This window comes from Podarcis erhardii (assembly GCF_964252035.2).
Source record: "Podarcis erhardii genome assembly, chromosome: 1".
Lineage (NCBI taxonomy): Eukaryota > Metazoa > Chordata > Lepidosauria > Squamata > Lacertidae > Podarcis > Podarcis erhardii.
In genome coordinates, this window is record NC_138497.1 from 128,953,956 (window position 1) to 129,074,579 (window position 120,624).

Genomic DNA, 120,624 nt, shown 5'->3' on the forward strand with positions numbered 1-120,624 from the left:
TCACAGGTTTTGTCTTTGAGGTCTAATTTCATTTCCTATGATAAAAAGGCTTCTGTTTCCACCGCCAAACCTTTCAGGGGAGAATTTGCAACAGTTTGGCACCATTTTTGAGTGAATTGGAGAATTACAGTTTTTTGTTGAAATTGTGACCCCGGGGCTTAGAATTTTTTTTTTCACAGGTTTTGTCTTTGAGGGCTGATTTCTTGGCCTATGATAAAAAGGCTTCTGTTTCCACCGCCAAACCTTTCAGGGGAGAATTTGCAACAGTTTGGCACCATTTTTGAGTGAATTGGAGAATTTCAGATTTTTGCTGAAATTGTGACCCCGGGGCTTAGAAATTATTATTTTTTTACAGGATAAGTTGTCGAGGGCTGATTTCTTGGCCTATGATAAAAAGGCTTCTGTTTCCACCGGCAAACCTTTCAGGGGAGATTTCGCAACAGTTTGGCACCATTTTTGAGTGAATTGGAGAATTTCAGTTTTTTGCTGAAATTGTGACCCCGGGACTTAGAAATTTTTTTTTTCACAGGTTTTGTCTTCGAGGTCTGATTTCTTGGCCTATGATAAAAAGGCTTCTGTTTCCACCGCCAAACCTTTCAGGGGAGAATTTGCAACAGTTTGGCACCATTTTTGAGTGAATTGGAGAATTTCAGATTTATGCTTTGAATTCTTTTCCCCCACAGGTTTTGTCTTCGAGGTCTGATTTCTTGGCCTATGATAAAAAGGCTTCTGTTTCCACCGCCAAACCTTTCAGGGGAGAATTTGCAACAGTTTGGCACCATTTTTGAGTGAATTGGAGAATTACAGTTTTTTGCTGAAATTGTGACCCCGGAGCTTAGAAATTTTTTTTCCCACAGGTTTTGTCTTTGAGGTCTGATTTCATTTCCTATGATAAAAAGGCTTCTGTTTCCACCGCCAAACCTTTCAGGGGAGAATTTGCAACAGTTTGGCACCATTTTTGAGTGAATTGGAGAATTTCAGATTTTTGCTGAAATTGTGACCCCGGGGCTTAGAAATTATTATTTTTTTACAGGATAAGTTGTCGAGGGCTGATTTCATTTCCTATGATAAAAAGGCTTCTGTTTCCACCGCCAAACCTTTCAGGGGAGAATTTGCAACAGTTTGGCACCATTTTTGAGTGAATTGGAGAATTTCAGATTTTTGCTCAAATTGTGACCCCGGGGCTTAGAATTTTTTTTTTCCACAGGTTTTGTCTTTGAGGTCTGATTTCATTTCCTATGATAAAAAGGCTTCTGTTTCAACCGCCAAACCTTTCAGGGGAGAATTTGCAACAGTTTGGCACCATTTTTGAGTGAATTGGAGAATTTCAGATTTTTGCTGAAATTGTGACCCCGGGGCTTAGAAATTATTATTTTTTTACAGGATAAGTTGTCGAGGGCTGATTTCTTGGCCTATGATAAAAAGGCTTCTGTTTCCAGCGCCAAACCTTTCAGGGGAGAATTTGCAACAGTTTGGCACCATTTTTGAGTGAATTGGAGAATTTCAGATTTTTGCTGAAATTGTGACCCCGGGGCTTAGAATTTTTTTTTTCCACAGGTTTTGTCTTTGAGGTCTAATTTCATTTCCTATGATAAAAAGGCTTCTGTTTCCACCGCCAAACCTTTCAGGGGAGAATTTGCAACAGTTTGGCACCATTTTTGAGTGAATTGGAGAATTTCAGATTTTTGCTGAAATTGTGACCCCGGGGCTTAGAAATTATTATTTTTTTACAGGATAAGTTGTCGAGGGCTGATTTCTTGGCCTATGATAAAAAGGCTTCTGTTTCCACCGGCAAACCTTTCAGGGGAGATTTCGCAACAGTTTGGCACCATTTTTGAGTGAATTGGAGAATTTCAGTTTTTTGCTGAAATTGTGACCCCGGGACGTATAAATTTTTTTTTTCACAGGTTTTGTCTTCGAGGTCTGATTTCTTGGCCTATGATAAAAAGGCTTCTGTTTCCACCGCCAAACCTTTCAGGGGAGAATTTGCAACAGTTTGGCACCATTTTTGAGTGAATTGGAGAATTTCAGATTTATGCTTTGAATTTTTTTCCCCCACAGGTTTTGTCTTCGAGGTCTGATTTCATTTCCTATGATAAAAAGGCTTCTGTTTCCACCGCCAAACCTATCAGGGGAGAATTTGCAACAGTTTGGCACCATTTTTGAGTGAATTGGAGAATTTCAGAATTTTGCTGAAATTGTGACCCCGGGGCTTAGAATTTTTTTCCCCACAGGTTTTGTCGTCGAGGGCTGATTTCATTTCCTATGATAAAAAGTCTTCTGTTTCCACCGCCAAACCTTTCAGGGGAGAATTTGCAACAGTTTGGCACCATTTTTGAGTGAATTGGAGAATTTCAGATTTTTGCTGAAATTGTGACCCCGGGGCTTAGAATTTTTTATTTTCACAGGTTTTGTCTTCGAGGGCTGATTTCATTTCCTATGATAAAAAGGCTTCTGTTTCCACCGCCAAACCTTTCAGGGGAGAGTTTGCAACAGTTTGGCACCATTTTTGAGTGAATTGGAGAATTTCAGATTTTTGCTGAAATTGTGACCCCGGGGCTTAGAAAATTTTTTTTTCACAGGTTTTGTCTTCGAGGGCTGATTTCATTTCCGATGATAAAAAGGCTTCTGTTTCCACCGCCAAACCTTTCAGGGGAGAGTTTGCAACAGTTTGGCACCATTTTTGAGTGAATTGGAGAATTTCAGATTTTTGCTGAAATTGTGACCCCGGGGCTTAGAAAATTTTTTTTTCACAGGTTTTGTCTTCGAGGGCTGATTTCTTGGCCTATGATAAAAAGGCTTCTGTTTCCACCGCCAAACCTTTCAGGGGAGAATTTGCAACAGTTTGGCACCATTTTTGAGTGAATTGGAGAATTTCAGATTTTTGCTGAAATTGTGACCCCTGGGCTTAGAATTTTTTTTTTTCACAGGTTTTGTCTTTGAGGTCTGATTTCATTTCCTATGATAAAAAGGCTTCTGTTTCCACCGCCAAACCTTTCAGGGGAGAATTTGCAACAGTTTGGCACCATTTTTGAGTGAATTGGTGAATTTCAGATTTTTGCTGAAATTGTGACACCGGGGCTTAGAAATTATTATTTTTTTACAGGATAAGTTGTCGAGGGCTGATTTCATTTCCTAGGATAAAAAGGCTTCTGTTTCCACCGCCAAACCTTTCAGGGGAGAATTTGCAACAGTTTGGCACCATTTTTGAGTGAATTGGAGAATTTCAGATTTTTGCTGAAATTGTGACCCCGGGGCTTAGAATTTTTTTTTCCCACAGGTTTTGTCTTTGAGGTCTGATTTCATTTCCTATGATAAAAAGGCTTCTGTTTCAACCGCCAAACCTTTCAGGGGAGAATTTGCAACAGTTTGGCACCATTTTTGAGTGAATTGGAGAATTTCAGATTTTTGCTGAAATTGTGACCCCGGGGCTTAGAAATTTTTTTTTTCACAGGTTTTGTCTTTGAGGTCTGATTTCTTGGCCTATGATAAAAAGGCTTCTGTTTCCACCGCCAAACCTTTCAGGGGAGAATTTGCAACAGTTTGGCACCATTTTTGAGTGAATTGGAGAATTTCAGATTTTTGCTGAAATTGTGACCCCGGGGCTTAGAAATTATTATTTTTTTACAGGATAAGTTGTCGAGGGCTGATTTCTTGGCCTATGATAAAAAGGCTTCTGTTTCCACCGGCAAACCTTTCAGGGGAGAATTTGCAACAGTTTGGCACCATTTTTGAGTGAATTGGAGAATTTCAGTTTTTTGCTGAAATTGTGACCCCGGGATTTAGAAAATTTTTTTTTCACAGGTTTTGTCTTCGAGGTCTGATTTCTTGGCCTATGATAAAAAGGCTTCTGTTTCCACCGCCAAACCTTTCAGGGGAGAATTTGCAACAATTTGGCACCATTTTTGAGTGAATTGGAGAATTTCAGATTTATGCTTTGAATTTTTTTCCCCCACAGGTTTTGTCTTCGAGGGCTGATTTCTTGGCCTATGATAAAAAGGCTTCTGTTTCCAGCGCCAAACCTTTCAGGGGAGAATTTGCAACAGTTTGGCACCATTTTTGAGTGAATTGGAGAATTTCAGATTTTTGCTGAAATTGTGACCCCGGGGCTTAGAAATTATTATTTTTTTACAGGATAAGTTGTCGAGGGCTGATTTCTTGGCCTATGATAAAAAGGCTTCTGTTTCCACCGCCAAACCTTTCAGGGGAGAATTTGCAACAGTTTGGCACCATTTTTGAGTGAATTGGAGAATTTCAGATTTTTGCTGAAATTGTGACCCCGGGGCTTAGAATTTTTTTTTTTCACAGGTTTTGTCTTCGAGGGCTGATTTCATTTCCTATGATAAAAACCTTCTGTTTCCACCGCCAAACCTTTCAGGGGAGAATTTGCAACAGTTTGGCACCATTTTTGAGTGAATTGGAGAATTTCAGATTTTTGCTGAAATTGTGACCCCGGGGCTTAGAAAATTTTTTTTTCACAGGTTTTGTCTTCGAGGGCTGATTTCTTGGCCTATGATAAAAAGGCTTCTGTTTCCACCGCCAAACCTTTCAGGGGAGAATTTGCAACAGTTTGGCACCATTTTTGAGTGAATTGGAGAATTACAGTTTTTTGCGGAAATTGTGACCCCGGGGCTTAGAATTTTTTTTTTTCACAGGTTTTGTCTTCGAGGGCTGATTTCATTTCCTATGATAAAAAGGCTTCTGTTTCCACCGCCAAACCTTTCAGGGGAGAATTTGCAACAGTTTGGCACCATTTTTGAGTGAATTGGAGAATTTCAGATTTTTGCTGACATTGTGACCCCGGGGCTTAGAAATTTTTTTTTCACAGGTTTTGTCTTTGAGGGCTGATTTCTTTGCCTATGATAAAAAGGCTTCTGTTTCCACCGCCAAACCTTTCAGGGGAGAATTTGCAACAGTTTGGCACCATTTTTGAGTGAATTGGAGAATTTCAGTTTTTTGCTGAAATTGTGACCCCGGGGCTTAGAAACTTTTTTTTCACAGGTTTTGTCTTCGAGGGCTGATTTCATTTCCGATGATAAAAAGGCTTCTGCTTCCACCGCCAAACCTTTCAGGGGAGAGTTTTCAACAGTTTGGCACCATTTTTGAGTGAATTGGAGAATTTCAGATTTTTGCTGAAATTGTGACCCCGGGGCTTAGAAAATTTTTTTTTCACAGGTTTTGTCTTCGAGGGCTGATTTCTTGGCCTATGATAAAAAGGCTTCTGTTTCCACCGCCAAACCTTTCAGGGGAGAATTTGCAACAGTTTGGCAGCATTTTTGAGTGAATTGGAGAATTACAGTTTTTTGCGGAAATTGTGACCCCGGGGCTTAGAATTTTTTTTTTCACAGGTTTTGTCTTTGAGGTCTGATTTCATTTCCTATGATAAAAAGGCTTCTGTTTCCACCGCCAAACCTTTCAGGGGAGAATTTGCAACAGTTTGGCACCATTTTTGAGTGAATTGGAGAATTTCAGTTTTTTGCTGAAATTGTGACCCCGGGACTTAGAAATTCTTTTTTTTCACAGGTTTTGTCTTCGAGGTCTGATTTCTTGGCCTATGATAAAAAGGCTTCTGTTTCCACCGCCAAACCTTTCAGGGGAGAGTTTGCAACAGTTTGGCACCATTTTTGAGTGAATTGGAGAATTTCAGTTTTTTGCTGAAATTGTGACCCCGGGGCTTAGAAACTTTTTTTTCCACAGGTTTTGTCTTCGAGGGCTGATTTCATTTCCGATGATAAAAAGGCTTCTGCTTCCACCGCCAAACCTTTCAGGGGAGAGTTTTCAACAGTTTGGCACCATTTTTGAGTGAATTGGAGAATTTCAGATTTTTGCTGAAATTGTGACCCCGGGGCTTAGAAAATTTTTTTTTCACAGGTTTTGTCTTCGAGGGCTGATTTCTTGGCCTATGATAAAAAGGCTTCTGTTTCCACCGCCAAACCTTTCAGGGGAGAATTTGCAACAGTTTGGCACCATTTTTGAGTGAATTGGAGAATTACAGTTTTTTGCGGAAATTGTGACCCCGGGGCTTAGAATTTTTTTTTTTCACAGGTTTTGTCTTCGAGGGCTGATTTCATTTCCGATGATAAAAAGGCTTCTGTTTCCACCGCCAAACCTTTCAGGGGAGAATTTGCAACAGTTTGGCACCATTTTTGAGTGAATTGGAGAATTTCAGATTTTTGCTGAAATTGTGACCCCGGGGCTTAGAAATTTTTTTCCCCACAGGTTTTGTCTTTGAGGTCTGATTTCATTTCCTATGATAAAAAGGCTTCTGTTTCCACCGCCAAACCTTTCAGGGGAGAATTTGCAACAGTTTGGCACCATTTTTGAGTGAATTGGAGAATTTCAGATTTTTGCTGAAATTGTGACCCCGGGGCTTAGAAATTATTATTTTTTTACAGGATAAGTTGTCGAGGGCTGATTTCTTGGCCTATGATAAAAAGGCTTCTGTTTCCACCGCCAAACCTTTCAGGGGAGAATTTGCAACAGTTTGGCACCATTTTTGAGTGATTGGAGAATTTCAGATTTTTGCTGAAATTGTGACCCCGGGGCTTAGAATTTTTTTTTTTCACGGGTTTTGTCTTTGAGGGCTGATTTCTTGGCCTATGATAAAAAGGCTTCTGTTTCCACCGCCAAACCTTTCAGGGGAGAATTTGCAACAGTTTGGCAGCATTTTTGAGTGAATTGGAGAATTACAGTTTTTTGCTGAAATTGTGACCCCGGGGCTTAGAATTTTTTTTTTCACAGGTTTTGTCTTTGAGGTCTGATTTCATTTCCTATGATAAAAAGGCTTCTGTTTCCACCGCCAAACCTTTCAGGGGAGATTTTGCAACAGTTTGGCACCATTTTTGAGTGAATTGGAGAATTTCAGTTTTTTGCTGAAATTGTGACCCCGGGACTTAGAAATTCTTTTTTTTCACAGGTTTTGTCTTCGAGGTCTGATTTCTTGGCCTATGATAAAAAGGCTTCTGTTTCCACCGCCAAACCTTTCAGGGGAGAGTTTGCAACAGTTTGGCACCATTTTTGAGTGAATTGGAGAATTTCAGATTTTTGCTGAAATTGTGACCCCGGGGCTTAGAAAATTTTTTTTTCACAGGTTTTGTCTTCGAGGGCTGATTTCTTGGCCTATGATAAAAAGGCTTCTGTTTCCACCGCCAAACCTTTCAGGGGAGAATTTGCAACAGTTTGGCACCATTTTTGAGTGAATTGGAGAATTACAGTTTTTTGCGGAAATTGTGACCCCGGGGCTTAGAATTTTTTTTTTTCACAGGTTTTGTCTTCGAGGGCTGATTTCATTTCCTATGATAAAAAGGCTTCTGTTTCCACCGCCAAACCTTTCAGGGGAGAATTTGCAACAGTTTGGCACCATTTTTGAGTGAATTGGAGAATTTCAGATTTTTGCTGACATTGTGACCCCGGGGCTTAGAAATTATTATTTTTTTACAGGATAAGTTGTCGAGGGCTGATTTCTTGGCCTATGATAAAAAGGCTTCTGTTTCCACCGCCAAACCTTTCAGGGGAGAATTTGCAACAGTTTGGCACCATTTTTGAGTGAATTGGAGAATTTCAGATTTTTGCTGAAATTGTGACCCCGGGGCTTAGAATTTTTTTTTCCCACAGGTTTTGTCTTTGAGGGCTGATTTCTTGGCCTATGATAAAAAGGCTTCTGTTTCCACCGCCAAACCTTTCAGGGGAGAATTTGCAACAGTTTGGCACCATTTTTGAGTGAATTGGAGAATTACAGTTTTTTGCTGAAATTGTGACCCCGGGGCTTAGAATTTTTTTTTTCACAGGTTTTGTCTTTGAGGTCTGATTTCATTTCCTATGATAAAAAGGCTTCTGTTTCCACCGCCAAACCTTTCAGGGGAGAATTTGCAACAGTTTGGCACCATTTTTGAGTGAATTGGAGAATTTCAGATTTTTGCTGAAATTGTGACCCCGGGGCTTAGAAATTATTATTTTTTCACAGGTTTTGTCTTCGAGGGCTGATTTCATTTCCTATGATAAAAAGGCTTCTGTTTCCACCGCCAAACCTTTCAGGGGAGATTTCGCAACAGTTTGGCACCATTTTTGAGTGAATTGGAGAATTTCAGTTTTTTGCTGAAATTGTGACCCCGGGACTTAGAAATTTTTTTTTTCACAGGTTTTGTCTTCGAGGTCTGATTTCTTGGCCTATGATAAAAAGGCTTCTGTTTCCACCGCCAAACCTTTCAGGGGAGAATTTGGAACAGTTTGGCACCATTTTTGAGTGAATTGGAGAATTTCAGATTTATGCTTTGAATTTTTTTCCCCCACAGGTTTTGTCTTCGAGGTCTGATTTCATTTCCTATGATAAAAAGGCTTCTGTTTCCACCGCCAAACCTTTCAGGGGAGAATTTGCAACAGTTTGGCACCATTTTTGAGTGAATTGGAGAATTTCAGATTTTTGCTGAAATTGTGACCCCGGGGCTTAGAATTTTTTTCCCCACAGGTTTTGTCGTCGAGGGCTGATTTCATTTCCTATGATAAAAAGTCTTCTGTTTCCACCGCCAAACCTTTCAGGGGAGAATTTGCAACAGTTTGGCACCATTTTTGAGTGAATTGGAGAATTTCAGATTTATGCTTTGAATTTTTTTCCCCCACAGGTTTTGTCTTCGAGGTCTGATTTCATTTCCTATGATAAAAAGGCTTCTGTTTCCACCGCCAAACCTTTCAGGGGAGAATTTGCAACAGTTTGGCACCATTTTTGAGTGAATTGGAGAATTTCAGATTTTTGCTGAAATTGTGACCCCGGGGCTTAGAAATTATTATTTTTTTACAGGATAAGTTGTCGAGGGCTGATTTCATTTCCTATGATAAAAAGGCTTCTGTTTCCACCGCCAAACCTTTCAGGGGAGAATTTGCAACAGTTTGGCACCATTTTTGAGTGAATTGGAGAATTACAGTTTTTTGCTGAAATTGTGACCCAGGACCTTAGAAAAATTTTTTTTCACAGGTTTTGTCTTTGAGGGCTGATTTCTTGGCCTATGATAAAAAGGCTTCTGTTTCCACCGCCAAACCTTTCAGGGGAGAATTTGCAACAGTTTGGCACCATTTTTGAGTGAATTGGAGAATTACAGTTTTTTGCTGAAATTGTGACCCCGGGACTTAGAAACTTTTTTTTTCACAGGTTTTGTGACGACGCGGCTTAGGGATTTTTTCAAAAAAAGGTTTTTCCGCAAGGTCAGTCGTCGAGGGCTAATTATTATTCCGATGATAAAAAGCCTTCTGTTTCCTCCCGAAAACCTCTCAGGAGAGCATTTGCAAGAGTTTGGCACCATTTTTGAGTAAACTGCAGAACGTCAGATTTCCGGGATAGCCGCCTGAAGCCTTTGGAGTGCAGCGGGAACTCGCGCTGCGCTCTGAAGGCTTCGGGCTCCTTTTGCTGAAGCTGGGAGATCAAGGCTCTCCTGGCGTCAGCAGAGAGGGAGAGCTGCGCAGCGCCCCTTCAGCGAAGCGGGAGGAGAAATAGAAGGGGCTTCGTTTCTCCTGCCACTTCGCTGAAGGGGCGCTGAGCAGAGAGGGGAATATATATTTTTTCCTTATTCTCCCCCTCTAAAACAAGGTGCGTCCTATGGTCGAGTGCATCCTATAGAGCGAAAAATAAGGTAAGAAGAAGAAGAGTTTGGATTTGATATCCCGCTTTATCACTCCCCTTCAGGAGTCTCAAAGCGGCCAACATTCTCCTTTCCCTTCCTCCCCCACAACAAACACTCTGTGAGGTGAGTGAGGCTGAGAGACTTCAGAGAGAAGTGTGACTAGCCCAAGGTCACCCAGCAGCTGCATGTGGAGGAGCGGGGAAGCGAACCCCGTTCACCAGATTACGAATCTACCACCCTTAACCACTGCACCACACTGGCTCTCACACTGGTAAGCTGCTGAAGCAAATTTCAAATGGTGTCACAAAAGCTCAGGCATGCCCGACTGAGGCCAGAACTTTGCTGATAGTTCTCCACTGTCACGTTAGCAGAGACTGCAATTCTTGCCAGACAGCCCTGCCCTAAATCAATAACAAAGTCTGCCCCCAACTCAAAATCACCGAAAAATTAATTTTTGGATGGATCCTTGAATTTTTTGACTATGCGAGAGAGAGAGAGAGAGAGAGGAAGCAATCAAAATGCCACAAATAAAAGACATTATGATTAAATTAATGCAGCTGGCTCACACAAATAAATGCAACAAAATATATTCTTTTATTATTCTTAACCATTATATTTTTACACTACAACAAAGCAATATAATTTTTTTTGGTACAAAATTAATGTTACTGAACATACAATGCTTAAGAATGCCACACCAAACATTAATTTAGCTTGTTGCCTAATCCTCTCCAAAATTCCCTGCAAAGAATGAGATATTCTCTCTGGCAATCCCAGCATGGCTATGAATGTTGTGAGACATGAACTATCGTTTTTGTGGAACTGTATAACTCTGATAATTATGGCTGGTTTTCTGAGCATATCCACGTCGCCGGGACCCACTGGGGCTCATCTTGCGCTCGGCGCACAGCTGACAGTAGCTGCATGCAAGCCTCCTGTAAATTGTCGTTCACAATCACGTGATCAAAGAACTGACCAAACTGAGCTTCCATTTTCTTAGCTGACTCTTCCATCTCCTGCAGATCTTCTTCCTATAGAGAGCAAAGCAACAAGAAGCTCAAGGCAGAACTTATAGGCATGGCGAATAATATTTCAAGACCAACAGGGTGACTACTCTTAACATTTCTCAAGGTAAGAAGTCAGAAAACTGCACAGTATTTTTTTTTATAGGGCAGATCCATGTACAGTGATACCTCGGGTTACATACGCTTCAGGTTACAGACTCTGCTAACCCAGAAATAGTACCTCGGGTTAAGAACTTTGCTTCAGGATGAGAACAGAAATTGTGCTTCAGTGGCACGGCATAAGCAGGAGGCCCCATTAGCTAAAGTGGTGCTTCAGGTTAAGAACGGTTTCAGTTTAAGTTCAGACCTCCAGAACGAATTAAGTACTTAACCCGAGGTACCACTGTATACTGTACCTGTGTAAAAATTGTAACTTGGTGTAAATAAAACCCATAAACCTCCAACATGTATCCATAAAGAGATAAGAGTCCAGTTGTACTTCAAAATTGTTCATGAACTACAACTTCCATTCTGCTTTTCAATATCGGCTGAATAGAGTGCTAATCCAATGCCCATTTTGATAGCTGTGTTCTTCTTGAGTCTAGTAATACAGAATAAGCATGTGTGCTAATACACAGTTTATAGCACCTCCACATGGGGCTGTCTACTTGGCTGCCGTGATTAGTGTGGTTGTGGAAACCCAGTCTGAAGACCTGCAAATCACACAAACCACATTTGCTGAATGAAATTGTGGAGCTGGCTTTCACAAATGGCACGTCCATACAGGTGCTGCGAGGTTGTAAGGCATTGGTAAAGGTAAAGGTAAAGGTAAAGGTAAAGGTAAAGGTAAAGGTAAAGGTAAAGGTAAAGGTAAAGGTAAAGGGACCCCTGACCGTTAGGTCCAGTCATGACAGACTCTAGGGTTGCGGCCCTCATCTCGCTTTACTGGCCAAGGGAGCCGGCGTACAGCTTCCAAGTCATGTGGCCAGCATGACTAAGCAGCTTCTGGTGAACCAGAGCAGCACACAGAAACGCCGTTTACCTTCCCGCCGGAGCAGTACCTATTTATCTACTTGCACTTTGACATGCTTTCGAACTGATAGGTTGGCAGGAGCAGGGACCGAGCAACGGGAGATCACATCGTCACGGGGATTCGAACCACCGACTTTCTGATGAGAAAGTCCTAGACTCTGTGGTTTAGACTCTATCCTAAACACTCTCCCTGCTGTTGTATTTGAACTAGACTCAAGGAAAAAAAAAAGAAGAACTGAATACTGGAGAAGGGAGACACAGAAATCAAGGTTCTCCTGCTGGGTAGGCTACAAAGAGGGAGGCATAACCATATTTAAAGAGGCCAAATAAAACTATTAAATTATTATTATCATCATCATCATCATCATCATCATCATCATCATCATCCACCCATCTGACTGGGTTTCCTCAGCCACTGAGTGGCTCCCAACTACATATTCAAAACACAATAAAACATAAACCTCTAAATGTCAAAATTCTTTTACTCCCACAATGTTGACCCAAAGAGGTTTTTTAAAAATGTGTGATGTGATAAATATGAGGCTTTTAAAAAGTTAAAGAGTACTAGTGTGTGTAACAGTGGACTTGGATTAATTGACTTCAGATCTGACTTCAAGCTTAATTGTCAGGGTAATTTTAGGGATTTCACTATTTCAGAGTCACCCCCCCCCCCACAATATCATCCATAAAATTGAAATGATTATCTTCCTCGCAGCATGGATTTGAAGATATTTTGCATACAAAGGCATATCAAGGAGGTGGTTGGGTTTCACACTATATCACATCAATCCATCCCCACCTCTCTCCTCTCCTTCTCTCACCTTAAATTTCATATTCACATAGTAGTCTGTGATCATCCGAGCATTTTTCCGGGACTGCTTCATACAGCTCAAGCTTGATGGCTTAATAAATATAATGTAGGGCTTTAGTTCATGAGTACGAGCCAGTGGAATACTCTGCAAGAGAAAAATACAATACAAAAAACCCCACGGCCATTTCAACTTGATGCATTGCATTCAGACAAGAAAAATGCATTTATCTTTTTCAGGTTTTATTCTGATTAAAAATAACTGTATATTTAAAAGACAGAGGCTACAATTCAAATATGCAATTGCACTGACTTCAACAGGACTGGATCTATCCTCTCTGTGGTTTACAGTCATTAAAGAAAGCCAGCGACAAAAAAATAGTATTACTGACCATTTGTAGTCCAGGTATCCTTCGGTAGCAATGCCATATTAATTTACAAACAGAATTAAATCATGACTTTAAAAAAGGTAAAGGTAAAGGGACCCCTGACCGTTAAGTCCAGGTTGCGGCGCTCATCTCGCTTTACTGGCCGAGGGAGCCGGCGTACAGCTTCCGGGTCATGTGGCCAGCATGACTAAGCCGCTTCTGGCGAACCAGAGCAGCGCACGGAAATGCTGTTTACCTTCCTGCCGGAGCGGTACCTATTTATCTACTTCCACGTTGATGTGCTTTCAAACTGCTAGGTGGGCAGGAGCTGGGACCGAGCAACGGGAGCTCACCCCTCGCAGGGATTTGAACCGCCGACCTTCTGATCGGCAAGTCCTAGGCTCTGTGGTTTAACCCACAGTGCCACCCGCATCCCTAACATTATATATATTATATACATGGATATTATTCACCCCTAGCCTTGTCATATTTGTATTTTATTTGTGCTCCAGACCACCTTTGTTTCAAATTTCATTTCAGATTCTCCCTAGTCTCCAAATACGGAACCAAAGAGCTTTGCACATGACCTGTAGACGGTAACATTATTTTCTCCATAACTCACCTGAGGCTCCAAGTCCACTATACAGATCTTCCCTTCATCAAGCACTGCACGTACGGCATCAATGCTCGTGCCGTAGAGATTCCCCTTGTACTCTCCATACTCCATCATTCTGCAAATGCGATCGACAAGGGAGGAGGAGACGGGCAAGGTGAGAGCGGCCTGCTTCAAGCAAAAGGTATTTAAAACCTTCACACCCTGTGCTTCAGGTGAACAATATGTGTTGGGGAGGGTAGCAAAAACATTTCCTTCCGGGGTCCCACCAAAACTTGTGTTTTGCTTTTTGCTGCTGTATTCTGCAACATGTCGCCGATGCCGCAATAGTGCACTGGCGGCGGCACATTCTCACGTCATTCTGTCCCAGAAACTCCAGCGGGTGCAGAATGCTGCAGCGAGGCTCCTCACGGGGTCTCTGCCATGGGAGCATATTCACCCAGTGCTTTTCCAGCGGCAAAACTAAGAACTGGCAATTGTTACTGGTTTGAGAAACATAACAGTGATCTCAGCCAACAGCTGCTAGTCAGTGTAGACCAGGGGTCAGCAAACTTTTTCAGCAGGGGGCCGGTCCACTGTCCCTCAGACCTTGTGGGGGGCTGGACTATATTTTGGAAAAAAACCGCCACTATGCCCCACAAATAACCCAGAGATGCATTTTAAATAAAAGGACACTTTCTACTCATGTAAAAACACGCTGATTCCCAGACCGTCAGCGGGCTGGATTTAGAAGGCGATTGGGCTGGATCTGGCCCCCGGGCCTTAGTTTGCCTACCCATGGTATAGACAGTTCTGCACTTGTGAACTAAGGGACTGCCCAATGCTTTTTTTGTGGACAAAAAGGTGCTGGAACACACTTGCCCCAGAAGACCCACCCCAGAGCCCAAAGAGGATCAGATGATTGTTGAGGCTGCTCAGCTGAGGCTCAGCTTTCCCGCATGTCAGCTGTTCGCTGGGTGGCTGAAGAACCTTAGCAAAGGCCACCTGTACCTGTGGCTTGCAAGGAGATCTTCTCCAGAACCCATAGAGGATGTCCACTTTGGGCTCCAGGGAGGGTCTGCTTATGAGCCAGAGGCGCAGTGGGGCTTTGCTGAGGCTGGTCAGGTCTCTCCTCCCCCCCCACTTCCGGGGACCACCCAGTGGCGTAGCGTGGGGGTGCAGGGGGCCCGGCCGCACCGGGCACAACATCTGGGGGGCGCGCTCGCCGCCTCCGGAGTCGCCGAAGAGCCTTGGGCGCAGGCTGTAGCAGAGCCCCATGTCTCGCGGAACCGACGAGCTGAGCGCACATCCGGGCTGAAGGCGTCCGGCAGGCAGCGGCTCTCAGCACTCGCCACGGTCCCGCGCATCAGGCCCGCGGATGGTGCGCCAGGCAGCCCCTCCTCACAGCCCCGCCGCCACCGCCGCCACTGCTGCTGCAGCTGCTGGACCATGTTGCATTTTCCTCGCCTCTCTGCCCTCCTCCTCCGGGCAAGTGGCGTCGTTTGGGCGGCAGCGCCAGCGGCAACTCGCCTCAGATCACCTGACACGGAGCCGCCGCCGCCGCCGTGGCTACCTTACCGTAAGTACCCCAGCCCAGGCAGCAGCAAGAAGAAGCTGGCAGCGATGGCAGGTTAGGGGTTAGGGGCGCAAATTACTTGCCTTGCCCCGGGTTGGGGGCGCAAATTACTTGCCTTGCCCCGGGTGCTGACAACTCATGCTACGCCGCTGGGACCACCTGAGAGGTGCAAGAGCCGTTCCGGTGTGTTCTGGCTGAAAAAAAGCCCGAGGTCTGCCTTGTTGTAAGGCAGTTCCCTATGTTCCAGACGGAACATATGGCAGAGAATGACAAGGTGCTTTGAAACCAGCAGCAATTGCTTAGCAAAGCGTCTTTCACACACTGTCCAAGTTTCATTGCAGCCCTTGATAGATAGCCACTTTGGCATGACCACTGCATGTTTGAAGGCATGCATCTCCTCCGGCACACATGTTCACAACAGCAAGCAGTTGTGCAGCCAAGATGGAAATTATACACATGTATAGCACAGCTCTTCCGTGTCAAATAGGAAGTCTTTCTCAGAGCTCGGTACAGTGGTACCTCGGGTTTCATACGCTTCAGGTTACAAACTCCGCTAACCCAGAAATAGTACCTCGGGTTAATAATAATAATAATAATAATAATAATAATAATAATAATAAATATTATTATTATTATTATTATTATTATTATTATTATTATTATTATTATTTATACCCCGCCCTCCCCAGCCAAGGCCGGGCTCAGGGCGGCTAACAAGCAATAATAAAAAGAAGTTGAATGAATACTGTTATGTACTGAAGTTCTCACCCTGGGCCAGCAGGGGGATACTGTAGATAGTTATGCAAATGAAGGATCGAAAAGTGACGTTCAGTGATTGGATAGTTTTGTATGCAAATGAAGGATCGAAAAGTGACGTTCAGTGATTGGATAGTTTTAGAAAATGGCAACAGTTACATTGTTCTGGAGCTCTATATAAGCAGGCTGACTGAGCTCCTCAATTTAGTTCTGTTCCAGCTTACAAAATAAAGAGCTGCTTTGGAGAAATCACTGTGTCGTCTGCTATGTCAACTCACAACTTGACAAATACAACTTAAAAACAAAATTAAATACAACATTAAAATATTGAAACATTAAAATATTAAGAACTTTGCTTCAGGTTGAGAACAGAAATCATGCTCCGGCGGCGTGGCATGAGCAGGAGGCCCCGTTAGCTAAAGTGGTGCTTCAGGTTAAGAACAGTTTCAGGTTAAGAACGAATTAAGTTCTTAACCTGAGGTACCACAGTACTTCACTCCACTGACTGTTAGTTCTGGTGCTCGACCACATGATTTTGAAACATATGGAGAAAGGGCAAGAAATGTAAATCTAAGGATTACCTGTGACCATATACCATATTTTCAAAGGTTTCCTTCAACACATAGTGGTACTCTCGGCCATTCTCTTCATAGCTCTTTTGAGCACGAGTTGTGTCTGTTTAAAAAGAATAAAAATGGCAACGCTATTATAAAACTGTCAATTCCCTGGTAAATAATTACAGTGGTACCTCGGTTTTCGAACAGCTTAGTTCACGAACAACTTGGAACCCAAAGGCTGCAAAACCAGAAGTAGGTGTTCTGGGTTTTGAACTTTTTTTTCAGAAGCCGAACGTGCTCTGTTTTGAGTCCCCCTGTTTTTCCTGTTGCGCTGCTAATTCCCCCCCCCCCCCATTGTAATTCGAGCCTTCCGTTTCCGATTGCAGTGTTCTGAGGTGATATTTGGTACTTTTGTTTTTGCTATTTATTTTGCGGTTTTTCTTTCGGTTTTTTTTTTATAAATATTTATTAAAGTTTTTAAATATAAATGCACACATAATAAACGATCTTACTTCTATCACAACAATTTCATCACTTCTTTGGACTCCCTCACGTCTCCCGCTCCCATTTACATCGTTAAAAATTTTTTCCAAACAAATTATCAACTTGTTTACAATCTCATGTCCATTCATTCAAATATAATCTAGCACTTCTTCCAAAGAATTTTATATTTTCTTTAGTCTCACTTATCATCAAATTTAAATCTAGTTTAGTGGTGGCCAGTTTTTTATAATCTAGCATCCTTCTTAACATTCAACCAAATTACAATGTTTTTGTAGATACATCTTGAATTTCTCCCAGTCTTCCTCCATCTTCTCTTCTCCCAGATCATGGATTCTGCCGGTCATCTCGGCCAGTTGCATATAGTCCATCAGCTGCATCTGCCACTCTTCCAGTGTGGGTAGATCTTGAGTTTTCCAGTTTTTTGCGATAAGAATCCTTGCTGCCGTTGTTGCATACATAAAAAATGTTCGATCCTTCTTTAACACCTTCTGGCCGACAATACCCAGAAGGAAGGCCTCTGGTTTCTTTGTGAAGGTATACTTAAATACCTTTTTCAGCTCATTATATATCATTTCCCAGAAGACCTTCACCTTAGGGCATGTCCACCAGAGGTGAAAGAATGTTCCTTCATTTTCTTTACATTTCCAACATTTATTATCAGACGAATGGTATATTTTGGCAAGTTTAACTGGGGTCATGTACCATCTATATATCATTTTCATTACATTTTCCTTCAGAGCATTACATGCGGTGAAGTTCAGCCCAGTGGTCCACAACCTTTCCCAGTCCTCGAACATAATGTTATGCCCAATGTCCTGTGCCCATTTTATCATAGCCGATTTAACCATTTCGTCTTGTGTATTCCATTTTAGCAGCAAGTTATACATTCTAGATAGTACCTTGGTCTTTGGTTCTAACAATTCTGTTTCTAACTTCGATTTCTCCACCTGGAACCCTAACTTTTTGTCATTTTTAAAAACTTCTTTAATCTGAGCATAATGTAACCAGTCTCGCACCTTATCCTTCATTTTCTCTATTTTGAGGTTTTTCTTTTGAGGCTTTTTCAGTTAATTTGTTTTTGTGACTGTGTGGATCCTAGTTCAGCTACTGATTGATTGATTGATGGTTTGTGTGACTGCGGAAATGGATAAAAGTCTCCCATCCAAACAATGACTATCATCAGTGCAGGTAAGAAATTTCTTAAATTTTTATTTTTATCATCTACAATACTGTTTTATCTATTTTATAGTACAGTAAATTGATAATTGCTTTCATTTTATGGATCAATGGTCTCATTATATAGTAAAATTCATGTCAAATTGCTGTTTTAAGGGTTGTTTTTAAAAGTCTGGAACGGATTAATCCGTTTTGCATGACCTTCTATGGGAAAGCGAGCCTTGATTTTGGAACACTTTGGTTTTGGAACAGGCTTCCGGAACGGATTAAGTTTGAGAACCAAGGTACCACTGTACTTGGATGAAACCTTTTGGCAAAGCTTCCCCTCTCCTCCTACTGCTAGAATTAAGGATACATGAAAAATGTCACGTACGTGGCACGGCACTTTGAAAGTGATGAGGGTTTATACCAATAAGCCGCCGCCGTAGTTCATTCACTCCCACACCTGAAGGACCTGTTTCGAGAAAGGAAACAGGTAAGTGCCCAATGAATGCATCATGTCCGCAGTACAGTGTGTCCTATTTGTAACAGAAGAAGTGTAGTTTCACATGACCAGTAATGCTCATCACAATTCCTCAAAGTTACTGCATTTTTCGCTCTATAGGACGCACCGGACCATAGGAGGGGGAGAACAGGGGGAAAAAATTCTCCCCCTCTCTGCTCAGCGCCCCTTCAGCGAAGTGGCAGGAGAAATGGAGCCCCTTCCATTTCTCCTCCCACTTCGTTGAAGGGGCGCTGCGCAGAGAGGGAAAACTGTGCAGCGCCTCTCCAGCGAAGCCTGGAGAGCAAGAGGGATCGGTGTGCACCGACCCCTCTCGCTCTCCAGGCTTCAGGCGGCTATCCGCAAGCCTTTGGAGCACAACGAGAACTCCTGCTGCGCTCCGAAGGCTTGCGGATAGCTGCCCAAAGCCCCCGGAGCCCAGCGGGAGTTCCCGGGGGCTTCAGGCGGCTTCAGCAAAAGCAACGCGTAGCCTCCAGAGCGCGGGGGGAGCGCTCCCTCTGCACTTTGGAGGCTTCGCGTTGCTATCGCTGAAGCCAAGGAGCCTGCATTCGCTCCATAGGATGCATGCACATTTCCCCTTAATTTCTGGAGGGGGGAAATTCCCCCCCCCCATAGAGTGAAAAATACGGTAGATAAAGAATAGGAAAACAGATTTATTTGCAGAGGTGGTAGTGAGCACCTGCCTTTCTGAAGAGATGCCAATCCAAGAATTACAGGTGTACCTCATTTTATTGCACTTTGCATGATTGCGCTTCATATATACATTGCTCCTTACAAGGACTTGGGTTCAGTTGCAGGCAGCCTGGCTGCTCCCCGGAGAAGGAAGCTCCAATGCTCCTCTTCTGGCCACAGGGCTAGGGCTACAGCTGGATCCCAACCCACCCCCCACAGCCAGGGGGGCCTGGCTTAATAAGACTACAGTATAAAGGTAAAGGGACCCCTGACCATTAGGTCCAGTCGTGGCCAACTCTGGGGTTGCGGCGCTCATCTCGCTTTATTGGCCGAGGGAGCCAACGTATGGCTTCCAGGTCATGTGGCCAGCATGACTAAGCCGCTTCTGGAGAACCAGAGCAGCGCATGGAAATGCTGTTTACCTTCCCGCCGGAGCGGTACCTATTTATCTACTTGCACTTTGACGTGCTTTCGAACTGCTAGGTTGGCAGGAGCAGGGACCGAGCAACGGGATTCGAACCGCCGACCTTCTGATCAGCAAGTCCTAGGCTGTGGTTTAACCCACAGCACCACCCACGTCCCTTAAGACTACAGTATAGTGTAAACATAAATTTTACATGCACTGGGAAACAAAAAAAAGTGACTTGCTTTATTGCAATATTCATTTTATTGCAGTCTGGAACTGAACTTGCGATATCTCCAAGGTACGCCTGTACTTTCTCTGTACAAATTCAAGGGAAGTTACGTGGTGAGGTGAGTCCCACGGATACAGTGAAGGGCGTGCGCCTGATGTGCAGATCTTAGGCAGCTACCACCAGGTATGCGCAGGAGTTTGCTAACACAGCTGTTGCAGATTTAGCTGTGGCTAGTGGCTCAACACAGATCTTGGAACCCAAAGTCTTGAAAGGGGTACAGGGTTTGTCCTCAAAGGATGGGAAACCACGCCAAAGGCCGTGTGTGTCAACACCGATTCCTCAGAGAGGAACAAAGCTAGGGTTCGAGTCCCAACAAAGCCAGTTATGAAACTTCTTGATAGTCAGGAGAGCTATGACTCCAAGACTAGTCAGAAGTGCAAGATGGTAAAGGCCCAAGGCCAATCCAGTTGCAGGTAGTACCAAGAGTGGAACGGGTGACACAGGGGTATACTGTGTGTATGACATCTCTATGGTTGTTGCAGTTACACTGATGACTACAACACAGTTCATGAATCGGGGGAGGATGTTGGAGATTCATTCCCTGTGTCTGCAGTCATGAGATTGTTGTCTATCACATGACGGTGTATGTTTTCATTCCACAGTGTGGGAAGTGACGGAGACAGGATGTTTGGTATTACTGTGTTCCGTGAAGTGGGACTATTGTCCTTTGTTCTTTCTCTCTTTCTGTCTGTTGAGAAAGAGGAAGGAGCTAAGTCAGAATGCTCTGAGTGTATTATATGTAAATAAACGTAGATTAGCCAAAATGCTGTGCTACTGAGTTCTGTTACGCAAACTGCAAATACTCTGTGGATCCCTAAGCGTGCTAATGTCTTTTGGCATCAGTTGCTGTGATGTTCGGGCAGAAGAAAGATTTTGAAGCTCCCGACCGACTGACCAGGTGGAAGAGAACATGCCAGTCGGGCATGTGTCTCTACCAGGGTCCTACACGAGAGCAGGACGATCCTAACAGTAACTAGGTAAGTTGTAGGCAACTTGTTGTAACTCACCTACAAGCACAATTAATCTGTTTCGGTCGCCAGGGTGCCTCTGGTACCTCACCACCTCTTCATAAGGTGCTGCTGCAGCACTGTAGCAGCCGCTGGGGCACCGGGTGTAGCATGGCAGGTGGCTGTTACGGCATTTCCTGCGGCACAGGCGCATACTTCTCCGGAAACCGGCTGAGAATGGAGAACGGAGCACTGGTCACGGAAGGAATGTGATGGGCACACTTGATCGGTTAGCAGGGCCAGCCTGCAATATTTTTGGCGCCTCAGGTGGCCTCCCCACCCCGTCACATCATAACCTGAAACTCCCCATCCTAGCAGACAGATAGACCATTATTGTCTTTGGCCTCTCAAGTCCAAGACAGAGCTGCTCTCCCCCCACATTTCTACAACTCATAGGATTGTAGAGTTGGAAGAGTAATCTCGGCTAAAGCATCCACTCGTTCGAGTCCTGCCCTCCAGAGCAGAAGAAAGCAAGTTTGCTCCATCTTCAATGTTTAGATATTTGAAGATTGCTTGTGACAAGCTCCCTAATTACTTAAATACAGTCATACCGCGTGTCATACCGCGTGTCATACCGCTGTGTCTTTTCAGCTTGCAGCGCTCTGTCTCGCTGTTCTAGCTTGGGGATGGCTGCGCAAAGCCTCCGCAGGGCAGCCTTTGGGCTGTTCCCTGACCTGCTCTTTGGGGCTGGCAGTGGCAGAAAGCAGCGCTTCCCCCCGCCAGCCCCAAAGAGCAGGTCGAAAGGAACCTGAAGCCTCCGGAGCCTGGCGGGAGGCTTCGGGTTGCCTTCACTGAAGCCTGGAGAGCAAGAGGGGTCAGTGCGCACCGACCCCTCTCACTCTCCAGGCTTCCAAGGTAGCCGCCTGAAGCCTCCCGAGTGCAGTGGGAACTCCCACTGTGCTTTGAAGGCTTTGGGTGAATGCACCTTGAACGCACCTTGATTTAGAGGGGGAGAACAAGAAATTTTTTTTTTCTCCCCTGTTCTCCCCCTTCTATTGTCCAGTGTGTCCTATAGAGCGGAAAAATACAGTGAATCCCTGCATGCCATTTGGCGAGCCTTGGAAGCTGATGGCAGTTTCTGTGAAAATAACATTTGCTGGAATAGACTGTGGTCCATCTCAATGGCTGCTCCATTCCAACAGCAGCTAGCCAAAGGCCTCTGAACAGTTGACGAGCTGGCCATGGAAGTGATGCTTAGTCCCTATTTTTTCTACAGAAGGGGTGAGGAGATGTTGTTGGGCTCTCATCATTCCTGACCGTTTGGCCATTTGGCTGGGGTGGGTAAGAGCTGGAGCCCCAACCACATCGGGAGGGCTACAAATTTTTCATCTCTGACCTGCAACATCTGATATTCAGAACTATGCTCTCCCTGAAGACACGGGTTCTTCTTAGATCTGATGGCCAATATCCGTGGGTCTAGTTCTCACTGAGGTGGTAAAACTTGTAAACCACTTCCAACTACAGCTATGTCAACATTTAATGCAATTCTCAGGATGGTTTAGATTAGAATGAATTCATAGGAATTAGTGGGTCTTTCTAATTAGCCCATAATAAAAAGCTAAGCAATTTGGAGTCAAAAGCCTCTGAAGTTGGTGGAAATTCGCCCATTTTTATCAGGCAGAGGGAACCACGAGAGCTATAAACTTATTGGAGAGGTGGCTTGGCAGGGACGAATACCTTCAGTATACCTGAAGGAGCGTCTCTACCCCCATCGTTCAACCTGAGGTCCAGCGCCGAGGGCCTTCTGGCGGTTCCCTCACTGTGAGAAGCGAGGTTACAGGGAAACAGGCAGAGGGCCTTCTCGGTAGTGGCGCCCGCCCTGTGGAACGCCCTCCCATCAGATGTCAAGGAAATAAACAACTATCTGACATTTAGAAGACATGTGAAGGCAGCCCTGTTCAGGGAAGTTTTTAATGACTGATGTTTTAATGTATTTTTAATCTTTTGTTGGAAGCTGCCCAGAGTGGCTGGGGAAACCCAGCCAGATGGATGGGGTAGAAATAATAAAATTACTACTACTACTACTACTACTTGAACTACAAAACAGAACTGTACAGAAGAGTGGCTGGTTAGAGGCTTAAAATGAAACAGTGGACTTGGATTAACTGACTTCAGATCTTACTTCAAGCTTAATGGTCAGGATAATATTAGGGATTTCACTAAAATTGAAATGATCTTCTCCCTCGCAGCAAAGAGGGAGCCAGCGTGGTGTAGTGGTTAAGAGCGGTGGACTCGTAATCTGGGGAACTGGGTTCGCTTCCCCGCTCCTCCACATTCAGCTGCTGGGTGACCCTGGGCTAGTCACACTTTTCTGAAGTCTCTCAGCCTCACTCACCTCACAGAGTGTTTGTTGGGGGGGGAGGAAGGGAAAGGAGAAGGTTAGCTGCTTTGAGACTCCTTCGGGTAGTGATAAAGCGGGATATCAAATCCAAATCCAAGTAAAGGAACATTCAGGAAGAAAGCACAAGGTGAATGCACCTCAAATACAACGACAAGGAACTACTTTCATAGGCAGCAACAGAACACAGCAATTCTCCAGTCTCTCAATACAACTACGTACTAATGAAGACCCGCTTGCCAGATCCACTGAATTCTTCCTCTTCTGCAATGTGAAAAAAGCAACATTTTTTTTTTAAGTCAGACAAATTATGAAAAGCCAGACTGATTATTAAACTTCAGGATTTTACCTGTTTTTTCATACAAAAGATGCAGCTAGTATCGTTTTAATGCCTAAGAGTGCCACCCAAAAGGTGTAAGAGACCAGATTTACTACACCCAAAACACCGTCAACAAAGCTATACTTTAAAAACAACAACAACACAACGGAAGCAGTCCTTCACAACAGCACATTTTAAGCTCTTGTTTCTTACATGCCTGTCTCACGTCAGTTTTAAGAAATAGCTCTCTCTCGATTTGTGCTTTGCTTGCTAGGTAAAGGTAAAGGGACCCCTGACCATTAGGTCCAGTCGTGACCAACTCTGGGGTTGCGGCGCTCATCTTGCTTTACTGGCCAAGGGGGCCGGCGTACAGCTTCCAGGTCATGTGGCCACCATGACTAAGCCGCTTCTGGCGAACCAGAGCAATGCACGGAAACGCCGTTTACCTTCCCGCCGGAGCGGTACCTATTCATCTACTTGCACTTTGTCGTGCTTTCGAACTGCTAGGTTGGCAGGAGCAGGGACTGAGCAATGGGAGCTCACCCAGTCGCGGGGATTGGAACCGCCAACCTTCTGATCGACAAGTCCTAGGCTCTGTGGTTTAACCCACAGCGCCACCCACATCCCGCTTTGCTTGCTAGTTAAAGGTAAAATTTAAAAAGTGCTTTCCAAATTGTCAGTTAGGTTGGCCTATGTAAAAGAAAGCACACAAGGGTAGAGAATTGTTATGAAATTGGCTTGCCCAGCCTAGGTGTGGGCCCAGTGGCCAAATAATGGCAGCTGAATGTGGCTACAGAAGCCATGTGGCTTCTGATTCTGTTTTGAGTCTGCCTACTCTTGATAGATATTACTCAGTTTTATGATCAATTTTTATTGGTTTGGTTTTTTGCCCACAATCACAATACTAAAGCAATATCTAACTAGCTAAAATAAATATATTTTAAAACAAACCTCTTTCTTTTTTTTAACAGAAGGCACCAGTTATCTTCAATATGACACCTGAGATTCGTGTGTTTTCAATACCCACCCTATTCCCCTGACTGCAGTTTTTGCTGTTTTTAATTCTGAACCTTAATTATATATTTTATTGCATAAAATTAATACCCCTCAAAGCAGTTTTTAAAAAGAACAAAGCAACAAAATTATTAGTAAAAACAGTTACCGTATTTTGTGTGTGCGTCCTATGGGGCGAATGCAGGCTTCGTCCTATGGGGCGAATGCAGGTGCGCAACGACCCCTCTCACTCTCCAGGCTTCAGGAGAGCCCCACCGCCAGCCCCGTAAGCTCGGGGGACAGCGGGGAGGCACAGCGCGCCATCCTGCTGTCTCCCGATGCGGTTTCAAGGCTGGCAGCGGGCTTCCCCCGCCTCCAGCCCTGCATGCTCCCAGAGCGGACTTCGCGCAGCTCTCCGCAAGCTGTCGGAGCCCGGCCCGACTTCACACTGTGCTCCCACGGCTTGCGGAGAGCTACCTGTTCTGGGGGCTGGGGTCGGGGGAAGCTCGGGCTTCCCCCGCCCCAGCCCCGCACCTGGGGAAAAAAATAATTTCACCCCCTTTATTTCCCCCCCCCCAAAATCTAGGTGCGTCCTATGGGCCGGTGCGTCCTATAGGGTGAAAAATATGGTAATTGAAAGTACTATTTAAAATTGTAAATGGTTGTCAGCGCCCTGGGACCTGCTGGTGAATATTGCCCTGCTGAGCAATAATAAAACTATCTATTAATAATGACACCTTCTCTTTCTAAGGACTCAGGCTGCGTAAGTTGCCCTGAAATATCCTTCCAAGTAGGAGAGAAAGAAATATGGAACCATTTTTTACGTGTTAAAAACTGGCTGAGGACTGTATTTATTTTCTGACCACACATCAAATATGCCACGGAAGCACTCAGGTGCCAAAATAAGCAGCTAATATATTTGTCCACCATCCTAACATGCTAACCAAATAGTCAAAGCACACACACACACACAGAGCACAAAACCTTTCCTCATATTTCCAAAGAGGCTGTGTAGAACCTTAACTTACATAAGGGTTGGTTAGTGCTTAGTTCATACAAATGTGTTATGTTTTGGTAAACATACATTTGCTAAGTGTGTATCCATGTCCCTGCTCGGGTCCCTCCCATAATTTCTCTGCATATATACCTGACATGACTAGGAGGCAATTCAATATATAAGTCTCTGACATCTCTAGCCATAAAGAAATGACCAACATTTGGAGGGAAAGGGGGGAAATTCAAAGTTACCTTCTTTAAGTTCCTCTGGCATTGTTGCATAAAAAAATAAAAACAGGAGGGCATATTAAAAATTACGTCTGTGAAATTCACATCCAAAGCAATGTAGATAATTCAAGTATGACTAGAGCTACTTTGTACAAAAGCAAGCATTTCTTACTAGTACTTTCAAAATATCTAGCAACCATACACACCCACCATCTTTCTCCAGGGACTGTAGACTTTGCAACCTGCTTCAGATCCCCCTCAGTGTGAACATTTCACATCCCAGCTCTTCATATGCCACTTATCAATGCTTCTTAACAGATGTCCTCTGTCTCATATCACACCTCACCATTTTGAAAAATCCCTATGACTTCTAAAATTTGGGTGCTATTTTGAGGTGGGATTCCATCCCATACCAGTTCAGGTTGTGCGATTGCAGTTGGCCGAGAGATCTTGCACAATAAACTCGCTTCCTTACTTTTTGCAGTAAGGAAAGTGATGGAGAATGGCGAGAAAGATGCTTGATGTAACGTCATCTAACCTCCCCACAAATAAGTCAGGATGAATGCTCAGGGAACAGGTTTGTCTGGAAGCGTCCTTCACCTCTTAGGCTATGGACATGCCAAAGCTTTAAAGCATATTTGAAACATGTTTTCCCCCTCAAAGAATTCTGGGTAATGTAGTTTAAAGGTAAAGGTAAAGGGTAAAGGGACCCCTGACCATTAGGTTCAGTTGTGACCAACTCTGGGGTTGCGCGCTCATCTCGCTCTATAGGCCGAGGGAGCTGGCGTTTGTCCGCAGACAGCTTCTAGGCCATGTGGCCAGCATGACTAAGCCGCTTCTGGCAAACCAGAGCAGCGCACGGAAACGCCGTTTACCTTCCCGCCGGAGCGGTACCTAGACCCTGTGGTTTAACCCACAGCGCCACCCACGTCTCGTACTGTAGTTTACGCCTCACAAAATTGCAATTCCCAGCAAGCCTTAACAAACTACAGTGCCCAGAATTGAGGGAAAGAATGTGCTTTAAAGGTATTGTGTGTACAGAGTTCTTTCCACAAGCTGCCTTAAAACTTATGAAAATCAGTCTCCCAGCTTTATCAGTTATGGTCTCCACACAGCTTTGTGGATTGCAGTGTATTGAAGTCACTGCAGATGCACTGGAAAACTACAAGCATACCTTCTGATTTGTTCTAACAATCTGAACCATGTAAAAAAAAAAAAAAACCCAGGACCACCGCTCAAGATTTGCTTGTTAAGGAAGCATGATCTCACTGCTGGGTGTTCTCAGTTGCTTTAAGCCCGATCTGCTCAGTTTACAGACAGATAAGCTTCACATAAACCTGCCCTACTTTTGTATATAATGTGCAAATTCATCCTAGTATCCAAGTGTCAAAAGGGATGCTCCTCCATCATCAGGAGTAATAAGGAGGCCATGAAGTAGATTAGCTCTTCAATCACACTTATATAATGTAATCTCATTATCTTCCAGCTGTCCTCTCATAACACGTGCGTGGTTTGGCAGTTTTCACCGTATGTATGGGAGTCATTCAAAACTGAACGAACGCGGCGAGGATAACCCAATTGGTCTCAAATGTGTTTTCATTTTGGTGATTAAAATCTCCAGATCTGGCTCAGAAAAGCCTGAGACAGCAAGCGGCTTTCCAAACGCACAAATGGATCCGGCAGTACACTTTTAAAATGAAACTGATCACCTCCACCACATGCTTATTATCATTAGGAAAAGTATAGTCAGCAACACAAAATTGCCAAAAGAAGCATACTCACCAGACTCAAAAGTCTCCTCGTCTTTTAAGTCACCCAGGGAGCAAAAATGGCAAATACATTTCAGTATTATCCTCATCTAAGATAATTAAAACTCACCCCATCAGAAAGGTCTTCCCAACCCCACAACAACAAGACACATTTAGTTTCTCATTTCCTCCTCTGATCCGTGCTTAGGGGCCAAAGTGCACATTACAGGGCAGAGCCATAATTGGATCTTATTTTTAGTTAAAAGCAACTGTGCTGTGGGGATGGGCGCCAAATTGGATTGCAGCAGCGGCACTGAGGAGACAGGGCACTTAAACCTTTTGCCCCACACTTATTTCAATCCAAACTGCATCCCCAACACAGGTGTTACAGCCCGAGTAAAAGAGGGGGGAAAGAAGAGTTCCAGAATATTTTGATTCAGTGTTGGGTAACATCATTCATCGCAACATACAAAGCCCTCCAAGGTTTTATATCTAGAGAGACAATGAATATGAAATGGCTTTGTAAAATTGGTGGTGGCTTTGATCTTAAGAGGAATGTTATGTACTGAAATTCTCACCCTGGGCCAGCAGGGGGATACTGTAGATAGTTATGCAAATAAGGGATCGAAAGTGACGTTCAGTGATTGGATAGTTTTAGAAAATTGTTACAGTTACATTGTACTGGAGCTCTATATAAGCAGGCTGACTGAACTCTTCAGTTCAGTTCTGTCCTGGCCTATGAATAAACAAGAGCTGTTTGAAGAATCGCTGTGTCGTCTGATATGTTCACCCACAACTTAACAAGGAATGCTCTGATTTCACACTCATTCGACAATCTGAACTAGAAGCATTTTCCACTGAATTAGGAATAACAGACTCAGCATATTAGATCAGAGGTACAGTCCCCACTGTCCATGCTCATGCAAGTTTGGCCAATTTCAGAGAGTCTGCTTAAACTCATCCTTAGCTCAAAGGATTGTTCCCAGAGTTCCCTTTCACAAACAGAAGGGACAGGACTTCATGAGAAAGGCAGGTGATTTTCATCAAATCCTCCTTTCCACTGCAGTCATTCATGCTGTCTCCCTTACTCGCCCAACCCTGCAGAGAAGCTTTTCAAGGTGCACAAGGAATCGGTTGACATTTCCTTCTAGAGAGAGCATCTCAGGAGCAGAACTCCTCTTGTTGAAACTCTACATCCAGCCCATATTATCCCTTCTCCATTTATGAGCGAGCAGGTCAGAAGATGCAATTTAGCATGAGGTTCCCCAGCTCAAAAGACTATGGTCCCTTACCTTTCCCGCCCCGACCTGGCCACAGTGATCCATGCGACGGTCACCTCCAGGCTTGACTACTGTAATTCGCTCTATGCAGGGCTGCCCTTGAAGCTGTCCCAGAAACTCCAGCGGGTGCAGAATGCTGCAACGAGGCTCCTCAGCGGTCTCTGCCATGGAAGCATATTCACCCAGTGCTTTTCCAGCTGCACTGGCTCCCGGTGGAGTACAGGGTCAGGTTTAAGGTGCTGGTTTAGACCTTTAAAGCCCTTTATGGCTTAGGACCCTTGTACCTACGGGACCGCCTCTCCTGGTATGACCAACGGAGAGCCTCAAGGTCCATATATAGCAAAACCCTAGTGGTCCCGGGCCCTAAGGAAGTTAGATTAGCTTCAACCAGAGCAAGGGCTTTTTCAACACTGGCTCCAGCCTGGTGGAACGCTCTGCCTCATGAGACCAGGGCCCTGCAGGATCTGATTTCTTTCCGCAGGGCCTGTAAGACAGAGTTGTTCCACCTGGCCTTTGGCTTGGAGTCAATTTGATTCCCTCCCCCTCTTTCTTTTTTCTTTTTCCTTTCTCCTCCTGTGATGAGGCTGCATTTTAATGTTTCAATGTTTTAATGTTGTATTTTAATCTTGTTTTTAAGTTGTATTCATTCAACTTGTTTTTATTATTGCTTGTTAACCGCCTTGAGCCCGGCCTTGGCTGGGGAGGGTGGGGTATAAATAAAAATTATTATTATTATTATTATTATTATTATTATTATTTCGTTTTTGCATTTTTCCATATTCAGTAATGTAAGTCACACAAACCCACATTCTGCTTATCCAGGTACTGTACTCTTAGAATTGCCACCCTCTATACGTTTTAGGCACGGCAGGAGAAGGCATCCTTTAGCTGGAGGTTCTGCAAGGTATGTGTCTCCTATATAACAAAAATGGTAGCTATGACTACTCTTGTGCCTCCTTAGATCTGTAGAGGAACAGGGAAACGCTAACGCTTCAGCCCATTTGAATTCCTTGCTGTACAAATAATATCCATAAGCTCAAAAAACAGCTTGGTAGGGAGGAAAGCTTTTTAGCTTGTGAGACTTACTGTATTTTTTGCTCTATAAGACTCACTTTTCCCCCTCCTAAAAAGTAAGGGGAAATGTGTGTGCGTCTTATGGGGCGGATGCAGGCTGCGCAGCTATCCCAGAAGCCAGAACAGCAAGAGGGATCGCTGCTTTCGCTGCACAGAGATCCCTCTCGCTGTTCTGGCTTCTGAGATTCAGAATACTTTTTTTCTTGCGTCTTATAGAGCGAAAAATACGGTAACTTGTGAAACAGTCACAAGAGAGGCTTAAACTGTGTAATCAAGCGTTCCTTACAAAACTTATACTTCTCCTGCTGGCTATCTTTATTATGAGCATCACTTGATAAAACCAGAATGGTAACACGTTAAAAAAAATTAAAACACACACTTTGTTTTGCATATTCCATCAGAGATAATTTAACAGAACATTTCACTTATACCCAGGTTTGTGGTCCCTTTTGCACAACAACAACCACCCACCCAAACCCAAAGTCAATTACCTGTTTCTACACACTTCTCATCAATCTGCATGTCTTCTTCTGTTCGTTGTATGAAAAAAATGGCAAGCGGAAACAAAAACAGGCCATGAGTTTGTTTGCTTTTAACCTCACACAATGATAGAAACAAATCACTAATCCAACCAGAGATCCAATTTCTATCGATTTTCTCTGGCGTTTCAGTATTGTACCATGGGGCAATACAGGGGTGGGGAACATTAACAGGTATGTCTAAATTCAGGTAGGTAGCCGTGTTGGTCTGATGCAGTCGAAATAAATTAAAAAATTAAAAAACTGTCCAGTAGCACCTTAGAGACCAACTAAGTTTGTTCTGGATATAAGCTTTCGTGTGCATGCACACTTCTTCACGTATTAGGTACATCTAATTTTCTTTTAGACTGAGGCTACATTTCACTAGGGATGGAAAAACCAGTCCATTTCAGTTTTCTCAGTTGCTCCCCCTTAAATTGGAATTTAAACTGAGTCTTAAATTCAGTTCCCTGTTTTTCTGCAGAAGTTTGCCCTTTTTAAAAAAAATCCGCATGAAAATCTTCCAGCATTTCACTGCAAATTTCTCCGAACAAACACGTTTTTGTACGCAGCTTTTACTAAATGTGCTCATTTTTGCAAGCGATTTCTCCTAACAGAATGCATTTTAGTGTGTCATTTTTTACTAATATATTCATTTTTTTAATGCACACGTTCTCCTAATGTATGCAGCTTTGTAAGCATTGTTTGGTTGGACAACAACACTGCAAAATTCAGATAGGTGCAAATACTGAAGGGTGGCTGTAATTCAGTTCTCAGGTTGCTTCCAAAAGTGCAGATTTAATCTGGCTTTAAATGTGAGGGAAGAGTGCTGGGTCCCACGCAGGAGGAGGAGAAGGAGGGTCACAAAATGAAATAAGGCTGGCTTGACACATTTCAAAGTAAATGTGTACCATACCTTCCAACCTTTCTCTGGTGAAAATAGGGACATCCAATTCCATAATAATAATTTTATTATTTGTGCCCCGCCCATCTGACTGGGTTGCCCCAGCCACTCTGGGCAGCTTCCAACACACACACACATATAAATAATAAAACATTAAACATTTAAAAACAGGGCTGCCTTCAGATGTCTTCTAAAAGTTGTATAGTTACATCTCCTTGGCTCCAGGGTCGCATAACTCAACATTTCTCTGATGAAAATAGGGACGTCCTAAGGAAAAGTGGGACATTCTGGGATCAAATCAGAAACCGGGACGACTTCTATAAATCCAGGACTGTCCCTGGAAAATAGGGACACTTGGAAGGTCTGTGTACATTACCATCTAACGATCTCTCCTCCATGAGACCATTCGGTCTAGAGATGAAAATTACCTAACTGCACCACTGCCTGTCATATCTAAAAGGAAATATATGACATCAAGATGCCTGTGCTTACCTTCTTCCACAGTACTTACTACTCACAGAAAATCCATGGAGGAAATTAAAAAGAAAGTAAACAGGAGAGTTAAGGAGACTGCCAGAACTTTTGCTCTACACACACACACACACACACACACACAGAGAGAGAGAGAGAGAGATTCCAACAGATGAAAATATACCAGGAAGACCCATAACTCAGCAACTGCTTTGCAAGCAGAAGTTTGCTGGTTCAGTCTTCCACAGCTAGGATTTCCCTGTCTGAAACTCCAGAAAGCTGCACCCAGTTTGACTTCCAAAACGTTTGGAAACCAAGGTGCGGCTTCCGATTGGAGTTTCCTGCAGCCTATCAGAAACCCCATCAGATGTTTGGGTTCCATTTGCAAACTGGAACAGTCACGTTCAAGTTGCAAGGCATTCATCAACCAAGGTACGGCTGTATTGAGCTAGATGTACCCTATGGGTTTTGTCACCGCCCCTCAATGTATGGTGGGGTCTGATTTGTGCTCTAGTCAATGGTGGGAGAAAACTCAGCAGTGGCCAGAGGATTGGAGAAGATCAGTCTACATCCCAATCCCAAAGAAGGGCAGTGCCAAAGAATGCTCCAACTACCACACAATTGCACTCATTTCACACGCTAGCAAGGTTATGCTTAAAATTCTACAAGGTAGGCTCAAGCAGTATGTGGACCGAGAACTCCCAGAAGTGCAAACTGGATTTAGAAGAGGCAGAGGAACCAGAGACCAAATTGCAAACATGCGCTGGATTATGGGAAAAGCTAGAGAGTTCCAGAAAGACATCCACTTCTGACCAAACTGCAGGAGGCAGTGGAAGACAGAGGTGCCTGGCGTGCTCTGGTCCAGGGGATCAAGAAGAGTCAGACACGACTAAACGACTAAACAACAACAACAACAATGGTAGGAGGCCATACAGCAAATGAAGTAAGTATCAGAACAGCTTCCCCACCCGCTATTCACAACCAGAAGATCTTTCTACTCACGTATGGTTGATTTGAGGCAGGTGTGGGGTTGCAAGGGCTGAGACCACCAGAACTCTCGCTGCTTCCTTAAAAAGAGAATAAATGCAGTTTCCATGGATCCCATCAGACGGGGCATTTTTATTCCCTGTGCTCCAGAATGATAATAAGGTGGAAAACTAGCCTCTTCCACCCTATGTTTCAAAGAAGCCCAAAGCAACTGGAAAGGAACCAAATGAAGAACCTACGCGCTTTTTGCCTACACATCCTCATATGCTGGAATACAACCGCATTTCTTGTTTATACTGTTCTGAATGCTAGGATCCAACACTAAATGGGGTGAGCTCCCATTGCTCGGTCCCAGCTCCTGCCAACCTAGCAGTTCGAAAGCACATCAAAGTCAAGTAGATAAATAGGTACCGCTCTGGCGGGAAGGCGTTTCCATGTGCTGCTCTTTACCATTGCCCTATCAGCCCAGGCCACAGGGGAGAAGCATTTCTGCTCAGACCTCTTCACTCTGCTCCACTATGATTTACACAGCAAATCCCCTCCCTTGAGGCCCTTTCCCAAAATAGGAGCCAACCCCTTTGGGCTGCGGTCCCTTCACCTCCCCCCTGTAAAATATTTGAGGAGGCCTCCCCCCCCCCAAAGTTAAGGGGAATTCCCATTCAAATAGGTGTGTGTGTCATGTCATGTGATCAAATTATGCAGGACGAGGCTTACCTAGCCCCCAACTCAGTATTTTATTTAAGTTGGCACCCTGGTTTCCCAAGAAAGTATCTATAGGAATTAGACATGGCTGAACTATTTTGTTGAGTGGCCTGGATTAGCAGATTCTTTTCATGCTGTTGATGCACTTTTTAGACATGCATCATTTCACGACACAGGAATTTAGTCTTACTAGCACACCAGAGGTTAAACTAACCCCTTTCCAGCACGGGGAGTGTATGATTGACACACCTACACCCTGCAGGCAACACGCTAATGTGTTGTGACACACCGTTTGGGAGGTTCTGGGTTATTGTGTCATATTAGGGCTAGGTAAAGGGACGTGGGTTAAACCACAGAGCCTAGGACTTGCCGATCAGAAGGTCGGCGGTTCGAATCCCCGCGACGGGGTGAGCTCCCGTTTTTCGATCCCAGCTCCTGCCAACCTAGCAGTTCAAAAGCACGTCAAAAGTGCAAGTAGATAAATAGGTACCGCTCCTGCGGGAAGGTAAACAACGTTTCCGTGCGCTGCTCTGGTTTGCCAGAAGCGGCTTAGTCATGCTGGCCACATGACCCGGAAGCTGTACGCCGGCTCCCTCGGCCAATAAAGCGAGATGAGCGCCGCAACCCCAGAGTCGGCCACGACTGGACCTAATGGTCAGGCGTCCCTTTACCTTTACCTAGGGCTAGGTAGACTCTGGTTCGAATCCCCACTCAGCCACAAAGCCACCTTCTTCTCAGCTGACATGGGTTTTTCCTACCTCTTCAGAAGGTGGTTCGAGGGGATGAGTCCAGCACAGCCACTGAGGTCAGAGACTTTCCTCGCCTGCCACCACAGGGCATCGTTCTGGTCCACAATCTGAAGAATGTCTCCCTTTTTAAACGGCAGTCCTGCGTCAGCACACGGAATGGCGGGGTCCTGAAGGGGCCAGTAATCTGCCATGGCTCGCACATAGAGCTGATACAACCAAAGAGAAGGCTTATTGTAAATATTTACATCCCATCTGTCTGTGAACTGTGTTTAAGGCTGCTGTGTGTAAGGGAAGAACCCAACAGGCATGGCTAAAACATGATATGATAAAACATTAACACTGTAAACAGGATCAGGGGGGAATCTGGTCTTTCAAAATTTCAGCAGCACCCTGTGCGAGGTCAAAATTCAGTACCCAGTGCGGCAGAACAGGCTATGCTGCCCTAAATCCACCTTTGACAGTAGGGAGAGCATGAAATAAATAACCTTACAGGTCAAAGACCTGTCTGAAAGGAAGACCTGAAAATCGGCAATGGACAAGCCTCTCCAGGGACAGAATTCTGCAGCATGCGACAGCCAGAGAAAAGGCCTTTTATTTCTCATGCCTACCAAATGCAACTCCAAAACTGTCAGGGCACACCAGAGCTTTGCTCCTGAATATCATAAACTGTCAGGTTCATATAGAAGCCAGTGGGCCTTCAAGAATTTATATACTTCTGGTTGCACTGTAACATGTTTTATAAACAGCACAGATTTGACAGTCCTTAGATCATAGCAAACTAAGGTCCGGGGATCAAATCCGGCCCAATCACCTTCTAAATCCGGCCCACAGACGGTCCAGGAATCAGTGTGTTTTTACATGAGCAGAATGTGTCCTTTTATTTAAAATGCATCTCTGGGTTTTTTGTGGGGCATAGGAATTCTTTCATTCCCCCCCCCCAAAAAAAATATAGTTGATGCCCCCACAAGGTCTGAGGGACAGTGGACCAGCCCCCTGCTGAAAAAGTTTGCTGACCCCTGGTTTAGATGGAGTAATTTATGACATCATCCTTTTGAATACTAGCTGCTGGGAACAGGATAGCATGATTGCCCCCAGGTCTTGTTTGTGGGCTTTTCGGGAATGGGAGTTGAATTGACAGTACCAATTCTCCTTTTGGGATTAACTGGATTAGCCACACTTCCTTTGATTAACTCTCTGCAGCCACAGAGACCTGAAGAAATAAACACATCTTACCGTCGTTTGATTGCTGACTGGCCGATCAGAAACTGGAATCAGCTTGAACATAATAGTTCCCTGCGACAGTGCCTGCAAAAACGCCAAATGCATAGTATTTCAGCACCCAAACCAACATATTAGCAGTTCTAGATTTTTAAAAAGACACTTCTGTGAAGGCAGGATTAATAAAGTTCACAGCGACGCCATTTTAAGTGTGTAATTGTTGGTTTAAAAGGTAAAGGGACCCCTGACCATTAGGTCCAGTTGTGACCGACTCTGGGGTTGCGGCGCTCATCTCGCTTTATTGGCCGAGGGAGCCAGCATACAGCTTCCGGGTCATGTGGCCAGCATGACTAAGCCGCTTCTGGTGAACCAGAGCAGCACATGGAAACGCCGTTTACCTTCCTGCCGGAGTGGTACCTATTTATCTACTTGCACTTTGACGTGCTTTTGAACTGCTAGGTTGGCAGGAGCAGGGACCGAGCAACGGGAGCTCACCCCATCGCGGGGATTCGAACCGCTGACCTTCTGACCAGCAAGTCCTAGGCTCTGTGGTTTAACCCACAGCGCCACCCCCGTCCCATAATTGTTGCTTATCGGGGCTAATAAGGCTTTGAGCAGCAGAGATTCCCCCTGGGTGCATGAAAGGAAAACTGAGGCAGCTGCCACCTGACTCCTGATGATCGTCTTCCAAAGCAACTACTCTATTCCAAACTTAAAAATGGAAAGCGTAATGCAGGTCGTCAGCAAAAGAGGTTTAAAGACTGTCTCAAGGCAAATCTTAAAAAATGTAGTATAAACAGTGACAACTGGGAAACACTGGCCTGCGAGCGCTCCAGTTGGAGAACAGCCTTTACCAAAGGCGTCATGGGCTTTGAAGACACTCGAACTCAGGATGCAAGGGAGAAACGTGCTAAGAGGAAGGCACGCTTGGCAAACCCTCACCGTGATCAACTCCTGCCTGGAAACCAATGTCCCCACTGTGGAAGGACGTGTGGATCCAGAATTGGCCTCCACAGTCATTTACGGACTCATTGTTAAAACCATGTTTATGGAAGACAATCTTACTTGGCTACAAGTGATCGCCAAAGAAGAAGAGAAGAAGAAGAAAGAAGATGATGATACCTGAATTTGCTTATGCTGGCCTGCTTTCTGTTTTGTAGCGTGTCCACTGAATTGCCAGCCAGTATTTTAAACTGCAAACCATTTTGAGCAGATAGGCAGTATCCAAATAAAATGTTTAAAGTATCCCCAAGGCCTCTGACATTTATGCAATTTGTTTGCTAGCTGACATTTCTGGAGATTTTATTAATACGTCACCAAAGAACCCAGGAAGAATGCTATTGATTACACTGGGCAACAATTTTTTACTTTTTGAATGTTGTCTAGATTTCAACAACTGATTTAGGGTATTTTTGCACTGCTGAATCAGGAAATGGCATCCATTTCTCTCCATCAGGTCAGGTTTACAGTAAACTGAATGGTGGGCATTGATAAAGGTAAGTACACGTAAATTGCATGTTGCTTCACCATTTTTCAAACTTCAGGGCTTGAACTTCCGTTTCTTGGATCTCCTGGAATGCTCAGCGGCAGGGAGGTCTCTCTTCAGAGTCCAACAGTAGTCAGCCATCATGACTGCGTCCCAGACCCTAATACCTGGTCTCCATCTCCTTCATGTCCTGATGGAATCTCTCCCCCTGCTCGTCACTCATTGAACCCAGGTTCTCAGGAAACTGGTCCATATGTGAAAATAGGTAGTGCATCTTGACGCTCATGTTGCAGCCCAGGTTTCTGAAAGCAGTCAGCATGTTGTTGACAAGTTCTGCGTAGTTTCTGGCCTTATTGTTGCCAAGAAAGTTCTTCACTACCAGAACAAATGCCTTCCACGCTTCCAGTTCTACTTCATTCATTGACTTTCTGAACTCTGGATCTCTGATGAGCTGACGGATCTGAGGACCGTCAAAGATGCCGGCTTTCAACTTCTCCATGGTCAATCCTGGAAAAGCCTGGCACAAGTAAGTGAAGCAGTCACCATCCTTGTCCAGAGCCTTGGTGAACTGCTTGATTAAGCCGAGCTTGATGTGCAGCGGTGGGAAGAGTATTCTGTCTCTGTCCACCAGAGGGTCGTTGATGACGTTCCTTTTTTTGCAAGGCACCAATTCCTCCCGCACAGGCCAGTCCTTCTTCGTGTAATGCTGAGCACGGTCCCTACTATCCCACATGCACAGAAAACATGGGTACTTGGTGAAGCCAGACTGTTGTCCCAACAAAAAGTTCACCATCTTCAGGTCAACACAAATAAACCACTTATGCTGATCATAACCAATTTTCTCCAGCACATACTTCACCGCTTCATAGTTCTCCTTCAGTGTACTCGAGTGAGCCAGGGATATAGATTCAAACTGGTTGCCGTTGTGTAGCAGAACACATTTCAGTGATCGCTTGCTGCTATCAATGAACAGTCTCCAATCTTTGGGTTCGTACTGTGGCACTCCAAGCTTGAGCAGAAGCTGCACAATATCTGCACAGTACACCAAGTCCTTCTCTTCCGAGAAAAAACAGAGGTACTCTTGATGCCTGTTGCGGAAGAAGCTGATGCGAGCGCTGTCAGAGAGGAGGTTTTTTTCCTTCAATCTGGATGCCAACAGTTTGGCAGAGTCCTTTGACAAGCTGAGGTCGCAAACTAGATCATTCAACTCCTTTTGGGAAAATGGATGTGGAGCATCATCTTCAAGAACCACTTCCTCTTCTTCATGTCCTTCAACACTGGAGGCATCTTCCTCACTAATGTCAGGAAGTTCTCCGAAGATAGGCACTGGAATTTCATCACAATGAGCTACAGGATGACATGCTGACTGAAGATCAGGATACTTCGTGGGGCGGCTGCCCCATTAACTTAGTTTTGATCCCCCAACTTTATGCTTTGCTGCACCAGTTTATGGAAGATTTCGAGGTTTTATGACTTCAAACTGATCCCTTTTTGACATAATCACCCAGAACTATCGGACCTGAATACTTCTTGTCATTAAAATAATCATTTCCAATCAAAACAATTATTCAACATGGCCTTTTACCCCCACCAACTTCTTCTAAAATGCTCCACACAAGCGTACATGTGAACAAAAACGTAAAAAAACGACATGTGGCCAAAAACTCAAAAACTTGACCCGATTGAGAAAAACCAATGTGATTTTTGGATTCAGCGCATCAGATTCGTCCTAAATCAACTGAAAAAACGCAGACAACAAATTTGTTGTTGACCAGTGTTATGCATGGTGGTGGTGGAGAACAGTTCAGTTTTTAATAGGTTCATCTGAATTAACTTGTGTGGGCTTGCCAGTGGGGACCAATAAACATATTGTTTGCGTAGAAAGCTGTCCTTGTGGTTTTTTGGTGTTCGGTTTAATTATTACATTTTAATTATTACAATTTAATGCCATAGCACCATTGCAAATTAACCAGATGTCCAGGTATTCAGGTTAAGTGCTGTCCTTGACAACAACTGTGTTGATAACAACAGACGCCCTGGCACCGGAAATCCAATTTAACGCACATGGCAGAGTGAAAATCCGTTGTGTCTGGATTGTGTCAGTGGATTTTTAATCACACTGCATGTCTGATTGGCTTACCAATGCCAGCATTTACCGTATTTTTCGCTCTATAGGACGCACCAGACCACAAGACGCACCTAGTTTTTGGAGGAGGAAAAGAAGAAAAAATATATTCTGAATCTCAGAAGCCGGAACAGCAAGAGGGATCGCTGCGCAGTGAAAGCAGCAATCCCTCTTTCTGCTCTGGCCTCTGGGATAGCTGCGCAGCCTGCATTTGCTCAATAAGATGCACACACATTTCCCCTTACTTTTTAGGAGGGGAAAAGTGAGTCTTATAGAGCAAAAAATACGGTATGTGGTATCAACACAGCTGGATTTTTTTTGTGAATAACCACTGCTAATACCGCAATCATTGACTGGATTTTTCTGCATTTCCTTTCCTTTATGTCTTCCTGCTGACAATTCCCCCCCTCCCCCTGCATTATGTGTGTGTGTGTTCGTGTGTATATAATACAATATGTCCTGAAATTCAGCATAACTTGCATGAACCTTTAAGGTGTCACAAGATCAGGTCTGGTGTTTGCTTTTCCCCATGGACTGATCTGATTTGATATTCCCAGACCTGCTTGCAGATCAGAATGCAAGTATTGGCCGGATGATGCACCTTTCTAGATTTTTTGATGCAGTTCCGTTCCCCAAAATATTAACAGCAAAAGTATGTTGCGTTTAAAGAAATGCAGCCAAATGCATATTTCATATCAATGAAATTTACATGTATTTATGGGAAGATGGTATAAAAATTGCAAACCGTTTCCCTGCAAATCTTCCATGCTCCCTTTTTGCAAAGTTAAAAAAAGAAAAGGAGGGAAGGAATGGGTCTACAGGTGAGTGCCAAAGATGCAGGGATGGATGGACCAACTTAAGACCTTCTGATGTTCTCATTGGGAGGTATTAAAAATGTAAATATCATACCAGAATGTGAATTACTTGCTCTGGCTCCAAGCCTTCCACTGGAACTCCATTCACCTCGACCAGTTTGTCTCCAGCATATAACAGCCCTATGACAGCAAAGAGGGCATTGAGAGTTCTGCAAGAAAATAGGAGGGACAAAAATACTCTGCCCTTCTGAGGGATGCCTGCATCCTAGCCAGAGTTCTAGACAAGGGGAATCAATGATCATATGCGAGGCAATATTGGCAGAGAAGTCAATTTACAGAACCTAACACATGCACACACAAAAATCACCCCTAAACTACCATTCCTTCCTTGCTGTGTATTTTAGAATTCATCTTACCACTTCTATCTGCCAATCCACCATGGATTACTCTCGCTACAGTAATATCTCCTGTTAGCTCGTGGCGTTTAATAGTGGCACCCTAGGGTGGAAGAGAGAGAAAGAGAAAAGAAAAAGAGAAAGAGAGAGAGAGACTATCACTGAACAAGTGAATGAAATAGAAACAAAGAATTCAGAAACAAAGAATAATATTTAACTATTATTGCAAATGGTGAGAGATTGTTAGAAACATTAAGGCTGGAGTCTTCATTCCATGCACACACACTCCTTCTATAAGGATGTTGCTACCAGCTGGCATTCTTTTTACCTATACATCATGAAACAATTTTAATTACCTTACATTACATAAGCAAAATAATATGCTTAACTGCACTAGAGGGTTTTTTGTAAGGGAAAAATATGCAATAATCACAGTTGGATTTCCTCAATGTCTCCACCTCTTACATATAACCTTCAGTAACATTTCTAACCATATCATTTTTCTTCTGTAGCTTACATTACCCCCGAAACAGCCTTTTAATAAGCCTACACAGGTTGCTAGCACCCGCTGTGTAGGAGTGCAAATATCCAGAGTGTGGGGTCAGGCGGGATTACTATGAGGAATTATAAAATATGCATCAAGCCATTGTGTCCACGATGAATGCATTGTGTTGACTGGGTTTGATACATTGACAATAATTTCTGATCAAATCCCACTGCATCTCTGGCCATTTCCTCTACTCTTTCTTGACAAGTCAAGTATGCAGCCCAGTTGCTTCCAGTTGCTTGCCAGGAAGGCATCCTGGGCCATAAAGATAGTGGGCAGTTTCTTTAATGTAGCTTTTCTGATATGTTAATCTTAGGATGTTAATCTTAGGGCCAGGAAACAGATCTCACCTGAAGGTGATAATAATCACTGTCTTCCTGGCCATCCTTCTTATCATATGTATTGATTGTTTATGACCTCAGGGGTTGCCAAATGCTCTCCTTTGTAGTTCTGTTCTTAGTTTACTCCAGAAATATGTGTGCTTAATTAGTTTTGGTAGTTTTACTTTGTTCTCACGTGGGAACTCTGTAAAAAGTTCTTTGTGAATAAAATGACCAGGGCCGAGGGGTAGGGAAGGAGATTATTATACGCACCCTTCCCAGAGTCTTGCTGGTTCAAGCCTCTGTGTGTATTCTTATTAATCAGAGTTCAGTCCTTCCTTTACAGTGGTGCCCCGCAAGACGAACGCCTCGCAAGACGGAAAACCCGCTAGACGAAAGGGTTTTCCGTTTTGGAGGCGCTTCGCAAAACGAATTTCCCTATGGGCTTGCTTCGCAAGATGAAATGTCTTGCGAGTTCCTGCGGGTTTTTCCCCCTCCCCCCCTTTTCCTAAGCCGCTAAGCCGCTTATCAGCTGATCCGCTAAAAGCCACTAAACCGCTAATAGCGCTAATCCGCTAAGCTGTCAATGGGCTTGCTTCGCAAGACGAAAAAACCGCTATACGAAGAGCCTCACGGAACGGATTAATTTCGTCTTGCGAGGCACCACTGTACTTTGGAAACGCCTCACACTGGGGCTCTGTCTCTCCTGCAGCAGCCCATTGAATTTCTAAGTTGGGTAAGGAGCAGCAGGATTCTCTCCTCAGGCATTCTGTTTGACTTCCACATGGAATTCCTTGTCCACCTATGACTAACAGGCTAGTGCTTCACGACATCGCTGCCCTCAAAGCTCAGCAGATGTAACAACTTTCTAACAGTAGGGGAAAATACGCACCTCTCTGTATCTGAAAGCAAAGCAAATAATTCACATTACTCTGATCACTGCGGCGCTGCCTAAGCTCTCTTAAGCGCTACGTTGGGGAAGGAAGACTCTTACACGGTGAAATCTGTTCTTCATGAAAACCACCTCATGGGCATATCCTACTCCTTTCTCATATTTATAAAGCTCGTGTTAAAACTCTTCATTTGTGAAGCTGTCCTTCTAATCTGAAAAAAAAAGTTGCTTAAGCTGGCGGCACAAGTTTAGAATCAAATGTCCAGCTTACAAGGGGCTGCTTGTTTTTCACCAGGCAGACGATTCTCATCGCCTCCTCATTTTCAGGGATGTTATCTGGCAGAGGTGGGAGGATTGGTTCATAGTCCTTCTGGGCCACCGTATCATGAGCAGACAGAAAGGCCTGTGAGGAGGAGGAGGAGAAGAAGAAGAAGAAGAAGAAAGGGGCAAGCAATGTTCAGCATCATCTTTGCATTCAGATACTGTCATTTGTTTCTTTCTAATCCAGAATACGGCAGCTAGACTGGTGACTGTGGGCGGCTGCCAAGACCACATAACACCGGTCTTGAAAGACCTACACTGGGTCCCATTACGTTTCTGAGCACAATTCAAAGTGCTGGTGTTGACCTTTAAAGCCCTAAACGGCCTCGGTCCAGTATACCTGAAGGAACGTCTTCACCTCCATCATTCTGCCCGGACACTGAGGTCCAGCGCCAAGGGCCTTCTGGCTGTTCCCTCACTGCGAGAAGCCAAGTTACAGGGAACCAGGCAGAGGGCCTTCTCGGTAGTGGCACCCGCACTATGGAACGCCCTCCCACCAGATGTCAAAGAGAAAAAAAACTACCAAACTTTTAGAAGACATCTGAAGGCAGCCCTGTTTAGGGAAGCTTTTAATGTTTATTGTATTTTAGTGTTTTGTTGGAAGCCGCCCAGAGTGGCTGGGGAAACCCAGCCAGATGGGCGGGGTATAAATAATTAATAATAATAATAATAATAATAATAATAATAATAATAATAATAATTTCCATTCCGCCCAAAAGCTGATGCTCCAGAGCTAATCCTCACCTGGTATATGAATCTTGTCTTCATACAACATTCCTCCCAGTTGTCATTCTTTTACAAAAGGAGAACTAACAGATAATGAATCAATGGACTATTTGTGCAGGGATCTGAAGTGAGGCCTGCCAGTTTTAGCATGCTATCTGCTTTCCAAATATCAGATATGGTCTTTTTTGGGTTGTTGGAGAAGGGTGGCGGAGTTTCCATATTCGCTGAGTATGCTGCATATTAACAACCCAACCATGTTCTACTCCTAAAGGTAAAGGTAAAGGGACCCCTGACCATTAGGTCCAGTCGTGGCCGACTCTGGGTTTGCGGCACTCATCTCGCTTTATTGGTTGAGGGAGCCGGCGTACAGCTTCTGGGTCATGTGGCCAGCATGACTAAGCCGCTTCTGGCAAACCAGAGCAGCGCACGGAAACACCGTTTACCTTCCTATTTATCTACTTGCACTTTGACGTGCTTTCGAACTGCTAGGTTGGCAGGAGCAGGGACCGAGCAACGAGAGCTCACCCGTCGTGGGGATTCGAACCGCTGACCTTCTGATCGGCAAGTCCTAGGCTTTGTGGTTTAACCCACAGCGCCACCTACATCCCTCTACTCCTAAACTTTCTCCTTTAATGCTGAGTAATTTCATGGCCGGTACTCACCTTGAAGTGTGGTCCTCTGAGAAGTCGCCGTAGCTCTTTAACCTCTGGAGACTGTTGGACTCCCCGCAACAGCTCCACCACCTGAAGGTGACACAAAGAAGACAACCGTATTTTTTGCTCTATAAGACTCACTTTTTCCCTCTCAAAAAGTAAGGGGAAATGTGTGTGCGTCTCATGGAGCAAATGCAGGCTGCGAAGCTATCCCAGAAGCCAGAACAGCAAGAGGGATTGCTGCTTTCACTGCGCAGCAATCCCTCTTGCTGTTCTGGCTTCTGAGATTCAGAATATTTTTTTTCTTGTTTTCCTCCTCCAAAAACTAGGTGCGTCTTGTGGTCTGGTGCATCTTATAGAGCGAAAAATACTGTAATTTTGTTATGTACTGAAGTTCTCACCCTGGGCCAGCAAGGGGATACTGTAGATAGTTTTCACTCAGGTCCACATATGCAAATAAGGGATTGAAAGTGACATTCAGTGATTGGATAGTTACAGAAAATGGTTACTGTTGCATTCTAGTGGAGCTCTATATAAGCAGGCTGGCTGAACCCTTCAGTTCAGTTCTGTTCTGGCCTGTGAATAAACAAGAGCTGTTTGAAGAATCACTGGGTCATCTGATACGTTCACCCACAACCTAACAAATTTCATCTTGGAAATCTATAGAGCACCATCTTTTTGTTAACAGCTGAACGATGAGGCACATATTTGATCACCGATACGGAGAAAAACCAAATCACACGCTATCACGCTACTCCTCTGGAGATCATTAACTTTGAACAGAAAGCCCAAGCCCATCGAGCTGTTGGGTTATTTTCTGTTCCAGTGACTTGAGTCTGAATCTTATCTTGCAATCTCACCTCGTGGGTCAGCGGTCGTGCCTGTGGTGTGAGTGGAACTGGTCTTCTTTTGATATACAGATGAAGACATTCATAAACCTAGGAGTAGATGTGCTCAAGCTGAAAGATACCACTGACACAACATAGTAATATGGAACAAATCTCATAACATTGCTCACATTTCCCCTGAGGAAACCCACCCAGGTGGGAGGGGTATAAGTAATAAATTAAATTAAATTATAATTATAATTATATCTTAATACTCTCATGTTTAAATGGGAAACCTCCGGGATTGGGAAATGTTTGCAGACAGGAAGCTGGAAGGTTGATTGCCTGAGCTGGTTCGATCATTTTGAGAAGGCTTAAGTATCCTTCTGTATTTTATATCAGGAAAAAATTGCCGTATTTTTCCGTGTATAGGACGCCTCCATGTATAAGACGCCCTCTACTTTTAGGGACTCCAGCTTAATAAAACAGGGGGGGAGTGCCCCGTGTATAAGGCAACCCACAGTTTTTCACATACAGTGGTACCTCGGGTTACATACGCCTCAGGTTACAGACTACGTTAACCCAGAAATATTACCTCGGGTTAAGAACTTTGCTTCAGGATGAGAACAGAAATCGTGCTCTGGCGGCACGGCGGCAGCGGGAGGCCCCATTAGCTAAAGTGGTGCTTCAGGTTAAGAACAGTTTCAGGTTAAGAACGGACCTCCAGAACGAATTAAGTACTTAACCCGAGGTACCACTGTAATTTTAAAGTAAAAAACCCCTACTCTTATACACAGAAAAGTACGGTAATTTATACTTGCATCCACAGAATGGATCTGCAATGATTATTGATCATTGGCGGGGGGCTGCATTATCTCTCCATCCGTTGATTTACCATATTTTTTGCTCTATAAGACTCACTTTTTCCCTCCTAAAAAGTAAGGGGAAATGTGTGTGCATCTTATGGAGCGAATGCAGGCTGCGCAGCTATCCCAGAAGCCAGAACAGCAAGAGGGATTGCTGCTTTCACTGCGCAGCGATCCCTCTTGCTGTTCTGCCTTCTGAGATTCAGAATATTTTTTTGTTTGTTTGTTTTCCTCCTCCAAAAACTAGGTGCGTCTTGTGGTCTGGTGCGTCTTACAGAGCGAAAAATACGGTAATCACCCCAGCCCCCACATTGGAAAGAAATGGGTAGCTCTGAAGATATAGTCAATGTCTATATACTAACAGCTGCCAAATGACTTTGCTCGCACTGGAAAAGATCTTACCTTCAAGAGAGCCTGCAGCCACGGAGATCTCAGCAAGTCATACAAGACACCAACCCCATTGACATCTCTCTTATAGAACAGACTCAGTTCATGCAGGACCAGAGACAGAACGTGCGATAAACCTAGCCCACAGACAACATGCATGAATATTTATGGCATCATTTCTTTACCCAAATTACAGCTTCAATCAAACCCCCATGGAAATCAGGTTTACAGTGGTGCCCCGCAAGACGAACGCCTCGCAAGACGGAAAACCTGCTAGACGAAAGGGTTTTCCGTTTTGGAGGCGCTTCGCAAAACGAATTTCCCTATGGGCTTGCTTCGCAAGACGAAAATGTCTTGCGAGTTCCCACGGGTTTTTTTTCGCTTTTTTCGCCCTTTTCCTAAGCGCTAAGCCGCTTAACAGCTGATCCGCTGATAAGCCGCTTCTCAGCTGATCGCTAAAAGCCGCTAGACCGCTAATAGCGCTAATCCGCTAAGCTGTCAATGGGCTTGCTTCGCAAGACGAAAAAACCGCTAGACGAAGAGAATCACGGAACGGATTCTTTTCGTCTTGCGAGGCACCACTGTATTATCAAAATTTATAGACTTTCGGCTGCTTGCCATGATCAAATCAAACAAAGCGTGTTCTCCCTGAAATGAGAGCACGTGTTGCGGTGGGGTCTGCCAAGCCAACCCTCTGCTGCCAGGCAGGTAAAATTGGCTGGCCTGGGGCAACGATTTGGATGGCCGGGTTGCTGGGGCAAATTGCATGTTGCAATGTGGTGGGTGGGACCAAAGGCTTTAAATTTTGGGGCACTCAGCTTTAGCTTTTGCTTTCTCTTTTGCTGAGTGCATCGGATCACCCGCCCACCTTCGCTAATCTAGGGCTGTTGCGTTTTATCTTGCTATGCCTGTCATGGGGTCGTCTGCCATTGGGGCAGGGGCCTAGTAGGAATTTTGTCCATTTGGCTGATTGGCTGGTGCCATTTGGTTTTTGCCTACTACTTAGCAATTCGTCACAACTTGTAAGGTTGCGGTTAGGCATTGGTTATAAAAATTGGTGGAGGAGGGGTCAAGATAGGCTGGGCCTGCCCCTCCAATGGTGGTGTGGAAGGGAATTCCGTTAAAGGAATTCAGGGGCTTGCCATGATTTCGTCCAATCCCTGAAATGGGACCAGGGCCGGCAAGCCCTGGGGAGCAGATTGGGTGAGCGGTGAAGGACTGTTGCTCAGCTCAACTGCTCCCCAACATTGTTTTCCCTTCACTGGCTTCCAAGGGAGTTCGGAAGTCAGTTCTGTCCCTGGCGGGGGGACAGATAGTCTTAACCAATGCCTAAGCAACCACTCACAGATTATGTATTTTAATAAAGTTGTGGCCAAAATTATGCCAAAAACCTTGAACAAAAATTATGCGTGAACTGTGAATTATTTTGAGGGGTGGCTTGGGGACCTCCACACGCAAAAGCAATTGAAATAGCTCAAGACAGTGGATGCTTCAAGTGGTTTCTCCAAACTGAGCTGAAAATGCAACTTATTGGTTGCGTATTTCTTGTCTTCCTAGGTAATAAAAGCTTAGAGCTTTGCCTAAAGACAAGAGCCAAAAGATTCTCATTCTGTAGCTCTTCACTGGTGGGGCAGAGCCAGTGACCAAAAGGGGAGAAGAATGTCATCATTAGACTGCTTTGCTAATGCTGTCTGTCTTGAAACCCGAGACTGTGTAATATAAAAGGGTGTTCTTTGGACTTGGCAGGGGCACCCTAGATTCAGGTTTTCATGATTTGTTAATAAGTTAGCATTTCAATTTTGTAAACATTTTAGTAGTGGATTTGTCACAGTGCCTTTAATTTGTGAAGGCATCTTTATTAGTTGTTAACTTTTAATAAAAGGGAAAGATGATGAAACACCTAAGCAGTTAGGGACTTTCTCTCTCTATGCCTAAATCTAAACAAAGCAGAATTTATTCTCTTCTCATTTCTCAGCTGTTATCATCAACATAATTTCTCTTTAAATATTTAGATATTTTATACCTCGAAGAACAGCTTCATAGAATAAAACTAAAATAAGCAACAGCCATAAAACCACTACATCAGATTAAAATGCAATGGTGCTGCAGTATAAATACCCAAAGTAAATTGGCTGAAATACCAGTGTAAAAGAAACTGCATTATTCCCATTGGGATATCAGTCTTATAGAAGGGTCCAAATGCATATGATGAATTTATTTTGTTGACGCTAAGCCGATTTGATCAGACCAGTGGCTGAATGGGAGATTGCCTAGGAACTCCCCTTTGGGTTTTGAGCTCAGTCTCAAGTCTAGCCATTAGGCCTTTTGAAACAGATGTAAGCATTTCAATTAAAATAGGTATATACCGTATTTTTCGCTCTATAAGACTCAAATTTTCCCTCCTAAAAAGTAAGGGGAAATGTGTGTGCGTCTTATGGAGCGAATGCAGGCTGCGCAGCTATCCCAGAAGCCAGAACAGCAAGAGGGATTGCTGCTTTCACTGTGCAGTGATCCCTCTTGCTGTTCTGGCTTCTGAGATTCAGAATTCCACCCCCCATTGTTTTCCTCCTCCAAAAACTTGTGGTCTGCTGCGTCTTCTAGAGCGAAAAATACGGTATATATTTTCAAACAGACAACAGGCTTTCTAGTTTGTACAACTGGACAGCTCTGGTATGGTGGTCTGCAGTTGCGCAGATTTAAGTGAAAAGAAGAGGAATACATATCTACTATTACATTCATCTATTTTTTTTATTTAAAAAAGAGAATAAACCAATGGGTCGCACCGTTTTCATGGCTACGCAACAGGGCAGCTTTCTCCATCTTCTCCCTCATCCTTGGAGTTTCTGCACGTTTCTCTGAGTGGATCATCTGAGTTGTATAAAATCAGAAGCCGAACTGGAAAACAAAGCAAAAGAAATAGTTTATATAGTTAAATTTGAGTTTTTAATAACACTTGAGAATGAAGACTGCGGGGGAATTGAGGTGGATGCAGAATACCTTCTTTGAATTTTAACTGTTAGATGTGTAAAATTTTGGAACCCTCTGTCTGGAATAACAACACGAAGAAAATACCACAGGTCTCAGTACAGACTGGGATGCATTTACGACAAAAGTATTTCCAAACGTCATTAATGAAGCAAATAATAAAAGTTTGCTGTTGTACCCAATGCTTTTTTTCTATAGAAATGTTTAGGGGTACTCTCATTTTGACTCAAGAAAATCACCATTTTATACTTCAAATCAGGGAAAATAAATACAGTAAATGGACAAAAGTACAAATATTCACAAAATGTTTAAGGGTCTGCATACCCCTGCATCCCCCCTGAAAAAAGCACTGGTTGTACCTTTATACTGGCTATGTTATATTTAAGGAATATCAGATTGTTTTCATCTTGACATGTGGCTCATACCAATTAAAAACCCAATATTTATTTAGTGCTATACAGTACTTTTGACTAGTTTCTCTCTCTCTCTCTCTCTCTCTCTCTCTCTCTCTCTCTCACACACACACACACACACACACACACACACACGCACAAGATTTACACACTTTTGAGATTTTTAAAAAGTTTGCCTTGTTTGTAAAGAGGTAAAGGACCCCTGACAGTTAAGTCCAGTCGTGAACGACTCTGGGGTTGTGGTGCTCATCTCACTTTACTGGCCAAGGGAGCCGATGTTTGTCCGCAGACAGTTTTTCCAGGTCATGTGGCCAGCATGACTAAGCTGCTTCTGGCAAACCAGAGCAGCGCACAGAAACGCCGTTTACCTTCCCACCGGAGCGGTACCTATTTATCTACTTGCACTTTGACGTGCTTTTGAACTGCTAGGTTGGCAGGAGCAGGGACCGAGCAATGGGAGCTCACCCCGTTGCGGGGATTCGAACGGGCGACCTTCTGATCGGCAAACCCTAGGTTCTGTGATTTGGACCACAGCGCCACCCGTGTCCCGCCTTGTTTGTACTAAGACAGAAAAAGACACAAACGCAGAGAAGGGCAAGCAGTGTCCATTTTCACTCTTCAAAAGGTACCAGGTCAAACAGAAATTGCAACACATGGACTAGTTGGAATACAAGCAACTACATTGTGCAACAAACAAATATTGATGTTTCAAGACTCCGAAGAAGCACAATATCCCAGAAACACAGCCTTACGTTGTAGGTTTTCTAGAACCCCTACAATGTGACTAATGTGCCTTTGCCGTGTTAAAATGTTTGAAGCCTATGTTAAAAGAAACAGCAACTAAAGGAAAGCTCACAAGGACCATGTTAGAGAATGCGTGGCTAACATAAACTCAAAACCTATAAAAAGGACTTTCGTTTCAGAACAGAACATATACAGTGGTACCTCGGGTTACATACGCTTCAGGTTACAGACTCCGCTAACCCAGAAATAGTGCTTCAGGTTAAGAACTTTGCCTCAGGATGAGAACAGAAATTGTGCTCCGGCGGCGCGATGGCAGCAGGAGGCCCTATTAGCTTCAGGTTAAGAACAGTTTCAGGTTAAGAACAGACCTCCAGAACGAATTAAGTTCTTAACCCGAGGTACCACTGTAATGTTAAAATAACAACTACAGAAAAGAGGAGGCTACATTGCTCACTATTTCAAAAAGGCAAGTGTCAAGAGACCTATGCATGCAAACTTAATCTATTTTAAGGAATGGGTAAAAGAAGGAGAGAATATATTTCTCTAATACAGAGAAATCAGTGCCTAATTTGCTGTGAAAATGCTGCTAGAGGGTCACTGGTGTCAGAAGTGGTTTCTGGAAGGGTAAACAAACAGATAAAATAAGCAGCCATTTAGAGGGGGGGGGAATAAACTGAGGTTGACGTCCTCTCAACCTTTCCCAGCACAGATGATTTTGGACAGCTTGTGGTTCTGAAAGTACTGTATAAAGTCTTCAAAAAAATAGTAATTATCCAGGTCATAGCTATCAACTTACAGATTTGAAAATAAGGGACCAGCAACCTCGAAAATAAGGGATCAGCAGCCAAAATAAGGGATCAACAATTACTTTGATAAAATACATATTTTGTTGCCTGCAAATGGCTTTAGATACCTATTAGGTCCATAAATTACCATATAGCATATATTCAACACAAAAAAGCAACAATTGTTGTTGACAGAGCACAGCTGGACATAGAAAGGGCCCCATTACCTTCAGTAGCTTATTTAAGGGACATCATCAATAAGGGACAGCAGCGGGACATGGCGCTGGGATAAGGGACTGTCCCGCCAAATCAGGGACACTTGACAGCTATGATCCAGGTTCTTTGGAGGCAAGTGCAGCAAGACCCCTGGTCCTTTTGCAAAAATTCTCACTATCTGAGCTTGCCAGGAATTGCTCAGCTCCTAGTTAAAAGCTGTCATTGACCAGCTGAATTGCTTGAGGTAGAATTCTTTCCACTCACTCAGACAACACCATTACTGTAGAAAGCAGCAGTAGAAATATATATATACAGCCAGTTGTGCCACAACAATCACTCTCCTAGCTCCCCTAAAAAAGGGGTGGTGGTGCAAGAAATGTAACGTTATACCAACCTGGAAGAAAATACGCTGTATAATTTCTTATCTTCGGGTTTATCCACACAAGACAGCAGCCATTTTACGTGGCTTTGTTCTGCCGATGTATTACCCCAATCTTCTTATCGGAGGCAAAGGAATTACTGTCACTTTTACTGCCCTTCTTAGGACCTATATTTAGAACTCGCTTCCTTTCTTCTGCTGTTCTGGGTACTCCACCGTCATTAAAAGATAGCTAAGGAGAACAGAGAGAGATGGGAGGAAGATGCGAGAGGCAGGCGCAGTTGGGAGCGCGTGGAAAGCTGAGTGCATGTATCCCAGTGTCTGAAAAGTTAATACCATAAGATGGCAAATCGCTGCAGATAGGAGATAAGGATAGAAAGGGGAGGGAGTGTGAGAGGGGGGAGAGGGAGGGGAAAGAGGAATGGCTCGATAATGCAAACATGTGCCAGAGGCTGGAGAAGAGGTGGGGGAGACAGCAAGCAGTGTGGAATTTTGTACTTTGTGGCTGGTTCTTGAGTTCCTGGGGTGAGCCGGAAGTGATGGAATGGAATTGTTGCTTTGGTTCCACATTATCTTTTAAAAGCAGCAGCAGCAGCAGCAGCAGCAATGACTGCTTTTTTTCCTAAAAGAAATGTTTGGGGGTACAGTGGTACCTCGGGTTACATACGCTTCAGGTTACAGACTCCGCTAACCTAGAAACAGTGCTTCAGGTTAAGAACTTTGCTTCAGGATGAGAACAGAAATCGTGCGGCGGCAGCAGGAGGCCCCATTAGCTAAAGTGGTGCTTCAGGTTAAGAACAGTTTCAGGTTAAGAACGGACCTCCGGAACGAATTAAGTACTTAGCCCGAGGTACCACTGTACTCTCATTTTGACTCAAGAAAACCACCATTTTATAGTTCAAATCGGGAAAATTAAATACAGTAAATGGACAAAAGTACAAAAATTCACAAAATGTTTAGGGGTATGTGCCCCCCTGCATCCCCCCAGGAAAAAAAGGACTGCTAATAATAACTACAACAAAGATAATAATTCCACCCCCCTAAATAGCAAATGTTGGTTGTGAAATTTCTCTCTAAGATGGCGAGAGTGTGAGTTTTAGTAGGTTCCTGGCTGTGGTTTTTTTTACTAAAAAAAACTACAACTGCAAGATTTCTTTAAAAGTAAAGGCTGCACACTCGAGAGCTATACCCTCCAACATTTCTCAAATGAAAATAGGGATGTCCCGTTCCATAATGATAATTTTACTATTTATACCCTGCACACATCTTACTGGATTGCAGCAGCTACTCTGGGCAGCTTTCAACAGATATAAAAACATAACAAAACATTAAACATTAAAAAAAAAACACCCTTCCCTAAACAAGATTGCCTTCAGACTGTTCGGGAGTTGAATAACTCCATACCTCCAACATTTTTCCAATGAAAATAGGGGAAAGCGGGACATTCCAGGATCAAATCAGAAACCGGCTTCTCTAAATCAGGGATGTCACTGGAAAATAAGGACACTTGGAGGGTCCGAAATTCCCAGCACCCTTAACAAACCACAGTTCCCAGAATTATTGGGGAGGGCATCACATGCATTGAATGTATGGTGTCTATGCCGCTGTAGTCATTGCCTTTAACAGCTACATATTATTTGCACTTTTGTAAACGAACACAGTTATGCCTGCCTCTGATTAATATTTCCTTCCAGGTTTTCTTCCCACAAACCTGCACTAAAACACCTTCAACAGCAGCTATTCATATAGGTCTCCATCTATTTCCTGATTTCCTCATACAGTAGCTTCAGTTGCTGATATGTCAATATGGGGTAAATCCACATACACTCCTTTGACAACTCTATTTGCTAAGCAGAAGTAATCTGCCTATTTATCGCCAGCATTCAAACAAAGGAGTTACATAAATCAGATCAGAACCATCCATTTCCTAAAAATAACAAAGCATATGGGACATACAGAGTCAAGAAAGCTGGATAAAAATTGCAATGAATAAATCATTCAGAATAGGAGGAAAGCCCTTGTTGTTTTTAATAAATACAGCCTTTCTCAACCTTGGGTTGTCTAATTTTTAGATTACCTAATTTCTGAATTTCTATCCTGCCTGACAAAACTAACTGGTCTGTGCTAGGTTATCATTTGATTAGGCAGGGATAGAAACAAATGAATACTATACTTTCCATAGCTATATAGGTAACAGAGGTGACAACTTGAATAAAATATGGGAGGGGGCAGATAAGCCCTGCTCCACAAAATCAATCACAAGACCTGGCACACACACAATTTGAATGGTAATGCCCATAAATATTGGGGGGGGCAGTCCCTTAAAATATTTTATTGGGGGGACAGAGGGACCTCAGTCCCTAGGAGTTGGCTTCTATGATAGGTAGAAATGGAACCATGCAGAAAATAACTAGGTTTAGATCATTCAGTATTTGACAAGCCAAACAGAGGGGGTTTCTTGTTTTGTTTTCAACGGTAAAATACTGTTCAATGAATTTCAAACACCTAGCAATCTGTATATAATATAATCTGCTTACACATTATTAATGCTGCTCATCCAATATAGATTCCAGAGAACATCCCTTGAAAATTCATAGCCTTTGGTAAGAGTTCTTTATGGCTTGGGGAGAAATCAGCAATCAACTAAACAAGGAAACATACTAATTACATAAAGAGGAATGCAGTTTTAGGACTCAGAACTCAAATTTCCTTGGCATGCAGAACTTCAGAGGACTAGGCATAGCGGTTCCAAAGTTGAGCCCTAAAACCAGCATGCATAAAACTCATCCAAGCTTATCCTCTCACACTCCTGTATCACATGTGTGCCCTTCTGCGTAAGAGAGAGCCTGTGGTTCATGCATGTGCGCTGCCGCGACCCAGCTTAAGGACTCCTCTGTGCTTTTCTCACCTTTCTAATCTGACTCCTCACCTCCTCCCAGGAAAGATGCTGCAGCAGAGCTTAGACCCTCAGCCCCACCCCACGTCACAGTTGTGTGTCTAAGTAATCCAACTGACACAACCCAGTCTGGGGAAGAAGGCACTCTGCCAGCGCGGGCATCTAGATCTGTCTCGCATGCTCAAGGTCACCCAGCATCCTATCTGGGGGATTGTAGAAAGATGAAAAGTTTGCCTTCCAAACCCAGATCATATATGTGCCTTCCAGTATGGGACTGTTTATCTTATAGACTGTATTTTTTGCTCTATAAGACGTACTTTTTCCCCTCCCAAAATTATGGGGAAATGTGTGTGCGTCTTATAGAGCAAATGCAGGCTCCATGGCTTCAGGGAAAGCAATGCGAAGCCTACGAAGCGCAGTGGGAGCGCTCCCGCTGTGCTCCGGAGGCTTCGTGTTGCTTTCGCTGAAGCCAGGAGAGCGAGAGGGATCGGTCCACACCGATCCCTCTTACTCTCCTGGCTTCGCTTCGCTGGAGAGGCGCTGCGCAGCTTTCCCTCTCTGCACAGCGCCCCTTCAGCGAAGCGGGAGGAGAAATTGAAGGGGCTCCGTTTCTCCTGCTGCTTCGCTGAAGGGGCGCTGCGCAGAGAGGGAGAGAATTTTTTTTCTTGTTCTCCCCCTCTAAAACTAGGTGCGTCCTATGGAGCGAAAAATACGGTATATGCAGATTCTCCAGGTGTCCTCTTTTCCAGGGACAGTCACAGATTTACAGAAGCCATCCTGGTTCCTGATTTGATCCCAGAATGTCCCGCTTTTCCTTAGGACAGGTATGTCCAAAGTCCGTTTCGGGGGTCTAATCCGGTCCGCCCCCGTGATGGGGGCACCCCCAACATTTACTGTATTTTTCGCTCTATTAGGCACACTTTCCGCCTCCTAAAAAGTAAGGGGAAATGTGTGTGTGTGTGTTATGGAGCAAATGCAGACTGCACAGCTTTCGCTGAAGCCAGGAGAGCAAGAGGGATCGGTGCGCACCGATCCCTCTTGCTCTCCTGGCTTCAGGGATAGCCGTGCCAAGCCTGCAAAAGGCTTGGCATGGCTATCCCAGAAGCCAGAACAGCAAGAGGGATCGCTGCTTTCGCTGCGCAGCGATCCCTCTTGCTGTTCTGACTTTGGGTGGAGAGGCGCTGCGCAGCTTTCCATCTCTGCGCAGCGCCCCTTCAGCAAAGCGGAAGGAGAAACGGAGCCCCTTCCATTTCTCCTCCTGCTTTGCTGGAGAGGCGCTGTGCAGAGAGGGAGAGAATATTTTTTTCCTTGTTCTCCTCCTCTAAAACTAGGTGCGTCTTATGGTCGGGTGCGTCTTATAGAGCGAAAAATACATTAGTTCGGCCCCCATGGCAGTATATGTAAAAGCTAAACAACCTCGGTTGGCCCTCATGCATGTTCACTTCATCAAATCTGGCCCTCTTTGAAAAAATTTGGGCACCCGTGCCTTAGGACATCCCTATTTTCATCAGAGAAATGTTGGAGGGTATGGAGTTATGCGACCACTGAGCCAAGGAGAAAAGTAACTAGCCTTTAGAAGACATCTGAAGGCAGCCTTGTATGGGGAAGTTTTTTTTTTTTAAAAAAAAAAGCTTGATGTTTTATTATGTTTTTATATATGTTGAAAGCCCCCAGAGCGGCTAGGGCAACCCAGTCAGATGGGTGGGGGATAAATAGTAAATAAAATAATGACAATGACAATCTGACATTCCTGTTGTCATCAGCGAAATGTTGGTGGGTGTGATTTATGTGGTTGCTAACAGAGTCTTTTATCTTGTTGAGTTCACTTTCCTATGGAGAGACACAGGTGGGAACAAATACAACTTTAGGGGGAAAGTACTGTTGCCAAAACAAATATACTTTCATACAAAGAAAGGTTGCCATGACAGTCCTAAAAACATTTCAAAGTTCTTCAGGTGCTGTTTATCAGACCTACCACGTACTTGAGAGTTTGACTGTACAAAACTGAATCTATTTTTGTTGCATTGTGCAAAATATGAGCAAGCCAGGGCTGAACTGATACTACCCTTGCTGATACCTTTTCCCAGGAAAATCAGAGGCTCACTATGTCAGGTTCCTATTGGAAGATCGGACAAATGCTAGAACATTAGCAGTGGCAAAGTTTTTATCGGTGGTTGCAAGAACAAATGATCCCTATATTCTGAACAAAATGCTTGTTTGACCTGGAGCTGGGCTGTATGAATTGTGTATTGCTTTATAATGATTTGTTGGGTCTCTGGACCGTAATAAAGATTGATTGATTGATTGATTGATTGACATATATGCCCAAATAAATAGAAATGAAACAAAAATGCCTGGTAGTTTGCAGTGCCAAGTAGAAAGGAAAAAACATGCTCAGGTATCAACAACGCAATACAGTACCTGAACCTATCAGCACATCATGCTAGAGACAAATAGTTTTCCTTATGCGCACATTTCTAAGAAGAACACTTGACGGTGTCATGAAACAATGAAGAGGGACAAAGTAAGCCTGTAACCCCAAAACACAAAAGAAAATTCTATTTTGCAAAGGAAACCAAGCCTCATTAAATGTAGATAATTTGTGAATCTGCTTCCCATCATTATAAATGGGAGAAGGAGAGATATGTGAACATTTCACAAATGACACAGAAGTGGAAACATATTGCACTCTTCAGAATCTGAATGAACCTTAACAAAAATTTGTATAAATTAATATTCAGGTAGGACTTTAAACCACGGAGATTAAGCTGAATGTTTGCCACTAAAACAGACAGATGCCAGAGACATGATTCCATCTGCACTGATTTGTTTCATCTGGGCTTGTCCCATAATCAGAAACACCTGGATTTCAATAGTATACAAAAACCAAATTGATTCCTGGTTATGAGTTATTGATGGAACCTTTAATAATTATTTGAAGACATTTGAAGGACATAGTAACGCCCAATGACAGGGAAATGACTGTACGTTCACTGACAGTCACCCAGTTACAAATGGAAAAGGATTAACTCCCCTTTTCTAGCTAAAGGAGTTCAACTCCTTTGAAAATTATGATTATCCTTTATTTTTACAATTTTTAAGGATTCTAGACCCCCCCTTTTTTAATCTAGCAGGAGGATTAGTTGAACTATGGACCTGATTCGTTCATCATCAAGTCTCACAAGGAAAAAAACCCACTTACCAGGTATTAAACTGCAATTGAGTTTCACAGCTACTGTGGAGAAATTCTTCTACAGGATGTATTGCCGATTCTGAAAGGGACCAGAAGTTCCCATCAGAATTTACAACAGTCCAATCTTCTAGAATTGCCTAGAAGGAATTGCCTAGAAGGAAAACATTGGCTGGATATTAGTAACTTAAGTCACCTCACTGCTCTAGCTAATCTAGGGACATCCTTTCCTTTTTAATCCGTGGAAACGTAACCAGGACGACTCTTTTTATCAAGGAGAGAACAAAGCTTCTTAACTGTTTTCTCACTTAAAACTTGGCTTGAAACATTATTATTTTTGCCTAATTATATTGTACTTTCATCATTTGGAAAACCGTTCTATCATATGGATAGATCTGATCGCCTGTGTTTGTTTGTTTTTCCAAATCAGTAGCATGAGGCAATGAATAAAGATTAGGTAGCTGTCCTTTGGCAATTACACCCATATAGGCGAATAGAAGATATTCAAGTTCAGAGTCCAAAGAAAGTAAGGCAATCCATTTCTTTGTTAACCAGCAACAACATTAAAGCTGCTACAGAGCTTTCAAATGCAGCTCAGGGTACTGAAACAAATCTATGCCCGTTTAATTATGGGATTCTCTTCAGCTAATCATTACCTCATAATGAAATGGCCTAGGAATAATCCAACTCAAGACACGTAAGGGGCTTCTAGCAATTACTGATTGAAAGACAATTAAAGCATAGCATTCCACAAAGGAGTTATGAAAAGCAGGGTAAAAATATTTTAGGGTTTGGACATTTTAAGATGCAACAGCTATACAAGATTGTAAGCTGCATTGCTTCAAAATGTGCTAAGATACTGGGATAAGTGGGAATCTGGGCTTCTGCCCCAAAGGCCTATCCTGATGACATGGCTGGGGATCGGTGTTCATACTGAGGGTAAAACAATCCTATATTCAACACCAGGAATGTCAGAGAATTCTGATGGAAACAGAAATAGTAGTGGAAACGACCAATTGCTGCTTTTTCGTCCCATGTGTGAAATGGATAGCAATCCAGCAAATATGATCTATATTTCTGTTGTATTTTCTTCTCAAAGCATCTGACAATTATAAACGCATACATAATATAAAATACTTTTTTAAAAAATATTTTGTCTACAATGAGATTCCTCACCCTTTTAATTCCCTCTCTCCTTTTATACTTAGGACAGTATTAAATGCCCATTTCCAGATTGTGTATCTGTGTACGGCATGTCTGATGTAGGGGCCATGTATCATTTGAAATAGAAGCTTCAACCAATGTTTCCAATTTTGTGCGTTTCCAAGACTTTTTAAGTAGCTGGTTAGGATCTCGCTTAGAAGGTTTGAGACAGAGAAATAATCCTGAAAAAACAATTTGAGAAAAATGAAAACAAAATGTCAAAATTATGCTTTATCTCTCTGAAAGATTTCTTGGTATAATTTTGACAATTTGAGTTTTTCTCAAATTAATCAAGATCATTTCTCTGTCTCAAGCCTTCTGGGTGAGCTTTCCAGCTGTTTAAAAAGTCTTGGAAATGCACAAGGAGAACCCAACTCCTCTCTCATTTGAGCCAGAGATTTAACCTGGTTGTTAGAAATCCAGTCCGTAAATCTCAGTGCCAACTGGGGAATCAACTTAAATTGTGGGTGGAATAAAATGGAGGTAATGGGGGAAGTTGATGGGAACCAATAACTTTTAAGTACGTATGGTACCTTCCACAGAGCTGTAACTCACAAATTTTTAACAGAAAAACCACCTTGGAGTGATTAGCGAATAGCACCCAAATGGAATTTGTATTAATTGCCACAAAAGAAATGACAGAATTATTCTTTATTATGAAAATTGCTCCATTTACAGCCACTGATCCCACCATATATTTTTTTAAATAAAGGAGCTACACAAAAGCCATGATTCAGATTTCCAGAAGTTATCGGCATTGTCTGTATTAACTTGTTAATTCAACTAGAATATTTTTCACATCTCCCACATCTGTGACAGACATAGTGAAGGACAGCACCTGTTTTATCCAAGATGTCAGCTAACATTATCCACATACACCAAAGGAAAAGTCACAAGAACAATGGCATGACTGTTTTGTGGCTCTCTTCTTTAAACAATACTTCAACAAAAAAATAACATTTGAACAAAAAAAAAAAGTGTTTCCTTCCAGGTACTCTAGGTCCCTGCATACTATGCCAACATCTCAGGCATGACCAAGCATATACTTATTCCGACAGACCACATTGCTAGCCTTCTGTAATCTGTGTAATGAAACTGCTCCAGTCACATGAATTGTATATTCAGTACATCTTAAGTCTTGGATTGCCATGGATCAGAAGAAGTAGGAAAGCCATGAGTTCTGTAGACAGATCTTAGTGGATACATAGACCCAGGCAGTTTAACTTAGAAAGACACTGTGTGGTTCCATAGTGCACTTCAACCCTCCAGAAGCTCAGACAGTCTCTTCAGAATAACAAGTGGCATATTTCCGGACTACACTTTTATATGAATTCCATGTAGATGCCACACTACACATTGCTTTTGTTAAGAGATGGGGGGAAAACACTTTGCCACTTTGAAGGGCAAATATTTTTTCCCCAAGAGCTGCCTTGAAAACCTTATTTTTGCTTCTTATAAATTTTCTTTTCCCCCATTTATATTGGCCTCTGCTTTTTCTCCTTTTTAAAGGCCTCAGAACTGCATCCACCGCATAAAGATTTTCAGTCCATCGTAAGTGCATTTCTGTGAAGAAGACTAAAGCGGTGTTCATCGGTGTCTTCTATATTTAGGTGAATTATTTAGGTGAGCTTCTCGTGTTGAATCTGGTAATAACATGCCTGCAAATAAGGTTTTTTAAAAAAATGACAATTAGCATTCTTTTAAGTGGGTTGGATCCAGATTAAGCTACTTTAACAGGATTTACAATGGTACCTCGGGTTACATACGCTTCAGGTTACAGACTCCGCTAACCCAGAAATAGTACCTCAGGTTAAGAACTTTACTTCAAGATGAGAACAAAAATCGTGCGGTGGTGGTGTGGCAGCAGCGGGAGGCCCCATTAGTTAAGGTGGTGTTTCAGGTTAAGAACAGTTTCAGGTTAAAAACGGACCTCCGGAACGAATTAAGTACGTAACCAGAGGTACCACTGTATATACATCTTAATCATCAAAACCTTTAAGATGTTTACATGAAATACAATATTACCAATAAAGTCCGTTATCAGCAAGTTAGCACAGCTTTGTGGTTTTCAGATTTCCTAGTTAGCAGCTATTGCTGATTACAAAGATTAAGGACTAAAGGTAAGGACGTTGTATTTGCGATCAAAGCAGGTGAGAGATCTGACTGATAGTTCAAACAAGTCTAAATATAAATGGTGTATACAGAAAAAAATAGATAAACAATGTCTTAAATAAGGATATTATTTATAGGCTTGCCTTCAGAGTAGTGAACATAATGCCTTGCTCCCCATGTTGGAGATATGGATCCATGAGGTCCTCAATCAAATGCACTTCAGAACCCAAATTCCTGATCCTGCCACAAAAAGGGAACAGCTGTTTAAGTCAACCAGCCACTATTTCGCAAGACTTCACCAAGAGTACAGAGTGCACACCTACCAACATTGAAATACAATGAAATACAGGCTAACAAGATAGCTATTCCCCAGAGCAAAGGTATACCGCCCCCCTCATGTAACAGATGAAGAAGTATTGTGCTACTGCCACTGGATCAGAGCCAATAGTGGTGTTATCTCAGCCCCATGTAATCAATAAAATGTGAGTGGGACACACTATTTAGTCCACTTAGACCCAGAACTTTGATTAATTAGCATTTCACCTATCTTGGCTCAGTTGCCAGAACAGAAGATTCTTAATGTCAGGGTTATGGGTTAGAGCCCGACTTTGGGCAAAATATTTCTGCATTACAGAGGTTTGGACTGGATGTCCCTTGTGGTTCCTTCCAACTCTACAATTCTACGAGTACTCATTGCAATTGCAAATGACAAGATTCACTGCATTTGCAAAAATTAAACAGTTGCCCACCTGGCCCGTAGCACCACATACAGAAAAACAGGAAACAAATCATCCATCGACCAAAGGAAATCCTCATGAAGACTCTCAAGGACGCTCTGTGAGATTTCCTCAAAAGTCTGCTGGATCACCTTCAGTTTGTCAGCAGGTGTAAAAGTTGTACTATTAGGAAGACATTTTTTAAAAAAAGCAAAATTAAAGCATTTGTGATGCTGGCAGGGCAAATTCTCGAAAGATTTCAATAAGGCAGTAAAATAGTTGCGAGCAAATTCTGTTTTACCCCATTATCTAACAAGAAAATCAAACACACAACCCAAGTTTCCACTTTGAAGAAAACAGTAGTTTCTGATACCTTGATGCACACAAAGGATTTACCTATACAGAGAGGAAGCTGTCATAAAACCAGTACAAGACAACTGCACCTTTTAATTTGGCACATAAATGAAAGCAAGAAATAGGCCGAAGAACAAAACTCTGGTGCTTTTCATATGCTTTGGACTACAACTCCCATCAACCTTATCCATAGTGGCCAATGATCAGGGATGTTGGAAGTGGCAGTCCAAAATATCTAGAGGGCTCCAGTTGGAAAAGACTGCTCTACACAGTGACACATTAAATTGTGATACATTATATGCTTCCAGCTCACTCGGCAGTAAGTCTCTCTGTGTACAATGGGGCTTAAAGGTAAAGGTAAAGGGACCCCTGACCATTAGGTCCAGTCGTGGCCGACTCTGGGGTTGCGGCGCTCATCTCGCTTTATTGGCCGAGGGCGCCGGCATACAGCTTCCTGGTCATGTGGCCAGCAGGACTAAGCCGCTTCTGGAGAACCAGAGCAGCGCACGGAAACACCGTTTACCTTCCCATTGGAGCGGTACCTATTTATCTACTTGCACTTTGATGTGCTTTCAAACTGTTAGGTTGGCAAGAGCAGAGACTGAGCAACGGGAGCTCACCCGTCGCGGGGATTTGAACCTTCTGATTGGCAAGTCCTAGGCTCTGTGGTTTAATCCACAGCGCCACCTGCGTCCCTCACAATGGGGCTTGCTTCCTAGCAAATGCGTTACCACCGAAGCCTAAGACCACAATCCTCAGATCACCAAGTGGAAGTAGTGCTACTGACTAGGACCAGAAAGACAGGACAATAAAGAGTCAATGTTCAAGATTACCTGATCTGTTGTAAGCACTCCACTGCTGAAGCAAAACAGGCATCTTTTGTATTTGGCAATACCTAAGCATAAGAATGAAAACCTATGATTATGATTTCTAACAGCGTATTGGATAGAATAATTCACCAACACACCAATTTCAGAAGTAATTAGAGATGCTGGATTAAGACTGCAATAAATCTTAACTTCTAGAGCACCACAATAGTTCAGTTTCTGCATGAATTCCAATTTAGAGAAGGCTACTTCAAATGGGGGGCGGGGGGCGGGAATGATATTTTCAACAGTAAACATCAGGGCTGTGAGATTTATAGGGATGCTTGAGGAATTTGATTTCTGTGAAGTGCAGTGCAAACAGACCCGATCCTCACCTCCCGGATTAATGTTCCGATTAGAATGTTATTATATGTGACATAAGTAAAGTTTCAATTCTTAACACCTCTGAATTTAGTTACTCAATTATTGGTTTTGGGGGTGGGGGTGCGGAGTGTTTTCAGATGCATAAGTTAGGATAAAACATATTTTAGCCATGAGTACATTGTGAGAATTTTTAAATTTTTATTTTATGATAAAATATGTACTGTATTCAAACGGATTGTTTGTAGGATTTTTTTTAAATGTGCGTAACGTGGAAACAAGACAGAACAGACTTATGAATGAACACAAGCAAAACTGACAGGGAGTTTGATTGCTCTGCCCATCCCTACTTCTATATCGTCACTATATTAAAAATAGAATTAAAGTTGTGATTCTGGCCATGTGTAAATTTGATCAATTAAAATGAAAGATGAGGATCAACTTGAACAATTATCTAGTTAGTGATAGACATCTGCGCTTGAGAAATGCAACTCTCAAAATCCTCCAGTGAATATTATCATCTTACAAAATACTTTGGGTCCCCATTTTATGAAAACCAAGCCAAGACATAACTGTGGTTGGGAATATCAATTTGGTGACATGCTGCTGCCCTGTTCTTTCTGAGCCATGTCCAAAAATCTCAGCTTCATCATGGTTGCACACTTGTGCTCTACAGACGCTAGCAGTCAGGATGGGCACAAAATGATATCATCAGGCTGTGCTGGCCCAAAGGTGCCTAGTCTGCAAAACATAAAGTTTTCTCACTTTCCCCGTTTAGCAACAACATTGTGGCCTGCCTCTGGCATGCAGAATGTACCAACTGGACACCTGCACTTTGTAACTTCCATACGGAAGGATTATTGCTTTTGCTTTAATAGAGAAAGTGCAACTTAACCACATGCAGAATATGAACATAAAAGGAAACCACAGAAAGCCTCCACCCAAATCAATGAATAATTAGATTGTACTGTATCTTTTAATGAAGCAATGATTTGAGGATCATTTTTTAAAAAATCACTTAAGTGAAATAATGTCAGGAAAGATAACGATAAATATTACATGTCCTTGGAGTCATGCATCTAGAAGAACTGTACACTGTAAACTGTAAAAATGATTGACATATAAATGTCAAGTGCTAACCAAAACAGCAATGTATTAAAACTGACACACACACACAGTGACTGCAGTCTAGCTTTATTCAACTCAAAGGCTATCAAAGATATGCAGTTAAGAGAACTCCAGATGAAATATAGCATACCTTTTTATTTTCACCAAGAATACAGGTTTTCGTTGGCCAAAATTTCCTGAAAGAAGTACCATGAGTATAGTTAATTATTTTCCTATCGGGGAAGAAAGGATGTTAAACAAAAGAATTTGTTTTCTAACACACTTCCTTACAAATATATAACTGAGGTTTCAGGTTCTTAGCATAGTGGAATTTCCTCATATATCTGGATCAGTCAACTGAGGGGATAAAAGCAAAAACTTTTTGGCTCATCTTAATGCAAGCTTCCTGGACCTGCTGCCCTCCAGATGCCACTGGACTGGAACTTCCACTGATGCTGCTGGGAGTTGCTGTCTGAAACATCTGGGAGGACACCAGGTTGGGGAAGGTTGGCTTAAGAGCAAAGATGAGTTAAGTGAAGAATGCACATTTCTTTGTGGCATGGCCATTAGAAAACCAGCCTTCTGCCCAAAAGTCTTTGGGAAAGCTCTAAATCTCCTTTGTGAGAGGTGACAATTAATCCCCCGACAGTAACAAACAGGAAATAAGTACAGTGGTACCTTGGGTTACATATGCTAAGTGTTAGAAGTATCAGTTGGTTGCTCGAGAGCTATCAGGCAATAAGCTTCAATAGTCTGTTTTAAAAGGTTTCTTATTGATGATGAAAACCGTTAGAATGCAGAGCACCTCTATTCCGTGTCTTGCTCATTCACTGGCAGAATCAAAGAGTGGGCGGTCCTTAAACCTTCCCCAGCAGAGTAGTTTTTTGACGCCCAGTCTGCGCCTCCCCTCTCTGCGTGGAAGCCTACTGCGCAAGGAGGGTGTGGGTAACGGAGGACCTCTCTCCTCCCTGCTTTGCCCAGGCAAGGTGTCCTGGCACCGCCTCGCCTCCTCCGAGCCCTGAAGCTCCTCTCCACCGGAGGCGTGGTTACTCTCCTCCGCTGTGGAGATGCTGCTTCCCACAATCTTTGGGGGCTCTCTGTAATCTATCCGGCTTTGCCCCTCTCGCCCCTGAGCCGATGGCAGTTCCCTGACAATACGCTTCAGGTTACAGACTCCGTTAACCCAGAAATAGTACCACGGGTTAAGAACTTTGCTTCGGGGTGAGAACAGAAATTGTGCTCCGGCAGCAGCAGGAGGCCCCATTAGCTAAAGTGGTGCTTCAGGTTAAGAACAGTTTCAGGTTAAGAATGGACCTCCGGAACGAATTAGGTACTTAACCCAAGGCACCACTGTACTGCATTCTCTAGCCAGGAGAAACACATTGAAGCATGCTTACATTTGCACCCCCAAAAAGCTCAACAGAGCCATGTCTGGTTGTTTGTTCAGACGCAGGACGCACTCCCAGTAAACATCTTCCTCTCGCTCGTTGTCTAAGGCGTACAGCATGAACAAAGGAGGGTAAAGTCGTGGTAGCAACACAGGAAGCAGCAACCCAGAGCTTGTGACCACATAGCTGAAAAACACAAAACGAAGAAAGAGCTTTGGATGAACGAGGGGCAGCTCAAAGAAATCTTTATTATACGGGTCAGCTCTCCTCAACCTGTCCTATCTTTTTTTTTAAAAAAAAAAAATTCTTTATTTTGCTTTAAACAAATACATATAAATATAGACAACCAAAATTACAAAAGAAAATTCCTTAGTAATAATAACAATAATAATAATGAAAAAAGCTAAAAATCTACAAAAAATATCAAAGTACATGGCGTAAAACATAAGCCATTATGGGAAAGAAAAAAGAAAAAGGAAAGAAGAGAGGAAGATGAGCCAAAACAAGAAGGCTCATCTATTGGACGCTTCCATCAAGGTCACAATAGATTCTTATCAATTCTCTCTATCTGCATTCCAACAAATCCCTCATCTTGGTATCAGGGAACATTTGTCTATGCGGTATCATTCTAAACCTAACCAGGTCTTTCTTGTTGAACCCTCGTCCCCTAGACGTGTCCTATCAACAACACATGTTGAGGAAGAAAGGCAACCAGTCCAAGGAAAGGTGGGTGGGTGTGATAGGAAATTCACCCCCCAAACTTTCTGCTCCTTGTTCCACAAAGAGCAATCAATCCCCTGTTCAGTTCTTAAGCTCCTGAGCAGCTTAAATGTTTGCCCATGCTGAATGACATCACAGCCCCTAAATATGGAACAATTGTGTTCCATATTTGTGTGTGAGGAACAACTGACACTATGAGGTGTGCCCATGTACACACTGAGCTCAGGAATATCACCACAGAAAGGGGAGGACTAGTCTGGCCCTAGCCGTTGATCAGAGGAGTAGCAGCTGTGGAGAGCTTCCTCCCTGATCCTACCACCTCATGTCAAACATTTCTAAACAGATTTTTATCTACATACCCTGGTTCCGGAGATTCTGGCCTGGAGTCATTTTTTCCACTACAGAATGATCTCCTTCCTTTGGTCTCAGTCACCAAAAGTGGGATTGAACTGCCCTCTTCAGGAAGATCAGGGAACAGGAATCTTAAAACCAAAACGTGTGTAAAATTAACCACAACTCACCAAACTGCGTCAAAAATTCTTAACAAGGGTTGTTGTTACCATTTTTTCAAATATAATTCTCTTCGAATAATTCTCTTCAATTTTCTTTTTTGCAGGGGAACCTAGCAACAAGTCAAGAGCTGCTCCATGATCAGCTTTTCTGCACAAATGCATTTCTTTATGCATGTTTGTTAAAAGAGAAAGGTGGAAGTATAAAGGTTTTACACTAAATGAGAGACAAAGTTCACTGGTTTTTTCTTACCTGACTAGCTGGAAGATGCGTTTGAGGTAGGATTTAATTTCCCTGACTGCTTCCTGCAACAGCCGCCGATTAGCTCCCACGCCTACATACGTCATTCGGTATACAGCAACTAGGGTCTCAACAAGTTTTCCCAAAGGATGCAGGGGAGTATCACACGCCTAAAAAGAAAAGGGTCAGAGAATTAGGCAGCTACATAAAGAAGAAGAGTCTTGATTGCAACACTCATATTTATTTATTTATTTATTTATTTATTTATTTATTTATTTAAGGCTCTTTGTTTAAAGCAATGGCAGTTCAAACAATATACATAACCTACCCATCTTATGGGACGTGGGTGGCGCTGTGGGTTAAACCACAGAGCCTAGGACTTGCCGATCAGAAGGTTGGAGGTTCAAATCCCCGTGATGGGGTGAGCTCCTGTTGCTCGGTCTCTGCTCCTGCCCACCTAGCAGTTCGAAAGCACGTCAAAGTGCAAGTAGATAAATAGGTACCCCTCCGGCGGGAAGGTAAACGGCGTTTCTGTGCGCTGCTCTGATTCACCAGAAGCGGCTTAGTCATGCTGGCCACAGGACCCGGAAGCTGTACTCCGGCTCCCTCAGCCAATAAAGCGAGATGAGCACCGCAACCCCAGAGTTGGTCACGACTGGACCTAATGGTCAGGGGTCCCTTTACCTTTACCTTACCCATCTTATAGAAAAGAAGAACATTTATTCTACAATATTAGAGTACAGTTAGATTAGCCTCAACCAGAGCCAGGGCTTTTTCAACACTGGCTCTTGCCTGGTGGAACGCTCTGTCTCATGAGACCAGGGCCCTACAGGATCTGATTTCTTTCTGCAGGGCCTGTAAGACAGAGTTGATCCGCCTGGCCTTTGGCTTGGAGTCAATTTGATTCCCTCACCCTCTATCTTTTCACCTTTCTCCTCCTGTGATGAGGCTGCATTTTAATATTTCAATGTTTCAATGTTTTTAATATAAACTAAGGCTGGGAGGGCCGGATCTGGCCCAATCTCCTTCTAAATCTGGCCCGCAGATGGTCCGGGAATCAGCGTGTTTTTATATGAGTAGAATGTGTCTTTTTATTTAAAATGCATCTCTGGATTATTTGTGGGGCCTGCCTGGTGTTTTTACATGCATAGAATGTGTGCTTTTATTTAAAATGCATCTCTGGGTTATTTGAGGGCATAGGAATTTGTTCATTATTTTTCTTTAAAATATAGTCCGGCCCCTCACAAGGTCTGAAGGACAGTGGACTGGCCCCCTGCTGAAAAAGTTTGCTGACCCCTGCTCTAGTATCATCTGAAAATTATAACAAAGACTGCAATCTGTAGGAGTTTATAGAAGAACTGGAAATAGTGTTCTTACAAATTTATTGTTTGTGGAAAAAATCCTCACTATATAGTAGGAATGCATGCAGGTCCCGTTTACTGAACACAATGTGTTCCCTGCTTGTACCCCAGCTTATAGATAAGAACTTATTTAACAACAGTCACAATACCTTTATGAGATATTTCTTAATGTTGTCGTATTTTTCGAGTGTGAAGGCACCAACGTGTTTTGGAATGAACTCCAAGCTCTCCAAAGTTTGCGCATGAGATCTACTTAACAGTTCTGGGCTGCAACAATGGAAGCGATAGAGTTATAAGCTATATAGGAAACATGCATGGGTCAAGTAGCTACAAACCAACCAACTGTAAAGAGCTAAATAATAAGAAAGTCTTAAAAAAACACACACACACAAGAAAAGAAAAAATAATTACAAATCCTGAAAACCAGAGATACTGAAAAATGCAATAAATTATACTAGCAAAATGTTCTTAGCTCTTTCTGTCATCTTACTATTACAGGACCCATTATATTTGCCACACTCATTCCTTCCTCTCTCTCCAATAACTACACTATTGTTTCCCAATATCCCACAGGTACAGATTTTCTTAAGTGTACAAAAACAATACTTTTCTGCTTCTGTCACAGGGCTGCCCATGTAGATATCTCCCTTCCCTATTTAAAACAAAATAAAAAAAATCCTTCCAGTAGCACCTTAAAGACCAACTGAGTTAGTTCTAGGTATGAGCTTTCGTGTGCATGCACACTTCTTCAGATACCACTTCTTCAGGTATCTGAAGAAGTGTGCATGCACACGAAAGCTCATACCTAGAACTAACTCAGTTGGTCTTTAAGGTGCTACTGGAAGGATTTTTTTTATTTTGTTTTGACCATGGCAGACCAACACGGCTACCTATCTGTAACTTCCCTATTTAAAGTACAGGTGAAACTCGGAAAATTAGAATATCATGGAAAAGTTCATTTATTTCAGTAATTCAACTTAAAAGGTGAAACTAATATATGAGATAGACTCGTGACATGCAAAACAAGATATGCCAAGCCTTTCTTTGTTATAATTGTGAAGATCATGGCATACAACTGATGAAAACCCCAAATCAGCAATCTCAGAAAATTAGAATATTAAATGAAATCAGCAAAACAAGGACTGCAAATAGAGCAATATTGGACCTCTGAGAAGTAGAAGCATGCATATGTACTCAGTACTTGGTTTGGGCCCCTTTTGCATCATGACATGACTCCCCAAATCAACACAGACTGTGGAAACTTCACACTGGACTTCAAGCATCTGGCATTGTGTGCCTCCCCATTCTTCCTCCAGACTCTGGGTCCTTGGGTTTCCAAATGAGATGCAAATCTGCTCCCACCAGAAAAGAGATTTGGGGAGCAACGTCATCAGCTGGTGTTGGTCCACTGTGCTTCATTAAGTCCAGGGTCAACACAGCCATCTACCAGGAGATTTTGGAGCACTTCATGCTTCTTTCCGCAGACAAGCTATATGGGGATGCTGATTTCATTTTCCAGCAGGACTTTGGTACCTGCCCATGCTGCCAAAAGTACCAAAACCTGGTTCAATGCCCATGAGATTACTGTGCTTGATTGGCCAGCAAACTCGCCTGACCTGAACCCCAAGAGCAAGATGAGAGACATGAGACCGAGCAATGCAGAAGAGCTGAAGGCTGCTATTGAAGCATCCTGGTCTTCCATAACAGCTCAGCAGTGCCACAGGCCAATAGCATCCATGCCATGCCGCATTGAGGCAGTAATTGATAATATATTAGTTTCACTTTTTAAGTTGAATTTTTGAAATAAATGAACTTTTCCACAATATTCTAATTTTCTGAGTTTCACCTGTATGCCACTGTATAATGTACTTGCCTTTAATTCTTGCCAATTGAAATGGCTCTTTCTAGCCATTTGTTCTAACCTGCTGAAAACTTTCATATCTGCTCTGAAACATTTCCTCCTTTTTTACATCCATCTCCTCTCTTAAGAATTTTTTCCTATAGCTTACTAATTTAAAAATAATCCTGGGCAGTATGTGATCAACTATGCTAACTAAAGGCTCTTTCTACCACACTAACATTCTGTCAGTACCTAATAGATTCATAAAACACTAGAATTGCAGAAGTTTCCACACACAAAATGGCAGATTTTTCACATGTACACTTTTTTTTAATGTACACAAAAGCTGTGAAACTACATATATTACAATATATATCCATAGCAAACTTCAGTAAGATGTTTTTAAAAATCTTAATGTAAATTTAAAATGATGGCCGAACTTCACTTGATATTTTTTTCTGCTGTTTCTTGAAGTACAAGTGTCCCTCACTACTAACCTGTCTTTGTGTTGACGCCGATTGGTTGTCAGGGCAACAGCAATGTTATCCCAAGCTTTCCACCTGTCCCCTTGGCCTGGTTGCTCACAGCCTAGCTGATGCCAGCATTCCTCAAACACTGCCTTCCATTTTTCATCAGCAGGAACAGCAAGATTTCCAAGCTTCCGCCTGGGGACATTTTAACCACAAGAATCGCAATTCTCAATGAAACGCCTTAAGAGATGTGCGGACCAGAAATTTCTCCTAAGAGCATGCAGATCTAGAACATTATGGGGTGGAGCAGGGCAGAAACACCCCCCCCCCCACTCTTCAACATCTCAAGCTTGCTCTTAATTAATAAGACACATTAGCTAATGTTGGGCCGTCTGACAATTGCTGAAATTGTTTTTATCGTCCATCACTTGGGGGCGTTTCATGGGAGATGATTCATAATTGAATTGTTATTTATTATATCAATAACCAGGACAGTTAATAGTGCCCAAGCTGAAAACATGAGGTGGTAAGGATCAAAGGATTGTGGGATAAAGACCAGAAGCATTATTTTAATAATATCTTACGGTAACTTCAAGGCCTTTGCTTAAAAGCAGAGAATCTGATTCTCTCTGTGCTGCATTAGACAAGTGAGCAGAATAAACTATTTCTTAGGGAAAAAATCAAGCAATAAATTCTGAACTTAAGACAGCCAACAATCCTCGCTTCAGAGGCACCTGCATACATTTATTCATAGACCCCCTAGTGAGGTAAAAAGCAGCTCCCTAAGAAGTTTGTTAAGTTTGGCAGGGAAGCCTGATTCACAGTCAGATTTGGGCATCAGTGATGTCAAAAGCAATTAACAGTATCATAAATAAAAGCCAAGGCGGGTGGGGCAGGGAGAAATAAAGTCTTATGCTGTCCATAAATATAAAATAGACATACATTTTGTTTAACAATTTAAAAACAACCACAGCTATGTATAATGGGTACTGTATGACTTAAAACTGACAGCTACACCAGTGCTCTTCAGAGATGACAATCATGTACTGTTCCACAAGTCTGACAGGCACCTATTTCCCAAAAGCATCTCTCTGATGACTTATAAAAATGCCTGAAAACATCCATTATGAATCAAAATGGGCTGTGCAGTCCAACCACGGCACAGATGCATTTCCAGTTGTGTTTATGTAAAGGTAAACGTAAAGGGACCCCTGACGATTAGGTCCAGTCATGACCGACTCTGGGGTTGCAGTGTTCATCTCGCTTTATTGGCTGAGGGAGCCAGCGTACAGCTTCCGGGTCATGTGGCCAGCATGACTAAGCCGCTTCTGGCAAACCAGAGCAGCACACGAAAACACTGTTTACCTTCCCACTGGAGCGGTACCTATTTATCTACTTGCACTATGATGTGCTTTCGAACTCCTAGGTTGGCAGGAGCAGGGACTGAGCAACGGGAGCTCACCCCGTCGCAGGGATTCGAACCGCCAACCTTCTGATCGGCAAGTCCTAGGCTCTGTGGTTTAACCCACAGCGCCACCCGTGTCCCTTTCTGTTTACGTGTATATATATATATATATAAAGGTAAAGTTAAGTTCAGTCGTGGACGACTCTGGAGTTGCAGCGCTCATCTTGCTTTACAGGCCGAGGGATCCAGCGTTTGTCTGCAGACAGTTTTCCCAGGTCATGTGGCCAGTATGACTAAGCCACTTCTGGCGCAACGGAACACCGAAACCAGAGCAGGGCACAGAAATGCTGTTTACCTTCCTGCCAGAGCGGTACCTATTTATCTACAGTGGTACCTTGGGTTACATACGCTTCAGGTTACAGACTCCGCTAATCCAGAAATAGTACCTTGGGTTAAGAACTATGCTTCAGGATGAGAACAGAAATCGAGCGGCGGTGGGAGGCCCATTAGCTAAAGTGGTGCTTCAGGTTAAGAACAGTTTCAGGTTAAGAATGGACCACCGGAACGAATTAAGTACGTAACCAGAGGTACCACTGTACTTGCACTTTTGGGTGTGCTTTTGAACTGCTAGGTTGGCAGGAGCTGGGACCGAGCAATGGGAGCTCACCCTGTCGCGGGGATTCGAACCACCGACCTTCCGATCGGCAAGCCCAAGAGGCTCAGTGGTTTGCACCACAGTGCCACCTGCGTCCCACATTCTGTTTATAGGAACCTCCATTTCTACTGCCTGTGTAAGGGTAGAGGCCCTCACTCTTTAAGTGCCAGTGACCAATTGCAGCTCCGAAAATACAGCTGCTACGTTTTCACTTTCTTCACACTGGTCACCAGCTGCTCAGATATCATATGACTTACAGAATTTTCACCGCATTTAGCCTTTTCTAAAGATCAAGCATTGTATCTCTTGACCCCATTGTCTTCCAAGCACCTCAGACAAAACCTGTAGTGTTGCACTCAAATCTGAAATCCGCATGAGGACTTGGCAATGATGCTGTACTATTCCCCATTGCCTAACCAAGCAGAGGAGTTGAAATAAACAACTAGAGTTGGGCAAACAAGGCAATACAGGCTGTGATCTGCAACCTACTTTGCATTCAAATCAGTGCTAGGGCTCAGGTACCATGGCTAGCTACAGACAAAGACACGATACAGTCTAAACAGAAGCCAGTTCCCATTCACTCACAGGGTTTTGGGTCGGTCCTTCTCATGATCATACAAACTGGGTTTGAAGTAGGTTCCAGCAATCTTTATCCCAGATCCCCACTCGCCACTGAAAATACCTTCAATAGTGTCTCCATTTGGCAAAGTCAGTCTTCCCTTTGAAGAAGGGATGGAGGGGAGGGGAGAGAAGAGAGTAAAAGAAGAATGAAATCACTCATTTTTAAAAACTGCTCTACTCAAAAAAAGCAAACCCCCAAAATATGATTTACCAACCTTTCCATTAAGGGTCCAATTATCTGAAAACTCTCCTTCATACACTGTGTCATCTTCCGAAAGCAAGACACCAGTCCCCTGCATAAAGCAGTATCACAATCATTACAAGCCCTGTTCTGAATAGTTCACATAAACACAGAGTAGTATTAGGGAAGAAAAATGCAGGAAGATGTATATTTTTACAGTAGCCGTAACACAAAGATACAGAACAGTCAATGTGCTGGATCCAAACTTGTCCTTAGCGGGAAGGGCAGAGATCCAGTGGAGACTCATAATGGAAAAAGGTGGAGGAAGGAAGAAGGCAATTTTCACCTATTCCTTTTTCCTTCTGCACTGTCCTCTTCAGTCCCCCAACCCTCCAGAGCAGATTTTCATTGGGGTATAGGGGGTTGCAGGAAGAGGAGGGGTAACTAGCAAAAATTGCCTCCTCTGCTCTTCTACCATTGGGCGCACCCCAAGAGAGGAACTGCTCACAGGTAGTCTGGATCCAATCTGGCATAAATGCTACTTTGAAAAAAGGGGGTGAATTTTTATTTTTACACGTTGAGCACCAAAAAACAGAGTAAGGTTAGGGACTGCTCCTTCAACCGTAAGACACTGGTTTGTACAGTACTCACCATCATTTTATTGCTGCTAAAGGCTCCTTCATAATACAGTCCAAACTGTGTAACCACAACACCATTGCCCTGGCCGAGGTCATCTTGCCACATTCCCATATATTTTTCTCCCCTGAAGAGACAAGAAGGGATTAAGGGCCAAAGCAATCTAAATTTTAAGAAATAAGGCTCACCATACCATCTCCTGTTCTGTGACACTCTGACAACTAAACAACAGACATACTACCCTACCAGCTGAGAAGCCTTTTCGGCAATTAATAGGGTCATATCAGAGCTCTATAATGGGGTTGGCGGGAGGGCACAAACTAGTATACATCTTAACTGCAGTTTATGTATCATTTTCATAAGTTTGCCATTATTATTTTTAATTGTATGTTATTGCACTTTTCAGTATTTCCAAAGAGGACTTATATTAAGGTTTATGAAACATGAATGCTGAGCTAAAATATAAATTAGTAAGTTCAAAGGCAGGTGAGAGATAATTGAGATAATTTATTACGGTCAAAGACCAGCTCACATAACATAACACAATAAAAACAGCACTCATAAAGATAAAATATACAATCGGAGCAGATTGCAGCAATAGCTCATGAGTTAAAGCAATAGCTCATGAGTTAAACAAAGGCAGGTGATTGATTGCTGACATACAAGTTTTAGATTGCATTCCATGTCATCTTGTTAGTGATTTTATTCAAGTAAACTAGAGGGATAAGCAACTACTTAGCATAAGTTTTTAGAATGCTCAGAATCTATTTACCTTGTGATATCGTCAAATACTCCATATCCAGTCTTCTTATCCATCACCCACTGGCCAATGAACATACTGGGAGAGGTAGATGTCAGTTTCCCACTGCGCAGGAGACCATGCCCATGACGCATGTTATCCTGAAAGCTCCCTTCATACACTTCTCCAGTGGCATAGCTGAAATAAAAGAGTGTTATCTCTCTCCCCCTCTGCACACAGAAAACAACATTTTTGGCAGGAATGTGAAAACAGGACAATTATTTCCAGTGATGAGTTTAAGCGGGGGACGGGACGGAGATGTGTTGTATTGTGGATTATGTAGTTCTGTGCAAAAAGAGCATGAACAGATATGGTATCACATCTATGCACAGATTGTCGTGTGAAGCAACATGGGCACATGTATATTTCACTGCATGGACACAAGGCAAAATGCAACTTCCCAGGAGGTGTTCACACAATGAAATGTGTTTGTGAGTGACAACTGTCTCACATGGTGATCTTCATAGGGGTTTCAGTCTGTTCCTACCTGGAAAGGTTTTGCATAGAAAGAAATGGTTTGTGTGTGTGTTAAGTGGCCCTTTGAAGTGCATTGTGGGTTAAATGCTGCTCTCTTTTGGACCACACACGATGACCTTTAAAACAATACTCATGTTGTTTTGTATACTACCTGTAGATGCCTTGTCCACACATTTTGCCCTCCTTCCAATATCCAACATAGCGGTCACTCTTGTTCAGTATTTTGCTTGGTATTTTGTATTCACCGTACCTGCCAATTTGAAAACAATAACAGTCCTGAGCAACTAGAAAACAAGAATATAACATGAAGAGCAGCAATCCCATACACATCTACTTGGCAGTAGGACCCACTGAACACTGTAAGATTTACTTCTGAGTAAACATGTACAGTCATACCTTGGGTTACAAACGCTTCAGGTTGCGTGTTTTTGGGTTGTGCACTGCGCCGAACCCAGAAGTACCGGAACGGGTTACTTCTGGGTTTTGGAGCTTGCGCATGCGCAGAAGTGTTATTTTTTTTATATATAAATATTTATTAAAGTTTTTAAATATAAATGCACAAATAATAAACAGTCTTACTTCTATCACAGACATAATTTCATCACTTCTTTGGGCTCCCTCACGTCTCCCGCTCCCATTTACATCGTTAAAAGTTTTTTCCAAACAAATTATCAACTTGTTTACAATCTCATGTCCACTCATTCAAATATAATCTAGCACTTCTTTCCAAAAAATTTTATATTTTCTTTAGTCTCACTTATCATCAAATTTCAAATCTAATTTAGTGGTGGCCAGTTTTTTATAATCTAGCATCCTTCTTAGCATTCAACCAAATTACAATGTTTTTGTAGATACTTCTTGAATTTCTCCCAGTCTTCCTCCATCTTCTCTTCTCCCAGGTCACGGATTCTGCCAGTCATCTCGGCCAGTTGCATATAGTCCATCAGTTGCATCTGCCACTCTTCCAGTGTGGGTAGATCTTGAGTTTTCCAGTTTTTTGCGATGAGTATCCTTGCTGCCGTTGTTGCATACATAAAAAATGTTCGGTCCTTCTTTAACACCTTCTGGCCGACAATACCCAGAAGGAAGGCCTCTGGTTTCTTAGTGAAGGTATACTTAAATACCTTTTTCAGCTCATTATATATCATTTCCCAGAAGACCTTCACCTTAGGGCATGTCCACCAGAGGTGAAAGAATGTTCCTTCGTTTTCTTTACATTTCCAACATTTATTATCAGACGAATGGTATATTTTGGCAAGTTTAACTGGGGTCATGTACCATCTATATATCATTTTCATTACATTTTCCTTCAGAGCATTACATGCGGTGAAGTTCAGCCCAGTGGTCCACAACCTTTCCCAGTCCTCAAACATAATGTTATGCCCAATGTCCTGTGCCCATTTTATCATAGCCGATTTAACCATTTCGTCTTGTGTATTCCATTTTAACAGCAAGTTATACATTCTAGATAATACCTTAGTCTTTGGTTCTAACAATTCAGTTTCTAACTTCGATTTCTCCACCTGGAACCCTAACTTTTTATCATTTTTAAAAACTTCTTTAATCTGAGCATAATGTAACCAGTCTCGCACCTTATCCTTCATTTTCTCTAAACTCTGCAATTTCCAATTGTCTCCATCTTTTTCTAATATTTCCCAATATTTTGGCCATTTAGCCTCCATATTGGGTCTTTTTAGGGCCTTAGCCTCCAGAGGTGAGAGCCACCTTGGAGTTTTATTTTCCAGTAAGTCTTTGTATTTTGTCCAGACATTAAACACTGCTTTCCTGACAATATGGTTCTTAAAGGCCTTATTGATCTTAACTTTATCATACCATAAGTATGCATGCCAACCAAAAGCATTGTTAAAACCTTCCAAGTCCAACACATCAGTGTCTTCGAGAAGTAGCCAGTCTTTTAGCCAGCAAAAAGCTGCGGCTTCATAGTACAACTTTAAGTCTGGCAGGGCAAAGCCCCCTCTTTCTTTCGCATCTGTTAATATCTTAAACTTAATTCTGGGCTTTTTGCCCTGCCAGACAAATCTGGATATATCTTTCTGCCACTTCCGGAAGCACTCCGTTTTGTCCACAATCTGTAATGTTTGAAACAAAAACAACATTTTTGGCAATACATTCATCTTGATAGCAGCAATTCGGCCTAGCAAAGAAAGCTTCAATTTTGTCCAACTATCCAAGTCTCTCTTAATTTCAGACCAACATTTTTCATAATTATCCTTAAATAGACTCAGGTTTTTTGCTGTTATGTTTACCCCTAGGTATTTTACTTTTTTAACCATAGTTAGTTCTGTTTCTCTCTGAAACCTTTCCGACTCTATATCTGTCAAATTTTTTCCCAACACTTTAGTTTTCTGTTTATTTAATTTAAATCCTGCCACCCGACCAAAATCCTGTATCAATTGTAATACTCTTTTCGTACTAGATTCTGGCTCCTGCAGAGTCAAAACTAGGTCATCTGCAAAAGCTTTCAGTTTATATTGTTTCGCTCCGACCTGAATCCCTCGCATGCGCAGAAGTGTTAAATTGCGCTTTGTGCATGCACAGAAGCACCGAATCGCAAACCCGCGCGTACGCAGACACGGCACTGTGGGTTGCAAACGTGCCTCCCACACGGATCACGTTCGCAACCCAAGCATCCACTGTATTGAATAATACTAAAAATGTACTATGTATCTGTGAATTATGTGTAAAGGAGTAACGGTTAATGAATTATATGATATGCAATTATAAAACACCTATATATCACTTTTCTATACGTGTATATCTGGTGGTAGCTATATAAATTTAAGCACGCGTAACAGATTCAGCCAACAATTCCTAGCATGCAGTTCAAACTGTGACTGCTTTATTTTTGACACTGCATTGACTTCATGAGAGAACAAGTTTAGCTCTCCAGAATTTCATACAAATTTTGAATTGAAGGTAAAGTAATAAAAATCACTTGAGAAACAGCACTGGTATTTTCACCTGTGAAACAGAAGGCTAAATAGAAGTTTTAGGAAAGTGTCTTACAGACAAATCCCTAATACACTGTTTAAAAAAGTACACTACTACATAATAGAATTCTTTAGTTTAACACCATAGATGTCTCAAACCCAAACCCAACCCCCCCCCCAGGAGTGCACAGCTACAATCTTTCATGTTCAGGAGTTTCAGCTGCAAAGGATTACTATACTGCAACAGTTGCACAAGCACTGTATGGATGTACTTTTATTTTAGCACCATCCAGATTTCTAACATGCACACAAATCTGGCAAGGTGTTTGAACAGAAAAAAAGCACACGGGGGGTGAAGGAGAGGGTTTAATTTTACATTGCAAGCTGCTTGTTACAGTGATTAAAATGAAACCCTGAGTACCTGAGACTTACTCCCAGGTAAGCATGGGTTGAACCCAAGTTGCACTTTGAGCAGATCCATTGAAATTAATGGATATAAGTTAGTCATGCCCACTACATTTCAATGGTTCTACTATGAGTAAGATCAACACTGGATATAACCCAATATATGATGTGACAACTTAAGTTAGTTTCACAAAACTCCTAAAAACTATTTTGACAGCTAAATAAATCCATCAGCCAAAGGGAGGTTATCTAACATCTTGCTGGTGGTAAGACAATTTTAAGTAATAATTAGACTTCTCTTTCTCCAACCCCAAATTTGGTTTAACTCTTTGTACCTACCCATCTTCCAGGCCACTTCTGAACATGCCAGAATACATTCTTCCATCTGCCCATTTCAAAACTCCCCTGAAATATACAGAGTGCCATAGTTAGACCAGTTCCTCATTTGAATTAGCATAACACGTTTTATGCAAGACTATTACATCGTTCAAAGGACTACTGCATTTTTTCTGGCTAGGTTTTAGAGCTCAAGGTTAAGTGGTCATAGAATAGGCAGCTTTTCATTTATTGTACTCTGCTTTATTCAGATTTAAATACTTTTTACATGCCTTTTTTCACTTGTTACCTAGCTTTAAGCAAAAAGAAAGAAAGAGAAGAAGATGTAAAAGAAGAGAACAGGGGAAAACTTCAGGTGCTTGAAAAGATTTATTGCAAGTCCAATATGTTAAAGAAAAAATCCTTCCTCGTGAGGCGTGTTTTCAGCAGCAATTTTCACCAAATGCAAGCGATGATGTAACAACAGAAGTCAGCACATTTTCCATGCAATTAGTGAAAATCTCTCTCTTTTTTTGGCCTGTTATTATTGGTGCTTTTGTGCTTGGTTTTAAGTAAACAGGACAGCCTCTTAACTAGCGAACATGTACATAAGAACATCTGAACAGTTTCACCTTCCATGTGGTTTCCCGGAAAGCCATCGACCATTGTAAGTGGCGTCCTTAAGCCGAGGATCTTTGTAAAAGGTGTATTTGGCACTCCGTGAGATAGGGGGCTCTTGCCTCTGAATGTTTCCGCTAACTCCATAAGGAGGCAAGTCAGTCGTCCCTTTTAAGGCCTGATCCACTGCTTGGCTTATCGCTCTCAGCCATTTAGTCTGAAACAATTACAGTAAAAGTATTCAAGGTTTTGCCTACCCTTTGTGTTCCTCCTCTCTATTCATAACTACTTTTATGGGAATACTGAAGGAATCTCTTGGAGTTAGTCTGATAGGACTTATTGGTGCCACAGAATCAATAAATGATAAAAATCACAGAACTGCAAAAGTTCATCTGCTCCAGCAATCTTAACCTTTTCAGACTTGGGGCCCCATTTACCTTCTGCCTGGAACAAAGGGTCAGTTTTTAATACACCACCATATTATGGTCATCATTCTCTACGTCACTTAAAAACAAACTAAACTTAAATTTAAAAATACCGTATTTTTTGCTCTATAAGAGTCACTTTTTCCCTCCTAAAAAGTAAGGGGAAATGTGTGTGTGTCTTATGGAGCGAATGCAGGCTGCGCAGCTATCCCAGAAGCCAGAACAGCAAGAGGGATCGCTGCACAGCGATCCCACTTGCTGTTCTGGCTTCTGGGATTCAGAATATTTTTTTTCTTGTTTTCCTCCTCCAAAAACTAGGTGCGTCTTATGGCCTGGTGTGTCTTACAGAGCGAAAAATACGGTAATAATTGGCAATGAATGCATTGGCATGAACCATCTATGGGCCAACTATAGATCACAAGTCACTATTTGAAGACCAGTGATCTAGTCCTGGTCTCCTTCTAAACCATGATGCTACATACTCAGCTACAGCAATGTGGACCATACTCGCATGTCTTCTATACCATGGGCTACCGTCTACGAGCAAAACAATGTTAGTTTTGCTCCTCCCATTTGCACAGACAGGAAACAGACCGCAACTCCTGTCTTAGCGTTACATTTGATCCATGGATGATTTCACTCCCAACAAACTATGATCAGCCAAGAACAAACTTCGGCTTACAAGATTGTGTTGCAAAATGAACCATCATCTCTGATTTGAATGCAACACTAAATTGTGGCTTGTTTCATCCACATACAACCGGAAAGGAGGTGAACAACTCAGATAGGCATGTTTGCAGTATACCATTAACTATGGTTTGCCGTGCTGTGCAAGCAGGGTCACTGTATGTTGATTTCCCTTTGGTTACAGAGTGAAATAAGCAGAGAAAATAAGCTTACAAAGTACCGTATTTTTCCCTCTATAGGACGCACCAGACCATAGGACGCACCGGACCATAGGAGGGGGAGAACAGGGAAAAAAAATGTTTTTCTTGTTCTCCCCCTCTAAAACAGGGTGCGTTCAAGGTGCATTCACCCGAGCTTGTGGGGCTGGCGGTGGGGGGAAGCGCTGCTCTGTCTCCGTCTCACTGTTCTGGCTTGGGAACAGCCCTCCTTTGCACGCGGCCATCCCCAAGCTAGAACAGCGAGACGGAGTGCTCTGCAGCGCTCCGTCTCCCTGTTCTGGCTTTGGGCTTAGCTGTGCAGCCTGCATTCGCTCTATAGGATGCACACACATTTCCCCTTAATTTTTGGAGGGGGAAAAGTGTGTCCTATAGAGTGAGAAATACGGTACTCTATGTTCAAAGTAGCTAAGGCACTTAAGATGGCTCTCACAAGTAAGCCAAGCCCACATTCCTTGTGGGGAAGTAATGGAGGAAGACCACAACTCATGCACTATCTGGCATCTCCAAACAGGACTGGGGATGTATGCTGACTGGAGCCCTAAGAAATGCTGCTGGTCAGTGTACACAATAGAGTTAAACAGACCAATGGTTTGACTCGGTATAAGGCAGCTTCCTATGTTCCTGCCGCTAACCTACCTGGCAAGTGGTGCAAACAGGGGAGGAGAGAATGCAGTTTCTGTGCCTGCCTACCTTTTCCTGTGGTGTTGATGAAACAAGAATGAACTGTTCTTCTGGTGTAGTGACCCTCAAACCATTCCTAGTATGAAGAAAGACCAAAAAACCAAAAAGGTTCATGTAAAAAGAACATAAGAAAATAAAAAATAATTGAACAGATAACTGTAGCTAGCACAGGCAAAAATTAATACCAAAGCAAAGGGGCAGAGTTGCATTCTATTTTCTGTCCTTTTCCTTCTAGCCTCTGGCTTAAAGAAATGTTCAACCTTTCCCTAAATTCATGAGAAATGGAGAATCTCCATTTGCAACAGTAAAGTGCCATGTAATCTAACACCTTCCATCCTATTTCAGTCTCTTATCACTAGCGATTATAAGGAAGACTGTACTCTGTGCCAAAATAAAATGAAGAAGTTCCAAGTTATGCAAGTTAAGTAAAGTATTTATGCTTATCTGGCATCTTTTACTTTACCTATGCCAGATCCTGAAACCACTAGATTTATTCAGCCATCCTTTTGTTTCATAAGAAATTACCAAGCTGCCAAGCCTACACAGTAATACCTCCGCGAATGTTCGCCTTGTCTAGCGTCCATTCCAATGAATGTCCACGGCAAACCTGGAAGTACCGGAACGGGTTATTTCCAGGTTTGCATGCGCAGAAGCACAAACCGCTCCACATGTGTGCACAGACATGGCGCTTTGCCCTGCATCATTTTCGGCTAGCAGCCGGGGCTCCGGAATGGATCCCGGCTGCAAAACAAGGTACGACTGTACTCACATCCATATGGACTAGAAATGCTGCTTCAAGCTAAGAAAAAAGGTTGTAGGAAGCTGAATTCTGCACCAATATCACATTGCATAAATATTCTTCCCTGTCTAAACACAAGAAATGCCATGGCATTCTTCCTTACAAAAGTGACACTGGAATACTTCTTAGGGGTTTAGTCTAGTTTTAAATGTATTGACTGTTCTATGTTTTTGTTTTTAATTATCTAATATGTAAAATGGCTTAAGATAGTAATCTAGAGGGCAATTAATAAATCAAAAATGATGATGAGGATAATAATAAATAAATAAATAAATAAATAATACAGTGGTGCCTTGCAAGACGAAATTAATCCGTTCCGTGAGGCTCTTTGTATAGCGGTTTTTTCGTCTTGCGAAGCAAGCCCATTGACAGCTTAGCAGATTAGCGCTATTAGCGGTTTAGCGGCTTTTAGCGGATCAGCTGATAAGCGGCTTATCAGCGGATCAGCTGATAAGCGGCTTAGGGCTTAGGAAAAAGGGGGGGGAAGGGAAAAAACCCCGCAGGAACTCGCAAGACATTTTCGTCTTGCGAAGCAAGCCCATAGGGAAATTCGTTTTGCGAAGCGCCTCCAAAAGGGAAAACCCTTTCGTCTAGCGGGTTTTCCGTCTTGCGAGGCGTTCGTCTTGCGGGGCACCACTGTAATACAGATTAGACCGCACTGGTTTGAATGATTTCAGCATATCTGCATTTACAAGACTTAATGTCCAGCCAATACTGAATAAGTTAATTTTTCATGTTTATACTTCTGCTCTCTAGGTCTTTGGGGGAGTGTCTGTCATGTGACAAAGACACATGAGAGCAGAAGCAGCAAAGCAGGCTGGGAAGTGCTGGGACTGCACAATCATTTGGGCCTACTAAAGTTATTCAGGGCTAACTGCTAACTGTTGAGTCACTCTGGCATGTGACTTCATAGCCAGTTTCTCTTTTGTACTCTCTGTAAGATGACAGTGAGTGTTTGTCTGCTTCAGTTGTGAGCAGTATGTAATCTCAGTCAAACTGTTTGGAACCATGTTGTTTATGAAGAAGTTTATTTTAACTCAGTAAAGCTTTTATTCTTTGAAACTCTGCATTATTAATTTACGCTGCGTGTCAAATACATGCTTAAAATGAGCAACATCTACACCTGCGATAACTTTATCTCACTAACCACAAGCATGATAATCACATTATTGTGATTATTAACCACATTATTAACCTGTGGTCCTTCCAGCTGCTCCTGGATTATGATGAACATCATCCCTGGCCATTGGCTGGCTGAGGCTGATGGGAGTTGGAGTCAAAAAGCAGCTGGATAGGCCACAAGGTTCCCCACCACTGCCTTTAAGGGATGCATGTTGAGTAGCACTTCGGAGACAAAGAGCACAAAAGACCTGGAGTACCTAAGACGTTTCAAAAGAAAAACTCATCTCATCGACAACAGCAACAAAATAATTTCTATTTGAGGGATGGCCTTGACATACTTACATATTACCAGACTCTTCTGAAACAGGTTCTACCCACAATGTGGACAAGGAAAATATATGATGAGTTGAAAACTGCAAAGAAAAGCAAAAGAGGAAAAGCATCAACCTTCCTATTAGGATTAGATTCACTCTGTGTGTGCGTTCCTTCTTCAGTGTTTCTTCCCCTTTGGAAACAGAATGACATTAAGCCACACTGCTGAAATGCAACTGCTATATCTCCTAACGAGTTCCCATTCACCCCCCATTTGATAAGTTCAAATTGCACAGCTTGCAAAGCTGCAACCATATTTATGCCAAATAGCGGGCTCTATGAACCAGAGCTCAGTGCATAGGATACCCTGTTCCTACCGTTTGTTTAAGGGGCAGCAAAGGATAGTGCTGCTGTATGCTAGGGATGGAAGATATTTTCCAGTCTCGCCAGAAGACAGGGAGAAACTGTGCACAACTATTTTTTGTCTTTCAACTTTTTTTTGCAAGTGAGAGGCAATGCTGTTCAAAGACCCAAAACATAATGTTCCAAAACCTAATGCCGGCAATATCAATGGCACTAATGAGGTGGTGGCTGGGCAGGCAGAATAGACCCAATTCTGAATTGTGTTTCAGAACCCCAATAGAGAGAGGTGGGGAATGAGCTACATTGCACGGAAGACAGAACAGGCTTGGTATCCAAGGTTCTTGTCACCCATACGAGACCCAGTAGTGGAGGAAGGGGCTTCGGTACCCGGGGCGGCGGGGGCGTGGCACATCGCCTGGGGGTGTGTGGTACGTGGTACGTCGCCCGTGCGAGTGTCCCAAGGGGGAGGAGCCTGTCCGCGGCAATGTCACCCCCCCAGGCTGGCACCCAGGGTGACCTGCCCCCTTCCTCCGTCACTGACTAGACCTAGCGACAACCCATATGGACCTCATGTCGTCTTTGTATGTGTTCTTCTGAAGAGCGTGGGGAGAGAGTTCTGACTGCTACAGAACTCTGAAAATATCCTTTTACTGTGAGGTGCCCCATCCATTCAGGTATAACAGGAACAATTCAGCTCTAATCCCCAGTATGCGCTTACCTGAGCATGGACCAAGGCATCGTTAAAGAGGATGAACCAGTTTACTGAGAATCTCCCAGCATGCTGCAGTGACAGTCCCCGATTGCTGCTCTCACAGATTAGTCGCCGTTCGGGTTTCCTCAAGGAATCCTAGAATTGAGGAGTGAGGCAGGCACACAAATTAGGTCGACTATGCCTATTATCACCCCTGTGTCATTAACAGTAGTGCGCACTCATCACAGATGAGGTCTGAATTTGCATGCATCTCAGCCGTAACAGGAAATTAGGATTATTTGCTAAATACAATACTTTCTGAAATTGGAAGCACCGCAGCCATGAAGAGAGGGGAAGGGAAGGGAAGGAAACTACGGTGACATCACTGTGGGGAAAATGAAATCCTACAGTTGAAGAGTTGTGCTAGCAGAGACTACAGCAATGCCCACATACTGTCATTTTGCCAGGAAAGGTCTTCCAGAAGCCCAGCGTGTATTCAGCTTCTTTCCTTTTCCTGCTAAGATGGACAGCAAGGGTTTCATAACAAGAACTGGCATCCTGGAGGCTCTGGTATTCTGGAGATGTCTACAGAGAAGGAACAAACAAAACAAGGTTAGCAATTGATAGTTGCTTCCAGAGACCTATTGCAGTATTTCATTACAGTAATTGCAGTTTCTGAAAACGTTATATTTTAATCAGCTGAAACAACTTCTCTGTGATTGAACACTATGAATAATATTTAAGTAACTAAAAAGAACACAAATACAATGAAGAATAAACCGCTTAGTTATTGTAACAAATGCAACTGCATTTGCACTTTTTTTTTAACTGATTAAAAATATTACGCCGCCTGGAATGATTATGTTAGCAATGAGATCAAAAAAACAAACACAAAATGTCTCCTGTTTAGTGAAACTTTCTTATCCAACAACTTACCACTTCAAAACACGTAGCAAGCTTTAGTAAAGTTCTAGCGTAATTATGAAGTCGTCGGATTGGCAAGAAAAACAGAGTATTTAACACTTCTACCAATGGGAGAGCCTCCTCATTTGTCTCTGACAGATCCTGAAGCAATGCCTGGCTTTTAGTTAAGAAATCCCTACAGTATAAAGACAGATGTGTGTTAATGTTTTGACAATGCTTTCAGTGCAACACTTACTATACTTATGTCTGACTCTTCTTCTGTGGAACTCAGAACATATTTATATATGGTTTCCAGGTGTCCTTTCACCCAGGCAGCTTGCAAACTGGTTTGGATCTGCTTAGCTTCAGCTGCGGAACACCACCATCTGACTTTGGGCACAGATATACATGGTTACATGTCCTTTCAATGATACAGAGGTCAGGCAGTATGAGTTAGACCAGGCTTCCTCAACCTCGGCCCTCCAGATGATTTGAGACTACAATTCCCATCATTCCTGACCACTGGTCCTGATAGCTAGGGATCATGGGAGTTGTAGGCCAAAAACATCTGAAGGGCCGAGGTTGAGGAAGCCTGAGTTAGACCTACCCCAGGACTACTGCACTTAAAAAATACTCAAGGCTAATGTTTTGCATTAATTTCTAGGAGTCCTTAGAGCATGAAGCTTCACTTGTATAAAATACTACAGTTGCATTCACGCATAAAAGGTAAGCCAAGAAGCTTGGCTTAATAAACTATACTGTGCAAAAGCTGCATTCTTTGTGCAAGCACCTGAACATTCCTACTCTGCATAAACAAACTAGCAAGAGGATGACTTAAGTGCTAGGTTCCAACCCAAAACTGTGGTTTGTTTCTCTCTAAAACAGGCCATGATCCGTATGTAAACAGCAAACCATGACTCACAGCCTGTTTAGGGAGCAGCAAACCACATACCTGAGTTCAAATGTAACACTAAGCTATCACTTTCCTGGCTTGTTACCTGCTTGCACACAGTTCGGGCACGGTGTGGTTTATTACACCAAGCTTCTTGGTTTACAGCTGCTTGAGAACGCAGCCTGTGTGTTTTGCTATCTCTTGTTAGAAGTGATACGGATTTACTGGGAATCAAATACATAAATTGCTACTTATTAACAAGACTAGTTTCTTTATTTAAACTAGAGGTATCTAACCTGTGGACTATACACCACCCCCGCAATACGTTCTGGGTGTTCCCTGCCCCACCCTGTGGCATGTCTTTGAAATTTATTTTTTATTTAGATTTAAGCCATTTATATCCCTCCCTTCATCCAAAGATTGCAGAGCAGTAACAGCGTAAGTCAACAAAATGTTATATACATACATAAATATCATAGTGTCATCATAAGCAAAGCCTCTACTATGGACATATGAATAAGTATCAGTAACAATACCCCAAAGCCTACGTCAAAAGCCATGATTGAGTTGGCATCTGAATACCATCAGAGACCATGCTCAACCAAATTCAGTGGGCAGAGAGTTCCAGAGCTGACTGCTGCTAACCACTAGCCAAGTATATTTCCTGCATCACCGAAGGAAGTTGATACGCCCTTTGCCTATCAGCTGTATAAGGTAAAGGTAAAGGGACCCCTGACTATTAGGTCCAGTCGTGACCGACTCTGAGGTTGCGGCACTCATCTCGCTTTATTGGCCAAGGGAGCCGGCGTACAGCTTCCAAGTCATGTGGCCAGCATGACTAAGCCGCTTCTGGCAAACCAGAGCAGCGCACGAAAACGCCGTTTACCTTCCCGCCGGAGCGGTACCTATTCATCTACTTGCACTTTGACGTGCTTTCGAACTGCTAGGTTGGCAGGAGCTGGGACCGAGCAACGGAAGCTCACCCCGTCACGGGGATTCGAACTGCCGACTTTCTGATTGGCAAGTCCTAGGCTCTGTGGTTTAACCCACAGTGCCAGTGCCTCCAAAAATAGAGCCTTTCAAGTTTTCCAATGCAATTTTTAAGTGCTAAATTAAAAGTGGTGGAAAATCTACTCAAATATTACACGAGACTGCGTTGGTGAACGCAATCATTTACTGCTTTTGACTTCTTCTGTGCTGCTGTTTGCAACGAAACATCGAACTTACAATGAATTTGTACAGCTACGAAATAAGTTATGGTGGAAATTTGGAAAGGAAGGCTTGCAAGGCAGAGAAGAGCGACACATCAAAGCTTTGGGAACAAAGGAGTAGCTTAGTGAACTAAACAGCAGGGCCACTCTACATGATTAACGAGGTGCTGCCACAGAAGCATCAAACGCATCTACCTTGCCTAGTTCCACGACTTCTCATTTTCGAAGGAGCTTCAAGGGGGGGAAAGTGCTCTCTTTCTTTTTTTTTTAATCAGGATGCTCTTTTTCTCAGCCACCAGACTAACCATCTGGATGGTTTGCATTTTTAAAGTGCTTTGAGAGCAACACTTGGAAGTCACAATACACAAGCATCAAGGAGTATCAGAACTATCGTAAGACCAAGTCTCGGCTAATGTCTCAAAGGAAATGCCGCTAAGTTGCCTGACAATGAGGAGTCCTGGTGAGCTGCTGCTTCCCTTTTATGATGAATTACTTAAAAGGCTGTACAAAGGAATAGTCACAGAAGACCATCTCATATCATTAGCCACTGACATTGGTATCTTGCTGCAAAGATCTCATTTCCTGAATCAGTCATTCTAAGCATATAACCGTTATCTGGAGAGACACAGTCCTACATCCTTTGATACCCATAATGGAAGAAATGACTAATGCTTCAATGGTTTTCAACACAGATAATAAGAATAGAGCTACCTAATAGATCCTGACCACCATATAAGGCCCTTATTACTCCACACAATACCTGACATTAGGATCCAAATGTTATATATGCTTATTACAGGCTGACTGTTTGAGCCAGAATTTGGGATGAAACTTGGGACTTCTATTAAATTTGTCTCATTTCACCTGTTAAGGGGTAGGATCCTTTCCTGTGAGCAAAGCACTGATAGCTCACAATGACATCCTAAAAGGGTTTTCATTATTCTAAAGTGTAAGAAACTTTATTTCAGGGATTCATCTGACAAAGGGAAGGTAAGCAAGCAACTTTCATAATAATGAAAAAAACCTAGGAAGCTGGGAAGGTATTATTACAATTTGTTCCCCGTCCTTCACCCTATGATTCCAGGGTGTGTTATAACAATTAAAACATAACATTAACATTAAAATGCAATATTGGGTAAAGGTAAAGGTAAAGGGAGCCCTGACCATTAGGTCCAGTCGTGGCCGACTCTGGGGTTGCAACTCTAGGGTTGCGCCGCTCATCTCGCTTTATTGGCCGAGGGAGCCGGCGTACAGCTTCCGGGTCATGTGGCCAGCATGACTAAACCACTTCTGGAAAACCAGAGCAGCACACGGAAACGCTGTTTACCTTCCCACCGGAGCTGTACCTATTTATCTACTTGCACTTTGACGTGCTTTCAAACTGCTAGGTTCGCAGGAGCTGGGACCGAGCAACAAGAGCTCACCCCGTTGTGGGGATTCGAACCGCCAACCTTCTGATCGGCAAGTCCTAGGCTCTGTGGTTTAACCCACAGCGCCACCCGCATCCCTAAAATGCAATATTACACAATACTAAAAACTGTCTAAAACAACTTAAAATTGCAAACCTAAGGTGGGTCTTAAAAAATATACACCTCAAGAGCCAAAAGTGTGTGAACAGGTGCATTTGCAGGTACTGCAAGAGACACCAACTTCAGACACTAACAGACCACCCCTACCTACCTACCTACCTACCTTCCTTTCTCTCTCTATCTCTCTCTTTCTGTAGAACCGCTGCTAAGGATTGTACAAGATTCTATGCAGCTGCACTACTAACCATTATCTTAGCATTCACAGTAAGCAGAGCTACTAGATTCACACATGGATACATTGGTAATACACCAGGATTTGCAGACATTACTGTAACATCAAATCACCAGACTCAACATCCAGAAGGACTAACTTACATTGCTGGTTTGGAGAGAAGCGTAAATCCTCCCATCACCAGAAAGTTTGTCAAGGAAGTGCAGAACCTAAATCAGAGGCATTAATGAAGAAAAGTGAGAAAGCCTAGGCATTTCAAATGGAAATCAGCCTGATGAATTTGCTGGATGAAGGACCTAAGGAGCGAGTGTGAACAACCTCTTTTTGACTAATGGAAAACTTACATCACCACCTTACAGTCTCACATTGTGCTTACAGCATGATCTTTCTCTGCAGAATAGTTGCTTCAATAACCATTAACACCTTGTCCACACTGCAGCTTCCTCCCACACTAGTATTGCCACACACACCACAAAAAATGGGTGAAAATCTATTATAGGAAGACTCACAATGTGGGACTACAAGGGTAACACAAGAACACACAATGTGCCCCCTTTGAAATAATGGTGTTAGCTTATAGGATGCAGCCTTCAAAGAACTTTTTGCACAATGCCCATGTCAACAGGGCTTGCACAGTGAGCATCTGCCACAATGCATCAAAATGAACAGCAATTTCACACCACGAGTTCTGGTGGATTGCACCTTAAAGATTAAATGACTGGCAAGCTTTAACATTCCATCATATCCACAATAGTACATCAATGATGCCTGAGCATTTAACATGCCCAATCATTCCATTTCAGTGTCAACTCAGCCACAAATGTGGCTGTGTGACTTTTCTCTTGAAATTTTACATGAGGGAGAATTCAAGGAGGCTTGCAATCTGAAGTGGTACAGTCCAGAACAAACACTTGCCAACACTTGCCAACTGAATGCGTAAAGTTCAGCCCTACAGTACAAGTCAATAATTCAGGTGATAGCAAGTGTGCTGTTTCAAGTCTGTCTTTCTTTGTTTCATCTTAGTTTTTCCTTGTAACACGTCGTGCCTGAAACAATAAATCTCCAGAGAATAAAAAAGAGATACTTGCTCAGTGTAACTTTCCAAAAAGAGGCTTGAATGCTTCAGGACAGCCAAGTTCTTTGCCTCTTTTGACCCTTGAATAAAGCTTGTCAAAGAGGCTCCATGCTGACCGATTAGGTAACACAGCTTGCTGAACGTACTAGCCATTTCCTGCAACAGCTGCACTGTCGATGAAACACCTAAATTATCTGCAGGGGAGATGAGCAAAAAATATGCAGTGAGCTATTTGAGGCTGGGGTCTGCACTAAGGAGTGGAAACTTTTTTTAGTTCAATACATCATGAACAAGAATTAACCCAGGCTATCAAAACATGCAATAATTTTAAAGGAGATGGCAACAAATGTCATTAACCATTTTTCCACTCTCCTTGCAAAACAAAACCACACAACTTTCAAGGCTGCAATTCCTAAACCCCTTTACCTGAAATTAAGCCTTACTAAATTCAATAGGACTTGCTTCTGAGCAGACATGGTTAGGACTGTGTTGTTGTCAATTAGGATTAGAATTACAGGCAGGGACAATTTTGTGCACGACCAGCTGACGCATGACCGTCAATGCATGGGTACTTTTGGACCTGGAAGAGGTCAGACCGGGGTGTAACGGGGCGTCGTAGGCTTATGCATGCTCTGCCAATGCGAATGGAGGGCAGGAACCGAATCCCTGCACAAAATGGTCACCACCAGTATTGATAATCATTGTACTACTTATACAAGCTCAACATCAAGCAGCCACAACATTGTGTCCAGTCTTCCCTCTAAGTTTGCCAAATGTTGGTCTGACATTAGGCAAGTTTTTTCCACTATGGAATCATGGGTTTATGAATGTGTACTCTTAAAGAAGAGAGATCTATTACAGTTCTGAGTAATGCATCTGGTGTACTATGTCCAAGTTGTCCCATTTCTTTTCTAATGCTATTACAGGATATTTATGACATAAGATCCATTTTGTTGAAGATGCCAAAATGGACATTGTATTCTCCATATATTCAAAGTTATCTGACCATAAAAGGACTACTTGTGGAAATTAACCCGCCCCCCATTATACGAGCATTTACACAGCTTAATGTTCAAACTACACCCACCAAATATGTGACTTTAATTTTTTTTAAAGAAGCCAACAAACGATTGCCTTTGTAAATGTGGATCAGACCAGATCAAAGACATTGTGCATTGTATCATGTTTTAAATCTTGTGCAAGCTTGCTAGGGCAGGTGTGCTCAGCTGGTGGATGAGCCCATTATTTAACTTGCCTAGGAATAGATTCCTCTATTCATTTCAGAATTTTTTAGAAGGCCAATTGGATGATGTCAAAATTAGATGCAGACAAGCCTGGCCTGAGGCAAGGGTGGGTGGGCGGCAACGGCAACATGATGGAAGGCAGTCAAAAGATAGGACTGCTGCTTTATAGATACAGTGGTACCTCAAGATGCGAACGGGATCCATTCCGGAGCCCTGTTCGCATCTAGAAGCATACGTAACCCGTGTCTGCGCGTGCCACGTTTCAGCGCTTCTGCGCATGATGTCATTTTGAGTGTCTGTGCATGCACAAGCAGCAAAACCCGGAAGTACAGTGGTACCTCAGGTTACATACGCTTCAGGTTACATATGCTTCAGGTTACAGACTCCGCTAACCCAGAAATAGTGGTTCAGGTTAAGAACTCTGCTTCAGGATGAGAACAGAAATTGTGCTCCAGCGGCGCGGCGGCAGCAGGAGGCCCTATTAGTTAAAGTGGTGCTTCAGGTTCAGAACAGTTTCAGGTTAAGTACGGACCTCCGGAATGAATTTAGTACTTAACCTGAGGTACCACTGTAACGCGCGGAGCTCAACTCGAACCTGCTCATCCTGAAGCACATTCAACCCGAGGTATGACTGTACAGTCAGGGCTGCCAGCTGAGGCTCACCTGGAAGGGGGCTTGTGGTGTATTAAGTATTAAAAGAGCAGTGCTGTGTCTTGAGAAACAGCAGGAGATTCATTTTAGCACAAAGACAGCTTGCAGTGCTTTCCTTATCTGAACCTCTCAGCAAAACATCATGCATATGGGCAAAGAGGGGAGAGATATCTGATTACAGAGGTTTGGGTGCATAATGAAGTAGAAGACAAGATCATGGCAGGTACTGCCTTCCAGGAACATACAAACATCAAGAGGTTGTGTTTCTAAAGAAGTCACAATCAGAAAAGTGATGCTGCTTACCTAATCCCAAGAGGGGTCTGAGAACTTGAGATTTTATAGCACTCAGTTTGGAATAGAACTGTCTCTCCATCGAAGCCAACTCATGCAGACTTGCAATGTAGCCCATAATGTTTTTGTCCACTAAAGCCAAACAGTTATTCCCACCAGCCATCACACTGCTAATGTACCCTAGCTGGAGGGAAGACAGACTGTATTAAAAATCCCCTAGATAAGGGGTTTACAAATAACCATGACTAAATATCGAAATCAAGCTCTTCTGTGTTACACACCTTACACAATGGAACACTCACAAAATGCAGATAGGTTTCATTAACATGGGCTATGTATACATTCTGCCGTCTAATCGGAAACCTTGTTGTATAGCCAGAAATCAAGATATAAAAATAAATATAGCAGTCAAATGACTTATTAGATTGGCCCAATTCATATGCCACAATCTTGGACTGATAAAATATGCTTTATCAGTCCAAGAACAAGCTGGTGTCTCTGCCTAAACACTCTTCCCCCCCACCCCTGCAACACATACTCAGTTTGGGCACCAATATCCTGACACGTTATACCACAGTTTCCTGTGATATCCAGTGTGATCACATCAGCTCCTTCAAATTGCTGCCCTCCTTTTCTTATTGCCCTGCATGCTTGAAGCAGCCTCCTGGAACACCTTTATGAAGTCTCCTCTCTTACTGTACTATAACATAGCATGTAACGAAAACTTGACTAGTGATGGACAACACCTGTTCCTCAGCGTCATGTTATCCCAGCTAATTTCAAAGTTTGCCATGCCATGGTCTCACTGACAAGACCAGGAGTTCAGCAAAAGTCCAGAGACTTCATCACCTTTCTTTTTTTTATTTTAAAACTCCCATACCTATTAAAAGGAACAGGAATGCCACAGCAGAAGTACCCCAGGTGCAAGGAACTATGGGAAATGCAATTTCCATCATTAGTTGTGCCTGGCATACTGCTGCAGCAGGGTTGAGGGGCTAACAACAGCCCCTTCTCAAGGCCTTCCTGCTGCTGTAAGGTTGGTTTGATCAGGAGAGAGAAGGGAGCAGCTGGAGCAGAGAGGACTTTTGCAGGAGAATTTGAATTTTTTTGGGGAAAGGGGCTTGGGCTCACTGGGGAGATGAACTCCAGCTTACACTTTCCCAAAGCCTACCAATTAAGATGCCACTGCTAGGCCCTAAAGTTTTCTAGGACACAGAACTTAATTCATACCTTACTACAGTTTAGCAACAGTGTTGAATTTTTAAAGCAGCTATCTTCAGATGAAACATCACTCTCTTTCTTTTCTTCTCGACCACTATAGTATAATGAAGGTTGAAACTCTTCTCCATCTACTAGGAATAATGAATAATCTGGACCAGCTGCTATGTTCCAGATGCTTTTGTCATCGCACACCTAGAAGGAAGTAAAAAAAAAAAAGACATAATAATAAAGGGAAATCCTTGTTGACAATCAAAAATGGGCTTCTAAGGGGCTATCATCAAAGGACTTTAGTGTTTTACATGCGGAAATTTGACACCTGCTTAAAGCAGCAGGGACAGGTTTCAATCAATTAAGATGCTCTTGGCTGTGCAAGAATTTGGGAAGAATTTAAAATGTAACCCTGTACTGTTTCAATAGTTAAGTGCTATGCAATGGGATTTTAACAGCTTGTATGATTTCAGTTTTCAGGCTTATTTTGCCTATATCCAGCCTTCCAACATTTTCACTGGTCATGGTGAGTGCACCACCATAGTCTGATGGAATTCCAGCCTTCTTCCCAACTTTGGGAGCTCCATTAGGAGGACCTCATTTGCACAGACCTTTTGAGGCTCTCAGAAGCTCAAAGCAACTATGGGGATGATCCATAGTTTTGGGTAGGAGGAAATCTGGGGGTTATTTGGCTGCTGTGGAGGTATAGGGTCAAAAATACAAAAGCTTCTGCTTTCTGGCTCCGGTATTAGAAAGAGTGGTAAAGACTTGTTTGGCTGCTGCGTTTCTCAGATACTCAAATACCTGGCAAATGCTGAACCCAAACAAACCCCAGCCTTTCATTTTTAGAGCTCAAGAGGGCTGGGGCTTATTTTTAGTGCTGTGCTTCAAGTCCCAGCTTCTTTACGAAACCAAAGCTGCAGCGGGAGGGCAAGGATCATCCCCACATTTGCCTTGCACTTCCAAGGCCCTCTGAACTGCAATGCAACTGCAGGGTCATTTCAAATTCACTATAGCTGCAACCTGGCAGAAGTGGTAGGGAAGATTCTGCACCTTCTTTTGCTCAGCTTGATGCTTGAAGTTGGGGGTTGTTCCCGATTTGCACTGTTTGGGAGCAAGGAAAACCTCAATCCCTATCAAGAGAGACACAGGGTCCTGGAGCCTACAATTTTTTCTGTCCACAAAGATGAGCCAACACCCCTACCAATATAAACAATGCAAAGAGGAAAAACTGCTAGTTAAGATTGAAGTCCACATAAATAACCACCATTGCTCTAGGAGGAAGCTATGTCACAAATAGTACTGATTTTTTTTATATATAAAAAAGACACATATAGTACCTTTGCAAGGCGAGGGACTGTGGTTGGAGAACTTAAGTGACTAAGTTGCCCAAAGGTATTGCTGCCCCATGAATATACCTGTGTAAAAAGATCAAGGGGAAGGGGTGGGTGGGAAAGGATAGTCATTTTCAAATAATTAAGATTACAGTATGTTAGGAGACTACAGTATTATATGATTTAACAGAAGTCCATCCAAATATTATTCCTTACCTTTTGCAGAAGCAAATCTCCTTTTAGGAGCAGAATGGTAAATGCATGAAGCTGTGCAGTTCATCACCCTACAGATCAGAGGCCAGTTCATTTTAAGTACCTATTGCCCGCAGGAGCCATGGGCAGAATGCCCTTCCCTCACCACCCAATACTGTAACCTCAACCAGTGCTTCACAGTGGCAGGACTGAGTTCTGGAGCCCCCATTTTTGGAAGAAGAAGAAGAAGAAGAAGAAGAGGAGGAGGAGGAGGAGGAGGAGGTGGTGGTGGTGGTGGTGGTGGAGGAGGAGGAGGAGGAAGAAGAAAGAACACTAAAACTGTCTGGCTTGGTTCAGATGCAACAGGAAACCATTAGCTTCTCATTAATAAACATGTGCAAACCTCGGCAAGTTGTGGGCTCATCTTTCCACTTTTGATTTTGACCCAAAGCTTCCACTTTTGATTTTGATTTTAAAGCAAACCACGGTCACATCAGGGCTGAGGAACCTGAACCTTCCAGATGCTGTTGAACTCTCAACTTCCAGGCCAGCATGGCTAATGGACAGGAATTGGGGACGCTGCAGCATTTGGTGGGTCACAAGTTTCCCATCCCTGGTTTAAACCTCTAGTTAGCGGGAGCAAAGTAGGATCAGATTCCTTAGTCTCTCCCACCAGATATATTGCACATGTTTGACTTTCTGTCTCCATCTCTTCCCACCCTGCCTTTCATTATTATAGGTGTTCGAGGAAATTCTTGTGCATGTCCAGCCTCTCTCTTATTATCCCCTTTCTTTCTCTTCTTCTCTTCCTTCCCCTCCTTTAAACTACTGCCACTCTATTTCCTGGCATTTCTGCCACTGTTCCTTATCTGCCTGTCATTTCCAAGTTCCTTGCTGCTGCCCATTCTTACAGGGGAAGAATTATACCAGCGCTCATCCCCAAAAACATTGAGGAATGAGGACAAGCCAGAACAAATGTCATCTGGTAGTTCATATCCTACACACAAATCACTAGCTAGTTACCTCTGCTTTTGGAGAGGTGTACACCAATCTTTTTCTATATTTCAGTAGAAGTATTGATATAGATGTGCATGCTTTTTAAAAAAAGTGTAAGCTCAGATGCACACATTCATACAAAATATATACACCTATGTAAAAAGGCCCTGTGTGTACTGCTCAAGTTTCCTTTTCCCAAAAGTGAAATGAGAGTTTGACCCAGGAAAAACAAGCAGATCCCACTATAACCCCTTGGAAAAGAAGCAAACAGTATTTCACCCTCATACCTGCGATTTGGCAGTGAGTGCCAAGGAATGGTGGCCACCAGCAGACAAATGAATTACTTCCTTCCCATCAAGACTTTTTACACAAAGTGGTTGGAGCCTATGAACCCACAAAACAGAATCAGGACCCACAAGGTAAGCACACAGGAAATCTACACACAGCAAATGATATATTCCATAGGCTTAATAAGGAGAAAGATTTCAATGCATCTAAGGTATCGGTAGCAATATAGATGAAAATATCACGCAAATCTTGATCCCAAGTTGTTGTGTTGTTAGATGTTTGTCATCTAAGGATTGCAGAGGGTTGGACTAGATGGCCCCATGGGGGTCCCTTCCAGCTCTATGATTCTATGATATAATGAAGCCTTCAACAGAACATAGACAAACAGCTATAGAAGATCAACCCCAAATATCACTGCTTATTGGCATGGAACAGATTTCCTCAGTGAAAGCTTACCTTGGCAGAGTATCACCATGTCCTAGCTGGCCTTCTTTTCCTTTACCCCAGCTCCACACCTCAGTTCGCAGAGATGGGAGAAGGGCATCTGCTTCACCACTGTAGGTTGGTGTGAGGGCCACGGTCCTCATCTTGGCTCGTCCAACTTTCCTCAAGAGCCTTGGAGAAACTTTTAACACGGGAAACAAAAATAAATCCTTAAGTGTACAGACACTAAAATAAAATATTTCAGTCAAACAAAGAAGGCTGATTCACAAAGTCATTGGGGAACATCAGGATGTTATGAAGATGCAACAAGCATGGCTTGGTCAAACAGTGCCGTTTCATTTTAAACTGAAAAGGCAATATGTGCAGCACCTTCACGTTGTCACCCTGTCAATCCAGGTCAACAAACCCAAAATAAACTCCAAGATTAACACAGACACATACACGTAAGGGCAACTCACACCTGTAATTCAGAGCACACTGGGTAGTTAATTTGAATGAGATCTGTCATTTTGTTCTCAGAGAATGGAATGTGATTGTGAGGACAGAAGGTGCACCACGCTTCCTAAGTGCCACATAAGGAGGAGGAAACTGCAGCTTAACAACAATCTAGTCTTCTACAAATTTCAGGGAAGATGACGGCTGGTCATTTTCCATGGTAGTTAGCTCTGTGTCTGAAAAAGAATTCTAGCCTAGGTAATACCTTAAGGCAGGGTCTCCAGTTGTTTTTGGACTACAATTCCCATCATCCCTGACCACTGGATGATGGGAGTTCCAACAGCAGCTGGAGCCAAGTATGGGAAACCTTGCCTTAAGGTTATCCTAGGTTTGAAATGCCACTCCTCATTTGCGGAAACAGAATTCAGAGACAAGAGTCAGGGCACTAGTGTGTTATTAAACCTCGTTTACCTACTACATGCTTAAGACTAAAGGGAAACATTAAGGAACGTTGTAAACACAGGAGACTGCATCAATACTTTTACAGCAACCTCTGCTTTACATAAAACACTTGCTTTAGGTAGGAAAGGGATAATGTTAAGTAGCTTTCTTCCTTCCTCTTTAATTTCTGGCACAAGATGGATTACCAAATTGATTGTCAACCTGCCTTAGCAATTCACAACGCAAGGCAATGCACTTGGGTAAATATTTTAAAGCACTCTGCAAATTAAAAGTGCTGCATAAATGAATAATCGTATGCAGAATACAAGAGGGCAGTTCCTGGCCCCCTGCCCTTAGACTGCACTTGTCCCAAGAGTTCCTTAAGTTAGGGAAACTCCTCTTTAAGGGTGCAAGTGAAAAAAACTCTTACTGTTAAGACAACTGCTTATCTAAAAAAATGCATGCACTGCTGTTATTAGTGCACCACTGTTTTGAGATCAACAGTTGTCTTAACAGTGACAGTATTTGCACTTGCAGCCCCTAAAAAGGAGCTTTTGTGATTTTTCTACAGCTATATGAATGATGTGCATGTTGCAGCAGTTGGTGTTTTGTGTGTGTTTATGTATCTTTGGGAGCTCAATGTGGTGATTAGACCTATTTCAGGGGGTGGATGAGTTGTTTATATGATTTTATTACCTTGCATTGTGCTTTGCTTTTAATTATTTTGGCTTTTACATACTGCACTGTGTATTTTACTATATTTGTGAACAGCTTTGAGGTGCTTGTGTAAAAATGAGTGACAAGCTTAATAAACAAGAACAAAGTAACACTATGCACTTTTTTTAAAATGATGGACAATCAATGTAAGGAAAAATATGTGTGCCCTGTCGCACACAGAAATTACACATCAAGAAAGAACCAAAATCCCCAAGATGTATAACGCTGGAACCACCTGTGAGCATCTCACCTTGGGAGAGCAAACCAGGTAAGGAAAGCCTTCGACAGACTCCTTCAGATTCCTCTTCTCGAATATCCACCAAGCTGGAACTCTTCTTTCCCTGCATTGACTCCAGCCTGACCTGCTCCTCTCGGCTGTCCTTCACCCCATCCAGGCTTGGAGAGCCAGCGCTAGGTGGGGATACTGTGTCTCCTGGAACTGTGCCATAGAAGTTCATTACCTTCTTCAGTGACAAGGCCCCAGCTTCACACGTAGCAGCAACTCTTACGCCAACTGCTGATGCACAAGAAACTACCAGGCTGTTAAGGGCAGATGTGCCTGGACCTGGTGGACTGGGTAGGCAAGCGGTGAGGTCTTCTTCTTGAGATTGCTGGAAATATAGTAACAGAAACCCCACAAAATCTAATTAGAACAAGCAAACCCAGAGTAAGGAAGCTTTAAAATAAGATCATAACCTCTACTCTTCTGCTTGATTACCATCCAAACCTGGTTTGCATGACAAGGTAAACCAAACTATGGCTTACAGGGACTGTGCAAACATGAGGGGTCTTGGGAAGTAGTTTGTTTCGCTCCTCCCTGGTTCTTTTTGGTCCCACACCGAAAGGAGCTAAGACAAGGTTTTGGCCAAAAGGCTACAGCTCATAGTGAGGAGGGACTTGGGTTCAGTGTGGGAGCAAGTAGAACCAGGAAGAGCAAAATGAAAGCAAGCTCCTTTCTAAGAGCTTGCATGTTCGTGCAGTTCCAGTAAGCCATTGTTTGGTTGACTGCGAAATGCAAACCAGGCCAAAATCATATTGAGCATGTGTACTTTTCATAATTTTATTCAAGCCTGAATCGAGGATTGGTTATTTGACTTACATTGTTTATAACATTACATATTTGGTTAGCGTAAAGGTCTGTTCGCTGGAGATATGGTCGCCCCCCACATTAACTTTTTTGACCTCAGTTTAAGACAGCTTTTCCTTCAGGCCTATGGAAGTGGTCAGTTGAAAGAATCTGTTTCTCTGCTGCTGTATTAGTGCTTTAGGGTGTCTAATGGTTTTATTTTATATTTTTAATGAAATGCTGTGCACCACACTGAAAACCTTGTGGCTGAAGGGCAGGTTATAAATATAATAAATGCAATTATATTAGAATGCCAGCTATTGCAGTCACTAGCTTATTTAAGACATTAATAACAACAATAATGAAGTGAGTTAGCCAAGGATCAATACTTCAAGGGTTGTACAAGATTCAGACCCAGGTTAGAAGAAAATGTGGCATAAGTTTAATTAGGAAAAAACAACAACTGTGAAATTATGTCTCTGAATAGTTTCAGAGCAATTGTGCAATTGTGAAGCATTCTTCCACCCTCTCCAAAGAGTAGCATTACTTTTGTATGCAGTTCTTGACTCACTGCAGGGCTCCTATTTCTTAGTACTCACATGCTATGCTTGTTTACCTCATTTGTTTTGGACAGAGTGTGTGTTAATATGATGTGTTGGGAGTCTAAGGATGCTGTATTTTATGTTTCGAGGGAGACTAGGTTAGAAAACAACTAGGTTTCCTAACAACTGGGTTAGGAAATATATCTTCCAAGGATATTCTAGGTAAAGTGGGTTATTCCCTCATAACTAATCTGAGACAGGGGAAAAGGCTGTCTAATGCTCATTTTCATGAGATTGCACTCCCTGATAGATCCCAATTTAAAAGAGTCTTGGGCTGCTTTTAGGAATGCAGTTTCAGAGCTTTCTCTAGAACGGGGCTGCCCAAAGATCTTTTGCTGCCTGAGGCAGAGCAGTAAACATCCCCTCTCCCTAAGTCAAGGTGTGCAGCATCCAAGATCAAGTAAGCTATTCTGGCACCCAAGGCAAAAAGTCTCAGAAGCACTCCTCCACCCCTTTGGCATTAAAAATACAATGATGCATTAACTAAGATTTGGCTGTCCTTTCCATTGCTCTATCAATCAGCTGCCTGAGGCAGCCACTTCACTATGCCTAATGGTAGGGTCAGCCCAGTTCCAGGTGTATATATTACACATAGAAGGTAACCATGACTGGACTATGACTGGGCTTAGCTTGGGATTTTGAGAGGTTTTTCAAGGCTTGGCACTCAGGCCAAGCCTGACATGGACACATGTACATCTTATCCTGAAAGATTTTTCCTTTTTCTAATAGAGAAATGTTTTAGATGTGTTTTCAAGGTTTTTAGATACAGCTGGTGTGTGGAACCTTTGGCCCTCCAGATGTTGCTGAACTCCAACTCCCATCAGCCCCAGAAAACCTGACCCATGGCCAGGGAATGATGGGAGTTGCAGTCCAGCAACATCTGGAGGGCCAAAGGCTCCCTACATCTAGGTTACAGGATAAAAATCACAAACAATTTCTGGTGGTTGATTCAAGTGATTATAAAAGTAGTCCTGCTTAAACAAAACAACAACCTCTCAACAATTTCTGAAGTACACGTGTGTAATTCCAACCCCCCACCCCACCCAGAATAAAGTGCTAAGGAACACTGAGCTCTAAATTCTCAGCTGGATGCCAAAGTTGAAAAACAAGAACTGCTGGGGACTGAACTTCAGTGCCTTTTATATGTAGTCAACTGTACATGTGCAGCCCTGACCTGAAAAAGCTCTCAACTGCACACAGAACAGCAGTTCAAAACTCTGTAGTATGAACTGAAAAAGGGGTAAATGCCTTGTTCACAAAGCAGGGCTGTTTTGACCAGTCACAGGAAAAGTCAGCATAATTTTATTTGTTACAGCCAAACGGGAAATATTTAGACACAGACTGCTTGGACAGTGATCTTTTCATTATAGAAAAATCAAGATTGGCACGCCACCTAACACTGCAGCACAAAAGTATCCAGAATACAAAAAAACTAGTTTTGAACATTACTACTGAACTCCTGGGTTTTTGTTCATTATCAAGAAAGGAAACAACCAGACATAATCTTAACCTCCCATGATACTGAGTAGCAACCAAATGACACAGGCCAATTTAGATGAGGAATCGATTCTGCTTCTCCCACTTTTGGCACTAAATGAACTCCTGGTGATTCCACCACCCTTATGAGAGTGGAAGAGGACTTTCTGTGGAAGCTGCTAAATGGGGGAATTGCCTCCCCACAAAGGTGCAGCTTCATTGTACTGCTTACACAGTAGACTGAAGATGTTACTCTTTATTGTGAGACTAACCTCCTTTGTTAAATTTATGCAATTATTTCCATTTGGAATGGCTTTACTTGTTTTATCATAGTAAAGGTTGCACCTGTTTTTATAATTGTATATGAAATTGTTGTAACCTGCACTGGGACCTTATGGTAAAGAAGTAAGAACTCTTGTAAATAAATATGTCTTAATGCTTACAGAACAGGCAATTACTTCTCATTAGTAGGAATCCTGTAAAGATTATAAAATGTCCTGTAAAGATTACACAGTGGTACCTCTGGTTATGAACTTAATTCATTCCGGAGGTCCGCTCTTAACATGAAAGCATTCTTAACCTAAGGTGCGCTTTCACTAATGGGGCCTTCCGCTGTGTGCAACTTCCGCTCGCATCCCGGGGCAAAGTTCACTTCCAGGAGACCTACTTCCAGGTTAGCAGAGCTCATTACCCAAAGCATTTGCAAGGAGGATAGTACGTAACCAGTGGTATTACTGAAAAATGCTGAATAAATGTGCAGCATATATAGATCTTCTTCGATACTGTGCAGTTTCTTTAATAAAAAGACATGGGGGAAGTGTCTACAACAAATGCTTCTTTGGTATAAACTATCCACAGAACAGAAGTTGCCCGACACTGAAAACAATGCTAATATACAAAGAATGAATTAAATCTTTGCTTCATATTGGCAGAACAATCTGTCTCTCTTGGTAGACACAAAGCATGTGTTAAGCATATACAAGATTTACTGCTTAGTCTTGCATAGAGTTCAGCAGCATTCAAAATACAAAGCAAGAGAAAAGAAACTACAGTATGTTTCACAATCTATGTTTAATTTATAACATGAAGCCATTTCCCCTTAGAGGTGAGGGAAAGGCACTCCCCATTTTCCCAGAATTCAGTCACAATACTGAGAACAAGTTCTGCCATTAAACCTCTGTAAAGCCCAAGTTAAGTTGTGGGGAACTTTATCCTTTATTTTCCTGCTTTACACCAAACAACCAGAGTTAAAAATTCCACACAAATCTCAAGAACACATCCATAACCCTAACTGCTGTCAATCAGATCATAATAAAAGAACCAATACCAAACGCTGCATGAATCCACCTGTCTACTAAGATGTTTCTGGGAGACCCCTCTCCAAGTCTGCCTCTGCAAGTGAGTTTGATGAAAACACCTAACAGGGTCTTCTCAGTTATGGCACCTTGACTCTGGAATGCATTTACCAAAAAGGCTCATTTGACACCAAGTGCCAGGTGAAGGACCTTTTGTTTTAATAAACAAAACAATAATCCCCAAACCCCACACAGTTTAAAAGGCCATATATTGTTTAATTTGTCAAAAGCCCGGGGGAAGAAGAATTTATTTTTCTGCTACTCTTGCTTTTCTTTTGCATTTTTTCTACTGTTTAAATTGTGCGGGCTTTTGACCACAGCTTAAGGGGCAGACGGAAGCTATGCCTCCTTCAGAACCATAGCTCTTATTTAAAGTCACAGTTCTCAAGAATCATCAGAACTTTGCAGGACAGCGTGATCATACAGCAATGAAAGCACAGCCTAGTGACTGTGGGTACCTGCTCAGGTTGCTGATCCATAGGCTTCTCATTTAACGGATGATCCGGAAGACTTGCCAAGTGCTGCTTTGTTGTCACCTTGTCCATTATCAAGAGATTTCCTGGGCTAGAAATGCCACTGTCTTCCTGGGCATCGCTGTTTGAAAACACACTTGCTGCATCAAACTCTGCAGCAGCGAGTGCCTGGTCTTCTGTAAGCGTTTTCTGACAATCGTCACCTTGACTGCTTGTTATACTCTTCCTCTCTAGAGTTTCTAGCGAGGAGCAAGAGATGTGGCATTCCGAGTGGGAGTCAGCTAGAACCACCCCTAATGGACAGCAATGGCTGTCAGAGATAATGACATGGTCTTCTTTGTCGGTCATGGTGATCAGGAGTTGGCTGCAGTGATTGCATCTCTCTGGAATAGGCTTTATGTCTTGAGTAGGGAGGCACTGCACAAGAGCCAGGCTGTGAGAGGCTCCGCAAGCAATCTGAAGCACAACGCGGCCTGCCAGGTACTCGACCTTTTGTGGTTTGGTAACTGGGAAAGTGTTGGTTATGAGCCCCAGCTGACAGCCACTTCCCCACGCCCATATCTCCCTGCTTAGGGAGAGTGCCAGGGTGTGCTCCTCTCCACATGCCAGCTGCAAAATCCGTATTGGCAAGGGATGGCTAGCTTCAGAGTCAGAAATACTGATGGGTTTGGGTTCTGGCACAAAGGCCTGGTTGGCCACTGCACACTGGCCGGCAGAATTTCCACCCCACATGTACACGTCGCCACCTTCAGTCACTGCTCCACAATGGAAGCTGCCAGCTGCCACTGTAACAACATGTTGTCCATGCAAAGCCTTTTCCAAGATGGGACAGCTGATGTAAGCATCTTCCAACTCAACCCTCCAGGGAAGCTTTCCAAAACTGTAAACCTCACCATCTGAAACAAATAGATACACACTGAAAATACAGTACAATTACTAGGCTATTACTAGGCTAGTTTTCATTGGTTCTGAAGGCAAATTTACAGAGAAATCTGCCCACAAAGCAAGGTCCTACATATGAAAGAATTGACCTAGGACAAAAATCTTGAATACAATTTTAAAGAGTTTTGACATCATCTTTCTTCACGAGAACATGCATGGCTCAGTTCTTGCCTTTCTTTGGCTATACCAAATTCTTTAAGAAGCGGTAGAGAGGTATAATCCAAACGTGCAATTATATATACATTTTTTTAAAATACTGAAAACCTCTGTTTCCATCCTCATAAAATGCAATTGTGGAAAATCAATAACTTTGAAATTTCATTTTACAAATGCCATCATCATCATCAATATTAAATAATGCTCTTAGGACCAACATTCCATACCTTCTGAGAGAAGCACACCATGGTTTATGCCAACTGCTGCCTGCAACACTATCTTTCCACTCCAACCTGGAAGTCTTTCAGGATCTGGACAACAGCAACCAGCCTGCCACGTATAGACCAGGCCTCTCTCACGCGCTCCCTCTTGGTCTGCTGAACTATGTAGCAAAATAAATAAAATGCTGATAATGTAAGGTTAATTTAAAGTCTACACAAGTTTAATTCAGAGGAAATTGTTTTGCACATATGCATGATACATCAGCTGCACGTCATTCTCAGAATGCAGGTTTTATCCATATGTAATATCCAGGAGGGCAACTCATTGTTAAATACCAAACACCAGTAGAAGGAAATCTTAAGAGCATGTTTGCACACCCTCAACATCGGTCTGCGTAAGTTTAAAGCATGCCTATTCTCAGTATTCCTTGTACAGATAAGACAGGGAAGCAGTGCAGCGCGAATTATATGATAGTGACTGGACAATGACCAGGGAGACATACTGTAGGTTCAAACTCCCACTCAACCATTAAGCTCAATGGATGGCTTTTGGCCAGTATCTCTGTCCGTCTGTTCACTACTGGGAACAATTAGAAGCAAACTTTTTTATACTTTAAAATGCTGTGAACCAAAAATGGCTATTTGTTTTCCTTTTCCCCTATCCTCTGGTTCCAAAAAAAGAGTCAGAGTTTAAATAGGTGTGCTGGAATACCATCAATTATTATTTCCTTGGCTTAATATGTTATACAGGTTTAAAAGCATATTAAATCAGATTTGTGAGCAAGTTCAGAAACCTTAAAGGTAAAGGTAAAGGTACCCCTACCCGTAAGGGCCAATCTTGACAGACTCTAGGGTTGTGCGCTCATCTCACTCTAGAGGCCGGAAGCCAGTGCTGTCCGCAGACACTTCCAGGTCACGTGGCCAGCGTGACAAAGCTGCTCCGGCGAACCGGCACCAGAGCAGCACACGGAAACGCCGTTTACCTTCCCGCTATAAAGCGGTACCTATTTATCTACTTGCACTTAAGGGTGCTTTCGAACTGCTAGGTGGGCAGGAGCTGGGACCGAACGACGGGAGCTCACCCCGCCACGGGGATTCGAACCGCCGACCATGCGATTGGCAAGTCCTGGGTGCTGAAGTTTTACCCACAGCGCCACCCGCGTCAGAAACCTTACTAGCCTGCAAAAGGCTTTTACTGTGCCTGCCTATATACAGGTAGCCATTTTTGCCACCTCAACAGTTTGAAATATTCACTTGTTTCCAATTTGTAAGATGCTCCATACCTACTGGATCAAAGGCAATTCTTCCTTGTCACAGGCAAGTGGATCCAAAATTCTATGAGTTTGAATTTTTTTGCACCACCCCTCTAGATGTCGCATCAAATACAAATAGGCTTACCTTTCTTCTTTAGGGTCCATCAGTCAGCAAGAACAGGCCATTACCAAATCATTCCTCTTTGAGATAGGAACTGTTAAGACGAAAGCAAAACACAAGTTTAGTAGCTGAAGTACATGTGGAAAAGCATCTGGGGGGAAAAAAGCTCAACAACTTTGGGGTAAAATCATAAAAAAGCTTAACAACTTCAATCCTCTTCAATCCTAAATAAAAGTTTAATGTTACAGATAGGTAGCCGTGTTGGTCTGCCATAGTCAAAACAAAGCAAATTCCTTCCAGTAGCACCTTAAAGACCAACTAAGTCAGTTCTTGGTATGAGCTTTCGTGTGCATGCACACTTCTTCAGATAGGTATCTGAAGAAGTGTGCATGCACACGAAAGCTCATACCAAGAACTGACTTAGTTGGTCTTTAAGGTGCTACTGGAAGGAATTTGTTTTGTTTTAAAAGTTTAATAACCTTGGTTGGCCCTTTGGTGGGCCCTCACGGCCCTTCACTTCATCAAATCTGGCCCTCTTTGAAAAAAGTTTGGACACCACTGTCCTACAGGGTGCAAGAAAGCACACACAAAAAAGGTCATCTCAGCTTTGAACATCTACAGAAGACTGGAATGCGTAAAAGTTTCTATGCTATGCCATTAAAAAAATTTAGAAACAAAAGCTCAACAGAATTACTCTGCCCACAGATTTCATGAAAGGCCTTTTCACTGCAAGTTTTTTAAAAGAACGCTCCTTGAAAACAGACCTTTTCAGCTAGCACCACTCTTATGACCAGCTGTTAAAGTGTCCAATTAGGACAGTCATAGCCCTCAGGAGAAAGTTGTGATTATTCAACACTTTGTCTCCTTAGGAAAAGCAGGTTTTTAACATACGTTTTCATTTTCAAGAGATCTCTTGTATACACAGTTGCAGAACAACAACCATGGCTGCTTCTCACACTTCCATATACAAGACTATACTTACAAAGCAGCCATAAATGGGCAGCCATAAATACATGCCATGGCAAGAAGCAACAGAATTTCCCTATAATTCAGCATCTCCGTTTCCTTACTTGTGAGAACATTAACGTTTAGAAAAAAACTGATATGAGAAACAATTCTATTGGATGCTTAAAAACAAAAAAATCTATTTACTAATGATCTCACATTGCCTTGCATATATAATTTAGCTGCTTAAGTATATATTACCCAAAACAAAGACACCTGTAGCACCATAAAGACTAACACATTTAGTATGGCATAAAGCAGGCATAGGCAAACTCGGCCCTCCAGCTGTTTTGGGACTACAACTCCCATCATCCCTAGCTAACAGGACCAGTGGTCAGGGATGATGGGAATTGTAGACCCAAAACAGCTGGAGGGCCAAGTTTGGGGATGCCTGGCATAAAGCTTTTGTAGATTACAGTCTACTTTATCAGATGCTTGGATTTTAATCCTAAATATTGCTGCTCTGTGTCACTGTGGTGTTTGCACACTGAGGTCAGCCCAGCCTATTCCCAGTCCTTCTATATTCTGCTGCCTCTGGCAAGATACACACTAGTGACCATCCTTACATTTGTGAAGCTGTACTTTAAACCCGATTTTAGTTTTGTTTTGTAAGAGAATGTCTGGTTATTTTCTTTCATGTTGGCTTGCTGCTTTCATGATAAAAGAAGTAATGCACACAGAACCATCCCCTGAACATTGAAATTGTGTCATATTCCCCTAAGGCCTTTTTAAAACTTCCAGTACCACATTATAAAAAGAATAAAGACAACAAGCAGGAACCAACTGGCATACCTAATAAGCACACAGTGGTTATTTGAAATGTCACCAGTTCAATTACTTGTGACTGTCAAGAAAAACTAAAGGGTTCTCATAGCAGCTTTACTCCACTCCTCCTAGCTCTCATAGGTTCTTAATCTAGTTCAAGTGCCTGCACTTGCTTCACTTCCTCCCAAGTAGCTAGCTCTGGGCTTCCAATTTCACACACCACCAATTTCACACACCACACACCACTCTGGGCTTCCAATTTCACACACCACTCTTGGGGAAGTTGTAGGAGAATCCAGAAGGAGGCTGCAGAATCATCCAATATTTCCACTTCCTCAAACGGGGTGCCACTCAAGACTGCTAGCGCAAGTTTTGTTGGCTCCAGGGGTTCCCACTTGTGTTCATGGCCACCACAAGATCTTGTTCCTCTCCCACAGAAGAGATTTCCTTGGGATGAATGCCCAGTTGGACCCCTGAAGTACACATTTTAGAAGTTAAGCCCCGCTGAACCCATAGATGAGCAAATTTGATTGATGTTGCATTGACATTGGAGAATGCAAAACCCATGGCGAATGCGAGTAGGAAGACTGAAAACTTAACAGCATTCAGGATTAAAGGAACAATTAATGCAGATTTTTAAAAAAGTTATAGAAAATGTAACCAAACATTAGACCAATTAGAGCATGACATGTAAACTACTGGAAGAGCTTCAAATGTTGCAGTTGTGTAATACTATTCCAGAATTAAAGATGCAAGACTTCACCATTTCCTGGCCACTTCCCTATACACTTTTTTAAAATGCTGCGCAAGGAAATTGCCTCCCATCCCTGTCTTCAGACCAAAATAAAACCTAAGCAAAAACTGCTGACTGGTCATTTAACCATGTCCTTATTCCCATGAACATCTCATTCAGCAATATAAAAGAAAACAGGATACAACATGAAGGTGCCACTAGCCTCCCTTAAATAAAAGAAAGGTGTCATATCTTCCATTATGGGAGCCAATCTTGAAAATCAGAACTCTTTTTCTTAAGGCAATTTGATGGCAACTGCAGGCAATTTAAGAAGCTTGTAAACACTTCCAATCCGTTTTCATTCCCTTGAAGATAAGATTGGATATACTTAATGTTTAGTTTTAATGGCTCCCAGGTCTGTATGGCATTCATTCCCAAAACAATATGGCTGCCCTTGAAGAGAATGGCATCAGTCAAGACATCAGACCAGCAAACGCTGCCATGGGGAATGGGAAGGAATCAGTTTCTCCAGTAGTTGCAGAAAATGCTTCTGTCCCAGCAGACAGGACTACTACACCCACGTGCTGCAGGAATGCCTCTGAAACAGTGTATTGCTCTTATTGTATGTGAGGCAGGACAGAAGCAACTTTCGAATGTAACCCTGTGAGATCTGCATCAAAATGTTGCAGCGTAGCAGGCTCCTGTTCAGGGTTCCGTGCGTTCTTCAGGGATGTTCCATTCCATTTTAAAATAATTGCAAATCTTTGTCCCTGTTCCTTGGGGGCCTCTTCAGTCATCTGCTCGATGCTAGCTTCCACATCTCTGCAAAAATATATTTGAAGGAGGAGGGTGGGGAAAGACTATCCCTCAGCAGCAAAGCTGGCCTTGTTCCATTTAATAAAGCAGGAACAGAGATATCACCAGCCGCGACTACGGAGAGCAAAGCAGCAGCAGCAGCAAACGCAATCTCCCCCTGGAAAAGCAAGCTCTGTTTGGAAAGGCCCTAAGCCACAGCTGGTAAGAGGGACCCATGCCATCACACATTGATACCTTGCCAGATAGTTGTTTTTCCACATACACACACACACAAAAGAGCTGCGCAAGGCACAGAATGAAACCTTATCTAGCCTTTCTAAGAGGCAGGCAGAAGCTGTATTCTGAGTGGTGGAGAAGGAAAGAACTCCAAAATTCAACAGGTTCACACTTGATGCTAGTTTTTAAGTCACGTTTATGGAGGAAGGAAGGGAGTGGAATCAACATCCCTTTCCCCCCTTCACGACGGGAAAAGGCCACAGTGCTTACGAGGTGAGGGACTATATGTATATATACATATAGTCCCTCACCTCACCTAGTAAGCATATATATATATATATATATATATATATATATATATATATATATATATATATTTGTGGAAACGAAAACAGATAGATGGAGGTGCCTTGCCCGCCCGCCCCCCACTACAGAAAAAAAGAAAATAAATTTCGTGCTGGTTTATTAAAGGGCAGGCAGCCCGCAGCAACGATGCCAGTGAGAGCAACGACGACAGGCAGGTGAGGCTGCTTCCAAATGTGTTTTCTCTCATCCCTCTTCTTCTCCCCCCCGCCCCCCCCCCGCGCGCGCGCTAAGCACGTGACTTAAGTTTCACTCACCCCTCGCGCGCTGAGGGGGGGGGGGTAGATGAGGAGGAGGGAAAAGGGGGCTAAAGCGGCGGTTGGGAGTTGGCGCGCGCGAGCCGCTCGGAACCCTTGCGTCGTCGTCGTCGTCGTCGTCATCCCTTACTAACCACCCCTCTCCCTCTCTCCCCCCCCCCCCGTGCGTGCGTGTGTGGCGTGCCCCCCCCCCACTCTCACCTGCAACCGCGCGCCTTACGCTGTAAGCCGCCGAGCTCCCCGCCGGCTTCTAGGGACGCTCAAACCAGCTGATTCACGTAAAGAGCGGGCGGGCGGGCGGGCGGGAGGCGGGGCCTGGTGGGCCCTGGGGGCGGGGTCAAGTCTTTCGGCCTCTGCTGAGGGAAGATTAGGAAAAGAGGCTGGGAAAGAGAAGGCGGGGGCGGGAGGCCGGGCGGAGAGCGCGCGCGGGGACGGGGCCTCGAGTGGGACAAACTAGTGCGAGGGGCGCTAAGAAAGTGAACCTGGGTTTTTCCTCACGCGCGGCGAGGCACCGTCCCCTCACTACACACACACACACACACACACACACACACACACACACACATATATTTTACACGCACATGTGAGGTGAATGCTTTAGCTGCGATTCCTGCATTGCAGGGGGTTGAGATAGATGACCCTTGGGCATAGCTGTCAACTTTTCCCTTTTCTTGCGAGGAATCCTATTCGGAATAAGGGAATTTCCCTTAAAAAAAAGGGAAACGTTGACAGCTATGCCCTTGGGGTCCCTCCCAACTCGACCGTTCTATTATCCAGTGCCAGATTTACCTAAAAGCTTAACAAGGTATAGTTTAGGGCCCCCCCAAAAATTAAAGGGGAAAAAACAACTGGATGTACATTTCCAAAATATAAGATAGTGTTACAGAAGGGGGGGGGCATGTCTTCTTCACCTTCTTCGCTACAGTATATCCATTTATTCACAATTGTCAATGTCAAAAGGGACTAAAATCTATAAAATCCATAGAAAATCAACGTGCCAATTTGCTCAATTTCTCTAGGACTCCATGACACCTCCCCTGCCCTCCATAATCCCTCAAGCAAGGTGTCAAGACCCTAATCCTGTCAAATCGCTCTGCCAAGCCTTGCCTCCGGGCAATGCCAGTACATGGACCATTGTCTTCCCATCACTGGCACTCAGGATGTGCTTATCTGCGCATATCTCCAGCTCTGCATCTTCCCCCCTCCCTCCTCCATATGTTAATCCTGTGTAACCCAACCTCTTCTTAATGTATTCATGATGTAATCTGTGTAACCCAACCTCTTCTTAATGTTACAGATAGGTAGCCGTGTTGGTCTGCCATAGTCAAAACAAAACAAATTCCTTCCCGTAGCACCTTAAAGACCAACTAAGTCAGTTCTTGGTATGAGCTTTCGTGTGCATGCACACTTCTTCAGATACACTGTGTATCTGAAGAAGTGTGCATGCACACGAAAGCTCATACCAAGAACTGACTTAGTTGGTCTTTAAGGTGCTACTGGAAGGAATTTGTTTTGTTTTGACTCTTCTTAATGTATTCATGATGTAACTGGGATGTATTTTGCACTGTATTCTGGGACATGGAGGGAAGTTTCAAAAGTTCATGTCACCCCTTTCTCACTGTTCAATCTGGTCTTGAACCTGTTGCGCAATAAACTTGGATCTTCTGTAGTTTGCTCCTGTGCCCGGCTGAGCTCATTTTCTTCCGCAGGGACCCGCGGACACTTAGTCCGACGAGCTATTATCATCTCTGTGATACAGAGGAGAGCCCTGATTGGAGCGCCCTAAGCGTCCCTTCAGATACCTGTTGTAGCAGGAACCCCCCACCCCAATCATTCAGTTTGTACAAACTTCACACACACTCACACTCACACACTACATACGCTACGCTTCTGTTATAAATTCATAGAAAATCAACCATACATCGGTTTTGCACTGTTCCACTTTTATTTTACTCCATGAAGGAAGGACTACAAAATGGGGAAGGTTTGATACAGGGCAGCCATAATCCCTTCACCATCCCAGCACATCCACAGGAGCCCTGCCCAGTTGCTATGCCAACCCTGATGGTCCTAGACAGAAGACAATCAAGATCACAAAGAACTTACTTGCACATGGGAATGTATTCAGCATGGACTGGAACAAAGGACAATGATCAGATCTTCCCTCGGGGCAGGAAACTGCCAACTCCCCTTTGTCTCCTGGAAGTGACTCATGGGGAGGGGGAGAGAAGGGAACCAGCCAGGTGACAGGACACTCAGGTTACCACTGCAACTCCTCCCTCAACCCCTCCTTTCTGTAATGTATGCATGATGTTTCTGGGGGTGGGCTGGATCTAGAGGAGGGGAATTTCAAAAGTTTTTATAAGGTCTTTCACACCATTTTTCTGTGTCTTTCCTCTCACCTGCAAGTGAGGGGAGCACCCTGTTGCAACAGTCAATAAAGGCCAAGCCTACAGGCTGCTGATTTGCTCCAATTTACTCTGGTTGGTGTCTTTACTTTTTGTCCAAGGGAGCCCTCGGATTTTCCCGGTAACACTGTCAAGGTGTATAATAATAATAATAATAATAATAATAATAATAATAATAATAATTTATTATTTGTACCCAGCCCATCTGGCTGGGTTTCTGTATCATTCTGCCTTTTTTCTCTGCTGTGGGAAGATTAGCGCATGAAGCAGCATGACAAGAAATTTAATAGTCCCCTCTGTGAGCTCTCAGCGTAGAATTGCAGGGTCTCAATGCAATGCAGGGGTCTCAGCTAAAGCAACCAGGGCAAATGGCCACCCAACCTCTGCTTTAAAACCTCCAAGGAAGGAAGAGTCTTCCACCTCTCGGAGTCTAACCGCTCTTAGTGTCAGAAAGTCCTTCCTGATGTTTAGTCTGAATCTCCTTTCTCGTAACTTGAAGGCATTGGGTTCAAATCCTACCCTCCGGATGTAGGGAGCGGGTGGCACTGTGGTCTAAACCACTGAGCCTCTTGGGCTTGCCGATCGGAAGGTCGGCGGTTCAAATCCCTGTGACGGAGTGAGCTCCCATTGCTCTGTCCCAGCTCCTGCCAACCTAGAAGTTTGAAAGCACACCAGTGCAAATAGATAAATAGGTACCGCTGCGGTGGGAAGGTAAATGGCGTTTCCGTGTGCTCTGGTTTCCGTCACAGTGTTCCGTTGCGCCAGAAGCGGTTTAGACAGGAAAGCTGTCTGTGGACAAATGCCGGCTCCCTCGACCTGAAATCGAGATGAGCGCCGCAACCCCATAGTCGCCTTTGACTGGCCTTAATCGTCCAGAGGTCCTTTACCTTAACCAACCCCCTGAAGCAGGAGAAAGAAAGCTGGCCGCAGAACCCACCTGGGCACTGTGCTGAACACCAAAGAGTCCTGAGTTCAGAGTTGAAAAACATTGAAGCAGTCAGAGTTGAGGCACTGCTTTGAAGAAGCCCAGATTTAAAATTAACTTTAAACAAAGGGTGCAGTAAGCCAGGAGTGTGAAGCTGGCACTCATTCAGAAACCGAGTTTGGGGAATGCCGGCAGCAGGTGACTGACTTTTAAAAACACCACCTGCTCCACCAACTCAGCGTCTTAAGTGGCTGTGATAGGTGAAATTATAACTACCCATCTTCAAAAACACCCTCTCACTTGGGATTTTGGTCAGTATGCAAGACAGCAGCTTGTGGGTAACCTAACCTAGGTCCTAGCACACTTGGCTTCAGGCTGTCCAGTAGGCCAAAGAATCGTTTAATGTCTCTGGCAGGTAGCGCACCACAATAAATTCAAGTGCTATCCTGGGTTTAATCTACATACACATTAAAAAAAGTTCTGAAAATGTTTTTTTAAAAAAAATACATTGAATTTTCCATAAGGTTCACCATCGCTATCTGGTGTCACCTTGTATATTGCACTTAAAACGTTTTATTTGCAGCCGTGTAGCTGAGTCCCGGGTTGGGGACTTCTAGGTGCAACCACAGACCCCCAAAGCCCACATTGCCAGTCCACTAATGCTGTACAGTTTCTTCCTTTTCCAATTTACAGTTCAGTTCTCCACATTTCTGCATCAGTTTCCTTTTTCATGCTGTGAAAATTCATCAGCATTTTAGTATGAGTCTTTCCTAAAATACACATTTTAGTATGAAATTCTACCCAATATACACATTGTTGCAAAATGGTTTTCCCCCAGTTAAAAAGTGCATTGTGTGTTGTTTTCACAAATAGATGCATTTTTATGAACACCTCACCCTAGTGTATGCATTTTTGTACACATTTGTACACTGCAGCATTTGAAAGACTACAGATTTCAAAGAATGGCTTTACAGTGGTACCTCAGGTTACAGATGCTTCAGGTTACATACGCTTCAGGTTACAGACTCTGCTAACCCAGAAATATTACCTCGGGTTAAGAACTTTGCTTCAGTTTGAAGCAGATTATGGACAATGAACAAAAACTAATTAGAAAACCAAATAACTTAAAAATTAAACAAGAAATCAAGATCTTATAAACGCAATTTGCAATGATAATAAAGAAGTGGAATGGAATATAAAAAGGCTGAGACAGAAAAACTTCGAATTTGCTAACAAATCAGGCAAATGGTTAGCGTGGCAAATTAAAAAGAGAAAGGAACAAAACACAATTAATAAAATCATTGTAAATGGTGAAGAGATAGTTAACCCGAAAGAAATCAGAAAAGGATTTGTGGACTTTTATAGACAATTATATAAAGATAAAGAAAGGAACAATATAAAGAAAATAGAAAGATTTTTAAAAGAAAAAAAGGTGCAGAAGATCCCGACAGAACAAAAAGACCAGCTGAATGCCCCAATAGAAATGGACGAGAGAAAGGAGGCTATAAAAGAATTGAAGAGAGGAAAGGCCCCGGGACCAGATGGATTTACATCAGGTTATTACAAAGAAATGAGAGATGTACTGTCGACACCATTGAAAGAAGTTATGAATAATATTTTAAAAGAAAGAGAGATCTCAGATACATGGAAAGAAGCATTTATCACTTTGATTCCAAAACAAGATTCGGATTTAACACAAGTCAAAAACTATAGGCCTATTTCATTATTGAATACGGATTACAAAATATTTGCAGGGATTTTAGTGAAGAGAATGAAAAAGATACTGTTGAAAATCATCCATAAAGATCAAGCAGGTTTCCTTCCAGGCAGACAAATGAAAGATAATATAAGGAATATAATTAATATTTTGGAATATCTGACTGCCAGGAATGAGAAACAAGTGATATTAATGTTTTTGGATGCAGAAAGGGCCTTTGATAATATAGTATGGGATTTTATGCTGAAAAATTTAGAGTGTATGGATGTGGGGAAAGAGTTCTTCAATGGAATTAAGGCAATATACACAGAACAGAGAGCTAAACTGCTAGTTAATAACGTAATTACAAGGAATATAAAAATATCAAAAGGAACAAGACAGGGTTGTCTGCTCTCGCCATTATTATTTATAATGGTCCTAGGGGTCTTTTTAAGTGCAATTAGACAAAATAAATCAATTAAAGGGGTAACAGTGGGGCAGAATGAATATAAAGTGAAAACCTTTGCCGATGATCTGGTTATAACAGTTGAAGAACTACTAGAAAGTGTAAAAGAAGTCTTGGAGGAAATAGAACAATTTGGAAAAATGGCAGGATTTAGATTGAATAAGAAAAAGACCAAAATAATTGTTAAAAATATGGAACAAAATAAGATAGAAATAATGCAACAACAGACAGAGATAGAGGTTGTGAAAAAAGTAAAATATTTGGGGATTTGGTTAACACCCAAAAATATCGACCTGTTCCAGAATAATTATGTACCGGTTTGGAAGGAAATAAAGAAAGATCTAGAGGTTTGGGGCAGAATGAAACTGTCCTTTTGGGGCAGAATTTCCACGATAAAAATGAGTGTGCTTCCAAAGATGTTATTTTTATTTCAGACTATCCCCATTATAAAGGGGATAGGGATTTTTAAAGAGTGGCAAAAAGTGATTTCAAAGTATATTTGGCAGTGCAAGAAGCCAAGAATAAAATATAAGCTATCAACAGATGTAAAAGAAAGAGGAGGCTTCGCCCTGCCAGATATGAAACTATATTATGAAGCAGCATGTCTTCGCTGGTTAAAAGAATGGATAAAATTAGACAATAAGGAATTATTAGACCTTGAAGGTTTTGATAACAGATTTGGGTGGCATGCATATTTATGGTGTGATAAGAAGAAAATTCATAAAGGTTTTGGGAACCACATCTTCAGGAATTCATTGATAGAGGTATGGGACAGGTACAAAAATTTACTGGAACCAAAAGTTCCACACTGGCTATCTCTGTTAGAAGTTATGAGTGTAAAGAAAATTAATATGAGAGGCAATTGGATTACATATGGTGAAATGGTGATTAAAGAGGAGGGAAAATGGAAGTTAAAGCCATATGAACAAATTAAAGAACATGTATATGATTGGTTGCATTATTTACAGGTTAATGAAATGTTTAAAAAAGACATAAAAGAATGTGGATATGGAGAAAAAGATTCAAAGTTTCAAGTAGATATAATAAATAATGAATGTAAAATTCTGTCAAAAATGTATAAAATACTGTTGGAATAGAACATGAAAGATGAAGAGGTTAAATTGGTAATGATACAATGGGCCAAAGACTTTGGTTGTAATATACAATTTGACGATTGGGAAAAATTGTGGAAAGAAAATCTGAAATTTACTGCATGTACTGCGTTGAAGGAAAATGTTATGAAAATGTTTTATAGATGGTATATCTCACCGGTAAAATTAGCAAAAATGTATAAGACATGTAATAAGTGTTGGAAATGTAAAGAAAAAGAAGGAACATTTTACCATATGTGGTGGGAATGTAAGAAGGTGAAAGGTTTCTGGGATGCCATTTATAATGAATTGAAAAAGATGTTAAAATTTACTTTTGTGAAGAAACCAGAAGCCTTTCTTTTAGGAATTACAGGGAAAGAAATAAGAAGAAAAGACTGTAAACTCTTTCAGTATGAAGTTACAGTGGCAAGGACTTTATTGGCTCAAAAATGGAAACAAGAGGAATTACTGACAATAGAAGAATGGAGATTGAAATTGACAGACTATGCGGAACTGGACAAATTAACTGGGAAAATCAGATATGCCCGAGACCAAAGGTTCATCAAAGACTGGGGAAAGTTTGTAGAGTATCTGAAAAATGTATGTGATATACAAACAACGCTAGTGGGGTTTCGAGAGGCGCTGTAAAAACTGAGAGATATTGTCAAAAAAGAAACAGAGGGGAGAGGGAAGATAAATGGCAATATGTGTAAAGGGAATGCGTAATTAAGAGATAAACATGGATGATTTCCAGGGAAGCTGAAGGAAGTCCAAAAAGATGTTTTGTTACAATTTGGTTAAAAATGTATAAATGTATTGGAAAATTAATAAAAATTTATATATATAAAAAAGAACTTTGCTTCAGGATGAGAACAGAAATCGTGCTCTGGCGGCACAGCAGCAGTAGGAGGCCCCATTAGCTAAAGTGGTGCTTCAGGTTAAGAACAGTTTCAGGTTAAGAACGGACCTCCGGAACGAATTAAGTACTTAACCCAAGGTACCACTGTATTTCAGTTCCTGTATTCTTTTGGAAAGTGTGAATTCGGTAGATTTGCCTTTAAATGCAAACAACATCGAATGTAAATATCTCTGCTATCCCTAAAAGAGAAGAGCTGTCTCTTCTGCTGCCTTAGCAGACCACAGATTTTGTTCCAGCCCATTGCCATTTTCCAAGTGGCATTCAATCTGTAAAAATTGGTTTGGAAGGCTTGCACAACATTGCCCCAAAAGAACAGTCTTTTTTTGATCATGCAAGCACAGTGGTACCTCAGGTTAAGTACTTAATTCGTTCCAGAGGTCTGTACTTAACCTGAAACTGTTCTTAACCTGAAGCACCACTTTAGCTAATGGGACCTCCTGCTGCTGCCATGCCGCCGGAGCACGATTTCTGTTCTCATTCTGAAGCAAAGTTCTTAACCGGAAGCACTATTTCTGGGTTAGCGGAGTCTGTAACCTGAAGCGTATGTAACCTGAAGCATATGTAACCCGAGGTACCACTGTAACAGGAAAATGCAATAGAAAATGTGGGACAACACTTGCTTTGACATGTTGTCTAACCCAACAAGCACAAATGCTTAATAAATAGCTGGTGTTTAATTTTGTTGCAAACAGATCAATAATAAGTAGATCACCTGGAAATTACCTGAGCATGCTCGCTTTCAGAAGCCATGTTTATTAAATCAAGAGAGCTGCACCAAGAATGAATTTGACATACTCGGTGGTAGGTGAATTGAATTGAGTTTATTACGGTCATAGACCAGAGAAACATAAAACAACAATAGTTTACAAAGGGAATAATGGTGTCAATTTAAAAAAATTGTAAAATTATACATAAAAAGCAACACATATGCACACACACACACACACACACACATATACACATTTATGCACTGCAATATATGTATAGGCTTAAAAGATAAGGGGGCTTGTCCAGGGGTCAAGTCTTTTACTTTTTTACAGCTAATGCCCTCCGCTTGATCGCAGCCGCAGAAAATTTGGCCACTTTCAGTGTTACTTCTGGGTTTTTATCTCCTAGTAGAATTTTCAGCCGCTGAAGTTCAGATCGACCTGGAAATTTCTGAACGATGGGGGAGATAAACAGTGACCTAATATCCCCGTAAAGGTCGCAGTGTAGCAACACATGTGAAGCCGTTTCCACCTCTTTCAGACCACATGGGCAAACTCGTTCAACATAGGGTTTGCCCTCGTATCTGCCCTTTAGTAAGGCAGATGGCAGTACATCAAATCTGGTAAGGGTAAACGCCCGCCTGTATTTTGCGATTTGTAGATCCAGCAAATATGGTGTTAGATTAAACCCTTTTCCATAATCTTGGATAGCTGGATATTTATCTATCTTGCTCATATGATCCTGAAGCTCTACATCTCCTATTCGCTGGCTCACCATCCTTTTAGCCTTTTCAAAACCTGAGGCTATAAGTTCTTGTGAGGAAAGCCCCAGGCCCTTCAATTTTTCATAAAGCGACAATCTCCATTTAGATTGGAACGGGTCTAATAGAGTCAATGGAGCCACTCCCACTGGGAAAAATATGAGTTTTAGCCAGAGGTGAATCTTCAAGATCCATATCCTGGCATTAATAGAGAGTTGACCTACCTCCAGCCTAATGGCTGCGTTGGAAACGCAGGTAGGTAACCCTAGTAGGGAGCGGTAAAATTTAGTTTGTACAGATTCCAGGGACTTAAGTTTTTGACAATTAAATATCTGGGTGCCATACATCAGTTGTGGAAGTATTTTTGCGACAAAGACCTGGGAGGCAGCAGGAACATATTGACCTCCTTTTCTGTAGAAGAATCTTATGATAGCTCTAGAAGATCTTTGCGCATTTGCAATGGAATTCTTAATCTGATGGCACCAAGATCCCTTCTCGTCAAAGATTATTCCAAGGTATCTAAAAGATGTTACTTGCTCAATAGGTTGGTTATTAATTTTCCATTTATGTCGGAGTTTTCTCTTGGAGAACACCATAATTTTTGATTTAGTGTAATTTATTATTAGGTCTTCAGCTTCGCAATACTCTGTAAGAGCTCGTAAAAGTTTTCTTAGGCCCACACAAGAGAAGGAAATAAGTGCCGCATCATCTGCGTACAAAAGGACTGGAATTGGTATATTATTTAGGTTTGGGGGGTGAGTACTTGCTTCCTCCATCTTTCCGACTAAGGAGTTTATATAGAAATTAAATAGAATAGGGGCAAGA

The 120,624-nt window shown here is 42.8% G+C and overlaps 3 protein-coding genes across 9 annotated transcripts; all 3 read right to left on the bottom strand.

Moving 5' to 3' along the window:
• Positions 1-10,186: 10,186 nt before the first annotated feature.
• On the bottom strand, positions 10,187-54,352 carry MPP4 (MAGUK p55 scaffold protein 4). Of its 7 annotated transcripts, XM_081877469.1 has the most exons (22): positions 54,176-54,352; positions 51,283-51,499; positions 48,529-48,640; positions 45,761-45,882; positions 44,526-44,603; positions 43,675-43,755; positions 42,237-42,368; positions 40,228-40,309; positions 39,906-39,991; positions 35,401-35,472; positions 34,177-34,373; positions 32,732-32,796; positions 31,751-31,768; positions 30,328-30,366; positions 27,517-27,537; positions 23,421-23,462; positions 20,861-21,031; positions 18,358-18,438; positions 16,329-16,422; positions 13,446-13,554; positions 12,469-12,603; positions 10,187-10,642 (listed from the first exon to the last, which is right to left on the bottom strand). In XM_081877469.1, the coding sequence occupies exons 3-22, from the start codon at positions 48,611-48,613 to the stop codon at positions 10,451-10,453; spliced, it is 1,902 nt and encodes a 633-aa protein (XP_081733595.1). In that variant the 5' UTR covers positions 48,614-48,640; positions 51,283-51,499; positions 54,176-54,352; the 3' UTR covers positions 10,187-10,450. The 7 variants fall into 7 exon arrangements, with proteins under 7 accessions (XP_081733595.1, XP_081733596.1, XP_081733597.1 ...); XM_081877470.1 differs by lacking the exons at positions 31,751-31,768; positions 54,176-54,352 and having other exon boundaries at positions 51,283-51,870; XM_081877471.1 differs by lacking the exons at positions 27,517-27,537; positions 54,176-54,352 and having other exon boundaries at positions 51,283-51,870.
• On the bottom strand, positions 37,032-38,521 carry LOC309352005 (uncharacterized protein; the record flags this gene model as incomplete). Its single annotated transcript, XM_081880257.1, has 2 exons — positions 38,254-38,521; positions 37,032-37,865 (listed from the first exon to the last, which is right to left on the bottom strand). The coding sequence occupies exons 1-2, from the start codon at positions 38,272-38,274 to the stop codon at positions 37,032-37,034; spliced, it is 855 nt and encodes a 284-aa protein (XP_081736383.1). The 5' UTR covers positions 38,275-38,521.
• A 4,842-nt stretch (positions 54,353-59,194) lies between the features above and the next one.
• Positions 59,195-111,157, bottom strand: ALS2 (alsin Rho guanine nucleotide exchange factor ALS2). The gene is made up of 34 exons (XM_081850285.1): positions 111,028-111,157; positions 106,696-106,765; positions 105,304-105,458; positions 103,964-104,874; positions 99,257-99,617; positions 97,426-97,594; positions 96,969-97,065; positions 95,500-95,577; positions 94,181-94,363; positions 92,963-93,134; positions 90,774-90,958; positions 89,833-89,894; positions 85,859-86,021; positions 85,376-85,507; positions 84,950-85,078; positions 83,899-83,969; positions 81,645-81,711; positions 79,639-79,841; positions 79,031-79,096; positions 75,487-75,585; positions 74,832-74,996; positions 74,075-74,186; positions 73,458-73,535; positions 73,207-73,340; positions 70,589-70,756; positions 68,401-68,518; positions 66,903-67,060; positions 66,500-66,622; positions 65,430-65,606; positions 64,184-64,229; positions 62,572-62,633; positions 61,418-61,567; positions 60,812-60,908; positions 59,195-60,214 (listed from the first exon to the last, which is right to left on the bottom strand). The coding sequence occupies exons 2-34, from the start codon at positions 106,713-106,715 to the stop codon at positions 60,176-60,178; spliced, it is 4,950 nt and encodes a 1,649-aa protein (XP_081706411.1). The 5' UTR covers positions 106,716-106,765; positions 111,028-111,157; the 3' UTR covers positions 59,195-60,175.
• Between the last annotated feature and the right edge of the window lie 9,467 nt (positions 111,158-120,624).

Excerpts from the sequence above, each read along its gene's own strand:
- MPP4 (XM_081877469.1), bottom strand. The coding sequence starts at position 48,613 with ATGATCCACTCAGAGAAACGTGCAGAAACTCCAAGGATGAGGGAGAAG. Across the intron at positions 13,555-16,328 it reads AATATGGTATATGGTCACAG|AATGATGGAGTATGGAGAGT; the intron begins GTAATCCTTAGA and ends TCGCATTTGCAG. Across the intron at positions 10,643-12,468 it reads ATGTGAATATGAAATTTAAG|GAAGAAGATCTGCAGGAGAT; the intron begins GTGAGAGAAGGA and ends TGCTCTCTATAG.
- ALS2 (XM_081850285.1), bottom strand. The coding sequence starts at position 106,715 with ATGGACCCTAAAGAAGAAAG. Across the intron at positions 105,459-106,695 it reads ATGGACCCTAAAGAAGAAAG|TTCAGCAGACCAAGAGGGAG; the intron begins GTAAGCCTATTT and ends TTTGCTACATAG. Across the intron at positions 74,187-74,831 it reads GTATTTGACGATATCACAAG|GGGAGAAAAATATATGGGAA; the intron begins GTAAATAGATTC and ends TTGTCTCTTCAG.